General features: G+C 40.3%; 2 protein-coding genes and 1 long non-coding RNA gene across 3 annotated transcripts in view; 1 reads left to right on the top strand and 2 right to left on the bottom strand.

The window, feature by feature from the left end:
- Positions 1–14,343: 14,343 nt before the first annotated feature.
- LOC106910372 (phospholipid phosphatase-related protein type 5-like) lies at positions 14,344–80,296 on the bottom strand. Its single transcript, XM_088001357.1, has 7 exons — positions 80,234–80,296; positions 69,496–69,684; positions 34,558–34,690; positions 25,606–25,856; positions 20,308–20,484; positions 19,073–19,207; positions 14,344–14,598 (listed from the first exon to the last, which is right to left on the bottom strand). Exons 1-7 carry the CDS (start codon positions 80,294–80,296, stop codon positions 14,344–14,346), a joined length of 1,203 nt encoding a protein of 400 aa, XP_087857483.1.
- Positions 16,497–17,975, bottom strand: LOC148153508 (uncharacterized). Its single transcript, XR_015761703.1, has 5 exons — positions 17,754–17,975; positions 17,251–17,451; positions 16,995–17,129; positions 16,804–16,886; positions 16,497–16,691 (listed from the first exon to the last, which is right to left on the bottom strand). It is a non-coding gene; the product is annotated as an uncharacterized LOC148153508 (long non-coding RNA).
- Positions 80,297–87,217: 6,921 nt separating the features above from the next.
- plppr4b (phospholipid phosphatase related 4b) overlaps positions 87,218–103,780 on the top strand; it is a 40,810-nt gene continuing 24,247 nt past the window's right edge. The window contains exons 1-4 of the mRNA XM_088001457.1: positions 87,218–87,599; positions 98,936–99,121; positions 100,489–100,618; positions 100,764–100,959. Of these exons, the coding sequence (XP_087857583.1) occupies positions 87,528–87,599; positions 98,936–99,121; positions 100,489–100,618; positions 100,764–100,959 (584 nt within the window). The 5' untranslated portion in view covers positions 87,218–87,527. The remainder of the gene's footprint in view (positions 87,600–98,935; positions 99,122–100,488; positions 100,619–100,763; positions 100,960–103,780) is intronic.

Raw genomic sequence — 103,780 nt, 5'->3', positions numbered from 1 at the left:
CTTGTTCTTTTTAAAACTTTTGTGAGGTGAGCAAACACACACATGATGACAACAGTCCAAAACACAAACCTTTTCATACCACGGTGAAGATTTCTTCTTTAGTTATGGATTACGGCACATTATAAGAATTTAGATTGTATCAGAAAATAATAATAGCAGGCAGAAGATGCACATCAGGCATGTGATGTGCACTGATCTGTAATCTGCAAAGATTGTATATCAACTTCATTTCAATTTGTAAATAGCTGTTAAATGCTTTTAAAATGGCCATATAACCATTCCCAGAATAGTGTGCAGCAGCAATTGCTCATTGAGTGTGTTGCTTATGAACAATTACTTTTTTTTCCAAGTTCTTAGCAAACAAGTTTACAAGATTTGTTTTTCTTGACATGTCAGCAGGAATTCTGCTGTTTGTAGGAGGAATGTTCCAGATACAGGAACTGAACGGCATTTTTCAAATCTGAACACATGCAGAAAGTTTATATGTGAAAATAAAAGCACAAAGCAACTTTCTATAGTGCACTTTAAAATATGACTTTAAACAGCAGCACAGATGAAACTGAATCACTTGAAACAAAGTCAGTCTGAATGTAATGAGTTGTGTGAATGAATGTGTTGGAGAAAATCGGCCAACGTTCTGCTGGACGCCTGCAGTGTCCAATCTGTCCAAACTTTGAACAGTAGCAGTGCCTGCATTCAGGTACTGCTGGGAGACTGGATCATCTTTATATCAAAACCACTCCAAAGTCATTTAAGTGTTTTATTCTAAAAAATGAGCAGGATATTATTAAAATCTAAGTATAATTTTTAAAAAGGTTTTATTAATTTTTGTTGATTGAAGTGTATCACAACATCATAGTATGTGTTGCTTTTAACATGATTCCATTTTGAATACTGTGGGTGAACTTAGATCGGTTGTGAGTGATTCACAGTGCTCTGCTGCATCATGATCAGGTATGTTGCTGATATGTAATTCTGAATAGCTTATTTTAAAAACAAACAAAAAAACCAACTGACCTTCTGAGAATGCCCACTAGTGGTAAATATATGTAGCAGCTGAAAGTTTCAAGTTTAGTTTCAAACTTCCTGCATCCCGACGTGAATGACACGTCTGCATAGCATAGAGAGCTTCAGTAAAGCTCCACTGGCTCACTGCTGTGATATCTGAGCTGCAGTGTCCTGTTATTTCAGTATGATCAACATACACACAGAGCTGAAAAAGCTCAGGAATTTTGTGATGTCATAAATCACATATTATGATTATCAATATTGCTGTGAAACAAATCACAGATGATCTCTTGTTCTTATATCTAACATCTAACATATTTTATGTTGGTGTGGATTTGATTTAGATTAAAAAAGGACTAGTTGTTGTTTTGCTCTTGTTTTCATCCTGAACACTATGTCCATTTGCATTTTACATCTGGAAAAACATTGTTGAATATAACAGAAAGAGATTGAATTTATTGTCCAGCGGTGTGCACATAGACACACCTGATTTCTGATCTAATCCTAACTGTAAATCATAGTTTCTAAGTGCTGTAAGAGGAAAACAACCATTTCTACAACAGAAGGTGTGTTGAATCCATGATGAGCAGCAGGGAATGAAGCTCTGAGATCTGCAACAAAGCAGCATTCAGAAGACCTGACCTGGCTGGTGGACTGATGAAACGTCTTTCTCTCTATTTCACAGGAAAGCATCAGAGGATAAGACAGAGCAGACTACACTTTTAATCATGGCATTTATTTTAAGTGAGGGGAATCTAAAATATCCCCTTATCTTAAACTAAGGTTTGTGTTTTTCTTTAAAAATGCTGGAAGGTGGAATGCGTTATTTTAATACTTCATCTCTAATAATATTTTTTATAAATGTAACCTCTCTCTTTTATATAAACTGACACCAGGAAGAATATCTGGTGGAGCATGCTGCTAATGATGATCTCAAAAAACATAAACACATGGTAGATAAATCTCATGAATATTTTCACTGGAGAAACAGAACGCTTTGACCTGTTGGATGTGCTGTTCCTGACTGAAACAACAGGATGAACTGAAGGAACAACAAGATGATTGTCTTGTGCAGCTGATAAAGTTTTTAACAGTTTTGTTACAATACAGTCCCACCATTTAGTATACACATTCATACATACAAATGTTTGCTGTTTTCAATGCATCTTTTTGACTAAATTCTTCTGGTTCTGGTTCTAAGGTTCTTAATAAATAAACTGAGGTAAGTGATTCACAGCAGCATGCATGGGACGGGACAGTCTGGTGTGTTTCCAGGTAGTGTTGACTGGGACAGCTCAGATGCTTTTTTGGCCCATTTTTTACAAGAAAACACCTTTAAGAACAGAAAACAAACAAATAACTATAAAATCTAAGCAGATCTACTCAAAACAAGCTAGGTCATATTGCCTAAAAGCAGGCAGAGAAGTTTTTGGAATGGTACATCTAAATACTACTAAAAGCAAATGAAATTAAAGGAAAAACTGGCATAATTAAAATGCTGTTCAGGGACAAACATTTCTGAAAAGGTTTAATCATCCATCCATCCATTTTCTTCCACTTATCCGGGGTCAGGTCGGGGGGGCAGCAGCTTCAGAAGGGAGGCCCAGACTTCCCTCTCCCCAGCCACTTCTTCCAGCTCCTCCGGGGGAACCCCAAGGCATTCCCAGGCCAGCTGAGAGACATAGTCCCTCCAGCATGTCCTGGGTCTTCCCTGGGACCTCCTCCCAGTGGGACGTACCCACCCGGAACACCTCACCCGGGAGGTGTCCGGGAGTCATCATGACCAGATGCCTGAGCCACCTCAACTGGCTCCTCTCGACGTGGAGGAGCAGCGGCTCTACTCTGAGTGAAGCCTGGACGACCGAGCTTCTCACCCTATCTCTAAGGGCGAGCCCAGCCACCCAGCGGAGGAAACCCATTTCGGCCGCTTGTATCCGGGATCTCGTTCTTTCGGTAATGACCGAAAGCTCATGACCATAGATGATCGTGGGGACGTAGATCGACCGGTAAATCGAGAGCTTCGCTGTTTGACTCAGCTCTCTCTTCACCACAACGGACCGGTACAGCGCCCGTTTCACAGCAGACGCTGCCCCAATCCGCCTGTCAATCTCCCGCTCCCTTCTTCCCTCATTCGTGAACAAGATCCCCAGATACTTAAACTCCTCCACTTGAGACAGGACGACCCCCCTGACCTGGAGAAGGCACTCTACCCTTTTCCGGTTCAAGACCATGGCCTCAGATTTGGAGGCACTGATCCTCATCCCGGCCACTTCACGCTCCAGCAAGAGCTGCAGACCACAATCTGATGAAGCCAACAGGGCCACATCATCCACAAAAAGCAGAGATGCGATCCTAAGGCCACCAAAACGGATCCCCTCAACACGTCAGCTGCGCCTAGAAATTCTGTCCATGAAAGATGAACAGAATCGGTGACCAAGGGCAGCATTGGCGGAGTCCAACTCTCACCAGAAACGGGCCCAACTTACTGCCGGCAATGCGGACCAGACTCCGACACCGGTCATACAGGGACCTGACAGCCTGTATCAAAGGGCCCGGTACCCCATACTCCCGGAGAACACCCTACGGGGTTCCCTAAGGGACACGGTCGAATGCCTTCTCCAAGTCCACAAAACACATGTAGACTGGTTGGACGAACTCCCATGCACCCTCCAGGACCCTGCTGAGAGTGTAGAGCTGGTCCAGTGTTCCACGACCAGGACAAAAACCACACTGCTCTTCCTGAATCCGAGGTTCGACTATCCGACGGACCCTCCTCTCCAGGACCCCTGAATAGACCTTATCAGCGAGGCTTAAGAGTGTGACACCCCTGTAATTGGAGCACACCCTCCGGTACCCCTTTTTGAACAGAGGGACCACCACCCCAGTCTGCCAATCCAGGGGAATTGCCCCCGATGTCCATGCGATATTGCAGAGTTGCGTGAGCCAACACAACCCTACAACATCCAGAGCCTTAAGGAACTCCGGGCGGATCTCATCCATCCTCGGGGCCCTGCCACCGAGGAGCTTTTTGACCATCTCGGTGACCTCGTCCCCAGAGATTGGAGAGCTCGACCCAGAGTCCCCAGGCTCAGCTTCCTTAACAGAAGGCATGTTGGTGGGATTGAGGAGGTCTTCGAAGTATTCCGCCCACCAACCCACAACGTCCCGAGTTGAGGTCAGCAGCACACCATCCCCACCAAACAGTGTTGGTGCTGCACTGCTTCCCCCTCCTGAGACGCTGGATGGTGGACCAGAATCGCCTCGAAGCTGTACGGAACTCCTCCTATGCCCGGGTTTTTGCCTCAGCGACCACCCGAGCCGCATGCCGCTTCGCCCGCTGGTTTAATCATATTTAAGTAAAACCCTTTCTCTAACATTCACACCAGATGTGTTGTCCTGTGAAAGACAACTTCTGCTAAATTTGGATTATTTTTGAACATTAAACTTTTTACATATATTTGATTTCTTTTTTAAGTCTGCGTTTAATAAGTTTACCAAGTACTGAATCTGCATCCACTGTAAAAATCCCATCTGTCAATTTGCTGTTCAGATATATATATTTTTTGCTGTCATGTCACCAACTCAAACAGAAAGTGTAAACTGTGCTATTAGTTTGGCATAAAGTAGAACTGATCTGATCTTTACCAGCTCATCATATGGAAAATGTGCTAATATTGCACATTTAAAAAGGCGTTTTATTTTTCCTTTTAACATATCAAACTCAAAATTTAAAATGGGTGTGCTTCTCTATGCTATGACTATATTGCAACAAAACTGTTTTACTCATATGTAAACATGTTCAATTATTCTGGTGGTTGAAGCCTTTAGAATTAATAGCATTAAAATTCCCTATTTGGGAGGAAAGAGTCTGATAAGAACTCAGAATAAGTGCATAGATGGAGGATAGCAAAAGCAGCCTGTCTCACTGAGTTATTGACAACAGTTTTTGCCCCTTTTTGAGTTCAGTAAACTGTGGATGACAATAGGAGCCTGATAGAGACAACATAGAACAACAACAGACAGACAGACAGACAGACAGAGACACACACACACACACACACACACACACAGTATGGTTTAGTGCTGCGCTCCGGTTAATAAGACTGGACGGTGAAGAGTGTGGACGTCCAATGGGTCTGCCATACAGCTGATTCCACGTCATGTGACCTCAGTGAAGGCGATGTGATTCTAGAAAGCAGGTAGAAGAGCAAAATCAATATTTGAAAGAGTTACCCTTTAAATCAGTGTGAAAGAAAACTCAGTTTTCAGTCTAATACATCACTGAAGTCTGTTCTCAACAGCACTGAACTTAGACATACAGAGGAAGAAGGAATTCAATGCCAAATAGCAATAAGAGGGAAAAATGTCAAAAAAATTGCAAAGTTGATAAAATAGATTTTTATTCAAAAAGCTTTAATAGGAAAGTCTTTCCACGGCACACCAGGTTCCAAACTCAAGAAATGTATTTGAAAATAGCAACGTCCTTGCACAGAAACACTTCAATATGCAAGACATGCAGCAGAAAAGAGTTTAACCATCTCGAAAATAGCTTTTGGCTGAGGAGCCTAAGTAAAGAGGCAGAAAATGTGCGGGCTCTGAGAGAGAATTTCCAATATTACCAGTAAATGAAAACTCTTTGAGACAGCATTTATTGTGAACTGGGCTCCTGAAAGCAAGCAAGCAAGATGATTCCTAACTACTTACAACAAACATCCTACAAGGTTCAGCAGGTTCAACCGCAGAAAGCTTTTTGAGAGAGGTTTGGTGATCTGCTTGAACAAGGACATGATGTCCAGATTGAGAAGTCTTTCAGTACTCCCTCTATCACCTGACAATAGTCTACTCAACCCCTCAAAGCAAGCACAGCCTGGAATGAGGCCCACCCACTCTAAGTTGTCACACAGATTGACCAAATGAAAGTTCTTCACTATAGCCTCAAAATTCCTCTGTTTCCTGAGGCTTAGCCCAACCACAAAGTCATAGTTCTTCTGACCACTCAGTATCTGTCTCCTGTTCAAAGTCCCTGGAAGCAACAAATCCCTGGAGGCCTTCGTCTTCAGCTTCCTTCAACAGTGGTGTCCACCAAGGGCTGTAAATGTGGCAGAACCAAATGACCTTCAGTGGAGGTCTTGAATAGTGACCTAAAAACTCATTCTGATACTACATCCTCAAGTAAAGAATTTCTCCTGAAGTTCTTGAACTTGTAGCTTCTCTCTGTAAGCTCTAGGACACGTTCAGGACAGAAATCCTCCTGGGGGAGTGAGTTGAAGATCTAAAGAAAAGGTTCCTCTGCCAGGATTCCCAATTAGCCCTCACCAGTCCGTAGGGTCTACCTGGTTTCTTCAGCAGCCATTTCCAGCAGATTCATCTCATTGTCTGGTGATTGGCTGACAGTTCCACCATGCTCTTCCTCTGAATATCATAACTCTAAATGTGTGATAAGCAGCAGCAGCTATGAACCTGGTCATGGACCTCAGGCCCAAGGTCCCCCGGAACCAAGAACTTTGTGCACATAGGAGAAATCCAGGAACAATCACTGAGAGGCCACTCCTCTCAAACAATCCCCTTAAGGTAACACTATTGTTGGAGATTAAAGGCCCCCAGCAGCACAACAGAAGTCCTACTTGGCAACCCTTACAGAACACATTCAGATAGCCTAAGACAGCTGAATAATCTGAACAACTGTTCTGCACACAAGCACAGGCAACATTCAGGAGCTTTTCTGAAGAACTCGGAGCAGCAAAAAGCAATTTTCTGGTTTAGTGGGGAAAACAACAACAGTGAGGCACTCAGTGTGTTCCTCACATGCTTTAAAAGTTCTCTTGTAATGGGTGTCAGTCTTTCTTTGCTCCACTCTTTGGGGTACAACAAAAAAATAAATGAGCGGTGCTCCTGAATTGGTTACCTTGCGGATGCCAGCCAACAGCATGCCTTCACCAATTGACATCATGTTCTCCTCATGTCTCCTTGCTGGTTATGGTTTGTGTTCTGCCCTGGCTTCCTGTGGTCTTTGTAAGTTTTGTTCTTTATGTTCAGTTAATGTCTTCACATACTCCACGCCCCTGCTGTTCTGCATTTGGGTCCAACCATCACTCATCAATCATGACATCCTAGAACTGCATTCCACGGCCCTCTTTTTTTGCCCTTTTATATTTATTTTTAAAATGTTTTTTAAACCACCTTGTCACATTTGTTTTTATTTTTTGCAGGAGCTTCTTGTTTAAGTGTGTAGATTTATGAGTAGTTTAAAATTATATTTTATTTCCAAATGTTTATTGTTTTGTGTAGAAAGAAATTTATGAGTTGACTATTCATAATAAATAGGCCTCTGACTGTTTGAAAAGTGTCTTCATGACCTTCAAGATTTATGTTAGAGTTCCCCTGGTTTAACTTGTTCACAATGGATGACTTAAGGGTTCCTAGTGCTGTGGCATTTTGTTCACTGTGGCCTGTTTAGCTCTCAGTCATCTTTAGGCTCTGCTATTTTTGGATCATGCAATTTTCCTCCAAGCCCCTCATAGCCGAGGTAAGCGTGAAATGTTCTGCTCTTTGTCAGGTCACTGAGCACACACTCTGCAGGAAAACAGTCATCAGATATATGCTGTATATTTGATACATGTTGCAGTTTAGTTTTCCTTTGCAGTAAAAAACAAGATGAGAAAAGTCAGCTGTAAATCCAGAGGTCCTCTAAATACATCTAGTTATTTAAAGATGATGACTAGATCACTAAGATTTAAGAAAAAAGTAGAAAAACAAACCAAGAGAGCAAAGTCTGACCTGACAGTTGTAATCATCAATCCATTATCCAACATACCCAGAAACCACAGATATTGCTAAAGTTAATTGGCTTAAAAAATATTTTTGACATTTATGCTTTATTATTTAATATTACTCTATATCTTAACATATAGTTCTTACACCTTGTTTCCACTGCAACATTATAAGCCGTTAATATTTAGATAATCTGTGAATTGGAACTGTGTATATATTTTAAGATGAAAACTAACGTTTCAAACAGTGTTTAATGGATATCAATAAATAGTAGATTAGCTAGAGATGATAAACTAAATATAGCTTTTTGAGTGATCTGAGTTCAGTTAGATCACAGGTCAAATCTGATACTGTGGCAGCAAGTGATTCTGCAGCTTTCTATCACTACAAGTGTTAAAAAGCTTGTGAAATTATTTTACTTTTAAATCATTTAGAAATATATTTTCTAAATCGGGAAAAAGTCCCACTGGGCCACAGACCAAAGAGGTGGAATAATGAATAAGGTTTAGTCTGACAGTAAATGTGGGCTCTTGTGTTTGTTTTTATCATACTGTGCTCAGAATGGATGAATCTGCCTCTGTTAGATGGTTTTGAAAGATTTTCTTCCTCTATTCATGTAGGATGAAGCATCTCATTAACCCTGTTCTTTTATCTACGCCTGCTGAGTTTCTGGATGCTTACAGACGCATTTACATCTAAACCCCAGCAGGTGCTCACTATGGGACATTTTCTTTTCATGTTTGGTGTGGTACTCAGGGGAAAACATACATAGGACTACTGAGATTTTTATGGAAATAAAATGAAGTGAATCTTATGATATTCAAAACACTGCACTAGCAGCAACGTGTCAAAGTAAAATGAGAAGGGTTCCTGATGCTTAGTTCCTTCATCTGATTCAACTTTGCACAGAAAAAATATCTGGTTTGAAAAATTTGGACTTGGAGAAGGCGTTTGACCGTGTCCCTAGGGGGGCTTTGTGGTGGGTTCTCCGGGAGTATGGGGTACCGGGCCCTTTGATACAGGCTGTCAGGTCCCTGTATGACCGGTGTCAGAGTCTGGTCTGCATTGCCGGCAGTAAGACGGGCTCGTTTCTGGTGAGAGTTGGACTCCGCCAAGGCTGCCCTTTGTCACTGATTCTGTTCATTACTTTCATGGACAGAATTTCTAGGCGCAGCCGAGATGTTGAGGGGATCCGTTTTGGTGGCCTTAGGATCGCATCTTTGCTTTTTGCGGATGATGTGGTCCTGTTGGCTTCATCAGGTCGTGATCTGCAACTCTTACTGGAGAGGTTCACAGCCGAGTGTGAAGCGGCCAGGATGAGGCTCAGTGCCTCCAAATCCGAGGCCATGGTCTTGAGCCGGAAAAGGGTAGAGTGCCTTCTCCGGGTCAGGGGGGTCATCCTGCCTCAAGTGGAGGAGTTTAAGTATCTGGGGATCTTGTTCACGAATGGGGGAAGAAGGGAGAGGGAGATCGACAGGCGGATTGGGGCAGCGTCTGCCGTGAAGCGGGTGCTGTACCGGTCCGTCGTGGTGAAGAGAGAGCTGAGTCAAAAAGCGAGGCTCTCGATTTACCAGTCGATCTACGTTCCCACCCTCATCTATGGTCATGAGCTTTGGGTCATGACCGAAAGAACAAGATTACGGATACAAGTGGCCGAAATGGGTTTCCTCCGCAGGGTGGCTGGGCTCTCCCTTAGAGATAGGGTGAGAAGCTCGGTCATCCGGGAGGGACTCAGAGTAGAGCCGCTGCTCCTCCGCGTCAAGAGGAACCAGTTGAGGTGGCTCGGGCATCTGGTCATGATGCCTCCTGGACGCCTCCCTGGTGAGTTGTTCCGGGCACATCCCACCGGGAGGAGGCCCCGGGGAAGACCCAGGACACGCTGGAGGGACTATGTCTCTCGGCTGGCCTGGGAACGCCTTGGGGTTCCGCCGGAGGAGCTGGAAGAAGTGGCTGGGGAGAGGGAAGTCTGGGCCTCCCTTCTGAAGCTGCTGCCCCCGCGACCGGAAGAAAATGGATGGATGGTTTAAAAACAGCTTGTTACTGACTTTTTACCTTTCTTCCAACTATAGACCTTATATAGGCCAGTTAAACTGGTTAACCTCTGTAAATACAGCATATATGTTATGACAAAACTTTGTTTTGTTTATATCAATCAAGCACTCAATTTTATCTATGAAGCACATGTTGGAGGCAGCTTGCTGGAAACACATATTAAAGGGTATTTCTGACTAGGCCTGTGGTAATAAATGATAAATTAATTAATTGCAGATAAATTAAACCTATCGACCTCATTTTAATTATTATCGGCTTTATCGTCTCTTCCTGCCTTTTTTTCTTTCTGCTGGTGACACTGAATGAAAAAAGGCTCAACTCCGGTGCTCTCCAGTTACCCCTCCTTTCCTCATTTCCTTTGTGTAATGTCCAGTGCACACTACACAAGCTGTCGGCCCATTTTCAAAACCTGAGAGACCACACGTTAACCGACAGAAATCCTAGGTATAACGGTTCGATCGGGTTCGATCGTGCCGTGTGGTGTCCAGCCACGTGGGCACAAAATAAAATCAGGCATTAATCCTTTACTAGAATCTACCCGTGATGCATGTGGCTAGAGTCCTGACTGAATGAATATCATTGTAACCTATTTATGTCACGTTAACGAAGAACAGCTGAAAAGTTACCGGGTTTATCAACTGCGGTAGCAACGTCGCTACCAACTCCTCCCCTTGTCATTTCTATATTCTTTGCAAGAAATGTTGAATAAATGTTAAGGTTGTTTCCACATATCTCCAATGTCCGAGGGACTTCGTGTTGCGCTGTGTCAGCTGTTTGGGATTCCCCTCAGAAAACGCGGAGGAGAATCCTCGCTTTCTGATTGGCTACCTGTCACATTCAACAGGCTGCTTTGACGCTTCCAGTCGGGAAAAACCCCTGATTTAGATCGGAGCGGCCACGACGATCTACCGTAACACACCACACACTGCAGGATGATCGGTTATGAAATCACCAGCGACAATCTTAGATCGGCCAACAATCTAAGATTGTCATAAGGGGAAAATATGGGCAAAAAATTGTGTAGTATGAACTACTGCATTAGGTAGTCGGATGTGCCCGTCTTCTCCATTTAAATCTAGTGATTACTGAAGGCCAATATAGTATACAGACTTCATAATCTGCACTCTTTTGGTTGAATGCAGTATTTATTTCCACTTTGGCTTTATGTTGTTTAGTTTTTATTCAAGTACGTTTTTTGTTAATGAGAATCAATTTTATTTTTGTTTTTGGTTGTTTTGTTTATTTAGTTCATTAGTTCCAGTGTTATGTGTTCTTTCGAAAATAAAGTCTATGGCAGGAAATCACATGCATTATTAGTCATGTCCATTAAATCGGTGTCAAAAGGTCTTGAAACAATATTATCGTTTATCAAAGTAATTTTTTAGACAATTAATTTGTTATCGTGACAGGCCTATTTCTGACCTGGGTTTGAACCGTTCAGGGCAGGGCGCCGCCATAAAACTTGGGCCAGCTGACAAAAAATTTGATTTGGCCCCCCCGTGCAGCTGCTGTTACAATTTTTTGAGTCTATTTGACCCATAAAAAGCATCACAATTTTAAAGGCTTGCAACCAACTGCCTTGCTTTCTGTGGTTCAATACTGATACTAGCACATTATTTACTGCTCATGAATCTTACATCCAACAGTCCACATCCAGTATGCAGGTAGGTTGCTTAAATTTTTTCTATTAGTTTTAGATACTGAAATGTCTCCCCATGAGCAACAGTCAAAAGCAACGTGCAAAATACACATAAAACTCAAAAATGCTATGTAGTTGCATTTTATTCAAGCTGCAGTACACAACTTTAATAAAAAAATATGTTTTCTCCATATTTGTTAAAGCTGTCAACATGTCGTAGCAGTTTGTTATGAGACAGATAATCTATGAAAACGATCAATCTCCTCCATCTCCTTCCTGAATTATTATTACTGGTTAAAGTAATGCACTGTTCTGACCAAAACAACCAATCAGAACTAGTAGGACGCTCTTAGCGCTGTCAATTAGCCTCATTCACTCACTGCTAAATGTGCTAATGGTGGAGAAACAACTGATCATTACAAGAAACCATTTATCTGCCATCATTGGTAGCTATGCTAACTAGACTAAGCATTCACAGTTTAAATCTGCACAGCTCTGTGCTATGCTAGCTGCAGCACGGCACAAATCAAGGGGGAGGAAAGATGAGCAGCAGGATGAGCAGCACCACATGAGATTGTGACTGACAGCACTAAAACCGGACGTGGGTTACAGCTTCTGCTGACTGACTCATCTGTTGTTAAGTGGTAAAAGGCACAGGGAACAATTAAATATATGAATATGTTGGTAATTTTTTTCCTTAATTCATTAAATGCTAATGAGATGGAGGCAAACAGTAGTCTGTAGCTAAGCTAACTATTCTAACAGGTTGATAATCTCACACAGTCTACCCACCTCTCTTGGAGAAAAACTGGGTTATAAATTAACACTCTTGCCTTTTTCTCTCTCTCCCTCTCTCTTTTTTGTTTTTGAAAACCTGATTTTATAACTTTTCTTAGCAGCATAGTAACTGGAACAGTCATTTCGTGGCAGCTGTATTTAGCTGCAGCTTCTACTGACTGCAGCTGAACAGCATCACCTCAAGCGCTCCAAGCAGGAACGAACCATTTCATGCAGATCCAGGGGGGTTTCAGGGCAAAAACAGATTTGTGTTTTTTGGTCTGGGAGGGGTAACATTAAAATTTTACTGCTAAAAACAATCTTTGAAAATGCAATATGATTAATTTTGTATTTGACAGGACCCCGATTTTTCTTTATTCATTTCTATGAACAAAAGACAAATAAATAAATTGTGGAAGGCCCCCTGCTGGTCAGGGCCCCTAGAATTGTCATTACTTTTCACCCCTTTACCGCGCCCCTGGTCCAGGGTCACAGTCTGTAGGTGCAAATACCAGAGCTAACAATGAAACTGAAACTGGTAACAAATCAGGTAACAAATGTAAAAATGTAGCTGTCTTAATGTTAATTTCTGACGTACACCAGTTTCAGTTTAATCACCAGCCCTCTGACAAAGAGAGCTGGTGTATCCCAGGGTTGGTGTATGGTTTTTTTGAATATTAAAAGAGATGTACTTTCATCTTTTCCTACTTTCCTGGACTAGCCAGGGGAGTCATTGCTAATTTTCTTTGCTTAATTTCTTAATAAAATAATAATCAAAATGCATTTTGATTTGTTCTTGATTGACTCAGTGTTTCACCTCAAGTCAGATTTATTTATTTCCTTAACATATAACCAAAGAAAAGAGGTCTGTTTAAAAAAGGTACAGAATGTCACTTGTAGTTTTGCTTAACATTGTTTCCTGGACAAGTCATCTTCTAGGACTTCCTGCTTTCACATCCAGTAGGTTCTCTGGATTTCTAGATTTTTCTGTATGAGAGTTGCCTTTAAAGTAATCTCTAGAGGTACAAAAATTTGATTTCCAAACTATTTGTAACAACCGGTTTTTCTACTGGGATCATATAGTAGACCAGAGTCTGATCAAATAGAACACGACCAACCTGTGTTAGTCTGCTCAGTCTGTAGATTTTTCTAAAAAGAAGAGAGGCAAAAAAGGGATGCCAGTGGAGAAGTAAAGTGATGCAACCAGTGACTCCTCCCCTTAGCCAATCAGCCTGATCTCACATTTTCAGTCCGACTCAGTCAGCTCGCAACGCTACATTTTTAACAAGTAAAAACCTGAAATTTGTTGCCTAAATGATTGTGAATCAGGTAACAAATGTAAAAATTTAACTGTCTTAATGTTAATTTCTGATGTACTTTTTATGAACACAAACAATGGAAGACATGTAGCAGCAGAGCAAAAACATAGCTCCACCCAGAGGAGGAAGAAAAACACATCATCATCATCATCTTAACTGCAAAATTTCAGCCAGAGGAACCACCCAGCAAACTTCATGGCAGGTTTTACTTTGAGAATTTATAACAAGTTGAGAACAGAGCGATTCCCACTCAACACGCCCAAAACTAAACCACAGGCAGGTTGGAAGCAAAGACACAGGTTTTCTTCTCCAATTACATGTTTTTAATAGGATTCACTGCATTAATCATGCTACCTGTAGGTGGTCAGAAAGTTATCTAAGAACTTTGTGGAAGCAGGGGCAGCATGAACCACAAGGGGAATCATTAAAATATTAAAATATGACTTTTCGGGGCGCTATGAAACAGAGAATCAAGATGGCAGCTTAAAGCAGAAGTTCCATGGAGCCTGCATCAAAACTCTGAAAAACTAGAATTATAAACTGAATTGGAAAATGACAAAATCATTTGTCATTGATATAGTGATAGGACTGTGATTTCTCACTGAATATTCACATTGAAAATGTTTTAAGCTGTTCCAATGGCCAAGCAAGATGGCTACAGAATTTGGCTACAAAAACTTGGTTACTTTTATAGGGTAGAAGAGTTCAATACAGATCAAACTTCAATGCTTCAGTGAGATGGAAAGGATTTAAAGTTGGTTTATCTTTAGTGGTTGATCAACCAACCACTAAAGGTAAACTAACCTCTTCTGGTGGCTGGTTAATGGGGGTAACCAAGCAGCAGAAGCAAACACAGACAGTAGGGAAGAGTAAGAAGCAGATTTGTCTAGAGATCATCATCCAAACCAAATCAAAGCTGATTTGCCTTTTATTTCTGGGGTGTTGAAACCAGCTGAGGCCCCGGAGCCAGCGCAGGAAAACATGAAGGCACTCCTTAATATAGCAAGACTCCTCATCTTCATCATCTGTCTCCTGCAGTAGCAACGTGCATTTGAGAAAAATCCACATGTTCCCTAAATGACAAATAATCTCTGCATATTGTGTTCACATGTGCTTCATGTTTCGCTAATTAATTTAAACATTTAAATAAAGAAGCGTCTAGATCTCCTTCCAGATCTCTTTATAGGATGAAAGGAAGTTCACCCGATTAAAAAAAAAAGTATGCTTTAGTATACTAAATTTTAACAAACTTTAGCATAATTTGATTGATGTACTTAAACTGTACTATTTTGGAACAACTAATTTTATACTTAGTATACTTTAGTAGTACTTAAGTTATATAAAATTACAACTTTTAGTATACTTCACCATACTTTTTGGAACAACTTCAAGTTGTACTTGGTATACTTTTAAATGTAATATTCAACAACTTCATTTTTATATTGAGTGTACTAATTCTGTCATAGAATTATATTAAAAATATACTTTTAATATATTTTCAATATACTAATAATTAGAGGTGTGCCGATCGATCGGTCACCGATCATAATCGGGCCTATTTTCGTGAAAAAGTGCATGATCGGTGATCGGCGATCATTGTCTCTTTTACCGATACCGATCACCTGCTTCTCATTTCGCAGCCTGCCTGTGCAGCTGGTCTCCTCTTTCCTTCACTCTGCGCAAACGCGCAGCAACAAATCCTAAGCGATGTGGAACTATAACGCACTGAGTGAATGGGGAAGTTTCCGTGTTGCGGCGGAAAATTGAAGCAGGTCAAAATGCATCAACACAACGAAGCTAATACGACATAAAAACAATGAGATACTTGACGGAGTTTGGCTACATCGAGGCTCACTGCAGTAAAAAAGACATACGGAGGATCAGATAGCAGGTAAAGCAGCGCACAGCTACAAACACTCACCCGGATTAGCATGACGGTCAGAAAGCTAAACAAATAACCTGCAAAATTATTTAAGTCTTCGAGCTGCGATGTCAGACGCTGGTTCTGCTCTCGCTGTTGAACCGCTGCTACGCTACAGGTAGTAATATTTCACAGACGGAGCTTCGCTTCTGCTCCACCTGGTAGTGACTCTCACACCGAACCTGCTTAAAGCTGCAGCATCTAACTTAAAAAAATACATTTTACATACGTTTTAAAACTTTCGCTGTCCTAACATGAGGCAGATAATCTCAAAAAAAAAATAATCGATCTCCTCCCTGTTCTGCATAATTACTCCGCTCAGTCAGAAACAGCCAATCAGAGCTAGCAGTAATCAGCTAGCCGCCATGCTATCAGGAAGTTTTCATTCAGTAACTCTGGATTGTTTATTGTAATGGAACCTGTTTTTGCCTTTGAATGTTAAGTTTTATACTTGAACTTTTTGGCAATGTTGAGAGGTTTTATTTTGGCTCTTTGTATTATTTAGCCTCTTCAGAGCCTTCATATGTTATCAGTCTGTTAAAGACAGTATTATCAATAGCAGTACAATTTGCACAAAGCCTGTTTTGCTTAGTTTTCTTCTTGGAAAAAGTTATTAAAAACACGTTTTTGTCTAAATTAAGGTGAATTCATGGTTCCTTTTTCCACGTAATGTAACCGGTAGGGTTTATGATAAAAAATAAATAAATAATAATAATTATGTGATCGGTATCGGTGTATCGACCCTCATGGGTGATCGGTAGCGGTATCGGCAGGAAAAAACCTGATCGGCACACCTCTACTAATAATATATAAGTAATACATTTAAATTACACTTAATTTTTATTTTTGATTTACTGCTATTGCTAATAAAGTATAATTTTAATTACTCATAAGTCTTCTTTATTCCTACTTTCCTATTTTGTACATTACATGCATAACTACACTACAGTACTTACATTGTTTTAGGCTACAATTACATGGAAAGATTAATTACACAAGATGTTCAAGGTAATTCAAATATTTTGTTTTATTACCGACATTTTAAAATTGTCCAATTTTACTCACAACTTTATGAACTTTACATAAATTATTAGTTTACACATCAAAAGTGAACACAATGAACATGAAAATTTAAGTGTAACAATAAAAAATGACAGTGAGGATCAACAACAGAACATTCCAGTTCACTGCACTTTACAGAAACCTACAAAAAAAAGAACAATAGAGCAATTAAACAGAGAAAGCATTTGTATTTAACGTGTACAGAAAAATGGCAAATAAAAAAATAAAACAATTTTAAGACGTTATGGACTCACCATGTGTGTGACATCATCAGAACTGATGATGATTGAGACCCGATGCCTGGGGTGAAAAAAACATTTCTGGATGTCTTCTTTGCCTGTTTATGTTAGAAGTAGAAAAAAATAGTCAGCAATGTCATAGAATCAGTTGATGTTGGCATCAACTATGAAGCTGTTTTAAGTGTGAACTTAAGGAGACAAACTACCTTAAAAACTTTCCATCCATGATCTGAACACACTGATCCTTGCAGGGTGCTGAGGAGGGCTGGTGGTGCCCATCTCTAGCAGTCATCAGATGAGAGGCAGGGTTCACCCTGTGATCACCAGTCGATCACAGGGTCCTGAAAGCCAACAACAAATAAAATGTATGAAAGAGAAATGTTAGATTAACAAGGGGAAAAATCTGTCTAGTTATCTTTAAACCAAATCATGTTTATTAAGCACTTGGTGTTGGTAACATACCAGTTTTTGTTGTTGAAAATGTAACTAGCTCCTCATTTAAAAAATAAAATAAAAAATTACACCATGAAGACGATGTGGAGGTTCATCCTCAGAGCTGATTAGTGATCTGGTGGAGTCACAGCTTCTTCTGAGACAGAAACGTCTTCAGGTTTCCTAACGCCTGATTTCTCTGGCTTCCTCTTTCATCTTCATTTGCTTAGACTGAAAACATATGTTGAAGATAAAAACATTGATGAACAAGTTATAACAACAACCTCACAATATCAAAGTCTCTCTGTCTTATGGAGCTCAATTAAAACCAGGTTAAGTTTATGAATAAAAGTATAAGACGCAACAAACAGCCTCCATGCATTTATAACATGAAGCTGAATGATTGTTATAATAATAATCATACAAGTCACAATAAAATTGATAAAACCAACGTTTTTATGAAACCAATGTAAGTTATATATCTTTACTGCACTGTTTATAATTAGATGAAGATAATTAATAAGCAAACTTACCACTTACCTTCGTCCCTCGGGGCTCCTTTAGTGACACATTTAATTTCATTTCCATCGGTTGCTGTCCCATTGTGTTGTCGTCTAACTTGGATTAGGACGTCACCAGCTTGAATTTACCAAAATTAGTAACTATTGTCAAGGCCCTCTCTACTTTTAAGGCAATATTATGCAAGTAAAAATGACAAATTTGAACAGCGTCTGTTATCTTCCCTGCGTTCAAGTTTTTTCTTCTCTTTATGGCGTTTAAAAAAAATGAAAGTGTGCAATACCGCCACCATCTGGTCTGGAGTATGAACTGGAGCTAATGCGGTTGATTACAGATCTTAAATCATACATCTGAAAATTAATTGGGTACTTTTTTAAACAATACATCATGATTATAATTTTTTTGTATGCAATTTTAATAAATATTAAAAGATTATTAAGGCACTTAACATTAATACTTTTTAGGTACTTAAAAAGTATGCCTACATATTGCATTAAACGCACTAAAACAGGGGTGTCAAACTCCAGTCCTCAAGGGCCTCTGTCCTGCAACTTTTATATGTGCCTCTGCTGCACCACACCTGAAAAGAATAATTAGGTCATTAGCAAGGCTCAGGAGAACCGATCTACACAGGGAGGAGGTAATTAAGCCATTTCATTCCACTGTTTTTTACCTGTGGCACATCTAAACACTGCAGGACAGCGGCCCTTGAGGACTGGAGTTTGACACCCCTGCACTAAAATATATACTTTTGCATATGTATTAATTAGTTTTATTTTGTAACCAGGTTGCTGCGTGTTGCAGACTTCTGCCCAGGTCCCTCTTGAAAATGAGATCTAGATCTCAACGGAGTTCACCCGGTTAAATAAAGGAAATTAAAAAAGGCATACTTTATTAGCCTAAAATTTACACTGAGATGTCATTTAAAACATACTGAAAATAATAATCTAAAGCAGTGTTAAGTGAATTTAAAAAAATTATATTTTGAGCATATATTTTAAAATATACACAAATATATTTTAAATATACTTGAGCAAGTGTATATTTAGACTTGGGCAAATATATATTTTGTTCACTTAAAGTATAATTTTATTTAATATATTAAAAGTGTATTTTGGTACAATTATGTTTAAGTGTGTTTAAAGTTCTAATTTCGAAATTGGTACAAGTATACTTTTAGTTTACTTCAGATATACTTATAGGTAGTAGACTATATACTTAGTATACTTAAAGTGTACTTTCACAAATGTAAGTATGTTTGAAATATACTAAAGTATACTTTTTTTTCATTTGGGCAGTTCTGCCAAACCTGACGTGTGAAGTGCTCACCAACCTGGGAAGCGATGTACTTCTCCAGAGGACTGTCCAGGTGACCCATGTTCAGTATGGCTGCGTTGGGCTGCGGCTCAGCAGGAGAGTCCTCATTCAACAGCAGCTTGCCTTTGAAGTTATGAACGACACACACCACCTACAGAAACAATGACGGTACAATGGTTACTAGAAACACAGCAGAAAAGCAGAGGGTGCTCTGAGCCGGCTGCATCCTCAGGGTGCCAGTGCTGTGAGGAGTGGAGCTCCTTCAGGGTTATGGAAAAAGTGGCTCTCAGGTTCAAGCTACAATTTTCACTTGATTGAGTAGATGCAGACACCATGAAGCTGCTGATTCAGAGGTTTCACTTTGCTACAGCACAGAGTAGCAGGAAAGGTTCTGTTCTCTGGATGACTGTGGAACCTCAGGAGATGATGGTGCAAAGAAGGACTTTAGCAAAATCAAGAAAATGTATCCTCTTCATGAAATTGTCATAGAAAAACAGTATGTTCAGCCAGGGCTTTTTCAGAATTGCTGTAATCCTGTCCACAGCCATCTCCATCGACAACAGCTCTCTGAAGAAAACTGGATCATGAGATGCAACATTTCATTTTCTTTTGTGATCATTAAAGTATTTATGTTTACTTTTTTAAATTTACTCAGGGTAATTTTGTCTGATATTAAGGATAAAGCTATCAAATATATTATTAAGGATTATGAATAATCCCCCTAATAAAATTATTTTTAACATATATCAATAACAGGGGAGTCCTTTTTCACAGCACTACAAATATTAAAGTATTTGTGTTAACTTGACTAACTGGCTGTGACAGGAACTGCTGTCCTGCATGTCTGAGATGTGTCTCTGTTCCAGATCAGCTAATTCAAATGATTGCATGACCTCCTCTGCAGCCATCCAGAGCTGCAGAAGCCTGTTAATCAACCACTAATTCAAGTCAGGTGTGTGGCAGAAAGGAAACACCAAAAACCTGCAGGTCAGGAGTCTATGAGGACCAGAACTGAGAAATAGTGATCTATGAGGATTAGAATATGAATAATGACAAAAAGCTGAACCACAGTCCCATCTCCTCACAACTCGTATTCTAGTCCTCTAACTATAACATTAAGAAACACATCACTAGTTCTGGTGTTGTGTGGAGGCAATGGATGGCCCCCCCTCCCCAGCTACTATCAGGATGAGGACTTTGCTTCTCCTAAACAGAAATGTTTCCATAGTGACAAAAATATGTGATTCTCACCAGGAAGGTGGCGATGGCCATGCCAATGATAAAACCTGCGATGACATCCGACCAGTGGTTGCGGTATTCCGCCACACGGTTCAGGCCAGTGAGGAAGGCGAGACACATGAACCCCAGAGACATGACAGGCTTGGCCAGGCGCGTCCCCTTGGCCTGGACCGTGAAGGTCACATACATCTACCAGAAGAAACACATGACCGGGTGAGATGACAGCCCTATTCAGTCGATTCTGCTCATTATCTTGGCCTTAAGTGCATGAAAACCATCAATTCAACATTCGGAGGCTCGGGGGAGTAAAGTTAGATTCTGGTTAGGCAGTTAGAGGGACAGGCCACTGTGACATTGTGGCTAAAGGTGCTACTGGTCAGGTGGAAATATAGGTTTTGTTGTTGTGGATTGCTGTGTTAGTGACATGGATACGGTTGAGGATTTTTGGAGTGATCCAGAAATGTTAATGGGAGTAGTTTGTTGCAGCTAAGGCAAAGCCCTGCCCCCACCCTCACCAGGAAACTGTTAAGACAACACCAGACCAGAAGTAGAGAAAAAACTGATAAAGAACCTAAAATTAAAAGGTAAAAGAAGAGCTAAACTGAGATTAGGAGATAAATTCAAGAAGAAAAGTTAAACCAAGGAGGCAACATTCTAAAAAATCTAATAAAAACTCACAAAGGAGAAGAAAACATAAAAAATCCAGACCAACTTAAAAAGAAACAGAAATCATACAACATGGTGGATTCATTACAGCTGAATCATACTTAGAACATGTTAAGTTATGAATCTGTGCAGTTTTAGATGCAGCAGTGATTTTACACATTTCCAGGTCTCAAAACCCTGTGTCATCACTGAGGCAGATTCATCATTAGAGCTTTTTCTTGAACACAATTGTGAAACTATGGCACACATGCATGTTAATAACAAGTCTGGCCTTGATTTAGTGCCAGTAGGGTCAACTCCAGAGAGACAGCGAGGCAGGGAGACACATATGGCTTGTCTTTGGCTCTAATTACTAATCTCTTGTGTTGAAGCAGCAGATAGCCTCTAAGGACAGTTTATAATTCTTCATTTGAGCACAAAATTTCCTTCAAGGCCCACTTAAATCATCTCTATTTTCTCTTTCCTAACCCCTTCATCCCGCTATTATTATTCAGATTGATCCATATAGGCAGACAGACGTGGTTTCATCAGCTGTAAGCAGAAAATCAGCATAATTATTAGATACAGTCTCATCAGTCTGAGTGAAATTAATCTATACAATGTGTCGTATAGTGAACCGCATTGCTGAAATTACTTTTCAGTAATAGTAACATTTATTCAATACTACTGTATATACACCAATCATAGGTTATATTGATGTTTGCATTATTACTGAATACGTTCCAAACAAATCATAATCTAGAACGTAGTTGTCATGGTAACAGTCCATGTTTCCTAAAGCAATCTAGTGACCCACTTCATATTTCCTCTTTAAACTCTTCCATATTTTTCAAAAGCATACAGATTAGTATGTTTTTTGTTGTTGTTTTTCAAAATGCCTGAATGAAAACATAAATAATAGATAATTACATCACTATGCTTACTACCAGCCCAAAAATTAGAAACTAATCTTTCAAGGTTTTGACTGACAGCCTGGTAACCTAGTCTTAGTCAGAGCCGAGTTCAGTCTGCCACACCTTGATGATACTAACCATAACTACAGCTTAAGAGATGTAAATCAGATAAACAATGTTGGGACCAAAGATTATTTAGTTCTTTGATAGGACATTCATACTCTGTTAGAGATCTGAAGCTATTGTTCAGCTTCAGAACAATAGCTTAATGCTGCCTTTTATGTGTTGCAACTGTAAACCTCTTGATGAAGTACTAATGTTTAGAAGCTTCAGTAGATGCAGAAGAATTGTTATACATCGTCATATCTGATTACTGCTTAGAATCACTTAGTAGGATGCATACAGATCATAAAAAGCACAAAGCCAAAACTGATCTGAAATACTTAAGGGTAATGTTATAAGCACATTAATACTATATGTGAAGCAGATTAAAAGCATCGTCACCTAGAGGGAACAGCAGAAAGCTGAAGCTGCAGCCTCTGTCACATGGCTATCAGGCTAGAAGTTTGTTTGCTCTCAGCCTGTGAGTGTGAGTGCCCACAATTGGTAAACAACAAGCTGAATGAATAAATGAACAGAACGAACAACCTAGCACTGTCAACCACTTCAAGTATCCAGCATGATGAGGTATCTGCACTGAGGGTCTGAACAGCGCAGCATTAAATTCAAAAGCTTTAATGAGTTATTGCTGTGACATTTACAGCTATGCTGGTTTTGTAGCAGTGGTGCATATGTAAAGTATATATTGAACCTAAAAATTGTGACACTCATAATTATTCGACTTGTTCAAAAACTCTGTGGCAGCCTGGTTTAGCTGGAAATCTAACTACATATGTGTAAAAAGTTAATCCTGGAACTTTGAGGTGAGGACAACACTGCAGATAGTAAGTAGGATTAGTGAAGTGTAATAAATGTTTACTAAAACAAAGGTCTTAACAACTGATTTATGTGCTGTTGGGACCAGATGTCTCTGCCTTCAGAGGATTCCCTTTGTGTTCTTGTTCCTGAGCTCTTCATCAAGAGGGCATTGACAAGTTTGCCTCTGTTTAATTTTCCTGCTTTCTGACAAGGGGGCTGAGGATGTTAATTTATTGTTTTTAGAGTTTTCCAAAAGAGGGCCAAAGAAGTTCCCTTTCTGATTCCAGTTCCTATTCTCTTAATGAGTCCCAAGAAGGTCAGCTGGTCTACATCCAGAGAATTGTCTCCATCAAACTCCAGAGCCGCAATGACAGATTTGGCAACCATTCAGCAGACCTTCAAACTCCATTAGCTGGTAAGAACCAACTAATGGAGTGTCCACAGCCTCCTAGATGTCCTCCAAAGCTCCTTAATCAATTCAGGCACTTTAAGGGTCATAAGAGCTTTTTTGTGGGTTTCTGTGGCCTTCTAGCTTTTGTCCACTGCTTCTTAGATCCTGGCATCAGTGGCCGTAACACAATCTACAGAGTTTGTCATGACTTTCTGAACTCCTCTTCTCCGTCTACGAGCTCTGCAATTTGGACATGACCCTTTATAGGCTCCTTTGTTGGGTCTGGAGACATCCAGTCCAGGTCAGCCCCAGAACTCTGTACTTCCTTGTGTCAAGCTATCAGTTCTCCAGCTGCATTATGAGCCACAGCTGGTTAGATCTTGGGTTGTTTCTTTGGCCACTGTTCTTTGAACAGCCAGCTTCTTTAGCCATTACCTCTTGAAGATTAACTGTCAATCAGCAGTTATCTCTATGATTGTGTACATCACGAAATATTGTTTTTGTGTTAAAAACGTTTGTTGGCTTGACATAATATTCTTCTTTTCTTAGGAACTGAATTTTCTATGCCTTCATAAAAGGACATAGAATGTCCTAGAATGAATTAATAGAAAGCATTCTTTGAAACATCACTCTGACAGTTTAAAGGTCTCTGAAGAGATGTAAATACCCACAGGGAGTACAAGGGCCTACTCCACAAAGCAACTTTTGTGAACAATCTGTTTAAGTCAGCGAGGTATATACATGGAATCAAACTTCAATTATATAACCATGGTAACAGCTTCTGTGAAGACAGCCTGCTTGGTTGTCTTTAAGAAAGTCTGAGTTTCTACAGAACCCCGCCCACCTGAAGCAAGCAGTCCTAACTGGATTTCTATACTTAAACCATGATGCATGGGATTTATTATCTTTTTCAATTAGATGTAAATGTTTCACAAAGGAAACACAAATGAGATAAAGGTAAACCCTACACAGGTTGTCTCCCAACACGTCTAACAAGCATTTGCCATGAGTTGCAATGAGCCTTCTGCATCACTACAGAGAACAACTGATCCACTCATCTTTGCAAAATTGTGGCCATAAAGCCATATTGGAGGCTTTTCAAGTGTGGACCACCATTTGGAGGTCATGACACTGCATCTCAACTGGATTCAGGGACAAACACTTTTTCTCACCACTGTCTATCCCAGCAGAAGGATTCTTAAATGTACAATACTCCAGAAGGATTTCTTGACCTAAACTGGATGTTTACGTCAGTAATGTCTGCAGGCTATATCCAGTTATTGCTCTACATTCGTGTGCAAGTAGTTGCATCCTGGATGATGTCGGCGATGCAGAAAGGCAGCACTGTGTTATGAATGAGAAGCCACTGCACTGATGCCTCTTTCCACTCATGACACGTTTTACTGAGGCACAAACCTATTAGATAGATTAGACTTACACAGGATTCCACTCTGCTGGGTGATGTTAAATCCTCTGAAGTTAGATAGGCCTGTTTGAAATAAGATTCAGTTATAGCAGACATTGTGCACCGTCTCAGACTGGGGTCAGTCACCTTTTAAGCTGTCATTTCCCAGACCTGCCAAATATGACAGAATGTATCGATGGCACACATATCCTTATCACTGCTGCTGCAGGAAATGAACAGGAAAGAGACTGAAAATATTTTTACTGCTTCATCATTCATCTATATTAATTAATTGAGAAATGAAAGTACGTATCACAGCACACTAAAACTCATGTCATTCTCCGTATTGTCATGGTAATCTGTGATGTGACCTTGTACTTCACTGCCTGGTCTGGTGGTAGAGCAGTCTGAGCAGAAACCTCAAGCTCTGGACACAAGTTTAGCAGACTCAAATGGATGCCTAAAGGAGGATTTCTCAAACAGTGAACATCTCTCTCTTCCTGATATATTTTCACCCTGAGCGGAGTTTTGCTGAGCTATACACATAGGCATGAGCACACATTTTTTAAGCTGTCTTGTGGGGATTTTGAGTTGACTTCCATTCATTTCTACAACCTAGCCCTAGCCATCCATTACATCCTTAACCAAAACTCAATTCACACCTTTATGTGTATGTATATACATATACATATATATATATGTATATGTATATACATACACATAAAGGTGTGAATTGAGCCTATATATATATATATATATATATATATATATATATATATATATATATATATATATATATATATATAGCTTTAACATAACAAAGATAACAAAGGCAATCTGCTCTCTACTCCATGCAGGGAGTAACTGGCAGTCCAAAGCCACATGACTGGAGGGCCCTTCACAGAGCAATCAAAAATACAGCGAACAGAAAGAAAAACTGAACCAGCAACCTTCAGAAAACAGTGTAGATACACAGCTAAACTGATCAGAGTGCTTGTAAGATTAATCTGGCCCACAGATCAGAAAGATAAACTCACAGCCAGATAGAGAGCAGCATAGATGCTGAGAGCAGCCTCCTTTGAGGGAAAGGTCTTGCGGGCCCTCAGGACATCGTCTTGATTCCCTGTGCAGGCCTCTTGGTGGCTGATGTAGCGCAGCGCCTGTTGACACCCGAGTGCTGTGTAGTTTGGCTTACACACTGTCAGGAAGTATGGCGCCAAGTTCCCTGTCACTACCTGCCCTGCATTGACGAAGATGTCAACCGTGAAGAGGCCAAAGGCGTAGACTCCTGGGGAAGAAATAAAAGCTGAAGAGGTGGACCACAGATCATAAACAGGACAAACTAGATCACAAATCTGATGTCAGAGAAATCCTCATTGATCTTAATAATAATAATAATAATAATAATAATAATAATAATAATAATTCACTTTGCTAGGGTTGATTTTATGAGTTTTTAAAAATCATTTTTCAAGTCTATGTATGTATGTATATAAAACCATGGGTTATGGATCCTAAGGATTTCTTTGTATGTCATTAACTTTTAAGGGTTTTTTCTTCCCTACACAATTTATTTAAAGCTGCAATATGTAACTTTCATTAAAAAATTTACATAATTGCCAAAATTGTTACCACGTCTTGACGGTATATTAAGAGAAAAGATTGATCTCCTTCACCTCCTCCCTCTGCTGCTGTTGCCATCTGAAGAAATGCACTACTCCCGACCAAAAACAACCAATCAGAGCCAGGAGGAGGGTCTAAGTGCTGTCAATCGACCTTAGGTACTTGCTGCTCAATGTGATAAAGGTGGAGAAACAACTTACAATTACAGGAAAAGCGTAGCCATGCTAACTAGCCTCAGTATTCATGACAGGTTGGGCTAGCTGCAGCAAAGCAATGTCTATGGGAGGGAAAGGATGAGCAGCACCATCCACGGGCTGATTGCCAGCTCTAAGACCCCCCTCCTGACTTTGGTTGCTTGTTTCTGGATAGTACCAGGAGAAGCTGGATGAACCTGATTTATTTCACACACCACATAGTGACAGTTTCAACAAATATGTAAAAAAAAAACAAATTTTTTTTATAAAGGTTACAGACCTTTATGAAAAATAAAGGTCTGCAACCTTTATTTTTTAAATAAAGGTTACAAACCTTTATTTAAATGCATATAATTATTATAATTATTTAGATGTATATAACCATAATGTGTTATATGCATCTTATTACAAAATGTAGATATTTATTCAATCTAAATAAATCTAAATATTTATTTAGATTGAAAGAAAAAAAAGAGTAATAACTTTTAAGTTTTTAAAAGAATCCAAAACAGAAAATGGAAGTGAAAGTTTGACATTTGACATTATAAGACCTGCTGAAAACCTGAATTAGAATGGTTTTTAACAGGCTGACCTTGAAATGGAAAACTGTAAAAATGGACTCCTCTTTCTAAAACAGCAAAAGAAAAAGTATATTTTTGTCTCATCACAAAAAGAGGTTATTAAAAACTAAATAGTCACCACAACATTACATTATGCCATTTATTAATTTACTTGCTTACCAAGAACTAAGTTAACATCCAGAAGGATAGTGTGAAAAGTCCAGTTGTGCTGTAGAAGATCAACTTCCACCAGCACAGACCTGAGGATGTTTCTACAGAATCTCTTGATGTTAATACTCCCTGAACCACGTTCACTCAGCCACTCAAACCGACCAACCAGCCTTTATGTTTCAGTGACTGAAAGGCTTTAACAGAATAATTGCCTCCACTCTGCTATAGTCCAATCCTCTGTCAGTCTGAATTATCCAACAGGTGCTTACTCAGGCAGGTTTTTCATATACAGTCTCACACTCTCACACACACACGCACACACACACGCACGCGCGCACAAACATCTGAGAAGTGTTATTTGTCAGAGCAACATTCACAGCTTCTCAAGTCCCTGTCAAGTGTTTGTGCAACACTAATTAAATCTTGCAGGCTTTGAGAGAAACCTATGATTAGAGACTGCAGCGCGGCATCAGAGGAGTTTGGTTGTCATCAGCTGAACTCATTGTCTTTCCTGTCTTACCAACAGAGTGTGAAGCTGGTCTAGATGCTGACAGCTTCACTTCTTAACAAGCATCAAATAGCTTTAGTCAAGCGTTGTGTGACTCAGTTGTTGTGTAGTCACCACGCTCCTTATCTTTCTGACATTGTCCCAGTTTCTTTGGCTCTTTGTGTTTTACGGATGGCTTTCACCCCCAGCTTCCTTCATTCTGACTCAGGGACCAGAAAGAGCAAAACTTGCTTAGCAGGACATGAATCAGACCTAGCCTGCTTTCTTTGAACACAACATGGCGTCACAGCTGCTGTGGAGAAATACTGTGTGTGTGTTCTGAGCAGATGCTCATGGAGTAAAGGCCATCCATCTGTCAAACAACTGGACCAGGATATTTCCATCCACTGTTTAAAAAGACACAACTTTTTCGTCTCACTGTGACAGTTAATAACAATGAACTGCCTCTCTTTCAGGTCAGTTAGGATGAGCAAAATTATTTTCTGTTTTCTAAGTATCAGAGTAGGCAGAGCTAAATCCCAAATTCTCTCTCCCATTTGAGAGCAACATTTTTGTCTTTACTTTCCTCAAATTTATAAGTTTACATACAGTTCCTTAGAATTTGCTACAATTACTTTTTAAACTGTACAATGTTTTGGGTTTCCTTTCACCTGCTTCTCTCAGTGGCTTGCTGGAATTTGGTCCGTCTCTTTCTGGTGAAACTGGGTCAGGTTTGTAGGCTCAAACAGTGTTTTAGTTCTGAGATCAGAACTTTGTGATGGTCACTCTGTCAGAGTGGTAGTTACGGTTCTGCATAGCGAGAGTGGCTGACCAGAAATGTTAGGGAGCGCCATCTACAGGATGGACAAAGCAAGAGCCATAAATTTAGAAACTGAAGGCTTGGTTGAGAAGAGGGAATAAAAAACAGGCATGGAAGGAATCCCGGATAGATCTACTCACATGAGTAGATCATATATTGGTGATGGAACAGATGCAAGTTATGGAGTGAATGATGTGGAGCAGGTGAGAAGATGAAGAATGTGGGATGGCAGGCAAACAGGGAAGTAGACTGACATGTTCCATCCCCATCAGGACTTGGAACTGAGATGAGCAGGTTGGAAGAGTGGAAGCATCGCCTACCGGACCCCCACCAGCCAACTCTGGACTGCATAGTGGTGGAGGCTGAATACCAAGGGACTGGAGTAGAAGCACCAGCAGGAGTGCCATCCCATCATCCCCTGGGATAAAACTTATGACAGTGTGATAGTTCAAAAAAATTGGTAACTTTACCTAATTTTCAAGGGTAAAAATTGGGTAAAGGTAACAAGAACTTTGGTGTATTGCTTTCTTTTGTTAAAAGTTTTACTGGCTCTAGTGCAGGGGTGGGCAATCCTGGTCCTCGAGGGCCGGTGTCCTGCAACTGCTAGATTTCTCCCTGGTCCAACACACTGGACTCACCTCCTAAGTGCAGTCAGGTTCTCCAGAGTCCTGCTAATGACCTCATTATTTGACTCAGGTGTGTTGAAGTAGAGACACATCTAAATGTTGCAGGAGACCGACCCTCGAGGCCTGGAGTTGCCCACCCCTGCTCTGGTGGCATTAATTTGATAGTGAATTGACAGGAAAAAGGGTAATGAGAGAAGGAGAAGACATGTGGCATTGGTCACCAGGCCGGGAATCAAACCTGCGACGGCAGCATTGAGGACTAAGGCTTCCATATGTGGGTTGTACTTAACCCCTGTGCCACCACAGCACCCACAGTGTATTGCTTTCTTACTTTCAAGGTCGCTCAAGGTCAAAAATTCAGCTTAAGTCATTGGAAAATGACTGAAAGGATTAGCAGATTTCAGAGACTCTAGTCCACTCAGCAGTGTCCCATAGCTCAACTACATCAGAGAGCAGGTACATCAGTGCAAAAGTAACTTTACACTTCTCCGTAGGAAACCGGACAGTTGAAAGCAATGCTTAGGAGCTCCAGCAACTCCAGTAGTCTGGAGGTTACTGCAGTTGCTGGAGGTTGAATCTGTGTATTCCAGGAGGCCAACAAGGATAAAACATCCGTAGTTTCTGACTTTCCAGGGTGACTAGTGAACTCTCCACATCATACTGCCGTTCCTGTGCTGGTGACGAGCCAATTTTATGCAAGAATATACTGCAATATCTTGACTTTGAGAACTGAAAATGAGAGCCAGCACAGGAAATGTGTTCAAAGACTGATTTAAAAGCAAGGAGTTGTTGGAAGCTTTGACCTTGCTCATTAGGACTTAGGAGCAACTGTAAAAGGCGTGAGAAGGTTGGTGATCTGGCCAGATCTGAGCACTGATAAAGAGCACCGGTGCTCTAAATCAGAGCACTGGTTTCATGGCATGGGAAGGGTGCTAACATCTTTGGTGAAAACCGTCAACAGCAGATGAGAGGAAATCCAAGAAGGGAACATCTTTGGCAGAGAATGGACACAATGAGCAAATGGAGAATGCAGGAACAGAGCTTGGTTGGAAATACAGGAAGGAACTGTTATCAAGAGGGTAGGATCAGAATAATCAAAAGGGGAGTGGGCAAAAAGTGGGAGTCTGTGACCAGAGTGGAAGTCCATAACGGCAATGGGTTGGCAAGTGTCACATCCAGGATAGACAAGAGAAGAGGTAAAACTTCAGGGAGTGAAGGCTTGGTCAAGAACAGGGAGTCAGAAACAGGTATGGAACGACTGCTGGACATTTTTACTCACATGATGTAACTATTCATCTGGCAAAAACTGAATGGCTGAAGGGATCTTGTATCAGTGATGGAACAGATGCAGGTTATAGCAGCTGAGATGGATTTCCCTAACAGTGTGAAACATGGCGGCTAAGGCAGCAGACGAACAGATGTTAATACAGAAATATTTTTGATCCTACCTGCCATGAATAGGAAAATTTAGACTAAATTAATGTCCAACATTGAGAAGAAAGGTTATGTTTTTTTATGCGGTGGATGTAAATATCTGAATTTTACCTGTATATGTGTGTATACATGTATGTGTGTGTGTGTTTGTAATGCACCTCTTGTTTGATATAGTGCCAGTATCTCTACAGAGCTGCAGTTCTACACAAGTCAACATCAAAGTTATCACAGCTCCCCAGACTCTCCGCTCACTGGTGCTCACACACAACACTTTGGCAAAGTCAAGGCAGAGGTGTTGAATACAGAGTGACACAGTGTGAAAGCGTTAATTCATATTTTATGAAATGTATCTGACCATTACACTCAAGAGGAATATGTCTGCATAGAATAGAATAGAAATATCCTTCATAGATATCTTTGAAATATCTGCAGAGGATGCAGAACAGCAACATTTCAGCAGTATAGTGAAAAGGTAAAAGTGGTAAATATCAGAAACTTGCAGGTGTATCCACATACTCGGATCATAAGAAGAGATGATCTGTGATTCTTGTTATGGTTGGTGAGGCTGAATCATAAAGAGCCAAAGCACCAATGGCAGGAGTAGAGTGCCATAGCTGAGGTTTATTTAAAAAATAAGTAAATCAAAAACAAAGAACTAAATAACTGGCTGGGCATGAAGAAGGAATAACAGTGCATGACATGGACAAGAACATGAACCAACCAAGACCAAACCAGAAACCAGTGAGAAACAAAAGTCAGACAGGAACATAAGTAGCACAGGAGGCAGGTGAATAGGATTTTTAATGTCATGCATTAAAAATATTATTTCCAATAAAGATAATACCACTAGGATGAACTTTCTGTCCTTACTGCCCACATCTGACCTAGGTCCTTAGCCCCAGGGTTAATGAAAAGAAAAGAGCAGAAAGGGAAGGTTTATTCATAACTCATATTGTCATTCTTCTATGCAAAAAAATAATATATTTTATAATATAGCACTGCCCCTAATTTAAAATACACTTACAGCTTAGTATCTTACTGATTGACTGAGTGGACTGTGCATCAACACAAAGCTCTGAATGCATGCAGCTGAAGACACTGGTGGAGTGTGTGATAGCTCCACGGCCCTTAGCTCTGTTCTAAATTTAATCTCCCCTAAACAGCGCAGCTACACTGAGTCATTATGCAAAGCCTGGGTAGGCATGAATGAGAGGAGAGTGCTGTGAAGCCGCGAGATGGCTGAGCACATGAGGCTGCCGCTCCACTGCAGACGGAGATGCAGAAACCAGTGGGAATAAATCAGCACTGTCTGGCACACATGCAGATATACTAAAGCAGTGCAGAAGTAGGCAGACTGAGTGAAACACATGTGAGTTTTGCTATTAGCTAAAATAAAGCAAGACAAAATTTGAAATGAAGCAGAAGCTGAAAGCGTTTGGCTTCTGCTTGATGTCGGGAGGACTTGGAGTGAAATGTTGGATGTCCCTGCTGATGCTGTTTTAAGCTTTCACTGTGGTGAATTATACAAGAGAACAGTTACAAGATCAAAACATGTGGACTGTTTACACACCTGCTGCAGTCCTTAAGGACAACAATCTGTTACTTCTCTTCATAGAAACATGACAGTCTTTCCATTCACAATGCTAATAAGAATCCTAAGCCAGACAAGATAAAGCAGAGAGCTGGGAGAATAATGAGAGAGATCCGCTGATGATCCAGGTGTGTGTGTGTGTGTGTGTGTGTGTGTGCACACTTTCTGGACAGAAACAGCCTCAGGAGAGGTCAGGAGACCCACCGTGTGACTCTGGTGGTTATCTGTCTGTCTTTCTGTTTTTGTCAAGTTTGATCATCTGATCAGGCAGCCAGAGAGAACTTCTAAAACTGTTTTCTTGTCTTTACATTGTATTGATTCATTTTGAGGGCAGCAGAAGACTACTTACAGACATTTTTATGATTTAGTTTTAGTCTTCATGTTCTTTTAGTTATTTTGTTTTTAGATTTTGTTTTCATTAAACCTTTGTGTTTGTTATCCATGAAATGTGCTATGTGATCAAATGTTACATATGGTTTAAAATAAGTATCATATTTTTAAAAAGCATATTTTTTTAGCAACATTGACTCACCTATAAAAGAATATCTTGTTGGTCATACAGAAACAATCTCAAAGATTATGGTTGGACGCTGTATATGTCTTAAGCTCATTAGAAACAATGAGTCAAAGGTTAAGTGGATTGATTATCACTCCAGCAATATTACACATTATTCTAGTAATTAATTCTGGCTTAATTTCTCTTTAATTAAATACATCATAATATTTCCAAGAAAAATTGAGATTTTAAAGTTTATATATAGCAGCAATAGTCATTTTCTAATTAGTGATTGGGTCATGCTTGATTTTCTTCAAAGATCAAACATACAGTATCTCAGAATGGTGCATTCTAATTAAAGCACAGACGTGTATTCCATAACACATCCTTTGCCAGTGACAACACTGCTTTCCCACATTCACAGCAACATCAGGTGCAAAACTTCATTTACACATTTTCTCTTCAGCCAAAATCACATTTATTTATTGACCCTATTTTACCAATTCAAAAAAGGATTTTGCGAGAAATTGAAAGTTTATCATTAGTCAGTGGCTTAGCAAACTTTTTTTAAGTGTGGTGGTTTTTAACAAAGGGGGCTGGGCGGGGGCCGATGTGGTATGTGTTATTAAGTGGAAAGTTCTGGTACTGCTGAAGCCCTGTCCACACGGAGACGAGATGAGGTGCCTGTGCATTCACAAGGAACAGACGTCTTGGGAGACCAGAAGAGACCATTGTTGAAACCGGATCCCAGACTGGATAAAGTGTGACTGACCATGACAAAACAAGGACCAAGTGTCCCAGGAAGCATTTTGACTTATTTACAGATTCAGAAAGTGCATATTCTAAGCTTTCTAATAATGCCAAACACATAGAGATGAAAATATGACAAAGATATGGCCATTTGAATGTTGCCTGCACTCTGAAATATGTTGTTCATTTTCTGTGCTATCATCAAATAAACACATCTTGTGTTGTTTTCTACATATTATGAGTTGCTTTAGTTAAAAAAAAAACTGGACACAGAATATGTGTTAAACTGTTGAGCAATCACATTACTCTGTGGATGTCTGCAGTTCTGGAACTTTCCACAGGAAGAACAGTCAATTGAAGCAGCTGCTTGTTGTTGTTTGTTTGTTTTTTATTTGTTACTTTATTTGACAGCCTCAATATGCAATGAATAAAAGATGCTTTTCACCAGATTCGTTGTGAGTGGATGGTTTTCTTTCTCTGTGTTGCCTAATGGTAACCCACCTGCCTCCCAATGACAGCTGGAGGTAGGCATCGCCTGAGCTCTACTTCTTTAATCCAAACATTCAACATATTTACCATGCAAATAGTTTATCGCAACTGATGTGTTAAAATTATTTAACACAATAACTGTGGTAAAGGAACACAATTATTGTGTTAAATACTCTTAACACAATAACTGTGTTGAATTTAACACAAACTGTGTCGTCTTTATTCACACACATCACTGTGTTGAGTTTTGACACAATTTGTGTTAATATTAACATATCTGTTTAAAGAGTGTGGGAACGTCTTCAGAGGAGGAGCTGAATATATATTTCTATAAAACATAAACCCTTTCATGTATTGCATTTTTTCGCAGATTAAATGAATATCAGTGTTACAAAAGACATTTGCAGTGTCTCTTCAGAATGTGAACAGTTTATAGATGTTTGGGTCTGAGTATGGGCTATAAAGCATTTCCAGTAAATTTCACTCAGGTAAAATAAATTGGTTCGGCAGTGATTCCTTTGATAATGTTCCCATTATATTTGGGGAGCCAGTGTTTCATTGGGAAGAGTAGTTTTAACTGGGAAGTTGTGGGATTGATCCCAGTTAGCCTCTCCAGACTAATCCGATGTTGTCTACAGATTGGGGTATGAGTGTGTGAATGTTGTGAGTGCAGCTTTGATTGGTCAGCATAACTAGAAAAGAGCTGGAGAGGTTGATTTCATTTACTCTGAAAAATTGAGAGCCTCACCGAGGAACCGGAAGGTTCTGCGCACCAAAGGGTTGAGGTAACAGCAGTCGCCAGTTGCCACTGTCTTCTCTGAGCGATCAAACTCTTTGGATGTGTACTGGACCAGGAACAGCACTGTCTCAGTTATTGTGATCTAAAGGCAAAAAAAAGATCAGAGACAAATCACAGAATTCAGTTCCTATGAATATTTTCTCACTCTATGTTACATGACACTGAACTCATGAGACTGTGGGCTTCATCTGCACATCTGTGGAATACACTGAAACATATGAGGGGGAGGGAGTACTGCAGGAGAAGGGAGAGCTTATGTGATGCGATTTAACTTTTTTAAATAAGTCAGATAGCCTGAAGGCAAAAACTACTGCTGTGTGAATGCTGGAATCTAGAAATGAATACCTGGGTGGATTTTTTGCTCTGCAGGAACACTGACAGCACAACAGACTGGAAAATAAAACCAGGACCTTCCAGAAGTCTGTTGTTACTTTTTGATCATAAATAACAGACACGAGACATAAAAAAGAAAGTCCAGTTAAACGTTTTTCTACAAGGCTACTGCAGTCCACAGTAAGTCATAAGACATGAGCAAACAGATGAGTAACTTTTTTATATACATATAGAACTTTTTCACAAATAAGTGCTTCACAGAGAAAAAGAAACTCCAAACATGATCAAATATGTAGAGAGAAATTCAAATGATACAGATAATTAAATTCTAGATGTGTAAAAAAAAATTGTAAAAAGTGTGAAAATGTGTTAAGAGACAATTATATTCAGAATACTCTTAAGGAAAAGCATGTTAGGGTAAAAACATCTTCGGCAGGATTATAAATGTTAAAATTGTAGATGGGTCTGCATTAAAAATATTCTGTATGGGGCCCTGAATGTCTGGGGCCTTTAACTGCTTCTTAGTTTATTTATGCTTTGGGTCGGCTCTAACTGTGATCAGCACTACATTGAAGATCCACTCACTGATGACTTGATAGGGATTTTACAGAATTGCAAAAAATTAATTGTATTTTTTTTTTTTTTGGTTAGTTGCTTTTAAAACTCTACGATTGTGTTTAAATATTGTCAACAGTGTCTTCCATTATTGCCCAGTAATATTTTTATATTTCCTGTCAGCCTGACATTTTTTAATACAAAAACATCAGAATCGGAATCAGAATCAGAATCAGAAGAATTTATTGTCATTGTCACAAAGACAACAAAATTGCAGTTTCAGTTACAACCATCCATCACGCAACAACGAGGGGTTTCAGCAGAGGAACATTGTTTTCTAAACATGGTGGACCGCCTCTGTGCCCTGACCACCCAGCTTAGTTTTCTGAGGGAAACCTGGATGTCTATATGTTTTAATGACTAACAAACTTTAATAACCGCTAAGACTAGAGACGTTCAGCTCCAGTCTGGTTAAACTGAAATGATACTCAGGCTTTGCCCCATTTCATCATTGTTTTGTAATACCGAACATATTCCTTGTTCATTTTTCTATTTGCACACAGAACAGTGTCTTCTCGTGACTGGGGCTGTGCTGCAGCTGTAGAGATAAAAATAACAGCAGCCATTATTCAACTAGAACCATACTTCACAAAACCCGTTTTCCTCTCAGCTCTCTTTAGTATCACATTATTGCTATAAGCAAACAATTCTAGCTCATGCTGTAGTTCTTGTCAGATGTGAACATGATTTCTTGGGTCTATCTGCATACATTCTTAATTGACAGAGAAGCAGATTATTACGAATCACTAAATACAGTAATCACTTGCTTCTGGCTTACACCGGAACAAAGTATTTGCTAACTAAACTGGAACAAGAACACATGCTTTATGTTTTCACAAGAACCAAGTCCATAACACGGGAGTTCAACCAAAAACATAAACCGGTCTTATTTACAGTTTGTTTGTTAGATGATTATTTGAGCAGCTGTTATGCTCAGTTAGGTCCATCAGCAGAGGAACATTGTTTTCTAAAACAGGTTGTCAGCCAATTTAAAACATACATGCAGACACAGTGGCGCGAAAAGTGGGCATCCAGCGCATGCAACGCATAGGGGGATTCACCAGAGGGGGCGTCAAAACCCGTCTGGAGGGGGCGGCGCACCGATGATGAGTTCGCATCCACTTGAGCGCTCTTACCCTCGCGCCCATAACAGGGTAAATGTAACGAGTTTTACCTTTCACGTACCTTCGTGTCGGGGGGGGTAGAGCGAGTCTATGTTGTGTACTCATCCACCTGAAAAATGTAGCGCGTGTGCTCCTTCACCGTCACGTACCTTCCTCCGGGTGGGGGGGAGGGGGCGCCGATTTATGTGTTCGCATCCACCTGAATAATATGTAGTTGCGACCCTATGCAGACATGTTTCTATTCAAACATGGAACATGGCATATGCACATAAACGTTAGCAGTAAAAAATAAAAACACAAGAAAACAAGAACCAGAGGGAGACCAACAAGTTACAAGTGAAGTCTTTGTAAGTAGAGATGACATAGAAACTTCTCGGTGTCACACTGAATTATAAAGCTAATCAACTATAAGACGAACATAATCCACCTCTGTTATCTGTGACATGTTTGGGGTTATAGGTCAAGGTAGAAGCTGGGCTAATATGTCAGTGTTTTCACGAAAGAGGAGTTTTCATTGTTCACATGAATACAACAGGGAGAAATTTCCATTCAGGAACTTGTTTAAAAAAACCTTTCTAGGATCTCCTAAACATTGTTTCTATGTGAACGTGGGGCACTAATGGTTATGTGTTGAGATTTTTCTTTAGTTCAGAAGATACTGCCTGTACAGATGTCCCTGCTTTAGAGTCCTCACCAACCTCTTGCTGTCAGAAGTTTGTCTGAAAACTCTTTTCCACTGTGTGATTTTTGCCTCTGTGAAAGATATGAAAAAAACTGAAAACTGATTACTGCTGATTTAGGTTCTGCTGATCAAGGACAGTCAGCAACTAGCTGACTGATGTGACTGATGTAGTAACACATCTTGCAGTCTGGTATCTTTAACCACAGACAGAAGATGCACCAGATGATTCAGGGAGGCATTTTCTAAATGATCTTTGGAGGAATGGAGTAGAAAAAAATGGAATGCCAGGTTTGGATTGGGAGTCCATTTATTGTGCCCTCACTGAGGAATGCTCCACATCATCTAAGCCAATGGTGCCCAAACTCGGTCCTCGAGTGCCGGCATCCTGCATGTTTTAGTTCCCTGGTGGTATTAATGACCTCCTCAGCAGGTCAATGTTCTTTTTAGGCCTTCTAATTAGCCATTATTTGATGCAGGTGTGCTAAACCAGGGAGAGAACTAAAACATACATGATGCCGTCCCTCGAGGACCAACTTTGGGCACCACTGATCTAAGCCATGTGGCTGATTTACTTCTTTTGCCAGGATGCTCCTGGTGGCGCAGAGTGGTTCTGATCCAGGAAATGTGCTTCTGGCTGGTTTCACACTCAGCCTACTAAGGAGTTAATGTTTAATTCAGAGGTTCTATCCTCTGGGATTTGAACCAACAACTCCCAAACCATTTCTGGTCTGGATGTTTCCAGTGGGCTGAACATCCACACATATGACATTCAGCCAGCTAATATAACACAGTGCATCCAAGTGTGCACAAGTTTGTGCACAAATGTCTGTTGTGTGGTCTTGGAGGCAACTGGTTCTCCCAGCAGGAGTTCATAGTGTGGCAGGTAATGCTATATGTTTATTTGTCTGCTTGCTTCTGGTTTGAGACTGCTATAGCTGCAAAAATGTTCCATAACCCATCCAACATCCTCCCACAGGGTTCAGATCCTCACCTGTGCCATCTAACATCACTGTGGTGAACTATATCTCCATGTTCAGCTTGGATTTCCTGGGATTAAAATTAAGCAATAATAATTTTGTAATTAATTCAATTATCTCTTCTATTGCTTTGATGATCAAACTTGAGTTGTTTTAGGTAGAGGACCAGCTGGTTAATGATACAGTGACCTCCTTGACATCTTCTCCTGTGGATTTCATTACAGATAAGTGGACGGTCCACTCCATTCTCCAGCTGGGGCCAGTGGACAACAAGTGGACAACAAGTGATAATTCCACTCATTCCGTTCTACTCCACTGTTGTGTCATTCTATCATCCACTGAACAGCCAGATGTGAATGAATCTGTGCCTGTAGTCTGACTGTTTATGTGTGGAAGTCTAGAAGTATTCCTATTATGTTGAAGTCCTCATCAGCTTGTCTCAGAAAGATGGATAACTGACCAGTTCATGTGATGCGCCTGTCCCTTAGTGCCCAGCTGCCTGTTTCTATCAGATGGTAGCTCTTCCATTCTGGGAGCCACAGTGCTACGTCTCAGGAAAACAGTTGGGAAGTTTAGCTTTTTCCCAAGACAAATGTTCGCCACCATTTTTTGGCACCGTTTTTAACATTCTATAGAAAATATGAACATGAAATTTAGTGAGAAAAATTGTAAATTCAGAGTAGTTTTGGCTTTTGTGCAACTCATTTTCTAGTTACCAAGTTTGAAATTCTGGAATTATAACTACTCACAAAAAAAGAGTTGCAATTGTTTTAAAAAGAACCACAGTGAGTTTTATTTAATCCTTGTATCTGTCCTTATTTCCTCCAACTGCCCAACATGTTTAGAAAACATCTTTGGGAAAGGCAAGGAATGGCTGAGGTCCAAGGTCAGACTGCAGAATTGGCTTAGCAGCACTGAGAGCCAAAGACCATTTGTCCACTTCCTCATCAGTTTAGCAGGAGCTGACAGCGCCACAGTGACAATGTGTTACTTGTTTAGTCCCTAACTATCTACCTGCGAGAGGAGGGTCCGTCGGATAGTCGAACCTCAGATTCAGGAAGAGCAGTGTGGTTTTCGTCCTGACAGTGGAACACTGGACCAGCTCTACACCCTCGGCAGGTTCCTGGAGGGTGCATGGGAGTTCGCCCAACCGGTCTACATGTGTTTTGTGGACTTGGAGAAGGCGTTCGACCGCGTCCCTCGGGGTGTACTGTGGAGGGTCCTCCAGGAGTAGGGGGTACCGGGCCCTTTGATACGGGCTGTCAGGTCCCTGTACGACCGGTGTTGGAGTCTGGTCTGCATTGCCAGCAGTAAGTCGGGCTCGTTTCCTGTGAGAGTTGGACTCCGCCAGGGCTGCCCTTTGTCACAGATTCTGTTCATTACTTTCATGGATGGAATTTCTAGGCGCAGCCGAGGTGTTGAGGGGATCCGTTTTGGTGGCCTTAGGATCGCATCTCTGCTTTTTGCGGATGATGTGGTCCTGTTGGCTTCATCAGGTCGTGATCTGCAACTCTTACTGGAGAGGTTCACAGCCGAGTGTGAAGTGGCTGGGATGAGGATCAGTGCTTCGAAATCCGAGGCCATGGTCTTGAGCCGGAAAAGGGTAGCATGCCTTCTCCGGGTCGGTGTATGTGTCCTGCCCCAAGTGGAGGAGTTTAAGTATCTGGGGATCTTGTTCACGAATGAGGAAAGAAGGGAGCAGGAGATCGACAGGCGGATTGGGGCAGCATCTGCTGTGAAACGGGCGCTGTACTGGTCCGTCGTAGTGAAGGGAGAGCTGAGCCAAAAAGCGAAGCTCTCGATTTACCGGTCGATCTACGTCCCCACTCTCATCTATGGTCATGAGCTTTGGGTCATGACCGAAAGAACGAGATCACGGATACAAGTGGCCGAAATGGGTTTTCTCCGCAGGGTGTCTGGGCTCTCCGTTAGAGATAGGGTGAGAAGCTCAGTCATCCGGGAGGGACTCAGAGTAGAGCCGCTGCTCCTCCATGTCGAAAGGAACCAGTTGAGGTGGCTCGGGCATCTGGTAAGGATGCCTCCTGGACGCCTCCCTGGTGAAGTGTTTCGGGCACGTCCCACCGGGAGGAGGCCTCGGGGAAGACCCAGGACACGCTGAGGGACTATGTCTTTCGGCTGGCCTGGGAACACCTTGGGGTTCCCCTGGAGGAGCTGGAAGAAGTGGCTGGGAAGAGGGAAGTCTGGGCCTCCCTTCTGAAGATGCTGCCCCCATGACCCTACTCCGGAAAAGTGGAAGAAAATGGATGGATAGATATCTCCCTGTGATCTCTGCTTTCTGTTCATATCTGTCTGAGTGGACCTGCTCCCTGCAGGCTGCAGCAGGACGGTATGATCAGGCTGTCCTTTTATGGCTTATTGATTAAACTGCTCTTCTAGTGATGTTGAACTTGTGCACTCTTTTTTTCCTCCATCCTTCATCCTTAAGCTGTCACTTATTTCATTTTATACAAATCTATGCCAGGACTCTCATCTGTCATCATCAGCAGTGCACCACAGGACAAGGTTTAGCAGGTCATTTAGCCTCCCTCCAAACAGCTTCCACTGTCATTCCTACTGGCTCCATATTTCTCCATCTGCAGGGTAATCAGGTTTGTAGCCACAACAGATGTTAGATGGAAAAACAACACTGGCTTCCATGTGAGCAATAGAAATGGCTTCACAAAGAGACTCTTGAGACAAGATGGAGGACCATCCCATTTTGTCTCCACTCTGTAAATTCCAGAGAGCATCATTCAATAATTTGAACATTATGATTTTAAGATAATAGTTGTCAAAGAGATATTATGCAAGCGAAAGAAGGAGGCAATCGGACCCTGCAGTGTGTGGTTGAAGCTTGTTGGGATGATTTCAGCAGAAATGTGCAGCCACTGCAGATGTAAGAATCATTTTGCTTGGCAAAAATGATAGAAATGTTTGCTTTAAATTTGAACTCAAAGCTAAAAAAATATGATTTTAGAATAAAGACCTACTGGCATCTTTAATAATCTTTTCAGATCGATAATGTCACTCAGTCTAACAGCAAAGGTGCTGTTACACAGTGTGACAGACAGATAGGAGAGGCTGAGCATGCTGCCTGCGTCAAGCCAGTGCTAAGAGTGATGGAGGAGGAGACGGTGTTGTGGATCCTGACAGCCTGAGGTCTGTTGGTCAGGAAGTCCAGAATCCAGTTCCCCAGTGTGGGACTCAGTCCAAGAGAGGAGAGCTTCTGCACCAGGGTTTGTATTACCATGTTATGACAGTATTGAGACAGATAATCTGTGAAAAAAAAAAATCAAGCTTTTCCACCTTCTCCCAGTGCTGTATAAAAACAACCAATCAGAGCCAAGGGGGGAGCCTTGGCTCTCACAGTCATGCCTGTGTGTGCTCTCACCTGTCCATTCTCCCCGTCTCCCTCCCTTGCACTCAGCTAAGCTACAGTCATCAGCAGAGCCTGTTGTGAATGCTAAGGCTGGTTAGCATGGCATCCAATGACGTTATATAAATGGTTTTCCTGTAATGAATTGTTCCTCTGCCATTAGCACAGAGGAAAAGGAACCGCTGGTGGACTGGCTCCACCAGCGGTTCCTTTTGGGTCTCATCGCTCTCTTCAACCCAAACCCAAACCAGACGAACGACCTCAAGTAATCGTGTGCAGGCTTCATTACTACAGTGACTGTCTGGACATTTTACGTCTTGTGAGGGTGCGCCAGCGGATTAAAGTCGGAGCCGGGACTATATCGATTTTTCCGGATCACACTGCGAAGGTTGCCCGGGCTCGGGCAGCCTTCAATAAGGTAAAGCGGCTACTTCGTGGCATCGAAGGGATCAGGTACGAACTTTTCTACCCAGTGCAGCTGCACATTACTTACAATGGAGTTGTAAAGGAGTTTACTGCATACGAGGACGCAAAGCAATACGTTCAGACTTTGATTTCTGAGTGAGCCCTATTCACTCTTAATGAGCCCTGGTCATAGACTGTGTTTGGGTGAATATTAGAGGTGTGCCGATCGATCGACTACTGATCATAATCGGCCGATTTTCGTTAAAAAGTGTATGATCGGTGATCGGATCATGGTCTCTTGTTGCCGATCACCTGCATCTCATTTCGCAGCCTGCATGTGCAGCTGATCTCCTCTTTCCTTCACACTGTGCAGCAACAAATCCTAAATGATGTGGCAAGGAACTATAGCGCTCTTAAGAGTGAATGGGGAAGTTTGCGCCGAAGAAATACCTTGGGGGTGAAGAATGTCAAAATGCACATAATCTAATATGACGTTTAAGAAACAAACGTTTGACGGAGTTTAGCTACATCGAGGCTCCCTGGAGGGAAAAAAGGGACATCCGGAGCCAGGGCCGTGCAGAGACCACTAAAGGGGCAGGTGCTCAAAAGAAACGGGGCACATCTAACCGCATTCTAGGACAGAAAATTAACAAAGCCGGACAGCTTTCAGTGTTTAAAAAACAATGATAAATTACAAAATTGTGAGATATACAATCAAAGCTAAGGAAAATCTCTATATAAAGCATACAACTATGCATATGTAAGATATTTTATTAGTAATTTCTTTCTGCAGGTCTGTTTTGTTATAGGAAAGTATTGCAATATTCAAACCCGCAATTTAGCAAGATATGTAAATCAGAGCTAGACGACCAGACATATTTTCTCTTTACAGAATTACACTATTAAAAATATAAACAAGGGCACAATGCTACCTTTTAGTGTACTGTAATCTATATAAAAAAGAGCTGCCTGTTTTTCTACACTTGCAGTGGAGATGAAGATGGTCCATTCAGGAAAGCAGAGCTCCATCAAACTTTAATGTGGAACTGCAGAAAAAAAAAGAAAAAATTGAATTGTTAATGCATGTCACAATGAGAAAAGCCTACTGAGTTTTGCTTAAAAAAACATTTTTGAAAATTAAAATCACATTTTTGTCTCATTAAGTGAAAACATTATTTGCAAAACAAACTTATTGGCGCATGTCAAAAATCTTTTCTTGCTATTCTAAGTTTTTGTTTGTGACTTAAAGTTTTGCTTGTGATTCTCACATGACGTTGTGGGCAGGGTCCAAAATCGCAACAAAAGATTTCTGATGTGTGCAAATAAAAATGTATGTTTGGCAAATAACTTTTTAAGTTCACAAGACAAAAATTAGTTATTTAATCTTTAAAAAAGTTTTTTAAACAAAACTTTTTGTTTAAAAAAGAAGAAATCACTACAATTCCAAAAGTTTTGATTACAATTTTATTTTACTTAATAGAGGTTAGTTGTTTTTTTCATTGAATTGGAAAAAAAAAAATAACTTCATACTCTGCAAACCAGACCCTAAATTTACTTAAAGTCTGGACTGAGTTTTTTCCCCCTTCATTAATGACACACTTTTATCTATCTATCTATCATGGTAATTCAGAGTGAGTTATTTTTAATTCTAAATGAACATCCTTGTTGGACTTTTATTTTAGTGCTATTCTCCTTCAAGATACATTTACCTAACGTAGAGGTTCTCAAAGTGGGCGGTACCACCCCCCGGGGGGCGTTCAGAGGACGGCAGGGAGCGCTGGCGGAAATTTTTACAAAAGGCGGGCGCTGGGATTCCTTTGGGGGGCGTTTGGTCGAAGGTAAACTTTACACCTTATATGCACAACAATCCCAGTTCAGACTTTGAGCTACTTGCTAAAACTGTATTGTGTAACATTAAAACATGCCTGGCTGCAACGGTATCGATGGCAGCTCTTCTTCTTCTCCTCCTCTTCAGTGTTTGTAGCTTCTTGGCGCAGCTCCTCCGCATCAGTTCAGCGTTACACCGGCTGATGACGTTGCTGTGATTCACTTTTTCTGGTATTTTTGTACATATGTTTTGGCAGTTCTGTGATCATGTCAAAGCAGCAACTTATATCAACAATTGTTTTATTTCCGTTTGAAAGCTGCCCGCTTCCATGGAAGGACAACAGAAAATCGATCTTATAAACATGTAATTATTAAAACCCTCACTTTGTATCCCTCTGAAAAATTAATCAATTTAAATAAAGAAATCCCTCCATGGGTGATAGCACGATAGAGAGCGTTCATTTTATAGCGTTAACACCGGTGCTGTAAGGTCTGGTATGAAACGGGTAGAACAACGGAACCACAACAGTTTTAAAATTCAATAATCGGACTACCGCAATTGTTTCCGTTGTTTTAAAAGGTTTATGTCAGTCTGCCTTTTCCCCATCGATACGTTTCCCGACCGCTGCGCACCAGCGCAGGGGTCAAAAAACAAAAACAAAAACGACGCGCACATTGCGCTGAAACAGGAGAAGCGGGACATAAAACGGAGCGACGAACTAGATGTGAATTATGGCATAAAAACAGAGAATCCGACGCTGAACAGTGAAAAATCAACACATGATGTGAAACACATGACGATTAAGCGGCACAGCAGGTGATGAGTGAAGATTAATGATGGTCAATAAACAATAAAATAAATCTAGCAACAGGAAAGAAAAGTGGACATAGCAATAAACCGAGAGAGGACAATACTAATGAAAGGAAATTAAATGGAAATGAATGAAGAACAAAATGCAAGAATAAAATAAGAAACTAAAATAAATACAGAGAAATAAACTGGTATGGCAAGACCTTTCATGCAATAATCAATACAGAGGACTGTATGGCAAGAATAAACAGACACTATTTCCAGATAAAAGGTAAAATAATATTGTTGAAGTGCCATGGGTTTGTTGAGACCACATCTAATACTGAGAATAAATATATCTTACAGACCATAACAGTAAAGAACTTATCACTTATTTATGTCTTTAATTAGATTTTATATATTTATTTCTTCAATATTATTTTTCATGTCAATGTTATTGTCATGAGGCTGATGACTCCATGTCTCATTTGACTCATTAGGATTTGATTAAGAACCAGATTTGTTCTTTGTAATTTCTGTCCAGTATCATCATATTAAGATATAATCCATGTTTCTGGCTCATATTTGTATGGCATTAAAAGGACCTGGAACTTTTGGTTTTCCACTGACAGCTCTGGTTTGAACAATAAATGCCATGTGGGTGAAATTTTATGGATGATACTCTGATGTCCCATTCTCCTGAAGGCAGCACAGAGCTGCGCCACCAGAAACCGACAGAAACACTGAAGAGAAGAAAAGCTATGATTAATGTAGTTACAGTTCTATCCATGTTTTAATGTTGCAGAGCTCAGTCATTTTGCAAATAGTTCAAAGTTTAAACTGGCATGTTGTACATCTTTTATCTGATCATTCTGTGGAATATTTAACAAATAGAAAATGGCACAGAATAAGAATATTTGATAAATCAGTGATTCTTGAGAATAGGGACAAAACATGTCCTATGGATAAAGCATGAAATTTGAATAAAATATACACAAAATATATTTTTTTCAAATATCTAACTAAACTAACCTGGGTCATGTGAGCACAACAATGTATATTTTTCTTTTTTTTGCTGAATATTTTTTTATTTTAAACATTGTAATCGGTGGATGATGCCTGTAAAAGCCCTTGTCCAGGAGCAGAACTCAATACATTCTTATAGTTTAAAACAATTAAAGAAATACTAAAATTATATATTATGACAATTAAGTATAAGTAGTCATATAAATAATTATAAAAGTATCGATAAATTGAATTAAAAATAATTTTTAGATATTTTCCAACTCCGTTGAAATTTGTCCTTAGTTTTTGTCAACACCGTCAGAAATGAAAAGAATGTAAAAAAATCAGGCATTATTGGGGGGCACCAGAACTTCTGAGGACCCCATGACGTTGTCTTTTCTCTTCCTTTGCTAGGAGGGCTAGTTAGCTCCGGTTAGCTTAAGTTATTCTTTAGTTTTTTCTTCTGTTTTATTCCTAAGTTGTTTGTCACAACCATGATGTGTCAACTCCATAACTGACAATTTACAAAACTTTGATGAAATTTTGCGAAATAAAAGCTTTATTTTGGTATAATGTAAAGATTTCATGGACCTGACGAGCTACAATATGGCCTCCTTCAGAATAACATCATATAAATTGAGGTAGTTTGGCATTTCGTCAACTCCGTCAGTTTTTCTGACTCTTTCAGTGAAATTGTTGTCAAATCTCACTTAACCCTCCTGTTATGTTCGTTTCTGAGGTACAGCAATGTTCGCGGGTCAATTTGACCCGGGGAGTGTTTAGTCATGTTATAGTGTCAGAAACCAAATAAATCCTCCAAATCTTTTTTGTGTCTGATTATTAACTCCTATACTAACCATTTCAATCAATATTTGTGCAATTATGTTTTTTTATTCCTCACAAATAAAGGATCAATGACAACAATTTACTCATTCGGACATAAAAAAATGTGATTTATATTTTTTTTATGCCCACTGAAAAACCTAAACACAAAATAACACTAAGTATCTTTGAAAGTGACTTTTTGTAAAATTTTTTATATTACATTTAGATTTTTTTTTGAAGGGGTCATCTTTATAATTGAACTTGAGACACTATTCTGCCCTGAGTCAAATTGACCTGCTGACTAAAATCAAGATAAATGAGTCCTGAAGATGATCCTCCAGGTGGATTTCCAGTTTAAACCTGCATGTTCAAAACATAACTGGGTTTTTCATCACATGCTCCCCAGATTTTTATGTCATATTTAGCTGGTGTGGAAGGCATATATAGTATAAATGAGCAGCGACCTCTGAATGCCAGTGGTGATCTTTATGAATGCCACAAATCTTCCATCTACTGTGACATTGGGGCCTGTTTTATAGGACAGGAGAAGTTACAACCCACATGTTCCACACTGTTCTATTAGCTGCTAGTTTGTCTTGTCCATCGATTGTCAAATCAGATTACTCTGGAGAAAAGTCTCCAGAAACATTATGGCCCATAATATTACCCTGCCTGTCTCTGCATCCCTTAGACTGGCTGTTGATTCATCCTTTGACTTGAAAGCTCTGGTCAGAATGAGGACCCCCCTCAAATATGCATCTAAATGCATCTGGTCCAGCTCCTTCCAGTTCTCTCCAAAAACTCACCTTCCTTTTAGACTTGTCATTTCAACAATGATTTTCTGTATTGCACTAGGCACGAGTAGCTCAGACTGACTTGATGTTTGTGATGTGAATGATCAACAAGAAGTTCCAGAGCTTCCAGGGTTGTCATCTTTTTATTTCCCTGCTGCTCATTTCCTGATCTCCAACAGTGACAATATTACATGTACCTTCAGTGTGTAATGCGTTTAGGACTCCCTTGCAGAGAGTATTTATGCCCCCCCCCCACTTCTGCTGAGTGTCCACTCAGTGTGGGTGGAGTTTGCCCACAGGAACAGAAAAGGTTCCTGTCAAAAGTTGCATGAACACCTGCTTTCTGGGAGCTTCCTAGTGAAGTAAAGAGAATAGTGAAAGAGTGGGTTTGTGTGCGTGTTTAGGTGTGTGTGTGGTGTGTGTGTGTGTATGTGTGTTTGTTCATGCATGTGTGGTGTGGTGTTTGTGTGTGTGGTGAAATATGTCTCATGGGTGCAAGAAAACACATAGAATTGGACATTTTTTTAACCTTTTTACCCTTCAACTTGTATGGCGGGTCAAACTGACCCTTAACAGTACGTCTGTAACAAATGGACCTAGGGGGGGCTGCAAGTGTGTAAAATGAACCATTTTCATTTTATACACAGAGTGCACCTATTAAGACAAATAGAAAAAGTTTCATGCAGAAAAAATACTTCTATTTTTTTATTTATTTTTAAACTTTGAAACGGGTCAAATTGACCCGCAACATAACAGGAGGGTTAATTGTGCAACTAATTCATTTTAATGTATTTTACATGAATTGCATTACTTCACATGTACCAAGTTTTTCATTTTACTCACTAGTTTGTCACCACCTTCAGTTCTGTGTCAGCTCCGTCATGCACTGTCAACTCCATCAGATGGACTTTTTGTTTTTTGTTTTAAATAATATTTCTTTTGTTTCTTGAGAAGCATTTGTCTGTAAATTGAGTAAAAATATCACTAATGGGGTATTTTAAAAATCATTTTAGATTTATTTTTGTCAGGTGGTGATGACAAAGTTTTGGGTCAGGTCGATTAAAAATGTTTTTTTTTTTTTTAAATTCGCAACTGGGAGCCTGTACCTTAGCATCTTCATATTTTCTAAACATTATTTGTCATATTTGCATACATAAGGTTGAGAAATAATTTAAAAAAAATATGGGAAAATTAAAACCCATTTTGTCCCTATTCTCAAGAATCACTGAAATACATAAATAAATACATAAATACAGAAACAAGCATAAAAATCAAAACATCTACAATAGTGATAGTAATATTAATAATAAATAATAGTCAGTGCAAAGTAGCCTACAAATTCTTCGGTGGAGGGCGGTGAGGGACCTGGATAAGGGATAGGGGGGCAGAGGCCCAAAAAAGGTTGAGAAACACTGACCTAACGCTAGAATAAATGCAATGTACATTTTCAGCAAAGGAAATTAGAAAATCAGACATCTATCCATTATGGAGATGATCGGTTTTGGACGGGCGGCGTGCCCCCTATTGCATAAGCCAGTGGTTTCCAAATATTTTCTGCGCCCCCCCTATGGACTACAAATGGCTGTCTGGTTGAAACGACGCGTGTGACGGGGGGGGGGGGGGGGGGGCAATCGACTTTTTGGGGGGCAAAATGAATGTATGTAGCTGAAAATAGACACCAACATCGGTAGCCTACAAGGCAAGGGCGTAGGAACGAGTCTGTCATTGGGGGGGACGCATATTGGAAACCTGACAGATCACTAAATAGCTTGAGCAGAAATGTCAAACAATTATGCCATCAACACATCAGTAATGTGTTACTCTAATCTGACCCTTGTTTCAGTAACAAGTATTCTAACACGTTACTATTTACAATCCAATAATCAGATTAAAGTTATGCATAGTATAATGACCGTCATTCCAGGATGAACACTCACTTTAGCATTTGCCTCTCACAACTAGCAAGCTAAATACTCTGGTAGCACAGACAGGCTAACAGATTTGATATAAATTGACTGGTAATTGAACTGGTTCTACCTCTTTCTAAAACCAAAGTAGAAACAGCTCATAAAATAGGACTCAGCAGTTTTAAACTCAATACAGCAATTTGACCAACAAAAATAAAATCTAAACAAGTTTTGTTCTTCTTTAACAACTCTCTACATCAGTGCAACAGTTTGATCTACAAAATAAATAGAAATTATACTTTTCACGTCTAACAGACACCTTAGCTCCTCACTGTTAACTCAGTCTCACTTTTCAGCCCTGCATTCAGTAACTTACCAAAGAGCCATGAAAAACATTGAGGCAAAAAGCCTACATGTTTTTTTCCCTGTTATTTTCACCTGCAAACATTTAACTAAAATATCTACAGATATGTGTTTCTGTCTCTGCCTCCCTCTGACTCTCTGGAGCCTGATGTTCCTGCATGGATTCATGGATTTATAACAGACACTACAGTAATGTACAGTGTCAGAATGTGAACTAAATATAAAAAGTATGTTTTTATCATACAGAATGAGAATTTACACAACTTAATTTTCAGATGTATACATTATTATTCATCTCAACTATATTTACTGTGTAGCAAAAATTTTCATTAATTTATTTTTAAACCTCTCCTCAAGCACTTTTCTTATTGTCTCCTAACCATTAACCTTATGGTGTGGAAATAATAAAAAAATATTGAAACGTTGAAAGAAATCAACCTGACATCAGTCTCCTCCTGTTCTCCTTTCTGGTTCTATTATAATTAATATAATGTTTATATCTTCACACCCTGAAACGCCAACTGGCTCTCTTATGTCTTCCCTGACCTGCTCCTCTCATAATAAAATAGTTTATTTAAAAATTAAAAACAGTTAATACATATTTCAATAAACTAAATGAAGATCTCACCAGAGCTTCTTCACCTTTCTTCAACATCATTCTAGCACTGCTGTTCTCCTAAATATATAATATAATATAATATAATATGTAAATACATGTTAAGTGGTCGAGTATGATCAGGTGTTGCTCATTTTAAATAATAAAAAGGCTAATTTCGCTGCTGTTTCAGTCTCATTCTGATTAAATATTGTGACTAGACTAGCTAACTGTTAAACAAAGTTAGCAGTAAAATTTTGGACATGTGACTATCCCAGAATTAAAACGGCTTAACCAAAAAGATTTAGTTCTATATATTAAAGTAAACTGACAACAAGATGTTATAACCGAGCGATATTCATGGCAACATTCCTGACAGACAGTTTACCTCCTTCAAACGGAGTTTCTGACTTCGTCTGCTGCTGCCTTTACGCTGAGCCGTTCAGAGGGGGGAGGGGCAGGAAGCGCTCTGCTGAATGCGCTGTTGTGCGCCTTCAAAATAAAAGCACGCGAGTGGAAGATTTTAAAATTCTTCGCAACTGCGGTGAAATTATTGGGGGGGACGAATGTGGCTCTCTCCAATATTGGGGGGGACATGTCCCCCCCGTCCCCCCCGCTTCCTACGCCTATGCTACAAGGTACTTGTTAAGGTTAAGGTTCTGTATTGATATTAGCTAGTCATCTTTTAGCTAACATTACCTGCATCCAACAGCTTTACTCAAATCAGTTGGTTAGATTGGAGGGAAAAACTGTGAAAAGTTCTTTGCGTTTTGCTGGTTTGCTGCCGTGATTCTAACACAAACCTACGTAGCTCCGCACAGCAGCAGCAGGTCTCCTTCACAGGTGTAAACACAGCGCGAGCGTCGTAGCGCTCATGTTGCGTTTAAAGGCAGCTCGGAAAAACAGGTTACAACATGTTAACGGATTAAACAGTTTTAACTGCTGATAAAAGTGACAGAGGACAGATATAGGAAGTGTGGAAGCCTCTACTGCATCAAATTGACATAGGAATAACAGAGAGTTGGCCATTCTAAGGTAAAAACCCAGCGCATACAGTGTTCATGTTTTGTTTTTTTTTCATCCAGACGGCTTCCCGCGCCCCCCGTAGGGGGCGTGCCCCACAGTTTGGGAACCTCTGGCATAAGCGACACTGAAGAATGACTGCTATCATTAACGATACAGGGAAGAAGCTTTTTAGTTATCTTACTTTGCTAGCAAAGTCGTTAACTAGCAGCTAGCTAAAAGCACAACAACAACAGCCTAATGTCTATATGATAAAAATACTGAATGATAGATAAGAACAGTTTTTCCTCACCTGGCTGTCTCCTCCCACTCAGTAGTTCTTCAGAGAAAGGCAGACTAGAGGCCTGTCTGTGTCTGTTGTATTTCATTACCTCTCTGCTTAAACCGCTACTCCGTGCTGAAGCAGAAACGATGCAACATTCAACCTTTTCCGTCATCTGACAAGTAGCAAGTCTACTCCACTTTATTCACCAAAAACATTTTTTTAATTGACCAAAAACTCTTCTGTAATCTGGAACTTTCGCTACATTGAGCTCCAGTTAGCTTCCTTATCTCACTGTGCCAGAGGCAATTGCGTCATGCGTCACGGGCAAAAGGTCAGGCTGACCGGAGGGCTTATTATGTTGTTCCAAAAAACTCCAATAAAAAAACAAATAATTTTAGTACATGTTATTATGTGTCAGCAGAGGGCTTAGGAAACAATAATACCAAAAAAAAAAAAAAAAAAAAAAAAAAAAAAAAACAATTGACCAAAAGGGCACTTGGGGGTAAGGAGCAAAAGGGGCAGGTGCTCAAGCCCCCCTAACCCCCTACCTCTGCACGTGCCTGTCCGGAGCGATCAGATAGCAGGCAAAGCAGCGCACATCTATTAATACTTACCCGGAAGGGCATCACGGTCAGAAAGCTAAACAAATAACCCGAAAAATAATTGAAGTAAACGAGCTGGTGGTGTAAGACGCTGGTTCTGCTCCCGCTGTTGGACTACAGCTACGCGTCACAGGTAGTAATATTTCACAGACGCAGCGACGTTTCTGCTCCACCAGACAGTAAACTCACCGAACAGCTACTTAAAGCTGCAGCACGTAACTTAAACAGACAAACAATGATTTTACATATGCATTAAAACTTTCGCTACGTAATGACATGAGATAGATAATCTCTGAAAAAGATTATCTATCTCTTTTTCAGAGATAGATAATCTCTGATAGATAGATAATCTCCTCCACAGAGAGGAGGAGATGCCTCCTCTCTGTGTTCTGCAGAATTACTCTGCTCAGTCACAACCAGCCAATCAGAGCCAGCATTACTCAGCTAACCAAGCTGTCAGGAAGTTTTGATTTAGTAACTCAGTATTATTTATTTTGATGTAACCTGCATTTGATTCTGAATGAATATTTGTTTTTTCTTGACATTATTTGATATAGGCAATGTTGTGAGATTTGACTTGTGCATAATTTATGGTACTGAGAGCCTTACTGTTAAATATTATTTTACTGATTGCAAGTTTTTCAGTTGTCCTTTTGACTGAATAGTTGCTGTATTGTGCCAGCAAATATTTTGTAATTTATGTCTAAATTAGGTGACTTCATTGCCATATCATTTTTCCATTTTGCCAGGTCACATAGTAGTATTTATACCTAAGGTGAAAAATTAACAGCCAATCCAGGTGATCCGCAGACATCGGTGATCAGCAAAGATCGGCCTCATGGGTGATCGGTATCGGAATTGGCAGAAAAAAACCTGATTGGAGCATCCCTAGTGAATATATCGTTCTTAACTTTCATTCAGACTTTAGGCTTATTTACATCACTTGGATATTAAAGATATGGTTATATTCTGTTCAGTTTAGAAATTAGTAATGCTCGTGAGCATCTATACATTATACAGTACAGAGCAAAAGTTTGGACACACCTACTCATTCAATGAGTTTCCTTTATTTTCATGACTATTGACATTGTAGATTCACACTGAAGGCATCAAAACTATGAATTAACACATGTGGAAATATTTACTAAACAAAAAAAGTGTAAAACAACTGAAAATACGCCTTATATTCTAGTTTCTTCAAAGTAGCAACCTTTTGCTGTGATTACTGCTTTGGACACACTCTGCATTCTCTTGATGAGTTTCAAGAGGTAGTCACCTGAAATGGTTTTCACTTCACAGGTGTGCCCTGTCAGATTAATAAGTGGGATTTCTTACCTTTATAAATGGGGTTGGGACCATCAGTTGTGTTGTGCAGAAGTCAGGTGGACACACAGCTGATAGTTCTACTGAATATTGTGTTAGAATTTGTATTATGGCAAGACAAAAGCAGCTAAGTAAAGAAAAACGAGTGGCCATCATTACTTTAAGAAATGAAGGTCAGTCAGTCCGAAAAATTGGGAAAACTTTGAAAGTGCAGTCGCAAAAACCATCAAGCGCTACAAAGAAACTGGCTCACATGAGGACCGCCCCAGGAAAAGAAGACCAAGAGTCACCTCTGTTGCGGAGGATAAGTTCATCCGAGTCACCAGCCTCAGAAATCGCAGGTTAACAGCAGCTCAGATTAGAGACCAGGTCAATGTCACACAGAGTTCTAGCAGCAGACACATCTCTGCAACAACTGTTAAGAAGAGACTGAAGGAAATCAGGCCTTCATGATAGAATAGCTGCTAGGAAACCACTGCACAGGCAACAAGCAGAAGAGACTTGTTTGGGCTAAAGAACAAAAGGAATGGACATTAGACCAGTGGAAATCTGTGCTTTGGTTTAATGAGTCCAAATTTGTGATCTTTGGTTCCAACCACCGTGTCTTTGTGTGACGCAGAAAAGGTGAACGGATGGACTCTACATGCCTGGTTCCCACTGTGAAGCATGGAGGAGGAGGTGTGATGGTGTGGGGGGGCTTTGCTGGTGACACTGTTGGGGATTTATTCAAAATTGAAGGCATACTGAACCAGCATGGCTACCACAGCATCTTGCAGCGCCATGCTATTCCATCCGGTTTGCATTTAGTTGGACCATCATTTATTTTTCAACAGGACAATGACCCCAAACACACCTCCATGCTGTGTAAGGGCTATTTGACCAAGAAGGAGAGTGATGGGGTGCTGTGCCAGATGACCTGACCTCCACAGTCACCGGACCTGAACCCAATTGAGATGGTTTGGGGTGAGCTGGACCGCAGAGTGAAGGCAAAAGGGCCAACAAGTGCTGAGCATCTCTGGGAACTCCTCCAAGACTGTTGGAAGACCATTTCAGGTGACGACCTCTTGAAGCTCATCAAGAGAATGCCAAGAGTGTGCGGAGCAGTAATCAAAGCAAAAGGTGGCTACTTTGAATATAAGGCGTATTTTCAGTTGTTTCACACATTTTTGTTAAGTATATAATTCCACATGTGTTAATTCATAGTTTTGATGCCTTCAGTGTGAATCTACAATTTTCATAGTAATGAAAATGAAGAAAACTCTTTGAATGAAAAGGTGTGAACTGTACTGTATATACATATATATTTATTGTTATGTAGTATTTTTCTCCATTCTATAGGGATTTTCCGGTTCTAAATCTTGTTGCAATATAATAAAAATAATCCTAAAGTAGCATAATAATGCACATACTAGTATTCTAATTTGGAGGTTGGTGGGGGTTATTAGTCACTTTTTGTTAAATACACTTCTGTATCTGTTTGCTCTGCTTTATCTCCATGTTCCATGTTTATTGTGAATAACTGCCGTGTATAACTGTCTCCATTGTTCTGTTTTTATGGAGACTTTGGGTGTTGCTTTGTTATGGGTTTATTTTTGGGCATGGTTTGCAGGGAGGTCCATCTCAGCTCTTTATGGTTGTTTTTATTTTCATTTTCTTAAATGGTTAATACCACTGTAGACCCCGGTATGGCAGGACCAGGCACTTCGCTTCGTTTAATTAACTGGAACATCAAGGACATGGGTCACCCTGTTAAAAAATCAAAAGTTTTTTTTTCCCACCTTAAGCGGTTAAAACCCTCGGTTGTGTTTTTACAAGAGACTCATCTGCGCATTAAGTATCACAATAGGTTACGTTGCTCTTGGATGAATCAAGTTTTACATTCAGATTTTAATTCTAAATCAAGAGGAGTAGCCATTTTGATTAGAAAAACAGTACAATTCTTGCCCACTGATGAATAGCTGATAAATATGGCAGATATGTGACGGTTGCTGGAATATTAATGCAGAAAAAAGGTTCTTCTGGTAAACAAATATGCTCCAAACATTGATGATGCTGAGTTTGCAAATAGATTATTGAGCAGCCTCCCGTTTTTGGATTCTCATTTGCTAATTTTAGGGGGTGACTTAAATTGTGTCATTGATCCAGAGTTTGCTGGGTTCCGGGGTTTTGGAATGGCTGTTGTCAGTGTTTTCCACTAGAGGGGGCCCTGAGGCTGTTACCACCTGAGGGCGTGTGTCAGCATATGCTGATCAGTTTACCATTCTCCAACCAGCCTCCGATCATGAGTAAACCAGTTAGCAGCAGCTTTAGCCACAGTTAGGAAACATATACACCGCCGCCTGTCAGTGATGTAACGTTTAGAGGTTCATTTTCTGTATTAATGGAAAATAAAGGACATAAAAATAACTTTAATCTGATTACTGGATTTGAAATACGAGCTCGTTAGATTATTCGTTACCGGAAAAAGTGGTCCCTTTTAGAGGGAGGCATTACAAAGCAGCGGCGGCACCGGACATCTCTGCTTATAACAAACAAACCCCTATTTTATGGGATGAGTGGCAACTCCAGTCTATAATTTAAGAATCTGATCAAGATTAGAGCCTAAAACGTTATAGTTCAAAAACAGTAAAAAGTTCTGGTTAAGGAACAGTTATGTCACGTAGTTAGCTAGCTAACAAAATTCACTAATGCTAAGCTAACGGTTACGCAAAACAAAAATACCTACCTTCATAGTCAAACAGGGATTGTTCGGTGAAGAATTTGTAGCCTTTGTCTAATTTAGATTTTGTTGTCAGAGAAAATTGGTTTGGAAATCGTGATCTATCTTCAAATCTTATTTTAGGCAAATGTTTTAGAGACTGTGTAAACTCCATGCTCCGGTGTTCTGTCTGATCAACATATACTGTCAGATATATACATATATATAAATATCTAAATCTCTCTTTCTACATATATGTCTCTATATAGATATATATAGATATATATGTGTCCATTTTACATATATATATATATGAAATAGACAACTTTATCGTTACTTACTATGTACACCGGAACTAAGGATACACAGCTTCGAGCCAAAACGGAGGTTGTGTGACGTCATGTGAAAAGGATCTATTGGAGGGAGCTGCCGACACATCTTCCCAGAGTGTTAGTCAGTAATGGTACAGGCTCAACTTAGAGCTATCTCGCTGATCAAGCTCTGTTCCTGTAGTGATTATCTCCCTGTGTCTCCTTCTCAGGTGTTTCCCTGTGATGCCCTGGCATTACCTAGTAAGGTAAGGTTAGGTAATTTTATTTATATAGCACATTTTCAGCAACAAAGCAATTCAAAGTGCTTTACATGAATTAAAAGGACATACAAACAAAATAACAGACCAAAGGAAAGAACCAAAAATATGTAAGGACACATTAGGGCAAATGACAACATTCAGACAAAACAAAGGGCAAAACAGAGACATGAGTGAAGGCGGTGACGTCAAAGGGCCATGAAACTAGGTTGTTGAGGCTCCTGGCAAAGTCTGATAGAGGTGTTGTTTATAAAGGAACGTCGTTGGGAGCGCTCAGCTCCACAGCTGCATGGATAACAGGAGGGGGTGAGGAGGGAAGAGCGTTGTGTTTACATATCTTCAAGGAGATTGGAAATATGCAGCCCTTCCAAGGCAACATGGGGAAACCCAATTCAGATATAGATTGTCTTAGGTTGGGAAGATTATAAATTTCAATCTTCCCTAAAGTCTCTCTGATACATCTCAGTTCCCAATTATCCAAATTAGTTTGGTCATTCCAGTGAACTGAAACTAGCAACTTCTCCAAGATCGATTCCATCCCGTTAGTGAGTTTTAGAGTCCTCAGCTGGGCTGCGAGTCTCATCAAGACTCACATCCAACTTGCATCTCTGTCCACACCAACAGTCTGAGTGTTCACTAGTTCAGCCAGGTCCGTCACAAATTTAATAAGCCAGGAATCCACAAGCTCCAAACAGCAGAAATCCTGGTATCATGAATAAATCCAGGGTGAATTCCCGCAGGACAAGAGGGCTCTCCTGTGCCCAGACTTCTCATCGAGAAAATTTCATCATTTGCATTGAGAATTTGTAGATTTGGATGATGTGCAAAGAAAGGCTCCAAAAACATAGAAAAAGACAAAAACAGAGCAAGCAGGGCAGGCATGGGCAGGGAGGGAGCAGAGGACCATTGTCCTTGTTAAATGCAGATGTAAAGGTGCTAGCCAAGTTGGTTGCTTCTCGTTTGGAGAAAGCCCTCCCTTTGGTTATATCTGAAGAGCAAAATGGCTTTGTCAAGGGGCGTCAATTATTCTTTAATACGCGCACCCTTTTTAATGTAATCTATTCAAAGCATTCTTCTGATATACCTGAAATGGTCATTTCCCTTGATGCTGAAAAAGCATTTGACAGGGTGGGAGTGGGAATACTTGTTTGTGATTTTGAAGAAGTTCGGATTCGGTGATGCATTTGTTTCTTGGATTCGTCTCCTCTATGCATCTCCCAAAGCCAGTGTCCATACTAATGATATTCACATTATTTTTCTCTTGGGCGTGAAACACGTCAAGGCTGCCCGTTGTCACCTTTGCTTTTCATTATTGCAATTGAGGTTTTGTCTATCGGATTGCATGCATCTCCCTCATTTAGAGGGATTTTTCGAAATGGAACAGAATATAAATTGTCCTTATGTGGATGATCTGTTGCTATTTTATCTAATCCTGCTACTTCTGCCCCCACTGTCTTGCGCATCTTAAATAATTTCAGCTCCTCTTCAGGCTACAAATTGAATTTGGAAAAGAGTGAATGCTTTCCTATAAACACTACTGCTTGTGGTCTTCAAAATTCTGACTTTCCATTCAAACTTAGTCTCACAGGATTTAAAAATCTTGGAATAAATGTGACACGTTCTTTATCTGACCTTGCTTCTGCTAACTTTTCACGTCTTATTACAAAAACAGCGTCCGATTTCCAAAGTTGGCGTAATCTTCCTCTCTCCCTTTTGGGCAGGAATAATGTCAAGATGAATGTTTTACCTAAATTTCTTTTTTTATTTCAGTCTGTTCCTCTTTTTATGCCAAAAATCTTTTTTGATTCTTTGTTTAGGTTGATTAGTGGCTTTATTTGGAAAGGGAAGCCTCCTCGAGTTCGTAAAACATTATTGCAAAGATGTAAACTTAGTGGTGGACTTGCATTGCCTGATTTTCAATCCTATTATTGGGCTGCTCACATACAAAAAATTAGTTATTGGTTAAAATCCTCCAGTTATCCTTAGTGCAAATTGGAGCCATCTTTGTGTACTGGGTCTTCATTATCTGGTCTAAATTTTTCTTCATTTCCTACAAAACCCTCTTTATACACTAATCAAGTTCTTCTTAGTACACTGAAAATCTGGTTTCAATTTAGAAGGCGCTTCAAGTTTGTTACTGCCTTATCTTTATGCCCCTTGACTAATAACCATTTGTTTCCTCCATCTCTTTCTGATCCATCATTTTCAGTTTGGTATGATAGGGGTTTAAAACAAATAAGAAACCTATATACATCCGGAGTATTTGATAGCTTTGCGAATTTATCTTCCAAATACAGTTTACCTGGTACGCATTTGTTTTGTTACTTACAAATTCTGAATTTTGCCTCTAAATGTTTCCCAAATTTTCCTTCTATACCCCTTGAACAGCCCTGGGAAAAGATTATTGCATATAATCCACTTCAGAAAGGTATGATTTCAAAGGTTTGTATCTAAGGGTTGATTCTAATGTCAAAGTTAGAAATGCATGGTATAAAGAGTTGGGAATCCAGCTGACCAAAGATATTTGGGATGACGCCATTGACAGAATTCGATCTTCCACATCTTGTGCTCGTCTTAGTTTGATTCAATTTAAAGTTGTACATAGGATTCATTTCTCTAAATCTAGGCTTTCTCAGATTTAACCGGATGTTGTGGATATATGTGATAAATGCAAAGGCTCCCTGTGAAATCTTGGCCACATGTTCTTTCTTTGTCCCAAATTATATAATTTTTGGTCTAATTACTTCTCTTCTGTTCTTAACGTAAATTTGCAACCTAGTCCAATTGTTGCCATATTTGGTATCCTCAGCTCTACTTTAGTGCTAAGTTCTGCTCAAATGGAAATTGCTGCTTTTACATCTTAATTGGATAGACGTACTTTACTATTACACTGAAAGTCTGATAAATCTGCCTCACTATCCCTCTGGGTTAAAGACATGATGTTTTTTTGAAGCTTGAGAAAATCAAATACACCCTTCTCTACACAAAAGTTTTACCAAAAATGGCAATGTTTTCTTTCCTATTTTTCAAACTTGGAAGTTTTGCCCAACTGAAGGTGCCTGCCGCTGAAGTTTGTTTTGGTTATAAATATGGGTAGTCATATCTGATTAATGATATATTTATTTTCTTTTTCATCAGGTTGACTTTGAGTTGAGATGGAAGGGGAGGTTGGTTTGTTTGTCTTTTTTTTAGTTATATTGTTTGATTTTTCTTTTCTTGAAACTGCTGGATAGTAATTTTGGAACTTTTATTTTTGTTTTTGTCCAATGTTTCATCAGTATTGTATTGAGTGTAATAATTAATATGTGTCCATAGTGAGACGTGTGTGTGTGTGTGTTTTATACATACACACACATATATATATATATATATATATATATATATATATATATATATATATATATATATATATGTTTTCCTTCTTTTGGCTCTAATAAATAAAATAAAATATTTATTTGAGATAACTTGGTCAAAAAACAACTCCTGAAGATTCAGGTACCACCTTTGCCTCCCCCAAAAGCATGAACTTCTAGCTTTAAGAAATTCACTGTCAAATCTGAAGAAACATATGTAAGTTAAGTTGCTAAATGCTATCTGACTTTTGGGTGTGAATTTGATTTAGTTTAGTGAAGTTTTATGTAACCTTACCAACCTTCTTGTAAAAATCGACTGCAATAAGTAAATACAATTAAATTCTTATAAGCTAGCGTTAACTGGCCAGTAACACTGATTACTGCGGTCGGAGGCACATGGAGCGCAGGATCTCCTGCCATGAATGTCTCAGGTAACGTTAAACTCCTCCACGTCCTGGTTATTGAATTAATGTTAGTGCCATGTCATATTAACATTTACAATTATATTCAATAAATTAGAATATGGGTTCCAATGAGGCTCGTTTATCAGATTTTGAAAGCAACTTAGGCAGGTGATAAACATATTTTTATTAGGCCTACATTTCTGCATTAAGTTTTTTTTATTGGTCGCAAACTAATCAGAAATGTCATGTTTTCATTAGCTGTAAGCAACAAATTAACATTTACAAATAAAATGGGGAATTAATCTGTACGATGTATTTAACTTGTGAGCTGAGTTACTGAAATACATTAACTTTTAGGAAATATTCTAATTTATTGAAAATAACTGTAGTTAAGGACTGCTGGAGTGATGTTGGCTCAGAGATAAACTTTCACACAGTGTTAGCTACTACCCTGTTCATTGAGGCAGGGAGGAGTAAATGACAGAGGGATAAGTAAATAACATCTGAGACGGTGTTTCCCACAGCTGGAGACACCTTAGGTCTTGAAATATCGTTTCTGAAAATATATAATAAATACATAGTTGCATTTCATGTTAAAATGTTCATTGACAGAGGGATTTTTATTTTTTTAAACCAGCTTTAATTTTGTTTGAATCAAATACAACATGGTGCATTTTTTTAAAATTACAGTTTATTTCCTAATTCTATGAGAATTGATTTAAATGATTTGGTATAGCTAAATTCTCATCCATTCCTGACCATCTAGCTGCCGTTTTTTTTTTGTTCCAATTAAGTATGGGACATCTGTTAACACAGTCTACTGAATGATCCAAATCAGGTTTGCCACCACATAGTTGGAACAAAAGCCTGCAGCCACTCTGCCCTTTCGGTGAGATCAGTTTGAGATCATTGCTTTAAAGAGCCCATCCTTTCTCATCTCCAGCAATACCTTGCAATGACTGCAATGGCCATCAAAAAGAAAGGATCTGACTCCAGTGAATGTGCTTCAACCAACAAGCAGAGAAAACTCAAGGAAAAAAGTAGAATTTCTCAGAAGAGTGTTGACCATGCAGTGAGACAAACTTCATTATCCAGGGTTTCCACCCTTTTGAAATAGTGGAACAGTCAGGATTTTGAAGCCTTGTGCAGCAGCTTCAGCCTAAATCCACTGTGATGTCTCGTTCAATAGTTCGAACCATGATTGAAAAAAACTACAGCTGAAATGAAGGCAAATCTAAGGGAAAGGGCAGCAAAATATCAAATACACAGCTACAACAACAGATTCCTGGACTTCACACCGGCATAGCTTTATTGGAGTTACTGCTCACCGGATAGACCCTGAATGTCTTGAGAGATCTTTGGTAGTTCTTGCATGCAGGCCCTAATGGAAACAACATTAAGGAGACATCTAGTTGAGCCACCAAGTAGTTCCACCAAGTAGTGGAAGTGAATGACAATGAAAAAGATGATATTCTGGGGAGTGGAGGTAGAGGGTATTGAAATTGCTTATTGTTGATTATTGTTCAGAATATCCATAACCAAAGCATCATAGCTGTGTCTGCCATGTGCTTAACCTGATCTCAGCAATGAATATCACCAAAGCAAACTCAAATGAGACCTACAAAAAGCTTTCACATGCAGCGTTTGCCACGTGTGGGGGTCTGTGGAACAAGAGTGCTTGATCCACAGTAGCTGCTGTGGTAACTGAAAGAGAGTGCAAGCTTCAACTCATCTGCCCCAATGGTAGCATTCAATTCGCAGGGGACAATGTTGGTTTGCATAGTGTGTTTGCCTTTGTAGAATTATTTGGGACTCAATATTGCAGTCGTCTTTGGTTCTTTGAAAAAGACAGTTTTCAAACTGTATCTTCTAGAGATGATCCAAACATTGTTTTAAGAACTGTTCATGGGTATAAACACTGTCAGACTGTACAAACAGATCCTAGATCCTTTATGTATGTGGTGTGAAACATGTTAATCAGTTTAATTCACATAAGTATTTCAACAAAGCCAAAAACTTCTCTATAGATATAATACATGATATTCTAGAGGGTTTGGACAATTTGATGTGAAACTGATTCTGAAAAACATTCAAGGTAACTTCCTATGTGCTAAACAAGTTGCTAGTAGAATATCTGCATACTACAGTTTCAATCAGCAGCAAAACGTCCATCCACGTCAACAGATTAGAGCTAATGATTTGGGGCTGACACCCATTCAGTCTAGGTGCTTGTTATGCAATATGCCTCTTTTTGCTGGATTGATTGAGACAGACAATTAACACTGAAATTTTCTACTTTTGCTTCTACATATTAACATGCTATTTCCACCAGTCTTGTCACGACACATGTCAATGTACCTCAAACAACTAATCATTAATCATCATCAACTACTCATGCAATTATTTCCTGAAATACATTTCTAGCTGAAGCATCACTTCATGATGCTTTACCCTTGTAGCATAACCCTAACCCAAACATAATTTCTTCAAGAAATAATTAAAAAAACATCAAGAAACAGAAAAGATGGTGACACCTAAAACAGGGTGAAGAAATTGCTGAAAAATTTGGAATTGTGTTTCATGTACCGAGACAGAATGTGAGATGCCTGTATTTTGAAAGATTTAAATGATTGTAGTAAAAGATGACAGTATTTTTTTTCTCTGTAGAAAATTGCTAGAATGTGTTTTAAAAACCATTATCACACCCTCAAGGTCAAGCATCAGCCAGAGAAGATTCTAAAAGTGTTGCACATAAATGATCCATTTGATGTTCAACATAAAACCAGCTTCAAATTCAGTAAGGTATGACATATTACGCCTTACATGTTTTTCCATTTTATGCAGACCTAGGATTATTGTGCTAGTGGATGCCTTATCAGTTTGAAGTTAACTATTAATGTTCATGTGTTTTTGAGATCAGCTGCTTGGCACGGCAGGGACACCTGAAACCATTTACCTCGAAAGTTTTATTACAATTAACTTGAAGCCCTGAAATATAATGGCATTTATACAGTGTTACTGCAGCATTACTAAAAGTTGACAACGGATCTTTAAAATATGCTTTTGTTAAATAAAGTGAAGTTTTCCTGTGGTAATGTTACTTTACTCAATTGTACGTTTTTCTTCAGTTCAGCATTTAATACCATTGTCCCAGAGAAGCTGATAGTGAAGCTCCATGACCTGGGACTTTCATCATCAATGTGTGTTTGGATCAGGGTCCTTCTCAGATGGTGAGAATAGGGGACTGAACATCATCCACCCTGGTTTTGAATACAGGCACACCACATGGCTGTGTACTTTTTCAGGTTCTTTTTGCACTGTTGTTGGCTGTGTAGCCATCGACTCCTGTAAAAGGGTTCTAAAGTTCACAGATGATACCACAGTAGTGGGTCTGATAATAAACAATGATGAGACCCTGTATAGCAGGGATCCCCAATACGTCGAGATCGCGGAAGGTTTTGAGTCAATCTCGGCAGATGACAATCTGAATGCCACCAGGACGCTGAGAGCAGCACTTCCTCTTCTGACGGGCTTATCAAAAATATTCACTAAGATCCTAAACGTTTGTAGCTTCATTAAAAAAGAATAATTATTAAAAAAAATCAACGAGATGTGTTAAAATTAATAATCTCAGTAATTATTGTTTGAACAAGGTGTTGCGCAATTCAGTGCGTTTCGGTCCCATTAACAAAAACGAAAAAAAAGGAGACTCAAAGTCCGACTGACGAGCAGAGCAGGAGTTTAAATGAGCTACTCAACCACCGCTATGTTCATGAGAGGCTTATTAATAATCGAGGAATAAATATCAAGCCTGGAAACCTGATATTGTAACGGACTGAATGTTGTGTTTTTAACATAATCTCTGCTCGGCTTGCGAGGCGCAGGTTGTTGCCACAGCAACGGGTGGCTTAAACGACAAAGAGAGAGAGAGTAAAAAGGTAGGAGTGGTTTTGAGTTGATTGTCTGTTCGGGTTGTTTTACCTTTGTTTACCTTTGCTGTGGCTCATCACACCCGCTGCAGTTTCTGAACATTCAATAAACGACAAACTTGGACTAATTACCTCATTCTTTGTGAGTATACGTCACAACAAACATCAAATAGGACAAATATATTTCATTAAGTTTTAACTAATTCTACCGCAATAATTATGTGAAATTAAATTAATTATATCCCGACTTCAGAAGATTTGCCTTTACCTTTTCTGGGCTCTTTGGTTAGTTTCTCATATTGAGGTCATCAAACCAAATTTCAGATCTACCATGACTGACCGACACCTGCTGGCCTCAGGTTTGCAACCAGCTTCTGACTGAGAAACCAGTAACCTGCTCCCATTGTCAGAATCTCACTGAGAAAGAAACTGCATCAGGTTTTCTGTCACTTTATTATTTCTGCTACAACTGATGTATATTCACATATAAAATAAGTCAATAGAGTTTAATTTGCAATTTTTATGTCTTTGTGTCATGAGGTAGATCTCAGGCGGCTGGTGAGAGAAAAAGTAGATCTTGCTCTCAAAATGTTTGGGCACCCCTGCTGTATAGGAAGGAGACCTCTTTTCTGATGAGGAAGACACAACATAGACTCTTCTTCCTCAGGAAACTGAAAAGGTCTGGGGTCTGGAGTCTCTGCTCAGCTGCTCAAGAACTTCTGTAGGGCCGTTATTGACAGCATCCTCTGCCTCAGTATGACTGTGTTGTACGGCAACTGCACAGTCCAGGACAAAAAAGATGTGGTTAGCGCGGTGAAAACTGCGCTACTGTAACTGACTCCCACAATGAATTGTGGGAGTCAGTTACCAAACCTGAACTTAATTTAACCCTTTCATGCATAGAAGTCACTGAACTGGACAGCTATCTAAAAGCCATTTTCTTGGGTTTCTTATGGAATTTTATGTTATAAATGCACACAGACCACTGAAGTGGGCACGCATCATACTATACATTATCAACTACTGGCCATCCGCTGCAATTGAAATAAATTTTTTATTAAATACGATATGGCAGACAGACAAAAAAGCATGCCATCCAACCTAGTCCTTCCTTCTACTGTAGAAGACTCTTGCAGGTAAAAAAAATATTGTGACATCAAGTAACTCCTAAAAACTTATACTACTGATGTGTTTTCCAAATAACTGTATTTGAAGAAAATTAAAACTGATCACCTAGAAGAAAAATCCAAGAATTCTCTGCTGTCTGGGAAACGGTAAAAGTACATAAAAGCTACAACCACACAGATAAGGAACAGGTTTTTCTTTCTCAAGAGCTGTGAAATCCATCTGTCCACCTTCCAACCCTGCTGACACTCACACCCATTAGCTGCATCGTAAGAACTGAGACTTTATCACTGAGGGTACGTCTTTTGTTATGTTCTAGGGATATAATGACAAAAAATCTTGTCTTATGTCTTATTTTAAAAGTATAATAATTTATAGATGCAATTTGACATTACAAAAGTGTAAATATATAACATATTTATCTGTGCAGTGGTAGAATTTGACTGAGAGAGTAAATAATGAACTCAGTATGTGTAAAATGAACTGGAGTTGAGTGTCCAGTGTTAACCTTCAATAACTCAATGCAATGTTTAAAAGTATAAGAATCAGAGTTGATTTGTTACAATAGAGTAACTTATTAACTCTTAGGATCTCATTTACTCTCTGCAATGATTTGATTGTTTTATTAACACTGTTAGCTAGTGTTAAAGTTTTACTTTTAATTTTAATTCTGAAATTTTAACAGTGCAAAAATAGTCCACTTAACACACTGATTCTGATGAGGACCAAACAGACTAGGGCTGAAACGATTCCTCGAATGATTCGAGTACCTCGATTACTAAAATTCCTCGAGGAAAATTTACCTGCCTCGAAGCTTCGTTAATTTATGTTTTATTAGTTAGCGCACCGTGTTCCGGCCGGGACTTCATTTGCGTTGCGCGGAGCTCTCACTTCCGCCTCTGAGTTGTTGACAAAAGCTAAGTCTCAGCGGCATAAAGTCCAATCTTCAAGATTGGCCCGTGGGGATTTTATTGATTGATGATAATGCCCGACTTTTTATCGTTTTTGGGGAACCAATAAGCATCCTTAAAATGACTGGGGGAATGCCTGGAGTACGGCAGCATTTCTCCTCCGGGGCTGCTGGTTGAAAGCGAACGGCGGGAAGAGCGCTGAGGTGAGCGGATAGCCTGAACAGGGCGGGCGGCTGAGTAGCTGATGCTTACCGTGTAAATGTAGCTTTACCGACGAACCGCACAATAAATTTCATATCCCGGTCTGAAGAAACGGGTGGCGGAGCGCATCGTACATGGCTGGTAGATGAGTTTCTGAGTGTGACCAGTGAAGGTGTCGTAAATATCCCGTATTGCTTCCCCCCGTGTTCGTCCCCCGGTCTAACGGTTCGTCAGTCCGCTGGTCTATTTCCTCCCCTCCACCCCATCTTACGTTCGTTCATTCGCCCTCTCCTCCCACTCCAGGCGGCATTTCCCGTATTTTCAAACCCAAAGCGTGACAGGTTAGGTGGCAAGGTGAGTTTAATTAATCTATTAAACTCACTGAAGATGAATACATAAACTAAAAGCTGGATTGTAGACATTTTTTATAAGCATATTTGTGAGCCTGCCTCTTTGTTATTAAATTCAATATAATTTCAGATTTTTCTATAACTTTTCTTCTGGTTAACTTAGAAAGTGAGCTATTATTGTTACAGGTTAGTTTTCTAAACTACAAAAAAGCAACTGTTAGGGATGCTCAAATATGAAAAATTGGACTGATATTGATATCTGATATTATTATGCCAGATTTACCAATATTTCATTTTATAATTTTTTTTTATCCGATTACTCGATTAATCGTAAGAATAATTGATAGATTACTCGATTACTAAAATATTCGTTTACAACAGCCCTAAAACAGACAGTGTTAAATTTGACCAAGTGGTGATTTAACATGGCAAAATGTGCTGTATTGGTGCACAGGTCCTTACTCTTACCTCTGCCCGCATTAAACTCAAAATGTCTTTATAACTTTGTTATTGCAGTTTTCCTTTTCTTGTAAATATTATTGTTTATTTAGTGCACAAATATATGTGCATATTTTCTACATTTATCAAGTTATCCTACTAAGTTGCAAATTTTTTTGAATCAGAATTAGCTGTTTTTAATCATTGTAAACTTGGCCTTCGGTACAGTGTCTTTTCTAGCTTTTCTGTTTTCTGTCTCTTTTCTAGATTGACTGTCTACCTCAGTCAATCTACATCAGGGCCAGCATCCTGCATGTTTTAGTTCTCTCCCTGGTTTAGCACACCTGCATCAAATGATGGCTCATTACAAGGCCTAAGGAGAACACTGACTTGATGAGGAGAATGTTACAACCACTAGGGAGTGAACTAAAACATGCAGGATGCTGGTCCTCAAGGACCGACTTTGGACACCCCTGATCTACATCTTTCCACTGACTGCTGATACACCTGAATTTCTCCACTATCAGACAATAAAGGATATTTATTTTGTATTTCTATATTTCTGTGTCTTGTAAAGCTGTGAAATGCTGATATCTTAATGACCTTAAGATGTTTCACTATTTTATCCTACCCATGTTCCAAACAGGGTTTTTTAGGGGCTGTTCCTCAGCTTCATGTTACTAAACTGTGCTGTGACCGGGCTTTGCAGCAGCAGCTGCTGATATATGGCAGAGCTCTGACTATCCAGCAGACACTCACAGGTAAAACTGCCTGCTATTCATAGCAGTGCATTTAAAGAGGATTCACACCCAGACACTCACACAGATGGTGACACTGATGTAACTTGGTAGCTTGACAGACCTATAGTATTTTTATGAATGAATGAATTCAATAGGGCTCAATAGTTGATGAGCAACAGCAGCTGGTAATCCTTCAGATGGATTAGTTCTTATCCAGCTCAAGATTGTGTTTTCTCAGTGCAGCAAACTGACTTCAGTCTGGCTGATGCTCTTTCTTGAGATGCTGTCACTGTGAGTATTATCCAGATCCTCACACAACAAAGGGAATTCCTTATTCTGCAGGATGACTCACCTCTTCTATTTGATTTGCCATTTGCCATTAAACTGTTTATGAATGAATATTCAGAATTGTTTTTTATTTGTCAAGTTTGTGCAAGACTTTGGTTGCACTTTGTTCTCAATTAAGCCATTTCTGGTACATATACAGGAAAAGGGGAAATACTCAAATCATAGTTCATATACCTACAGTTTACATCAAAAGTTAGAAATGAATTAGATCTTATATTTCAGAACTGAATGATGATAAAGTCAAAAGAAGGCCTTTTTATTTCAAATATAAATGCTCTCTGTAGCGGCAGCATAGTCTTTGGACTCAACAAGTCTGTCACCTTACATTTATTCTGAAAAGATCATGGTTTCATCAAAGACTGCTTGTTGAATGTATGATGACTTGTTTGAGATACTCTTGATAATTTATGGTTCTTTCTATAAGACTAAATTTAGTTTTGGTGTTCTTTATTTCATCTGACAAAAACATTTTGTTTCAGCATAAGATAATGAACACTGAAAAAATAAAGACTTCTGTCTTTAATCCAGATTTGTGACTTTTTCTTGTCAGAGTTCAAATATTTTCTTAGAATTCTGACTTTATTCACAGATTTGCAACGTTCTGATTTCTGACATTAACCTCAGAGTGCTGACTTTAATGCAGATGGGCATCTGTGAGCTACCAGTTGTGCAGGAGAAATAACTGTCAGGAGGAACGTCATATTATTTATATGTAATAAAAAAAAGGTCCTAATTCCTTTTTCCATAAGCTAAACCTTATTGCTTTCCTTGCACATTTCAGGCAGGTTTTACAAAGCCAGTAAACACTGTTGCTTCCATGAAGCCCCATCATGAGGGGATGAGCAGTGGGCTATCTGCCATTTTTACCCTCTCAAGGGAGAAACCAGCAGTTCAAACAAGCTGACAATAAATTCAGACAATAAATTCCTCATTTATTGTAATGAATGAGACAGCAGCGAAGTGTACTCACCAGCAGCGTGGGCAGCCCGGCCACCACGGCGTACAGCAGGATGGGCGGGACGGCGCTGCTGTCCTCCGGCCCCAGGTACGGCTTGGTGTACGATGTGTCGTAGCAGAAGAAGCCCTGCACGTGCACGGTGAAGGTGTCCGTGTACTCGAAGTAGTAGGCCAGCATGATGGTTCCGGCCATGATCACCAGCTGGAAGTACAGCATGATGCAGATGGACAGCGAAAGACATTTATTTAGAAGCCCCTTTAGTGCGGTTTCCTCCCTCCGCCTCCTCTCCTCCCGGAGCTAGCCGGTGGCAGAGCTGAGAGGCGCTGACCCGCTCATAACGGCTCGGCTGCTCGCGAGGAGCCGCGTTATTCCCGCTTCCTCTGCTCACAGCTCCTGGTGCTCTTCAGCACAGTGTGTGAGACGGAGGGAGGGAGGAGACAGAGAGAGAGAGAGATTGAGAGATGAAGAAAGAGAGAGGGAGAGAGAGACGTGGACAATCTCATGTATGAGTGAGGGAGGAGGAGTTCACTTCCAGGTGAATAGAAAGCGGACATATTGATAGACAGAGACACAATCGGAGATGTCACATGAATCTGGATCACACAGAGCTTCCTGTCAAATCCTCCGCTGCAGAATAAAGCATCAGTCCAGAGAAGCAGAGAAGTCTCCAGGTTGTATGGGGCCCTGAGCAGCGCGGGACTTAGGGGCCACTTCCCGTTCAGTCCATCTTTCACTACTATGTCCCAATGCAATACGGATAACACATTTTATGTTTGAATTAAGTGGTGGCGTTAGGGGGTGCTATAGCTCCCCCTGTAAAAGTCATAGCACCTCCATAGCACCCCCAGAAAATATTAGATTTATTTATTTTTTCATATGATTTAACGTTACTTATATGTAGTTGTTGCGGCATTTTCATCAAAAGACACAAAATAAAAATATACTGCTCAAAAAAATAAAGGGAACATTTCACTTTAATTTTGTGTATGGCTCCATATCCAGGCCTCCATTGGTTAATAAATTTGATTTCCATTGATGATTTTTGTGTGATTTTGTTGTCAGCACATTCAACTTTGTACAGAACAAAGTATTCAATGAGAATATTTCATTCATTCAGATCTAGGATGTGTTATTTGAATGTTCCCTTTATTTTTTTGAGCAGTGTAAATTATTATATACTGAGTTAAAAAGAAAAAAAAACATCCCACAAGAGGATTTGAACTTTGAGTATTATCACTTTCCAGGAAACAACTGACATGATGCCGGCTCCGCCCCAATGCAGACGTGGCGCAATCCTCCCTCAATCATTCCGGGGTACGTCCCTTATCTAGACTTAGATGATACTGACAGTGTTTATCATAGCAAACTACCATATGTTAGTCAGCACAAAGGTAACCGGTAGTAAGCATACATTTTTTTTTATCATAATAGTGATAGTCAAATCAAGCCCTGTAGCGGTTAATTAGGCAATTAAATAAACAAGTTAATTAAAAAAAAATATATATATGACAATATAACCCTTTGTACGTGATGTCACTGTCTCCACCACGATGGATGTCCAAACCTATGCTCTTCTTTATAAAGCCTGTCAAAATACGTACACGTGGTAGCCTAATGTCGCTTTTATTTAGTTGATTTTGCAGTAAAATGCTCACAAGGTGCTGCGTGGTTGGCTGCACAAACAGACAAGGGTCAAAACCAAGCTTGTCATTTTTATTTTAATGAGGAAAGATCCTGCGATGGATAGCAGCCATCAATCATGATGACTGGCAGCTCTTGGTGTAACCACGGATTTACAGCAAACACTTTATACAAGTTAAGAAGATTAACGTTCATATACTTTATAAGTTAGTATGATTAGAAAGATATCAAATATCGCATTATGGTGAAGGTAGCGTCTAACCATCAGTAACCATGGAAACAGTGCCACGCCGTCATGTAGCCTAGCATGTATGGAAAAAAAATGATTAGCGTCTCGTCTTTTGTACGTTTTAAGGCTGCTCCGGTTTAAGGTCACTTTATGTCACTATATCATAAACGCTATTTATGACATAGTGACATAAATCATGTGCTGCGAATTCAGGCAAAGTCGATAATTTGACCAACACGAGGGAGGAGGTACGGGTAGGTTTCTAAGCTAGCTGTTTCAGGCTTCTGTAAATACCCCCGTCTATGAGCCCAACCAGGTGTGTTACGTTCACAAATAAATTAGCTTGATTCCAGCAAGTAGAAACCATGAATAAACTGACAAAAACAACTTCAGCCGCTCAGTTCAATACTCCCAATTCTCACTTCTGATGTACATCATGGCACTTCGAATGATTAAGTGACGTAGTTGCAAAGGGTCAATACTAGGGTATCGCCTTTGTCATAAATGCTGTTTTAACCTAAACAATGTAATATTATCTGGAAGTAATCTGGCTAATGGATAATGGCTCAAGGCTTCATGCTGACGTCTAAGCGTCAAATAAATGCAAATCAGTCTGAAAAATAACAATACTAATGTGTTTGTGTTAATAACTATAGGGGGAAAAAATCTGTCATAGCATCCTCAGTAAAATGCCTAACTCCCCCCTTAGCACCTGCAGAAAAAAATTTCTGGAGCCGCCACTGGTTGAATTCAACACAGTTATTGTGGTAAATAATTTTAAGCTATTAGCACAGTCAATGTATTGAATTGAACATGAAATGTATCATAATTTTAGATGCTTTGTGACATGATGTTGGTTGTTGAAGTGTGGACCCAAATGCAGAGAGGCAGAGGCAGCTGCTGAGTTGAATGATTTAATGAAATGATACTGAACACTTACAAAAACAGAATATCTAAGGTAGCAGCAAAACATGAAGCCAAAAGAACATCCAGCCAAGAGACACGCGGAAGGAACAGAGACGCAGAGTGAGCTGAGGTGAGTCAACGTAAGGATCTGACGAGAAGTAGGAGAGAATGAGAGGCTTAAATACCAGGAATAATATAAGGAATAACTAGATAAAACAGAAACACCCAAAGAACAAAATCTCAACCCAAAACCGAGAATCCTGACTCTTTGCACCAGCTTAATCTGATGCAGACAATCTCACCTACAATTAACAATAGATTTGTAGATTTAGTAAATCAGTCAATCAATCAATCAAATTTTATTTGTATAGCACATTTCACCAGCAAGACATTTCAAAGTGCTTTACGTCATAACAAACACAAAAACACAAAGTCATGCAACACAGAATCAATAATCAAAACATAACATTAAGTCAAGTGCCATCATTAAATGCTTAATTGATTACATTTCAAATACAACTCTAAACAGGTGGGTTTTTAGTCGAGATTTAAAGGAAGTCAATATTTCAGTTGTTTTACAGTTTTTTGGAAGTTTGTTCCAGATTTGTGGTGCATAGAAGCTGAATGCTGCTTCTCCTCGGTTGGTTCTGGTTCTGGGGATGCAGAGCAGAACCAGAACCAGAGGGTTCTGGAAAGTTGATACAACAACAGCAGATCTTGAATGTATTGTGGTGCTAAGCAGTTCAGAGTCCATTACTATTCCCAAGTTTCGGGCCTGATCGCTAGGTTTTAGCTGCAATAACTGAAGCTGTGCATTGACTCTAGATCGCTCCTCTTTAGATCCAAAAATAATGACTTCAGGTAGTAATAGTTAGTAATAGTGTGCTTATTACTAGTTAGTAGTAGTTATAAGCACACCGATAGGTAGTGCTTTTTACTACTTATTACAGTAGGAAGCTATAATCATTTATAGAGAAGGTCTCAAGTATTTACGGATTTTAGCTATTCACAGGTGGCTGCAACCACCACGAATACCAGGACTCAATTATCTCCCAATCTCCTGAGACCATTGTTTTTTTGAAGAAATGTTTTTGAAGGCAAGAGGGTGCGTAACATGATGGGAATCCCAGCAGTTATTAAATGTGTCAAAGTGTATGTTTGTTTTGTGCAGTCAGAATATTTTCATGAGTATGAATTATTGTGAAACCTGTGAAAAATGACAAATGTTCTTGCACAAAGAGTCTGGAAAATGAAATTATGTTTCAACCATTTTTTTTAACTGCCCTACAAAGAACAGAGCCATAAAACCCTGCATGGTTCATATGGTGACACCATTGTAGGGATCAGAAAAAAAGATGGTCACTGTACAATCACTGTGCCATTATCTGTGGCATTTTGAGTTCTAGACTAATACTAATTTCATGGACCAGTCCAGGATATTATTTTGCGGAATTACTGTATTTTCCGCACAATAAGGCACACCTAAAAACCTTCAATTTCCTCAAAAGCTGACAGTGCACCTTATTATCCGGTGCACCTTATACATGGACCAATATTGAGCCACAAGAGGTCTAGCAACTACTGTAAGCAGCCGCCGACTTCATTTTCACCCGTAGAAGAAGAAGCGCGCGGTGCATGCTGGGATAGTTGTCAGAAGGCAGGTTTGTAATCTATTAATAAAGTTTGACTGACCTATCTATCCTCTCCTTGGGCTGCCACCTTATCTTGGTGAAGGGGTTTGAGTGTCTCAATGATCCTAGGAGCTATTCTGTCTGGGGCTTTATGCCCATGGTAGGGTCACCCAAGGCAGACAGGTCCTAGGTGAGGAACCAGACAAAGCACAGCCTGAAGACCCCATATGAAGGAAAATAACTTTGGATCTGGCGTTCCATCGCCCGGACACGGGTCACCGGGGCCCCACTCTGGAGCCAGGCCTGGAGGTGAGGCACAATGGTAAGCGCCTGGTGGCCGGGCTTTTACCCACGGAGCCCGGCCGGGTTCAGCCCGAAGAGGAGATGTGGGTTCCCCTTCCAATGGGCTCACCACCTGTCGGAGGGGCCAAAGGGGTCGGGTGCAATGTGTTACGGGTGGCAGCCGATGGAGGGGACCCTGGCGGTCTGATCCTCGGCTGCAAAAGCTGGCTCTTGGGACGTGGAACATCACCTCTCTGGTAGGGAAGGAACCGGAGCTAGTGTGCGAGGCTGAGAGGTTCTGGCTAGAAATAGTCAGCCTTGCCTCGACGCATGGCTCTGGTTCTGGAACCAGTCTCCTTGAGAAGGGCTGGACGTACTTCCACTCTGGAGTTGCCCACGGTGAGAGGCGCCTGGCAGGAGTGGGCATACTTGTTGCCCCCATCTTGGCGCCTGTACGTTGGGGTTTACCCCGGTGAACGAGAGGGTAGCCTCCCTCCGCCTACGGGTGGGGGGACGGGTTCTGACTGTTGTCTGTGCTTACGGGCTGAACAGCAGTTCAGATTACCCACCCTTCTTGGAGTCCTTTGAGGGGGTACTGGAGAGTGTCCCTCCTGGGGACTCCCTTGTTCTACTGGGGAACTTCAACGCTCACGTGGACAATGACAGTGAGACCTGGAGGGGCGTGGTCGGAAGGAATGGCCCCCCCGATCAGAACTCGAGTGGTGTTCTCTTGTTGGACTTCTGTGCTCGTCACGGATTGTCCATAACGAACACCATGTTCAGGCATAAGGGTGTCCGTATGTGCACTTGGCACCAGGACACCCTAGGCTGCAGTTCGATGATCGATTTTGTCGTCATTTCATCGGATCTGCGGCCGTATGTCTTGGACACTCGGGTGAAGAGAGATGCGGAACTGTCCACTGACCACTACCTGGTGGTGAGTTGGCTCCGGTAGTGGGGGAGGACACCGGTCAGACCTGGCAGGCCCAAACGTGTAGTGAGGGTCTGCTGGGAACGTCTGGCGGAGTCCCCTTTAACTCCCATCTCCGGCAGAACTTTGAACACGTTCCGGGGGAGTTGGGGGACATTGAGTCTGAGTGGACCATGTTCCATGCCTCCATTGCCAAGGCAGCTTATCGGAGCTGCGGCCGCAAGGTTGTTGGTGCCTGTCACGGCAGCAACCCTCGAACCCGTTGGTGGACACCTTCTGTGAGAGATGCTGTCAAGCTGAAGAAGGAGTTCTATCGGGCCTTTTTGGCCTGTGGGACTCCAGAAGCAGCTGATGGGTACCGGCGGGCGAAGTGGCATGTGGCTCGGGTGGTCGCTGAGGCAAAAACTCGGGCATGGGAGGAGTTTTTAGAGGCCTTGGAGAAAGACTTCCTCACAGCTTCGAGGCGATTCTGGTCCACCATCTGGCGTCTCAGGAGGGGGAAGCAGTGCAGCACCAACACTGTTTATAGTGGGGATGGTGTGATGCTGACCTAAATTCAGGACGTTGTAGGCCGGTGGGCGGAATACTTCGGAGACCTCCTCAATCCCACCAACATGCCTTCTGTTGAGGAAGCTCAGCCTGGGGACTCTGGGTCGGGCTCTCCAATCTCTGGGGACGAGGTCGCCGAAATGGTCAAAAAGCTCCTCGGTGGCAGGGCCCCGGGAGTGGATGAGATCCGGCTGGAGTTCCTTAAGGCTCTGGATGTTGTAGGGTTGTGTTGGCTCACGCGACTCTGCAATATCGCATGGACATCGGGGGCAGTTCCCCTGGATTGGCAGACTGGGGTGGTGGTCCCCCTGTTCAAAAAGGGGGACCGGAGGGTCTGCTCCAACTACAGGGGGGTCACACTCTTAAGCTTCCCTGGTAAGGTTCATTCAGGGGTCCTGGAGAGGAGGGTCCGTCAGATAGTCGAACCTCAGATTCAGGAAGAGCAGTGTGGTTTTCGTCCTGGTCGTGGAAGGTCCCTGTATGACCGGTGTCAGAGTCTGGTCCACATTGCCGGCAGTAAGTCGGGATCGTTTCTGGTGAGAGTTGGACTCCTCCAAGGCTGCCCTTTGTCACCGATTCTGTTCATTACTTTCATGGACAGAATTTCTAGACGCAGTCGACGTGTTGAGGGGATCCATTTTGGTGGCCTTAGGATCGCATCTCTGTTTTTTGCGGATGATGTGGTCCTGTTGCCTTCATCAGGTCGTGATCTGCAGCTCTCGCTGGAGCGGTTCACGGCCAAGTGTGAAGCGGCCGGGATGAGACTTAGTGCCTCCAAATCCGAGGCCATGGTCTTGAGCCGGAAAAGGGTAGCATGCCTTCTCCGGGTCGCCCTACCTCAAGTGGAGGAGTTTCAGTACAGTATCTCAGGATCTTGTTCATGAATGAGGGAAGAAGGGAGCGGGAGATTGACAGGCGGATTGGTGCAGAATCCGCTGTGAAGCGGGCGCTGTACCGGTCCGTCGTGGTGAAGAGAGAGCTGAGTCAAAAAGCGAAGCTCTTGATTTACCGGTTGATCTACGTTCCCACCCTCATCTATGGTCATGAACTTTGGGTCATGACCGTAAGAACCAGATCCCGGATACAAGCGGCCAAAATTGGTTTCCTCCGCAGGATGGCTGGGCTCTCCCTTAGAGATAGGGTGAGAAGTTCGGTCATCCGGGAGGAGCCGCTGCTCCTCCACGTCGAGAGGAGCCAGTTGAGGTTGCTCGGGCATCTGGTAAGGATGCCTCCCTGGTGAGGTGTTCCGGGCACATCCGGTCGTCTGCAGGTCATTTAGCACCACATTCTCCACGAACATGCTGTGCGCGAACGGAGAAGGGTGACCATCGTCCGGTGTAGGCATAGCGACCGGCGTAGCGACCATCGTCGCTCTCCTTGCCGACCGGAGTCGGACTGTTTTGTTGACATTCCCTTTAGTGCAGCTCCATTTAGTGGATGCATAACGTAACTTCAGCCTCTACTGTAGCGTCTATTCTATGCGCCTTATAATGCAGTGCGCCTTATATGTGAAAAAAGTTTTAAAATAGGCCATTCATTGCCTTATAGTGCAAAAAATATGGTAGTAAAACTTTCAGCAATTTGCATGCTTAAATAATGTGCTACATAAGAATGCTCCCACCTTTTCATGTTTCCATTTAGCTAATGCACTGACCCCATTTATGCTGTTGGATCACTAAAGTCTGACTGTGTTTCATGCTATGCTTTCTCTCATTTTCCACACACAAGGGCCCAGGGACAGAGACAGAAAGACAAATCAGTGTTGAGTTGGGTGGTTACCCAAAGACAAGTCTGCCTGCAGACTTGTCTTTGTAATATGACAAAGTTTTGGCATTCTGACAAAACTGTCAGAATGCCCCAACAGTGAGACAGATAATCTGTGAAAAAAAAATCAAGCTCTTCTGCCTTCTCCCTACCAATTAGAGCCCGCCCTACCAGTCTGCCTCCCAACCAATTAGAGCCAGGAGGAGGGTCTTAACACTGTCAATCATGCTTATGCTGCTCACAGCCTCCCCCTTGCTCTCTCCTGAGCTACAGCTCTTTCCCCACAGCAGAGCCAGCCATTAGCATGGCCACCGATGATGGCAGACAAAAACTTTTCCTGTAACAGTGATTTGTTTGTCCACCATTAGCAGCTGCAGGAAACCATCAATCTTGAGTATATGCACGCTGCCTATACCAAGCCATGCGTATGTAGCAAGTCTGTAAAAAAGGTTTATATTTCACCTCAAATCCATCTTCACTATTTATGTATATTTGTTTTTCTTAGTTTCTGAATTTTATCTTGGTGGTGACGCTTTTATTTTCTTGCTTCCTGTTTGGCGTCATATCCTGTGTGTTCCCGCTGCTCTCCTCAGTTCGCGCCGAGCTGCGCTGGGGAGAGGTAAGCGTATAAAGTTGTCTTCTGTTTAAGTGTTAAAATATTCGAAATGTTCTTAAAAGTATGTTCACTAAGCTCACAACTTGTTATATTTTGTTGTTAAATTGTTTTATGTGTAGCGCAGCACGCTATTGGGTATTTAATTCCCACATTAAAGACAATTATCGAGTTTACCATCCAAACGCTTTTATTTTTGTTCTTTTGGTTGGTTAAGGTCTGTGTGGGGAGGCCGGAGCCTGGGAACTGCTGTGCTAAATGCATTTTTATTTTAAACAGGTATGTGAGTTGCTTTAAATGTCATTTGGATGTTAAATTAATGTGTTTAGTATATTTTCATATTGTAGTGAAGGATTCTTTTTGTTGTTTATTTGATTTGAACAGTGAAAGGTGTAGCTATTGAGCAGATTATTCCTATTTGAGTTTTATTTTAATTGTTTTGATATTTTACTTATTTGCTGACCTTAAGCTTTGGTTGGCTGTGGCACATTCCTGCCTCAGTTCGTGCCAAGCTGTGCTGGGGAGAGGCCTGTGTGGGGAGGCCGGAGCCCGGGAACTGCTGTGCTAAATGCATTTTTATTTTGAACAGAATAAACCCGCCTTCCTGCTACAAAACACCGTGGGTCCTCGACTGCTGGTTTCTTTCTTCACCTACACACACAACGCAGAGTACAAACAACAGATGAGTCGGATGGAACCGGCTACACGTACATGATTGACAGGGCAATCAGAGCCCTCCTCTTGGCTCTGATTGGTTCTTCTGACAGGAAGAACCAGTCAGATGCTGCAGATGGTAGTATGACAGCAGGAAGGAGGCAGAGGAGCTTGATTCTTTTTCATAGATTTGTGTGACTCCAAGCACTGTAATTCCAAAAGTAGAACTATTGCAAACAATGTTTATGCCATGTTGAAAATATGACTTCTTAACTACAATGTTACCGTCGGTCTAATTCACACCTAACTCTGAGTACCCAGCGCAGGTAACTGGAACACACCATTACTCTTGGAATGACTTTAGTTTAGTAATAAACTTGCATCTGTTAGTTTTCATCTAAGTTACTTTCCTACTAATGAATCATTATGCTGTGTGCATTCTGTTTGACAAAGAAAATCAGTTTAACAGTGCAAAATAGGTACCAGGCATTGCAAAGCCAGATAAAAATCTAGAGCATTTCTGCAGGCATGCTAAGTTCAGCATTTAGGATTTGATTCCACCATTGCATATAAATAAAAATCACTTATTAAAAGGCAAGGCAATGCAAGGAAAAACATCAAAGTTGCATGCTTCGAGCAGTCATAGCTTATCTGGCATGTCACACTTCATAACAAATTTATGCTGCATCTTTCATCCAACCCAGTGAAGTGAAGACTCTTCCTACACGCCAGTTTTCTTGAATAAAAATGATTGTGGCATGAAGGTTAGGCAGTGATATTGAAGGATTGGGAAACTTTCCAGAAGAACCCACTATGTCATCTCCACATGCTAAAGTCACCAAGTCAAATCAGAAAAGGCAGAGGCCTCATTTAACCCCAAACACTTATACTGTGGGTCTGCTATCACATTATTTTGTTACACGCGGAATCCATTTTCCTAAGACATGTCTAGCTTCTTTGTTGGGAGTATACCAATCGGACAAAAGATATAGCATAACTATCCAGAAGAACAGTAATGCATTCTCACTGATAGGTTTAATCTAAATCTACCAGGACTATGACTGACTTTGGACCTAACCATATAGAGTGGACCCAGTTTGAACAGTTCAAAGCTGTTTTAGAGGGGGTCTCAAGCGGTTGTGATCACTGACCTCACAAATACCAGGAGTCAACTCCAATCAAAATGATAGGGCGGACGTTTTGGTGTGAGAAAGTCAGAGATGCTTTGTTTTGGGTATATGTAATTAAAATAGGCACAATGTAATCTGGACCATTTTCCAGTTGATCACTTCTACAGTTTACAGTCCAAAACTGATACTGGTTGAGATGCCTTTGCTTTTACAACATCATGGTAATTTTTAGTCAAACATACAAATCTAGTAATCTTCCAGGCCCAAGGCCAGTTTGACCTGAAGGGTGTTCATTTAAGTTTGAAAACATAAGTATATGTTTAAATGGGTCTAATTGGAAAGATGATTCATTAGAATTGTTCAGACAAATAATAAACGTTTGGCACTTTTACACCAATAATGTAGTCTTGATCTTCTTACCTCATATGCCAATGAGGTGTACAGTTTCCTCTGTTCTTTCCTACTAACGTGTTGAGTAGGCATATTCCTCTTGTCAGCAAAAACTGCAGAGAAATCAGAAGAAACTTAAAGGAGCTATACAGAAAGTTAAAAAGATGTAATGACATCTTTAAAAAGATGTTATGACATCTTTTTAACTGATGATTAAAAAGATGTCATAACATGATGATTGATGTCGATCATCAAAAGAAAACACAGTAATCCTAAAATGAAAATGATTCCGTGTTTTTAAAGTGTTGCTGTAAAAACAGTCATTTTATTCATTCAGTCATTTATTCATTCATCGCAGAGAATAAATGGATTGGTCATTTATTATTTAGTCACATCAGGCAACTAAAAGCAATAAAATCAAACCAAGCAGTCCAAAATCAATTCACTTCTGTCTAATGGAAACTATATACAAAGTCAGGCTGTAATTCTGCCTCTCTGCCACTAGATGTCATCAACAGATAATGAGAGAAAACTGATTCTGCCTGATCTCACCCTGATCTGATCACATTTCATCTGCAACTAACAAACTGCAGGCAAGTCTGACTCTTCTCCAAACATACATTTCAGAGTTGTTGTTTTTTTTTTTAAAGAAATATTTTATTGTTAGTTATTTTCTTTTTACAGAAATAAATGAAACTTGTGCTACTTTAATGAAGCAAAGAGTTGCAGTGGGCCACATTTTTGCCTGGCAAAGTTCACATGTTCCCCTGTGTGTGTGTGTGTGTGTGTGTGTGTGTGTGTGTGTGTGTGTGTGTGTGTGTGTGTGTGTGTGTGTGTGTGTGTGTGTGCGTGTGTGTGTGTGCATTTGTTTGTAATACCTTGTGGGGACGATTTTCCTGACATATACTACGTTGTGGGGACCAATTGCTCCTTGTGGGGACCGGAGCCTGGTCCCCACAAAGGGAAACCCTGTTTTTGGGTCAGGGGTCAGAGTTAGGGCTAAGGTATGAATTGAGTTTTGGTTAGGGTTAGGGTTAGGTATGTGATGGTTAGGGTTAGGAAAAGGGTAAAGGTCAGGTTTAGGCTGTAGAAATGAATGGAAGTCAATGGAAAGTCCCCACAAAGATAGCAACACAAACATGTGTGTGTGTGTGTGTGTGTGTGTGTGTGTGGGGGTGTGTGTGTGTGTGTGTGTGTGTGTGTGTGTGCGTGTGTGTGTGTGGGTGGGTGTGCGTGTAGTGGGGGAGGGGGTACTGGGTGTAAACTGTAAGAACATGACGATAAGACTCTGGTCACAAGTGAGACATTAGGGAGGTGCTTAATTTCACAAAGCAAATGATTCCACTGGTGTTCTGGCACCACTCAAATGACAGCCTGGCCCAATCCTTCCTGTCTAATTCCGCTCAAAAAAAAAATCTTGCTTACAGCACAACCTGGACTTCCTCCCAATTCGCTTGGATTGCCTCCAGTAGATTTTTAACCGGGCCAATCAGCGAACAGAAGGAAAAGTTGAGAACAATGATGTTGTTTTTCTGCGATGTTTTAGAATTATAGTCTGCCTGTAGTTCTATAAACGGCAGTGGAGGAAGTGAATGAAGGCGTTCAGTCTGTGTTGGTCACACTTCCAAATATTAAATTAACATTAACAGCCACCTGGTTCAGATCAGCTCTTCTGTCTTCACACTGGAGGGCGGCTGTTTACATCGCAGGCAATTTCCAGTTAGCTTCATAGTGTTGAACTGGCGCATTACATACGTGACAGACAAACGTTTGTGATTGGGTAAAACCTCAACACAGGTTGAGACGACGACACATTTGCGCTTTTGGATAGATTTTTACCCAGAATGCAAATGGAAAAAACCGTGAGTGAAACGGTGACTGACAAGTATATATTCCATTGAGGGAAAGTAAGTTTCACATTTGCTCAAAAGCCCCCTGGTGGTTGAAGAAAAATCCACATATAAACCGGAAAATACAATATACGAAAAAAAACACTGAATGCTCTCTGGTATGAGCAGGCGGGCCGGATCTGGCATTGTTCAGGGGGCCGGACCAAATGACGTGGCGGGCCGGATCCGGCCCGCGGGCCGTAGTTTGGGGACCCCTGGTCCAGACCATCTGGACGTTGTAAATATAGTAGAATAAGGAACTGGGTTTACAAGGCTATTCAAATGGCACATTAGGGGAAAAAAATATTAAAAACTAATGAGAATGAATCAAATGAGGACTGACAGGGAGAATTTATGGAATTAAAGATAGCAACATTAAGAGCGGATAATGAACTATAAAAAATGAAAATCAGTAGCTGAGCAATGAAAACAAACTCAATCTTTATGATACAATATGATGTGATAGGATGCAATGCAATACAATATAATATGATGCAAGTATGATGCAATATTCCTTTACTGTGAGAACAGGCATAGAGTGTATCTTGCATCACAGCTTGGTTTTCTTCACAAACACAATCAGAATCAAAAGTGCAGATTGTAGGATGAGCATATGATGGCATTCTACTCTGCCTAATGTTCCACGTTTAGTTTCAGGACTGACTGATTTACTAAAGCATTTCTCAATTTAACCATACTCAGCACCAGAATCCTAGATGTTGGATCTTGGTCATAAAACTCTCATAAAAACTGTGGTCAGTCATCAACACAGAAGCCAGCAACCCTCCTGACCCCACTGTAAGGGTGTAAGAAAATGGATGGATGGATAGTTACTACTGCTTCTGTTAGAGCCTGGGTAAAGGAATATAAAAGTAGATTTGTAAACACAGTGAAAATGTCCTTGAAGTGTTGAATATTCAGCCCATCCTCTTGCAGTCTGTTTATGACGGCAGCATAATGAAACAGGCATAAATGATCTGTCTCATGTACTGTTAATGTAAATAACTTTGTTGATGCATGTATGTAATTGATTTTTTGTTTGTTTTGTTGTTTGATGTTTTGATTTAAAGAGGGTTTTGGACGGGGTTAAGGTTGCTAGGCGATATACCCGGGCTTCTAGCGGTAACTGTCTGTTGGTCACAGTTGAGTGAAGACAACTAAAGGGTGGTTCAACTAAGGTCCAAGCAATTAGTTAAATAGCACTCGGTTGATGAGGGAACAAGGTGGGTGTTTTATCGAGAATATTGTATTTATTGAACATAATTTTTGTATTTTGATATAAAACGATGTTAATGTTTGATTAACTGTCAAACTGTTAAAACAGTTGAAATACATTTTGGTTAATTTGTAGTATAGAAATGTAGGTTAATTAAATACACGTGATGTAAATGTAATGTTATTACATAAAGTAAGTCTTATAGGTTAAAGGAAAAGGTTAGAACCACTAAGAATTACTAATGGTGTTTTATTTGTATGTTTATAGCTCTTATGGTGTGTTCATGTATAAAGGCTGTTAAATAAAGAAACGTGAACCATCAGTTAAAGAGACCATCTTTTCGACCGGGACGCTACAGTTAAATTATGTATAAACAAAACCATTTGTTGGGAAAGCAAATGTTGTGAAAAATCTTATGAAATCATGATAACCATTCAGTTCTTTGAGGAGTAAAGGTTCTTTTTTTCCTATTCATTTCCTATTTTATCATTTGCTCCATCTACCTAGTTTTGATTGCTTAGTTGCTTTATTTCACATTACATCCATGAAGTTGTATTGTCTTAGAATATGAATCAGTTTCTATTTATTTACACTCTGATGTCATGTTTTTTTTGTCCCTCATTTCAGATGCCACTTGTTGGTACAGCTGTTTCACTTTGTAGAAATTTCTCTGCACTGAGACATCATTATCTCACCTGTCTGTATGTTTTGCTGTCTCTCTACCACCTCTTGCATCAAATTTCCCCCATGGGCCTTATCTTATCTTATCTTATCTTATCTTAAGATCCTTTAGAATCAACAATCTCAAAATTTGGATCATTAAGGTTTCAATCCATATTTTGGATTTTAGATTACATTGTGAATCTTTTCCCACTTAGAAATCTCACAATATTTAAAGAAACAGAAGTTGTTGAACTGATGAAGGAACTACAGTAGTTTCACTAACAATGAGATCAGTTCAGGTTTGTGAGCCTCACAGTAAAATCTACATTCCAGGAGTTAAGATGGTTCTTTACCTTCCTGTAGCTCTGCTGCCTGGGTGATATTACAGCAGACACGGAGTAGAACAGAAGAGTCTGCTCCCAGTGCTGTTCAGCCTTCCTGAAGTCAGACAGCAGCCAATGGTTTTCTGCTGCTTCACCATCCAGTCAGTCAGTCACACACACACACACACACACACACACACACACACACACACACACACACACACACACACACACACACACACACACACACACACACACACACACACTGTTACCACCCCGTAACACACGCACACTTAGTTCTGTGATACAACAAAATCCTTGTAAGTTAAATTGATGTGAGCACAGAGGAGACAGAAAATGGCTGAGGTAATATGTTACACATGCAAAGACACACACACACACACACACACACACGCATACACGCACACACACACACACACACAGTCAGCAGTGTTCAGTCTGCTCCATCACTCTGAGCCCCCTTCATAAACCGTTCAGCTGCCCTGCACCTGCTCATGTGGAAGGGAGCTCTGCTGCTAGAGCGCATGCGCGTGTCCATCATGTCTGTCTGGAGGGTTCATGTGATGTAAGTGTAAAATAAATCCCTCCCCTAAACACAAGGACAACAATAAACCCAAAAATAAAACCCAACATGTTGGAGTATAGTCCACCTCTCAACAAGCCACATATTAAAGTTTAAGAAAGCTACAGTTATCTTATCTTATTTTATGTATAATGCTAACTAATGGGAAGTTATGGACAGGTAAAAAGGTGACAGAACATTCTTATCTCTTTACACATGCAGTCCTCAGCTTCCATGTGTTGGAGGCTTTAATTTTATATATACGCTTATGGATATGTTTCATTAAGGAGGCCTTCTCTTTTATGTATTTATTGGTTGTTAGACTAGGATTTACATTTGATTAGTCAAGTACTTTTAGTTGATTCCAAATGCATAATAGTTTACACAAACACATTTTTTAATTTTTAAAAGCTGACCTTTACTATTGAACTAATTAGCTGATATTAGAAGCTTCCATAACTTCATGGTGTATTTGCTTTTAGGATTTCACAGAGCAGAAGCTTGCAGAGGGCAGAAGTGTTTCCCGGCCCGTCTCCATGGCAGCAGCAGTAACAGGACTCCCGCCATGTGGTGTCTCTTTACCTTTAGCAGTCTGAAAGCTGAGCTGTTAAAGGTTGCACTGTGACACATGTTGCTACTGTCACAACACCTTCAACCATGGTCAGACGTTTGTCCAGTGACAATGCCTCTCCAAACTATTTACCACTTTGAATCTTTTTTTAGATATACAAGATAAACAAAATTTTGATTTTTATGACAAAATCATATTTAATGCCAAAGTGAAAACTGATTTCTTGAAAATTAAAATGAAGTAAAAATATTTAACATAAAATAAGAACAAATGTAAGCATAAATGTTTACTCCACTTAAAGGTGACTGACCTCACAATGAGTGGAATGGAGATCAGCTGAGTGCAGTCAGTGTCTCCAGTGATCGTGGTGTAACAGCAGCTGGTTCTGAAAGTCCATTCACTGGTTCATCAGTATTCCTGGCTGCAATTACAGCATGAAAACTAAAGACTCCAACCAATCAGAGAAAATGTTATTAAAAAGAAAGAGTCAGGGGATGGAGAAAACAGAAACTTCTCAGGCCCTGACCATCTCCTGGAGTTCAGTTAAATCATCAAGACATGGGAGGAATCTGATCTATGAGTAAATCTGCCTTGATCAGGCCGTCCTCACACCCTGAGAGACCTGGGAGAGTAGTGAAAGAGGACACTGTTGCTATGACTATGCTGAAGTAGTTACAAACTCCAGCTGCTGAGATGGAGAGACTCTGCAGACAACTGTTGGTAGTCAAGCTAATGTGTTTCTTTGTCTCGACTGAAAAGAAAAATAATCAAAAGCAAAGTAGGATCATTACTCCACATGAAACAGCTTCTGCACTTGTTGAAGTTTTCTCACTCATATAACCCTGATGGCAGAGTTGCAGAAAGCTGATGGCTTTATGTACCAGGAAGAAGAAGCTAAACCATCCTGTAGTGGGCCTGTCGTTCAAGATGAGGGACAGGACATGAAGATGGAACTCTGGGCTGCATAGGAAGCTGAAAGTGAACACTGAAAGCAAAATGAGCTCAAATCAGATGAAAATAACGACTAATACTAAAATAACAAACAGCCAACGTCAGCCTGTGATAGTTTGTTCTGTATGGTGATATGTAGCAGCACAAGATCCAAAAGCAGTTTTGTTCTGTCACCAAAGTACCAATCTGACAGATTAGCTGTGATTTACCAGTGAGCTCAGGCTCTTTAATTAAAAGGAATAAAGTTTTGGATTTTGCGCCTGTTGAGCAGCACCATTGAATGATCCAGTAAATTGAATTAAAACAGTTGTTTTTTCTCTTTCTGTCAGAAGCTGCTTGTTTTGGAGAGCTGTTTTCTAATCATAAACGAAAGTGTTATTTGAAAGCAACTCTTTCTATTTTTCAGGTTTTCTTTGTCTAAGTTAAAATTTAATTTATCTAAAACATATGCCCTGTGATAGAATAGCAAAAACAGAAGCTACTATATGGGAGCAAACACTTTTTTACAACACAGCATCCATCCATCCATCCATCCATCCATCCATCCATCCATCCATCCATCCATCCATTTTTTGTACAACCTTGTCCCTAGTGGGTCGGGAGGGTTGCTGGTGCCTATCTCCAGCGAACGTTTCGGGCGAGACGCAGGGTACACCCTGGACAGGTCGTCAGACTGTCGCAGACACAGCATGTAAACTCAAAATAACTGAAATAACTGAACGTTCTGTCATTCTAATTAATGGAATGTTTTACTAAAGTTACATTTTAAACTGAAGATGCTAAATCGTAATGTAAAGCAGGAGGACGTGAGCCTGGAGTTAGTCTGGCTGCTGTCATAGCTGCTCTTCAGTGCGCATGCTCCTCCTCTCCTCCCTCTACACGTCGACGCGGCCCCGCTCTCCATCTGACAGCTGGCAGCGCGACATGCTCAGAACCAGACCTGGAGCTCCCCACCATTGCAGATTCGGTTCTGGTCCGAGGGGAAACCGAGCCGCTACGTTGGAGTCCGATCAGCTGTCGGGTTGAGCTTCTGGATCCCAGGCGGCATGACGCGCTCCTGATCCCGGCAGGACGCCTTCCTTCCCCCTGTTACATTTTGGATCCGTTTGGACATCCGGAGGCCTGGCCATGTCTGTTAGAGAGAAGGGGGTCCTGACCAAAGACAGCGTCAGCTTGTTGCCCTGCTTCTATTTTGTGGAGGTGAGTCCTGGTTTCCACACAGCGGTGGCCCACTAACCCGCGCAGAGAGGGGACGTGGTTGTGTAACTGCCATCAAAGATCCATTAGTTGCGCTCCAATATCAGCTGAAAAAACATCCCGTTTAATAAAAATGTAAGTAAAGAATCATTCATTTTGAATATGAGTTCAATTATATCTTCTTTCAGCGTGCTGCTTTCATCTGGGATGTTCCTCCAAAACAGAATATGCAGGATATTTATTTGTACAATGCAGGTATCTGTTTTATCCTGCAAATACAAGCAGAGCTGGATCATGCTCTCAGGACGTATTATGATGTAAGATTGGTTGGCTAACACATGCAACGCATCAACAACAATAACGTGTGTTGGATGGTAAACATTTCTCCTTTATAATCTGTGCACCTTTAGTAAACAGAGATTAAAAATGCAACTAAAATAACCAGAGGTTGCTTCTAGAGCAACAGTGCAGACCTATCTATATCTGTTTCTATGCATGAATTCAGGGAAAGTAGGTCAGAAGAGAAATATCGTTCTGTGCTTGTAACTCTCATCAGGGATAGGAAGTAAAGCACGTCAGCCATCAAACCTACTATGAGGCAAGAATATTTTCAGAATGCTGAAAGCATGAAAGAAATGGGTTCTATGCAGGACAAGTTTGGGTTTTTATTTACATTAGAGTGGAAAATAATTCCAGATTCTATGCAGCTTTTTGTAACTGTCACTCCTCCTCCTGTTATACATGCTTTCATGCTCCAGTTCACTGGTGGCCTGTAGCTCTCCAGTCAAACTGGCATCATGTATTATAGATGGGCCTCTAATCCTGTGTGATGGACGCAGTTGTGATGACAGCAGCATTCCCATGAAGGCTTCTCCAAGCAGGGACTCTGTTGATGGGATTCCTTAGCTTTTGGTTTGTCTCTGAATGTAACTGAGCCATAAAGGTCAGGCTTCAGATTTTAACCACTTGGCTGGGTGAACACTGGGGGACTCCTACTTTTAAATATTTCACACAACAGCAGACATTAAGAGTAGGTCAAAGCTGGAAGTTAATGGTTTCAAATTCTGCCTTATGACTGTAAGGTTCTGTGATTGACATCTGGAAAAATCAGTGATTTGCTTTATGTTTCAGAAAGTTTCTGCTGAAATCAGAGGGATATGTTATGCTAACAATAGAACCCACATGTGGGTTGAAACTTGAAAACATTGAGTTTTTCCTCAAAAAATTATTTGATTATTGACACTGTGGTGTTTAATCCTGCGAGAAAGCAGGTGTTCATGCAACTTTTGACGGGAACTTTTTCTATCCCTGTGGGCAAACTCCACCCACTCTGAGTGGACACTCAGTAGAAGTGGGGGGAAAACATAAAGCAGAAATAACTGTGGACTTAAGGAAAGAAAAAACAACTCACATCATAGATAACCTCACATGGACTACAAACACCACCTCCCTGGTCAAAAAGGCTCAGACACGTCTCCACTTCCTGCGGAGGCTAAGAAGAGCCAACCTCCCCACATCTGCTCTCACCACCTTCTACAGGGAGCCATTGAGAGCATCCTGACCAGCAGCCTCTCTGTCTGGCACGGCAGCTGTCAAGCTGCAAACAAGAAGGCACTCCAGAGGGTGGTGAGGACCGCAGAAAAGATCATCAGATCACCTCTACCAGCCATTCAGGATCTTTACACTTCACACTGTTCCAAGAGAGCAATGAACATGAGAGACCCCACTCAGCCAGCACACAAACTGTTCTCCCTACTACCATCAGCGAAGCGGTACCGCAGCTTGTGGTGTTGCACAAGCAGACTGGGAAACAGCTTCTTTCCACAAGCCATTAGACTCATCAACACATTGAAGAAAACTAAATGAACATTTCAAGGACACTAGAGAATATTTCATAAACATTTCTTTCACCACACCACTTGCACTTTACTTTTTGGACTTTGCATGCAGCATCTACATTACCTCACATTACCTGTATGTCCACTGATTGTACTTCTGCTGTTATATGTGTGTGTATGTGTGTGCATGTGTGTGTGTATGCTTGTGTATCGCCTTATTGTCTTCTTATTGCATAGTGTATTGCAGTGTGAGTGTGTGTTTATTGCACGTCTATATCAGTGTGTGAGTGTGTGTGTGTTGCGAGTGAATGTGTCTGAGAGAGAATGTAAACTCATGTATCAGTATGTTAGTTTTACTGCACATTGTATGTGTATGTGTGTGTGGGGGGGTTACTGTCAATGTCTTATATGTTTATATGATTAGTTTAACTGCACATTGACGGCTGCTGAAACGCAATTTCAGACTCCTGTGTTAACCCTGTTACACAGATTTTTGACAATAAAGTATACTTGACTTGACTTGACTCTCTTCATGACTAATTAGTCTTGATTTTAATCAGCAGGTCAATTTGACCCACCACACAATACATGTCTCAAGTTTCATTATAAAGATAACCCCTTGAAAAAAAAATTCAAAATGTAATATAAAAAAAATCTACAAAAAATCTATTTCAATGATAATTATTGTTTTTTTTTTGTCTGCTCGTATTTTTAGTGGACATAAAAAATGTAAATTACAATTTTTTTTGTCCAATTGAGTAAGTTAGTAAATTAGACATTGAACCTTTATTTGTGAGAAATAAAAACATAATTGCACAAATATTGATTGAAATAGATAGTATTGGAGTTAATAATCAGATACAAAAATGTTTTGGAGGATTTTTTTGGTTTCTGACAATATTGCAGAAACCAAGTGTCAATTTGACACTCCACGGGTCAAATTGACCCAGGAACATTATTGCTGTACCTCAGAAACAAACATAACAGGAGGGTTAATTCTGCCTGCTACTAAGAGCTAATTAGTAGCTGAATGCCCAGAATCCAGATAAAAACGAAAGCTAGACATGGTTAAAGAGGGAAAAGTAAAAGGATAAATGTATAAACCTCTGAGGAATTACATTTTGACCCTGATAGCTAGACAGCTTGGTCAGTAGAGTTCCAAAACTGAAGCTCTTGTGGTTGTTTCCCAGCCAGTAAAGGTCAGCTTTCAAAGGCAATCCAAGGAAGGAACAGGTGAACCAGCGATGGGGTCATGGATCAATGCTCACCGGAAGTTTGGTCCAACACAGTGTTTCACCCAGTGTATTATAAGCCTGTTTAGTGTACTGTGGAGCAGAAAGCTGACATCGTTGTTACATTCAGTGGGTGGCGCAGGTTGCTACAATCGATAGTAGCCACCAGGGCCGGCCCAAGGCAAAGCAAACTAAGCAGCTGCTTTGGGCCCCAGGGCCACTAAGGGGCCCCCCTCAGTGGAGCTGATTTTTTTTTTTTTGTAATAATTTCTATGTCATTATAATATCAAAAACACACCATTTCACTATGAAGTGATTTGTTTTTACAATAATATATATTTGATAATGTATGTAGAAATTATTATTTTATGGACAAAAAGAAAAAGAAATTGCTCTTGGGGCCCCCTGGTGGCCGCGGTATTTACCGCACGCTTCGCCGGTAACATAAGCTGCCGTGCTATGTGTAGTGAGCATCCAAAGCTCCGGTTAGAAGTTAAGTAAACAAAACAATGTCTCATAAAAGGACTTATCCTTCAGGGAGGGGGAAAAGAAAGAGGAAGAATAGAAAAAAGCCAAGATAAAGGTTTGTTTTAATGTGTCTTGGTAATGTAATGTAAAAGATTTGGGTAACATTTTATTTGAAGGGGGGTGAATAAGACTGTCATGACACTTTCATAAAGATGACATAACACATATCATGAACATCAATAAGTCTTCATGAATATTTATGACTGTTGTCATAAAGCGTCATTCAGTAAGTTATGACACTTTTAATACAAAGTTGACATTATTCAAAATGTCTTTGTTATGACAACTTGACATTAACCAGGAAATCATTACTGTTTAAACTTTACCTTTAATAACATAAAGTTACCTAATTTTTAAAGTGCAATCAGTGATTCTTTTATAACAAATTTATATCAGTAATGATTTCTTGTTTATGTTTATGAAAGTGTCATGTCAGTCTTATTCAACCCCCTTCAAATAAAGTGTTACCAAGATTTGTAAAGCTGATAGGGTCTTTGTGTTTGTGTGAAACTGAGTTTAAACTTTAAATGAGTTGATTCTCATGGTTGGCTCTGTATATTTCTCAGGTATTTTTGGCTTCAAAACGCCATCTTTGATGACGATTGATAACAATAATTAAAACTTCTCAATGTTTGACATTGCCTAGCAAAATGTTTTTACGTCAGACTCTATAGCTGCTACATCGATTAACTGCTCTATGCTGTAGTTGGGGATATGTTGCTTGCTGCTGGTTATAATCATTTTGTGGCTAAAACAAACATTTTTACATCAACTTCTAAGTTATGTGAAACTTCTGTTAAAATCATTTGAAGACTCAGAATCAGTCCATCCACATTCTCAAGGGAGAAAGACTCACCTGGTATAAATTAAATTTTTAGCTATTGGAGTAACGCTTAAGAGAATTTTATTTAATCAAAGAAGGTCATGAATATGTGTGTAGGGCTGCACCGATTGCAGTTTTCTAGCCGATCCCTGGTTACCAATCCTTAAAAAGCCTGACCTGCCGATTTTGATTTTGACTGATATTAATTTTTTTTTTTGTCTGAAATGTCACTATATATAACAAGAAAGTCAGTGAGTGGGGTGAATATTAACTGCAAACATGCAGACCTGACCTGTTGGGCCGGTTTGTCAGTCAAACCTCTCATTGCAGAGCAGAATAGAGGCTGATTTTCAAACCTTTGCTGATGAAGATAAGATTAGGGGATAAGATGGCCTTCACATGCAAGTATCGGCCAATCACGACCCCCCAAAATTAAGGAAATCGGCACCCAACTGGTTGATATATCAGTTGGACAATAAATGTATCTTATATTATGCATGTAGATAATGTAAACAGCACTGCCATAGATGCAACAAGTTTATAGAAGGTGTGTGAATGATCTAATGATCGGACTGCTGATTGCAGCCAGTTCACACTGTCAGCAGAACTAGAGGGCCCCAAAACCAAATTTCACTTTGGGCCCCATGGAGGCTTGGGCCGGCCCTGGTAGCCACACAGGCACAACCACTAGAAGGAAACAATCGCACTCAGTACAACACTGTTATTCTATTGGCTGAGAGGTTGCCAGGCGATTGTGCCAAAAAGCAGTTCTATGTTTCGTAAGCGACCAGAGTCTGAGCAGAGACTAAGTCTGAGGGAGGAGCAATGTACAAGCATTACAAGTTTTGAGAAGAAAGACATGAAGTCCTGATTTCAAAATGAAAATGTAAGCAAAAGTATTAAAAGTTTTCAGAACAAAAGACATACAATTCTGTTTTCATTTCACTGTTATGCTGATGATTGCCAGATCTTTTTTTCTTTTGGCACAAAACAATACAGTCTATCAACTTGCATGCTGCCTTAATGACAAAAACATAGTTCTGTTGTTTGGACCGAGTTGCTGTCCCTCCCCCAGTGCAAATCTTGGCTCACCTTATCTCAGGGATTGTGTCACCAATCTGGGGGTAAAGTTTGACTTTAAGTTTGATTTTAAAAAGAAACAGATCAACAGTGGTGTTCATAAAAGTTTTTATTATCTTCGCCAAATAGCAAACCCAAGTGAAAAATTAGTGTACTAAGTATGTTAAATTTTAGCAAACTTAAGCATACTTTTAGTAGGATTAATCATGAGTATATTTCAAATATACTTAAAGTGTGACTTTTTTGAAATACTAATTTGGTGCTTAGTGTATTATATGTGACTGTCATCATAAGTTGTGTAAGATTTTTTCTTTGAAACAGGGTGGACACTTTAGAAGCTGCTAAGCGGTGTAATTTTGTGAAGATTACTTACCATTCACATTCTGTGTCCCGTCACCGAAGCCCTGCAATTCGGGACAGAGTTCTGAGATCTCAGAGAGTCATAAGCTTTAGTCAGCGCTATCCAATCGGAACACGTCTTACATTGCTCGTCCTTAAGCCCCGCCCAGAATGTTCATGTAAGCTTCCCCGAAGCAAATAAAGTTGTATAAGCAAGAAAACGAGTTGAACCCAAAAAAAAGAGACTCAATCAAAAAAAAAAAAAAAAAAGTTTCAACCAAAAAAAAAGTTTCAAAAAAAAAAATTTGTGATTTTTGGTTTGACATGATTTTTTTTTTTTTTTTTGATTGAATACTACTTTTTTTTGGTTGACATGATTTTTTTTTCATTGAATAATTGTGAAACAAATCTAACTCCATAACAGGGTCCCATTTTTTTATTTTTATGAACAAAAAATAAAAAATAATAAATTGTGGAGGGCCCCCTGTCGGTCAGGGCTCTTAGTATTGTCATCACTTTCCCCCTCACCCCCCACCCCACCACCCCCCATACGGCGCCCCATGAGTTACTGTAAACAAGACATTAGTCCCGTTTAGCGTCACTTTATTTTGTCCCTTTTTAATATTTTAATGCCTCTTTAGAAAACTGCACGGAATATGACCTACAAAAAAAAGCACACAAATAACGCTGGGTGCTGACCGAAGCTGTGTTAGGCAACAAGCAGAACACCACCTCTTTTTGTACAGTGCGTGGAAATAACTAGATTTTTCTTATTTTATTTTTTTATTTACCATAATCTTCTGAGAAATAAAACACACAAAATGAAACTTCTACAGGTATGACGGATTGATAAGAAACGTAACATTGATGTGCGCATGTGCATTACCACAAGGTATGCTGGATTTACGAGGTATTACAGATCGTCAGAACACCGGCAGACAATTTAACAATGCTTATTGGTCCCCCAAACCCTGATGAAACGTTGGAAAATTCTACGTCATGCTGCTCTGATGCTGCTAGCACTTAGCAACAGCTCATAGGCGGAAGTGACAGCGCTGCCCACCACAAATAATGACCCGGGCGGAACAGGGTGAGCTAAATAATAAAACATAATTTACGAAGCTTCAAGGCAGATAAATTTCCCTCGAAGAATTTTAATAGTCGAGGTACACCAATCATTCGAGGAATCCTTACAGCCCTAGCAGGCATTAGCCAGAGCTCTATAGACAACAGAATTCATTTTAAGCTTTTGTTATTTATTTTCAAATGCTTGACCAACATTGCTCTACCTCATCAATCTGATCTGCTTCAACCTTGTTGTATGGCACCTTAAAATATGCCTGATGTGTTTTTTTATATATTTCTGTTTTAATGTGCTACAGAAATAAATATGATTGATTGATTGATTGATTGATTGATTGATTGATTGATTGATTGATTGATTGATTGATTGATTGATTGATTGATTGATTGATTGATTGATTGATACAGTGGATATCACTGTGGGTTCTTGGGTGTGTCCTGGATCTCCTGGATCTCTTTTTACAAAGCCCCTTCCTAATTTTCACCATGCCCTCACAGCACTGATCACACTGGGAGAGCAGTGCTGTCTTCACAGCTTTGTTCAGCAAAATGTCCTGCTTGTGAAATCTGCTGTCATTCAAACGGAGATGGGAAAAACTAACGAGACTGAGGGAGATTGGGAGACAGATCTGTTGTGACGGTGATCGTTTTTACATGAAGGAGAAGAAAGACTTGAGGTGTGAAAGGAGAGCTGAAGTTCAGTAGGACGTTATCAGTGTTAACTTTAACAGCACATTAGTAGTTAGTTTTAGTCATATTTTAGTTAAAGATGAATGTTTTAGGGTCACCTACACCTGTAAGGAAAAATCACTTAATTTCACAGACGTGATGAATATTTAGGATTTGAGTTTAAATTATATTGTGTTTTGCAATTGTAACAGCTCTGTCTTTACCCCTCCGTCCTGCTATGCACACTCGGAGACCGGTTGGTTGGTTTTTAGTTGATTTATTACAATCTGCAATCAGTGGTTGACAAAACACATATGGCGCAGTGAGCCTCTCTACTGGTCAACCTATGGCTCACAACAGAGCGCTGAACCAACTGTGTAATTTACAAATAATTATAGTGAATATTTTCTAGGCCATTTGATCGTATAGTTTTAGAATATAAATAAAAATATGAATAATAAATACAACAACAGTCATTAAAAGCTCTCTGGGGATTAGTGGAAAAGAACATGTCATGTTGCCATAGAACCCAACAAACAAACAGAATGGCAACCACAACTGACAAACTGATAAATATAACAAACCAACTGACAAACTGATACACATATCTGACAAAATAAATTACTGACATTCAATATAACATAATTACCTGCAATCAGTGGTTGATAAAACACATATGGCGCAGTGAGCCTCTCTACTGGTCAACCTATGGCTCTGTGCAATGCAACAAAGATTCCAGTCACCCTCCCAAACAAACCTCCAACACCATTTGGAAGAGAACCGGATTTGTTGACTTACCACAACAGAGCGCTGAACCAACTGTGTGGAATTTTTGGTTTCTCATCCAATTTATAGGTAACCAGTAGGGGGCGCCAAAAACCACCAATTACAGGATAACTGTGAACATATTTTAGCAGGAATTTCATCTGTATATCTAATACCCGTTACACAATAATACAACAGATTAACTTTTAGCTTTTGAAACAACTTTCTTGGGACTTTTTTTAGTGATCTTTTTAAAAACTAGAAATCTTAAATAAGAGGTTTATCAGACCTGAACTTTAAATCTGCATATGAAATTCAGTTCAATTAAAAAATACTTTATGCATCCTGAAGAAAACCTAAATGCTGTTGTAACTCTAATAATCCAAGTATCTTGTGTGGATGGTGATGCTGATGGCAGGAAGGGTCTCCAGTAGCAGTCAGCTTTACAACTAATCTGAAGAGTCTTCTGATTGAAGACTGTTGCTGTATATCAACGTCATGACTATCATGACATGCTAACAGCTCAATTCCATTTAGCAGAGGCTGTATTCTATAGTAACATGTCCTGGATGATATATAATATAATCAGCAGAGGCGCAAAAAGTGGGTATGCAGCGTATGCAACGCATAGGGGCGCAGCACCAGAGGGGGCGCCAAAACCCCGTCTGGAGGGGGCGACGCGCCGATTATGTTTTCCCATACACTTCAGCGCGCCTCACGCTCCTTCACCTCTCGCACACAACGAGGTAAATGTAGCGATTTTTACACTTCACGTATCGTCGCCTCGGGGGGGGGAAGAGCGTCGCTCCTTCACCCTGACGTTCCTTCCCTCGGGGGGCCGGGGGGGGGGGGGGGCGCCGATTTATGTTTTCGCATCCACCTGAATAATGTGCAGTTGCGCCACTGATAATCAGTTAGCCGCTCTGCTAATCCGCCTCCTTCGCTATTGCCCCTCCTCTTTAAACCTCTGTCTTTTTCCTCACGGTTAGAGAGCAGAGAGATGCTATAGTCTGGAATATGATCCTTGTCCAATTATTATGAGATGGTTTGAACTTCCTCCTTCTCTCTGCTCTTTGGTTCCTCTCAGGCAGTAACCCAGTCCAGGCGACCCTGTCAGAATTAATTTCTCTTGTGTTCAGTCAGAATTCATTTCAACTTTAGATTTTATAAATAAAAAAAGCCACTGATGAAATATTTTTGTAATAGTTTCAGTCATTAAAATAAAAACTGACCCTGGCTAAGCAGAACTCTCCCAGAAGCGACTAGTCTTTATTCAGACAGGTATGGCAGATGCTGTGTGACCCTTTTGGACTCACCTGGTTGCTTTACAAGCCTTTATCTGATACATTTATCACAGGCTTGTATTAGCGGTGGTTTACTTACACAGTAATGTGACTCCAAGTGATATTAATAATAAAATAACGATAAACAAAAAAAGATCTTGAATCCTTATTGTTGGTCATTGCTGTGATATTTTAATTATTCTGCATTGTTTCTGCACCAAGCTGTGTGGTTGGTGTGTGAAAGCTGTGTATGCAAGAGACAGAACCAGCTATAGACCACAGCACCATTCACTCAGGGCTTCATTATGCAGACTGGCTATCCTAGATGTAATATGTCATGAAGAAAACATGATTAAATATTGATGGTTGCAGTCTGTGTTGTTTGACTAAAGGATATGTACTATCAAATATATTTTACTTTATTACTTTTACCATTACAACAGAAGGTTATTTTTAATAGTAGACACAGCTGGAGTCATTTTGACTCCCAGCACAAGTCCTGTAGATGACTTCTGTCATCTACAGAAATACTCCGTTGACTTTGCAGTTGTCGGGTGAAACAGAGATGAACAAAAGGTTAAGTACAGAGAGCTGATGGACCGCTTTGTGTCATGGTGTGGGAACAATCATCTTGTCTTAAATGTGAACAAAACAAAGGAGATGATTGTTGATTTCAGTAGGAACAGGGTTAGATCAAACCCTATTTCCATCATGGGAGAAGAAGTGGAGGTGGTTGAGGAAAATACTTCTGGAAAACAGACTGGACTAGAGACGCAACAGTGAAGGAAGGAACAGAGCAGACTGTAGGAAGCTATGGCCCTACAAGGTTTGCAGCAAAATGTTGCAGATCTGTCAGTCTGTTGTTGAAAGCATCATCTCTGCTGCCATCATCTATTGGGGCAGCAGCATCAGAGCCAGGGACATAAGAAGGCTTAACAGCCTGATAAAGAAGGCTGGTTCTGTTCTGGTTCTGTTCTGGGGAAGACTGTCTTCTTTCCAACCTTCTTATGCAAAGAAGGATTCTTCATAGGGTCAAGAAAATAATGGACAACCCTGACCATCCTCAGGTCATCCTTAGGACATGACACTGTCTTGGGAAGGCAGAGCATCTTCAGTCAGAGGCTTCTTCAGATTCAGTGCAGTATAGACCACTGCAGAAAATCTTTCCTGCCAACAGCAGGCCTCCGACCTGTTCAGCTCCCAGAGTCCTGTCCACTGACTCTGTGACAGGTGAGTTGTGATGCTGTATCTGAGATGCAGACAGCCTCTCAGCCTGTTGCAGCTCAGCTGAGCTGTGTGACTGCCTGGCTCCAGCAGCCTCCACAGAACTGCACAGCGATGAGACATTAAGATGAGCTTTAATCCTACATGTCTGACCAGATGCCTCACTGTTCGTCCTCTGTTGTTTCTAAACCCTAAATATGTCAAATGCACTTTCACTAGAGTTTAGTGATCACATTTAGGATCAGTGGGTACATTTCAAGTTAGTTGTTAATTGGATTCAACATCTTCCATTTTTCTTTTTATAGGTTACATCCATAATCTTCCATGCATCATTGAATCAAATGAACATGCTCATTGATCCAAAAGACCATAACAGCAGCTACAGCCATAAAAAAATACTGACTGGAATTCTACATAAGCTTCAGCTTTTATGACCTGGAAGTGTGGTAACTCTGTATGACTGTGGTCTCCATAGCTGCCCATCCTGGTCTCATCTGTGGTCAGTCTCTACTTCCTGGAGTGGACCGATGTGTTTAAGCCGGTGAATTCTGGATATAACTGCCACGACCGCAGCCTGAGCCTGCCCTACATCGACCCCAACCACGAGGTCATCCCACTGCTGATGCTGCTTAGCCTGGCCTTCGCTGGACCAGCCACCACTGTGAGTATTAGACCATAAACATGCACAGAGTTCCTGTTTCTTTGGAAAACCACATGGTTGAATATGGGAAAATATCAGTATTAAAAAAAAATATTTTATTCAGAATATTTCACTTTATAAGGCGTACCTTATAACTGTAGTTAGAAGTATAAAGTCTCATAAACTGTACAATAATACAGCCAGAGGTTCACATACAACCTCAGCTGGGGCTCCAAAGTGAAATGGAATTTGCAGACTGAGCTGTCATTCACATGGCCTGAGGCTTAGGGTGGCAGTTCAAAGGTTCATCACATTTTAATAAAGTGTTTTGAAATTGCAATGTTATACAGAGTGAGCTACACTTTTCAGTTCAAATGCATTTTGTTTGTTTGTTTGAATGACTGACTGAATGAATGAATGAATGAATGAATGAATGAATGAATGAATGAATGAATGAATGAATGAATGAATGAATGAATGAATGAATGAATGAATGGACATTTAAGTGAACTTATTCTTACATTTTACCTCTGAACCTCATCATCGAGCACCCCAGGCAGACAGAAATAAGGCACCGACCCAGGGCAATGTGTACGCCCCACACATTGGTAGATGGTCAGCAAGGCACAGGAATGTCAGCCATAGAGACACAGGAGATGTAAGAGGTCAACCCTCCACCCAGTCACACAGTTCCCTCCACCCCATGGCCGCACTTCAGACAGCCAAGCACCAAGCATAGAAAGTCAGGAAATTTTTTTTCTAGGATTTTTTGATAGTGATCTGACAGAACAGTGGATGCCATGCAGTAAAGGTCATTGGTCCAGGCCAAACCTGTGACGGTCCTTTGTACATGGGTCGCGCACTTTACCCCTGTGCCACCACCACGCCCAGAATTCAATAAAGTTAATGGCTTGATACGATCAACTGTTGACTTTTCCCACATCCTTGCTCAGGAGGCGGATTACTGGGAAGTTAGTGGCTCAATGCAGCTGGCTAGGATTACTTAGAAAACATTCTATCAGTTGGAATAATGAATGGAAGGTGCTTTGTTTTATAACTTGAATGAAACTGTAACATCTTGGATTTATTAGATCATATGTTGTGTCTGTCTGTCTTGTAAGTTGCTTGATATAATTGCATACGATGTGAATTGATGCCATATCAAAAATGTAATTGAATTGGATTAAATCTGAAAATATATAAACATTATTAAGGGCAACAATGATCCAGTACCAACCAGAATGTGTACAGCAAAGGTTAAGCCTAACAAGTAAGTAACAAAGAACACATTGAAGACTAAATGTTGAGTCTGCTGTCATCCTCAGTAAAATTTTTACCAACCACATCTACATGAAAGCACATGCAATAAATGAGTGATTGTTCTCCAGATCATGATTGGAGAGGCCATCTTGTTCTGCTGCCTCTCTCGGAGGAAGACTGGCGTTGGAACAGAGGCTAGCATCAACGCAGCTGGCTGCAATTTCAACTCTTTCATTCGCCGAGCCATCCGCTTTGTTGGTATGAGCACTTTATTAGTTTTTGGTTTAAGACTAATAAACGCTTGGTTCTTCCTAATTCATGTTGCATTTTCTCACATTATCATCCTAGGTATAATTTTTTGACTTCTTGTACAGTTATCTCACGTCAAACCTTTCATCCTCAGGTGTTCATGCGTTTGGCCTCTGTGCGACTGCCCTTATTACCGACATCCTGCAGCTAATGACTGGCAATCCAACACCCTACTTCCTCACTGTGTGCAAACCCAACTACACCACACTGAACGTCAGCTGTGATAAGAATCCCTATGTGATAGAGGATATCTGCTCAGGAGCAGACTCTGCAGCCATAAACCAGGGGAGGTGAGGAGGAAAAGCATTCATCTCTTTCACTTACCTCTAGAATTAAGAACTTCCCAGTGATAAAAGTAATCAATAATACAATGTAATGAAAGAGTATGTATTTTGTTCCTTTGCAACAGTTTTAAAAACTGTGTTAAATAAGAACTGATCAACCAAAGTGTTTGGACAGTTTGAATACATCAGCCTCACACAGTTAACCAGCAATTCAGAATTTTTATTAAACGCATGAAATAAATGTTAAAACTGTTACAGAAGAGAATCTGGACCAAGGAGCCCTCAGAGGTCTTGAGGGCCAATGTGCTGCAACTTTTGAATATGTCTCTGCTTCAACACACCTGAGTCAATCCATGAGTTCATCAACAAGTCCCTGGAGAACTTCACTGTAGACTGAGCAGGTCATACACATCTGATTCAGGTGTGTTGGACCAGGGAGACATTTAGAAGTAACAGGACATCAGCCCTCCAGGCCTGGTCGTAAGGATATTGACAGTTATTACTGTTAAACTCACAGTCTCTGTTTTTTTTTGTTTTTGTTTGTTTTTTTAAGTTGCTCTGAGCAACAATTAGCAGAGTAGATTAAAGTGAAAAGCTGGAGACATTGGATGAGAAACTAGTGTAAATACATGCAGAAACACACCTACCTACGTCAATTAGAGAATACACAGCTGTTCTTATGCTGCATCCTGCAGCTCATGAAGACGTTTGTGCTTTGATACGCTGAGCTCTGGCTTCACAGTCTTTTCCATGTCATAAGAGTATTTAGGGATAGTTTTGTAGATGGAAAATATTGAGGTGAGAACTGATGTGATGCCCAACACTGACCAGATGTGGTGACAGCTCTGCTGGAATATTTCTCCTGCCTGACTTCATTCTGTTCTTCATCACTGACCCGATTGCCCAGAACCTAGTTTTCCTCAACAGAACTGTCACACATTCATTGGTTCAGTCCACTTTATGTTTTCATAAAGTGGAAGGATTTCTATTGGTTGATCTATTTCAGCAGCTGAAATAGATCAACCAACAGGTATTTCATCTGACCACCTGGCAGTTGGGTACGTTGGGGACCAGACCACTTAATCCTTGAGACTCCCTCTAAAAATCCTTCTAACTGCCTTTTTCAATAGTTCAAACACCAAATATACCTCAATGTTCATTGATGCGGACAATGGAAACATCTTAGCTCTTCAGCAGAAGCTGAGGTCTACAGTCTTCCTTACCTCCACAGCCAATCACTGCAAAGGAAATGAATGGTGCTCCTTGATTAGCTGCTTTGCAAACTCCAGACAATAGAGTCTCATGTACAATTGCTCCAAAGAATTTCAGCTCCACAAACTGCTTGTCATTTCAAACGTGTTAGACATATTTTACAAAAAAATCTGCAAACATGCAAACTTTCAATGAGAAACCTGGAATAGGCTTACAAGCATGCAGCACTTTGTCTGGACCAGTATTATTACATAGTCCTGAGTTTAGATGATGATCATTTAACCAATAATCCAACTCATTTTAATTGGATTACTTTATCAGTCAATTTTCCAATCAAATGTCTGTGCATCATCCTAGTTGTCATAGCAACAGCTAAATGGGTTCATGACAGCAGAGTATTTCTGGATATGGTTGCCCATAATTCTTCCACTGACCCACAAACACCTCATAATTAAAGAGGTGTTAAAGAACAACATGTCAACATGCTGAGGGGAGAGTTGAACTTTTTTCCTGTTCTTATTGATGGAAGGCTTTAAATAAATTGGTTTTTAGCCTTGATTTAAAGGAATTCAGTGTTTCAGCAGCTTTGCAGTTTTCTGGAAGTTTGTTCAAGAAATTGAATGCTGCTTGAACCAGAACCAGAACCATGCTTGGTATGAACCAGGGGCGGATCTATAAAAATATTTATGGGGTGGCAAGAGGGGGGCAGGGATTTTTTCAGGGGTGGCAGTGTATATATATATATATATACACAAACTATTGTTTTTAACTTCCATTGTTTCAAAATGAGCTTCATGTAGCGCCAAGGCTTAAATACAATTTCTTAATGTAGTATAGTTAATTATTTTTACATCTTTCATACTCCTGATAATTGATGTGTATTACTTGACTGGACAGCGCCTATTGGTCACTATGTGATTCATTGTGTCAAGAAAACCATTTTATCCCAATGCAGAATGAGCAGAAATCTGTCATGAAAATATTAGTAGTGCCACCATTTGTTATTGGATATATCTATTAAATACGACTTAAAAAAAGATTAGAAAACTGATGTTTGATCAATTCTCCATGATACAAATCTATAAACAGTTTAGTTTTTGTTAGTTCTGTCAAGATGCAAGAAGGGGCGAATTTCTATTTATATTGGTCAATCGTTTTATTGGGGCCTGCCCATAGCAATGCATAGGGAAAGCAGTGACTGACCTGCACTTATTGTTCTACACCTCAGAGCAGAATAATCCAGTCCAAGTTTGAGGAGTCCTGGTGTAGTAGTTCTGGAGCTAGAGCACTTCTAGTTCAATCTGGATAAACTCAGACACAGAAAAGATAATTAAAGGATTTAATGACAAAATGAATAACAATTCTTTAGAAATGAATAACAGTTCTTTGGCGCTCGGGCCCCGGCAGAAGATTTGGGTTGCGCACAGCTGGAGAGCGGCTGCTGGCGTGGGTGTGGATCCTTATAAGCGGAGCTTGATTGATTGATGATTGAACACGCCGGGGTCCAGCTCCAGCGCTGGGTTGGAGGCGGAGAGCATGACGCAGCGATTGGGTAGAGCAGGTGAGGCAGAAGTTTTCCAGCTTGAATTTGTGCTTAAGCTCCATTGCAACCCAG

Source organism: Poecilia mexicana, unplaced genomic scaffold, assembly GCF_051168715.1.
Source record: "Poecilia mexicana isolate PSO_F unplaced genomic scaffold, ASM5116871v1 scaffold_20, whole genome shotgun sequence".
NCBI lineage: Eukaryota > Metazoa > Chordata > Actinopteri > Cyprinodontiformes > Poeciliidae > Poecilia > Poecilia mexicana.
This window is presented reverse-complemented; position numbering and strand designations above follow the sequence as displayed.

Coding starts and splice junctions, on each gene's coding strand:
- LOC106910372 (XM_088001357.1), bottom strand. CDS start 80,296: ATGCCTACTCAACACGTTAGTAGGAAAGAACAGAGGAAACTGTACACC. Junction 20,485..25,605: donor ATGCTGCTCTCTATCTGGCT/GTGAGTTTATCT, acceptor TTCTTCTGGTAG/ATGTATGTGACCTTCACGGT. Junction 14,599..19,072: donor AGAAGTACATCGCTTCCCAG/GTTGGTGAGCAC, acceptor TTGCTACTGCAG/GAGACAGATGATGAAGATGA.